This window comes from Chenopodium album, chromosome 4 (genome assembly GCF_948465745.1).
Source record: "Chenopodium album chromosome 4, dcCheAlbu1.1, whole genome shotgun sequence".
NCBI lineage: Eukaryota > Viridiplantae > Streptophyta > Magnoliopsida > Caryophyllales > Amaranthaceae > Chenopodium > Chenopodium album.
Window position 1 is genome coordinate 22,173,898 of NC_137837.1, and position 144,179 is coordinate 22,318,076.

At 39.8% G+C, this 144,179-nt stretch overlaps 3 protein-coding genes across 11 annotated transcripts; 2 read left to right on the forward strand and 1 right to left on the reverse strand.

The window, feature by feature from the left end:
• Positions 1–4,431: 4,431 nt before the first annotated feature.
• On the reverse strand, positions 4,432–7,658 carry LOC145626835 (kinesin-like protein KIN-6). Of its 9 annotated transcripts, none has more exons than XM_081679301.1 (7): positions 7,299–7,658; positions 7,023–7,200; positions 6,822–6,902; positions 6,377–6,434; positions 6,195–6,276; positions 5,939–6,051; positions 4,432–4,850 (listed from the first exon to the last, which is right to left on the reverse strand). In XM_081679301.1, the coding sequence occupies exons 1-4, from the start codon at positions 7,590–7,592 to the stop codon at positions 6,397–6,399; spliced, it is 591 nt and encodes a 196-aa protein (XP_081535427.1). In that variant the 5' UTR covers positions 7,593–7,658; the 3' UTR covers positions 4,432–4,850; positions 5,939–6,051; positions 6,195–6,276; positions 6,377–6,396. The 9 variants fall into 9 exon arrangements, with proteins under 9 accessions (XP_081535427.1, XP_081535430.1, XP_081535428.1 ...); XM_081679304.1 differs by having other exon boundaries at positions 4,433–4,850; positions 7,001–7,200; XM_081679302.1 differs by lacking the exon at positions 6,377–6,434 and having other exon boundaries at positions 4,434–4,850.
• A 16,292-nt stretch (positions 7,659–23,950) lies between these two features.
• LOC145629031 (phospholipid-transporting ATPase 1-like) lies at positions 23,951–30,254 on the forward strand. Its single transcript, XM_081681501.1, has 7 exons — positions 23,951–26,490; positions 26,603–26,909; positions 27,295–27,997; positions 28,125–28,248; positions 28,408–28,627; positions 28,725–29,183; positions 29,758–30,254. The coding sequence occupies exons 1-7, from the start codon at positions 24,768–24,770 to the stop codon at positions 29,972–29,974; spliced, it is 3,753 nt and encodes a 1,250-aa protein (XP_081537627.1). The 5' UTR covers positions 23,951–24,767; the 3' UTR covers positions 29,975–30,254.
• Positions 30,255–65,959: 35,705 nt separating this feature from the next.
• LOC145627781 (uncharacterized) lies at positions 65,960–66,742 on the forward strand. The gene has a single exon (XM_081680129.1). It carries the CDS (start codon positions 65,960–65,962, stop codon positions 66,740–66,742), a length of 783 nt encoding a protein of 260 aa, XP_081536255.1.
• Positions 66,743–144,179: the final 77,437 nt, after the last annotated feature.

Genomic DNA, 144,179 nt, shown 5'->3' on the forward strand with positions numbered 1-144,179 from the left:
AGTAATACCTAAATCGTCTAACTAAAGTAGATAGGGAAGTAGGGTCGATCTCCACAGGGAAACAAGTCTTTTTACTCTTAATTAATTATTATAATCTAAATTATCTAAGTAACCAATATTTATATTCGAATAAGAAACTAAACTACTAAGATTGAGAATAGAGAGAAAACAATATATAAGAGGATCTAGGGCATAGGTTCACCAATAAATAATACTCCAGGGTAGAATATAATAATCATTCATCAATGCATATATTAATCAGATTATAAAGGGCTTTCGCTACGTATTATAATCACACAATTAATTTACCGGTATTAAATCTCATCTTTCGAATCTCGAATTAACCATTTATAAATTAACTTGCCTATTGAAACTAGACCTAAACATTAATTCTCATCTGTCGAATCTCGAATCAATATTGTTAAACTCATGCATAAAAGATCAGGCCTAATCTAGTCACAGAGCATTAAATCAATCAATAGGAAATTAATCTAGCACTACTACAAAAATGGGAATATAGAACACCTAAAACAAGGGATATAGAACGCCTTAGAGGCGTTCTTCTGAGGGGGTGCCTTATAAATTCTACAGAACGCCTCTTTGAGGCGTTCTATATCTAACACAATAAAGATCGCTCATCTTAGATAGGCGCTTCATATTCTAGGTATAAATTAAATAAAAAACAAGGAAAATAGAGCTGTCATCCTGAGATAGGCGTTCTATAACAATATAAAAAGAGAACGCCTACCATAGATAGGCGCTCTCTTTTCTTTAATTTTTTTTTAAAAAATATTATTATTATTATTATTATTATTATTATTATTATTATTATTATTATTATTATTATTATTATTATTATTATTATTATTATTATTATTATTAACAACAACAACAACAACAACAACTACGACTCATACGTGTAAAATGAAATAAACATGATTTATTATGATACTCAACTTTTTATTTATCAAATACATTAAAAATACAATAGTTCAATCACAATAAACTTAATTCCTCCATAATTACATTACAAAGATACAAAAAACAAATAATTACTCCCTAAGACTCATAAGCAAAAGAGAGCCATTAACTTAAAGGGTTTTAAACCACCACCACGCTTTCAGTCCTTGGGCAACCACCTTAACCATCAAACTTCACAGCCGCACCAAACAACCATAAAACACCCCATAAAAAACAGAGCAGCCGCATCAAACACCCACAAAACGACAACTTGCTGTAAAAAAAAAAAACAATGACATTGTCACCTACTAAATAAAATGTTAAAAAAATTCAAGAAATTAAAAATTTATACACTTCAAGAAAATAGGGAAACAATACATAGCAAAATCAACAAAATAAATGGAACTGACCATATTGTATTGAAAATAATTAAGAAAATCTAAAAATAAGACTAAATCTTAAGATAAAAATCTGAAATTTGAGATCTAAAATTAATAATAGAAAATGAAAGCTCACTCCCCAACTCGCACACCACCCACGGCCAACACCACGACCCACCGTACCCCGCTGTGACCCACCCCCACGACCCCCACCACCAGCTACCCCCCACGACTCACACCACCACCTGCAAAACCCACTACAAACAAAAATTCGCACACCGCCCTAAAATTAACAAAAATAAACAGAATCGATTATATCAAATATAATAAAAAGTAAAATCAGATCTAAATAATAACTACACAACAAATAAATTATAATCAGAGAGGAAGAGGGGCGTGAGATGCTAAAATTCATAGATGTTAATCTACTATTATGTTCTTTGCTGCAAAGTGAATCAAATTGAGAACTTGACTTCAATATCTTTGGAAAAATTACAAAGCATATAGATCTATTTGCTGGGCAGGGAATTTGAGGAGAGAGAAAGAGAGGAAGAGGAGAAAGAAAGGGGAGGATGATCTTTGATCTAGAAAGAGAAGGAGTGAGAAAGAAAAGAAGATATAAGGGGGCAGCTACAATTTGAAACGAAGTAGTTTAGGGTTAGGTGGGTCGTGGTTGTCATACATGATACTTCCAATTTATTTTATTTTTTAAAAAAAATTATTATACTGATAGAACGGTTAATCAAAGGAGGTGCTCTATATTTGTTAGTGTAAATTTGAATTTATCATATAGAATGGTTAACTTAGATAGGCGCTCTGTAGGTTTTAACATACAAAGGGCCTATCTTACATAGGCGATCTGTATAATTCTAGAGATCGCCTATGCAACTTGACCGTTGTGTATTATGTGTTACTTATTCCCTATTTTGTGGTAGTGTAGCATTGATAATTAACAACAATAAATTACCCCTTCATATTATTTATGGATCCCCATAAACCCTAGAAATAAAACTACTCACACATAATTAAATATAAACTAAACAAAGTAATAAAGCAAGACATGATAAAAAGAAATAAAGTAAATAACTAAGATTAAGAGAAGAGAAATCGTTACCAAAATAAATATGGAATTAAGAGTAGATTAAGAACAAAGGTTTTTAGAGAAAGAAATCTAAGAGAACAATTAAGAGAGTAAAGAAAGTGTAAAAAGGAGAAGAAGAGATAAGAGATATCCTAAAATCGTATTACGGAGGAGTATTTATACTCCGTCCAAAAATCCTAAACTAAAACAAATTAAAACGACGTTAAGCGTCCACTAATAAATATACGCGCCCGATCGGGCGAGGCACCGCCCGATCGGGTACGCCTTTTTGCTTCCTAATACTAAACTCGCGCCCGGCCGGGCGCGTCACCGGGCGCCAGCCTTAGCTTCTCTTGCCCGGCCGGACGCGCCTCCGGGCGCCAGCCTCTTTGGCCGGGTGGCTCTCTTGGGCCACTATTTGGACTACGATTGGGCTCCAATTCTTCGGGCCAATCTGGGTTTCCTCGTTGGGTCTTGAATACTTGGTCCAAATGCCCTGGTATCACCTATACCGAGCCCTTAATCACCGGTTCGATGGCTCTAACCGGCCCTGGGCTATAGAATCTGGTCGTGCTTCTCCAATGCTCGTGATTGCTCCAAAATATCTCGGGAAAATACTCCAAAAGCATAAATCCCTGCAAAAGTCAACCAAATCTACGAAAACTCTAGAAAACACCAATTAGTAATAAAAGTGGTTCTAAAGAGCCAAAAACACTACTAATTATGACCAAGGGATGGGGATAAAATACTATATAAAATAGACACATCAAGGGGACTGGAACCTACCACCCATAACTAGGGGTGTTCAAATCCGGGTACTCGGGATTTCGGGTACCCGAAAATGCGGGTACCCGGAGTTTCGGGTAGTTGATAATTCGGCCCGACCCGAATAACTCGGGTACCCGGGTATCGGGTACCCGAATTATCCGGGTCGGGTCACAGGGCACCCACTTAAACTCTTTACTTTTTTTTTTGGAAAAATTAACATCAAAGTTAAAAGCATAAGCATAATGTATAATTACTGCTTAATCTGCTATATATTGTTATTTTCCTCAAAAACCAAAAATAAAATTAAAAAATAATAGATACACATGATAGATTTTGTATAAATGTAACAAAAATCCTTGAATTCAAATAGTTGTAAATTCTGCTATTTGGTTCTTTAATTACCTAGGATTATACATAACTAACCTTTTGTAAATCAAATCAAACCAAACAAACTCTTCAAATATAGCAACAATGTAATTGATTTTTTTTTATTCTATATACTTTGTGCGTATAATTGTGTGACATCATGAAGACATGAAGTATAATATGAACCATTTCCCTCCCTGCCAAGTGCCAACTGCCATAGCCATGGATTAATGAAGAAGGCTGCCCGCGCCACAAGAGCTCCGATTTAAGGTTGATTGCCGAGTGGTAAACATGCTCCTCATATTAAGAGGAGAAAGAGAGCTAGAGAGGAGATGGGGCAAGAGAGAGAATACTACTACCGATTATCTATTGATAGGGGATGAGAAAAGAAGGAAAAGGCTGCTGGCACTAGTGGAAAAATAGCTATCCGTAACGGGCAAAAAAGGCCTATCCGTAATGGGCATCGGGCGTTACGTATGCCACCGTTACGGATAGCCAGTGTTGTTCGTAACGGGCAGTGTCTGTTACGGATAATGGGTTATTCGTAACAGGCACTTCAAGTGTCCGTTACGAATAACCCATTATTCGTAACGGACATTTCAAGTGTCCGTTACAAATAACGATTTATTTGTAACGGGACTTTCAACTTCCCGTTACAAATAACGGGGTTAATTGTAACGGGCATGATATATGTCCGTTACAAATAGTGTGTAACCCAATTTTTAAAAAAAATCCAGCACATGATGTGCTGGATTAGCTAGCTTGCATAATAATTATAGCACAATTATTTTATTAATTAATTGAGATAAAAATAGTACTTCATATATATACAATCAGCAAAAAAAAAAAAACATTTATTATCATCTAATTTTTTTTAAAAAAAAAAACTGAAAAAAATAGAGCAAAAGAAAATCTCAATGGCAATAAGAGATTTAAATGATTTTTCACTAAATTAATGTTAAATCGTTTACATCTTCCACAAATTACTGCAACTCAAGTGGTTTGTCTGGAGCACCAACTTCCCCCACGAAATCAATCATCTCTTGTGTATGACCAAAATGAAATTTGATGGACTCTGGAGACTGTTCCTTGATTTACTGTATGAGCCTCCCATTGAAAAAATGCTTCCTGAAAGATGGAGAAAAATGGGATGCTTGAGCTGTGTCTGACTCTGCTACACTAGCAAATTTCTGAATGCGAGAGCTTGTACTTGATTGTTCGAAGGAACGTAACAGCAGATCACGCTTCTTCTGGTTAAATGGCTCAGGAAGACTCTCCTCAGGTATATTAGTACCCTACATTCATAAATTAAATCAGATCTTATTATGACTATTCAAATCAGAATATCATAATTTCATGTACATATTAAACATTATTCCACATGCATATCAACCCAGGGAAGTTGTAACATCTTCCTTTCCACAGGACATGAGATTATGAGAATGACAGATTGACAGTAAACTGAACAATTCATTGAGTGAACTTGACATTACCATTCTATGAGTTGATATGCACGTGGAATAATGAGATGATACTTGTTTTAATGAGATGATACTTGTTTTGAAGTTATATGAGTCCAATTTTGAAGTTATATGAGTCCAATTTAATGAGATGATACTTGTTTTAAGCTCAAGCAAAAGATCTGAAGCTTTAAAAAAAAATTACAAAGAGTACTTCAGAACATTAAAAGAGACTCTTAACACATTTGAGTACTGCATTCCATATACTGCTAAATGCTAATGTACAAGTGTAATATTCATCAGTATGAAAAAAATTCAAGTAGAAGCCAAACCTCCACCTCCCACCCTCTCACTCTACATATAGCTCCCGAAAAAAGTAGCCAGCGACAGCAACTATTAATAAACTATCTATAGTCTGAACAACTACAAGCTTTTAGCCTTTATCACTAGGCCAACACCTCATAAGCCTACGACCTCTATAATCCATAATGATTAGACATTGACACATTGTGCCTTATGGAAAAGCTCATGCTACGTATTTTTAATGCACAAACTCAAGAAGTAAGGTTGGAAATAATATATCCAACTTAAACTGAAACTGAAATACTTGATCAATTAGACAACTAATCCTCAAATTAAAAATTAGGACTTTTATATTGTATTAGACCAAAACAAATTCTCATCAAGCTGCGATCATCACTTTTTCGCTCTAAATCTCAAGCATATGTAGATAATACTAACCAAGGACCCATGACTCTATCCATGATCCACCTACCAACAACACAATTACACAAACATATCACAAAATTTACAAAGAAAATTGAATAAAAGAAGAATAAAATTACTGCAAAGCAATTAGTCCAACAACATTAGACTATATTACCAATTAATTAAGAAATTAGACAAACAAAAATAAGATATACCATGTAATAGCCCTCTTTGCAGCAAAGCTTGTCTCTGATCTTCTCAGGACTGCAGCAAACCACGGTGATGGTCACCGTGTTATTCTTTTCATCGAACACTTGGTTTCGTATTTCTCTTGTCATCAAATCAAATCAAATCAAATCACATAACTTAGTCCAGTATAACTTAATTAAATCATGCAGACAATTATCGATCAGTATAATGATATTATTAATGAGGAATGAACTGAAGCTGCGCTAGAAGGAAGAGACTGACGAGGGAATTTGCAGAGAACTTTTTTAACCTTCCTGTAGCATTGACAACAATCAAGATCAACCTTCAACACCATTGTTGTTACCTGGTCGATCAACATATATACATTCAAATAATCAATTAATTTAATTAGAATGTATTTATATACAAACTAAAAAGAAACAAGATTGAAATGGAGGTAATACCTTTTGATCCTTAGAGCAAGTCATGGTTGGAAGTGAAAGTGATGAATGAAATGTACAACTGAAATCAAAGAGAAGTGATGATTATTATGTATAAAGCAACTAAGTAATAATATATGGTTGCTGCCTAGCATTCTAGCTAATAATATGAAAGGAGGGTGAATTGATAGAAACAAGTAGAAATAATTTTAATAAAAATACATCAGGAGGTTTAGGAGGCTGCAACAAAACTCAGATCTGTAATAATAACACCATCATACAAACAAATCAATCAATAAAAGCAACAAATACAATCAAAATCACTCATGATCTCCATTAATAAACAATAATCAAGCTAAAAACAATCATCAATTCGCACAAATTGTACAGGAAACAATCAAATTCAGAATATACAAACAACATTTCAATCAAAAAAAAGAGGGAAAAATCAAAAATTGAGGAAACATACGTTTACCACCACCAAGGACCTTATGAAGAGGCTTCGATCTACCGAATCTTCGAGAGAAATTCACCAACAGGACCGCAAAGACTTTAAAAGAGCAACATAGAGAAAAAAACGAATTACCATCTCACACATATATAATACTATTAATTGAAACTCAAAAGGAAAATTGCGAGCATAATAACCTCGACATCATAGACGATTTACCAGATTCAGCATAAAAAATGTGGCGAAGAGCGCGAGGAACCAAACCGGGTACTTTGACAGATCCGAAAATGGTGTGAGTTTTCCCAGAACCACTAGGCCCTAAAGCAGCCGAAAGCCCACCTTTTCCACACATAAATCCCTCAACCATTGGTCTCATGAGCTTATCATACACTTCATCCTGCACAGTTATAACCACAATTCACTTAAAAAAGTATGCTATCAATCAATTGAAAAAATCCCAAAAACTAAAAAAAGGGGGGAATTCAAACAACAAACCTGATAAGAATTTGAAGAAAAAACATGCGAAAATCCGTTGTAAACTTCAAATTTCAACCTGTTAGAATCATAAATCGGGGGAATAATCGTAATAGAATGAATCGTCATTGATCGTAAGACAACTCTTACTGGGTTTTTTCGAATTAGGTTGTTTCGATTTAGAGGGTTTGGAAGGAGCAATTGGAAGGGGGCAAACTCTGAGGAAGACATTGAGAGAATTTGAGGAATTTGGTTGATTTGGGGATGGAATTTTAGGGTTTTGTAAGAGCTGAACATCCATTGAAAAGATGTCATCGAGTGGGAAATTGGGGATGTTAAGGTTTTTGGAGGAGAGAGGAGAAAGGAAAGAAGATGAGGAAATGACGGCTTAAGGACTGACTGATTGAGGAGAGTGAAACCCTAGTTATAAATGAGCTTTTCTCATCAGCTGGGCCCAAATTCAAACATTTGTAATGGGCACAATCTTGTCCGTTACAAATAAATAACTATTCGTAACGGGCAAGATCTTGCCCGTTACAAAAAACATAGTTTTCGTAACGGGCACCATGTTGCCCATTACGAATAATATGTATTTGTAACGGACTGTTATTTTGACCGTTACGGATATGTTTATTGTAACGGGCATAGCTTTGCCCATTACAAATAACCCGTTACAAATGACAATTTTTCTACTAGTGTGGGTAGGAAACAAAAAAGCCCAACTACAAGATATTTTTATATAAAAAAAAGAACTAGCTGACGGGTCAACGGGTACCCGAGTAAATCAAATACCGGCCCATGCCCTGACCCGTGACCCGAGTGTTTTTTACGGGTCAGGTACCCGACCCAAAATTCTGGGAACAAATCCCCGATTACCCATCGGGTATGTTTCGGGTTTTCGGGTAGTTGGGTCGGGTCAACCGGGTTGGGTTTTTTTTAACACCCCTACCCATAACTGATTCCCGAATCCGGATTAGCCTAAAGTGTGAACCGGTTGTTACATTAAAAAAAATAGTGGCCATCTTTATCATCTTAGAGAGTGGAATAATGTTCCCTGATAACCTCAAACCGCCGAAGAATATTTTAACTTATGGCACGAAAATTAGAAATGAGATTGAGTGATACTTTGGTTACTTCAGGGAGGATAAGGAATTCTTAGAATCCCTTCTTGGCTTAGTTTATGAGCACATGGCCGTATTGTGCTTGCTTGTGCATTATTACATAATTAAATTGGTTAAAAGATATATGCATGCCTTTAGATTCATTTGATGACGAAGACATGTATGAGGAGATTAATAACTATTAAAAATTAAAATTCCCTTCGTTTCTTAATGTGAGTCCTATACAAAACCTTTTGACTATTAGAAACAAACATAGTCATATGAGATCTAATTTTGTTCGTCTCGATGCATTTTTTATTAATATCTAATTTTTATAAATTTTGCTGATGTGAGATTAAAGATACATACAATCAAAGATTTGTGTCGATATACATAGATGAAACTAACATTAGGAAATGAAGGGAGTACCAAATTAGGAAAGATCTTCAATACTTTTTAGGAAAAATTACCCTAAATACTCCGACCTTTGTCTCATCCACCCAATATAATCCCACCGTTCGATTATTTTTTTTAATAATAATCCAACCTTAATACCCAATTTGCTCCTAATGGTCCCAACCGATCATCCAACTCGCTATTACAAGTTACTAGACACGTGTCAGCCTATGATTGGTTAAAAAATAAAAATAAAGTAAAAAAATGAAATATAGAACAAAAAATTATAAATTTAGAAAAAAGTAAAATAGAAAAAAAAAACTTAGATTTCGGCAGCCCCTTCCACCAAACCCCCCTAATTCCAACAAATAATCAGTCACACTTATTTCAGTTCACGTGGGGGTGGGGTGTTGCTTTTGGCGGTGTCCACCCTCTAGTTTCAACAGAAAGCCTTTACAAGTTTTTATCAATGGCGGCCTTGTGTCATCTTTCTCGTTCCTTCCCTTTTCTCTCTCCTACCCTCATCTCCTCTACCAATCATCATTTACTTACCCCAATTCTAACCCAAACCTTTACTGTAACCCTAACACTTATTATAACACCCCTAATTTCAATTTGGATTTGAATTAGATTTTTTGGATCAATTTACATTACGCTGTAAATTGTTAATCTATGCTTATTCTACTATGGCTCAAGAGTCATAATTTGCGGATTCTTGAAAAGAAGATGACATTGATAATCAATTGAAGTTGAAAACAAAGACTCGGAATTATGGCAACATATAATCCTTCCTAATTTCTATGGGTAGGCTGGGTAGAGGAGGTGGTTCGGTGGGTGGGCTGGGTAGGGGAGGTGGTTTTGGTGGTGGGTCTGCGGGTTTTTTTTTTATTTATTTTTGATTATTTTTTTTATTTTTTGACCAATCACGTGGTGACACGTGTGCAAACAATTTCAAGTCACAAATGATAACCTGTTTAGCCGATTCAAAATCACTTGGACCATTGGGAGCGGATTGAGTATAATGGTCAGATTATTAAAAATAATCGAAAGGTTAGGAGTATTTGGGCGGATAAGGCAAAGGTTGGATTATTTTGGGCAATTTTTCCAAATATTTATTCATAGTCCTAAGAGCTACATACAACATTACTCTTTTAATGAAATATAATATAATTACAAATATTAATGCTTAAAATTATTCATTGACATGAGTTTCAGTCAAAGTGTTGCGATTATTATTAGGAAATTTTGTCAGAAACTTCCTTATAAAAGCACTTTTTTTTTTTGTTAAAAACCTCATAATTTTTTTTTTTCTTTTGCGAAGTCATACCTTAGTCTTTTTATTTTATTTTATTATTTTCTAATTAATACTTTATGCCGGAAAACAGGGTTTGATCCTGTTTCCCGACGTCGAATATACCACGTGTAGGTGAAATGTAGTTGAAAAACCATCGGTAGGGGAAATGGTTGTTGTAAGACAACACGTGAAATGCACGTGGTTAAGTTAACACCGGGGAGATAAAGTTAAAACCTATTTTCCAATATAAGGTATGACTTCGCAAAAAAAAAAAAAAAAAAAAAAAAAAAAAAAAAAAAAGAAAAGAAAAAATTGTCATGATTAATCCTAACTTTGCTCCATCCGCCAATATTAATCCCAACTTTTGTTTATTCCTTATCACTCCCAACTTTGCACCCTATTAATTTTTATCACTCCCAAGTTACTTAGAACCGGTTGAAGAGGTAAACTTTGCTGGCTTGTAATTATTTATACACGTGTCGCTAAATGATATGTCAAATTTTTTTAAAAAAAAAGCACTAGCCCTCTCTCAACCTATTTCACCACCGCCACCTCCCCTTAGCTTCTCTCAGCCCTAACCACTGGCAGTGCAACCCAGCCACCTTACCAACACCACAGGCAACGCAAAGTAGCCTCTGGCCCACCTCAACATCTGACGCACCCCCTCCCTTGCCCACGACTACCAGGAAACCTATCCCCCTTTCCCTATCCCAAAACTGATTGTTTCCCCACCGAAAACAATCGTTTCTCGTTGAAAACAACCACCAAAATGGCAAAAAATGGTCGAAATTAACCGATTTTGAGGATGAATGGTTGATTTCAACCCTAAATCGATCGATTTCATCCGTTAGTGGCTGATTTCGTGGCCTCCTTGCTCGGGATTTGGGGAATTATGGCTGGCTTGTGTGGTGATCGAAGGGGAAAGGGAAAATGGTCGGGGCAGCATCGAAAACGGGATAGAGGAAAAGGGAATGGTCGGAGGCCTGCGCGCCGGGGGGGAAGGAGTTGGGCTGGCTTAGTCGTGGATGGCAGCGGTTGGGTATTGGTGGTGTTGGATTTTTTTATTTTGATTTTTGATTTTTTATTTCATTTTTTTAAATTTTTTTTTTAAAAAAGGACCTATCACACGTTGACACGTGTCTGGTAACCTCTTACATCAAGTTGGATGACCGTTTGGGGGTGATAAAAATTAATAGGGTATAAAATTGGGAGTGATAAGGAATAAACTGAAGTTGAGATTAATATCGGCGGATGTAGCAAAGTTGTGATTAATGAAGACAATTTTTCCCAAAAAAAAAAAAAAAATTCAATACAGAGATTTTCAAAAAAAAAAAGTGCTTTTTATAAGGAGGTTTCTAACTTTTTGTTTATTTGTTTATTTATTTATTTATTTATTTATTTATTTATTTATTTATTATTATTATTATTATTATTATTATTATTATTATTATTATTATTATTATTATTATTATTATTATATCTCAAAAACATACTGTAAGGAGGGTGATCCCATCGTAAGGGGTACTCTGCTTAAATGTCCTTGGCCACTTAAAAGCCTAGGACTTTACACTTGTTAGGGTGTAGTAGGATTTGAATTCCTAACTGTTTGGGGGAGCTTGAATTAGAATTGATTCTATCATTACGCTTTTTTGTAAGAAACAAGTAGGAGTCGCCAATGAGTTTTAGGAAAAACTCATAAACCTCGTTCATGCCTTTCTTCCATGTGGAATTCATGGAATAATTAGCACAAATCATAAGTTTACCCATGCCCAAATTGGTCTATAAACCAGAAATGAGTGCGGGAGCGAGGGTACTAAAATAACGTTCTTTTTAGAGGGGAATCGTTATCCTAGCCCCAGTGCGGCCTCTACTAGCTCTTCCTTTTTATACAATTTCATCACCAAACAATATATGCAACGCAATACCTAAAACTATGTTAGTTGATTTTATTTACACGCATTAATTCACGTAGGAATTACATCGTAATGTCGTTATTCTTATTTAATCAAATTCGTGAAAAGAACAAGAAAATAAACAAGATTCGCCTTGGCTTAAGTGATCAACCAACAATTATTTAATTCAATTCTAATCTTTTTTTAACGCAAGATACTATGTGAAATTGATTAATTAATTATTTTAAAGGTGATCAAACAACACTAATTAATTAATTAAATTCCTTTTAAACAAGAAAATAAATGTGATTCAACTAAGTGCTCGGGAATTTACCACTTCTCTTTGCTAGATCTCCGTTTAGAACACTTATGGACTCCTTCTTGTTGGGGGAACCTCCATCGTAGTAACAAGATATCAAAAGGGTGAGTGTTTAGGACAAGAGGGCTAGGTTGCACAAGTTCACAAGTATTTCTCCAGAGTTTTAGGTTAATTTATGTTTGTTTAAGCCTCGGGTTGAGCTCGTATTTATAGGGAATGATTAGGTTTAGGGTTTTGAGCATTTTGCCGCAATAGGTGTTGCGCGCAACATAATAAGTTGCGTGCGGCATCCCAGCGCAAGTGATTAAGTTGCGCTGCTACTAATTGTCTTGCGCGCGGCTTTATGGTAAGATTTGATTTTATATTTTCCGTATAATTATGAATCTTCTGCAGTGCAACTCTTGAGGTTGCGCTGGGTGTCGCGCGCAACTGAATTAGTTGCGCGCGGCAGCCCTGCGCGACTCTTTGAGATGCGCGCGGATTTTTCTGCGGCAGCACTAAGATTTAACCTAGGCGCTCCTAAATCCGTCATTATTAGGGTTTAAGCACGGGCTTAAGCCTAATTATGATCGGGTTTAGTTAATTGGACCTTTGTTTTGGCTTTTTCTTTAATTTGGGCTAGTCTTTTGTGTTTTGTGGCTTAACCAGTTATCCATAAGTATTCTTCACTTTGATCCAACACGAAGATGGGTTTTATCGTCATTGCACTTCCTGTCGGGACAGGAGGCCAAAAGTAGATGTCTACAGTTAGCCCCCACTTTGATCGAGTCTAGAATAGACGATGATCAAAGTAGTCAAGGAAATAAATCCTAGACTCATTCTGCAAAGTTCTCTAAGGATAGAGAATCTTTCAGTAATGTTTAAGGATGTCGAAACAATCCTTGGTTTGCTAAGTGTTTGAAACAAGTAGCTATTAAGGCTAGAAAAAGTCCTTCCTAGTCTTAACGCGCTATAGAATCTAGATTGATCCTTTGCAATTGTAGAACGCTTTTACAAGTAAAGGTGTTCTGGGTGATGTCAAGTCATGCGAAGAGATCGGTTTTAAAAGGATAAAAGGGGAAGATTTCCTCTCAATCGTGTCATCGTTGGTCTAAAGTCCCTCGATATGTCATTGAAACTTTAGCCTAACTTAAACAAAGTAAAAGATGAAAAAGGGTTTTCGGTATTAGAGCCGAAATGGTCCAGTATTCGAGCCGGGTCCGGTATTTGAGCCGGAAGTCCACAAGATAGAAATACATGTCTCAAGACTGGAGGCATATATCCAAATTCAGTGAGAGGGAAGAAAGTCAGCAACTCTCTCATCAGTTTTGTCCACAAGATGAGTACACGTGTCTCAAGACTGGGGGCACATGACTACATAGGCGCGACATCGTCTCGTCGCTTCTTTATACAGGGGATGAATTCGACACCCTAACTGACCGGTAAGTTAGTAAGCGCACTAACTACCGAATTTGCTCCCATTCAAGAAGTGCCTGTTCCTGAAGGTTTGGCGCGCCTCTCGACTAGTGAGCTAACGCCTACAGTAATTCTCTACCTTTTAGTCCCGAGAGGTAGATCTCGCAAAGCTTGGGCTGAGTGAAATTTTACGCAACACCTACGCCGTACAATTTTACGTCGTACGATACGCCATTTGCATTTTTACGCTGCATAAAACGCCTTCCTTTTTGCTTTGGACGTGAAAAAAGAAGAGAACCCGGACATTTGTAACGTTAGTACAGTAAAATGACAAACCTGTTTATGGGTGATTTTACGTAAAGCACCACCACGGGACGTCTTAAGGCACTCTTACAAAAAACATTCAAAACGTATGCTTGGGGAAGGCACAAAGCACGGTGTGCATGCAATATGATGCAAAAAACTAACAAAATAGAAAACAAACTACAATATGCAAAGCAATTAAAAAAGATTTTGATAATTTGTGCGCCATTACGTCTAATAACGAGTAAAAACCGTTAAAAAGTGATCAAACGGATCAAAATCAAAATCCCGGTCTTTTAGTGACAAGTATCCGCGGGCAACTCAGAAGATCGCGCTGGCCAGGCCCGCGCATCTTTCTGAGTTGCGCTGGTAAGTCACGCGCAACAGATTCAATTGCGCGCGACATTTATGTTAGTAAAGTGAAAATCGCAAACGCGATTTTTCACTTCACTCTTTCTCCTTCCTTTGCTATTTTCGACTCTTTCTCTCTCTAGGAAGATCTTTTTTTTGTGATTTTCGAAGCTAAAGTAAGCAAATTTCGTCCTCAATTCATATTTATCGTAATCCAATGTAAGTTTTTTGCTAAAATTTGTTCTTTTTCGGCTGAATTTGAACGATTTTCGAATCGTTAAACCTCAATTTTCGAATTTGGGGGTTTTCGATTCGGTTCATCTTTCCTAAAATTGCTTGCTCTATGTTTTTATGCTATGTTTAAGGAATGTTTTGCAAAAAATTTCATGAAAAATGGTTAAGTATTGAACCTTGAGCATTTCTTTGTTCAAGTTCGTTCTTGCCTTTTTTTTCGAATTTTTGCTTGATTTTATTGCTTTTTCTTGCTCATTTTGGTTATAATTTCTGATTATGAAGTATATTATAGTGATGGAACTAATATAACTTTCATAATTCATTTTTGTGAATTTTGAACTGTTGAAAAATGGCGCGAAACATACTCTTAACTTATTTTTGCCATATTCGAACTTCAAAATTGTTTGGTAGACGATAATTATGTTTATATTACTGTTATTCTTCTAGAATTAGTTGATTCATTGAGATTTTGGAATACAATCCCTTGAATACTTAGTTGAAACTGGTATAGGATGGCTTTTGTGGGTGTTAGAAGCCCCCATTTACTGAGTTTAACTGCAGGTATCGTAGCCCCCAAGTATGGGTGGCATTCGATTTTTGTGTTTTGCCCTATCGGCAGCCGTTATGCTGCCAAAATGGGTCTAGAATATATATTAGTTTAATTTAGGAAATAAAATAAACTAATTAAAGAAACTTTATCCATCATAGCATAGACTCGCCTCCGTTTGTCGATGATGAGGAGATTTTCGGTGGTCCGGACGAGGCGGTTCGCCCTCAGAATATGGTGACCCGTCCTCGAGAGGAGGTTTGAGAGCGACGCGTCGCGGCCGATCGACGTCGCAAGGAGGACGTGGATTGGGAGGCTCCTCCTAACTAGGACCCTAGGGTCCTTAAGTGGGACCCATACCATCACGTTTCGATCAGAGGGTGGCGCGGCATCGTGAGTTTTTCGCGCTTTTGTTTCTTTCTCTTTTCTTTTGTTTCTTCTCCTTTTTAAACCATAACCGTTTTTTTTTATTTTTATTCTTTTTATTCTTTTATTTAGAGTGAGCCTAGCATGCGTTTGTACAGCTTTGGTGACCGACGAGCCCGTTTTGAGAGTTTGCCCGAGGTAGCAAAGGAGATTGTAGCACTTTCTAAGATTAACTCCCAGCTGGCGGCTCTTCGGGATTTATCGAGTCAACCTACATTGTCAGCTTTCCTCCGTGGATTACTGGATTTTTAGTGGGATTCCACCAACACTTTCCACTTTCCATGGGGAGAGATGACGGTTACCCATTTCGACTTCTTTATGATTACGGGTTTTCCTTTCGGAGGCGAGCCTGTAGTCATAGAGTTCGTTAAGGGGTCAGACGAGAGATTGCGCGACCTTGTGGGGGACCGTCTTGCGTCAGCCCTTCACGTGTACGTGCAATCTTGTACGTACTCGGTTCTTGCCAACGAGTTGTCAGCTGACGAGCTTGACCGGCAGTGTACACCTAAGCAGCTGGCTCGGATATACATTGCCCACGTTCTTTCCATCACCATCTTGACTGATCGAGGAGAGCGTTTTTCCATTGGGTTACTTATTTGCCTCAGCGATTTGGGGCAAGTAGGTGACCTGAGTTGGGCGGAGGTGTCGTATGCCCGTATGCTTACGGCTATGGGCAAGGCGATCCGGGTCATGGATTTCGTGGCAGCTACTGAGGTGCCTCGGATCTCGCTTACGTGGCATGGTCGTATCCTTGAGGTACGTGTTTTAAGCTTCTTTCGGTTATTACTTTCTCTTTTTCCTTTAGGCTTATCTTTTCTCGATTTCAGGCTTGGGGATACTCGCACCTGCCTTTCTTAGCCCCCAGGGTGCTTGGGGCTGCTCGTTTTCCTATCGGCCAACGATTGGTTGCTATTAAGAAGAGACGAGCTACTTCTGCCGGCAACTTTCGCCAGAGGATCCTTTCGGCGACTTGTGCGTCGGTGAGTATTCCAACTACATGTACTCTTTTTTTATTTTATTCATTTTCTGACGATTTTTCAAGTGGTTGTGTTTTATAGATCGATCTCCATCTTTGGAGTTTGATCGTCGGAGTCCCTGAGGCTATCCAGTCTGGCATGGTTCGTTGTCGTTTCCGGGCCCTCTATACGGGACTCTCGGTATTCCAGAGGACAGACGCTTGGTTTTTAGACGAGCGTGTTCTCTGGCAGCTTTTGTCCGAGGAGCCTTTGGTTACTGCGAATCCCCCGATCCGGATGCTGCGTCCGGACTTGTTATCTACCGAGGATCGAGCTCAGGTGATCCTTGGTTATCCAGCGGAGCAGCTGGTGCTGCCGGAAGCTTCTTATCCGGCTTTTATAGCATCCAGGTTGACTCCTTTTCCGGCTTTTGTTCCGGTTAGTATTCCAACTCTCTCTTTTCCTTATTTCTATTTTTTTTTTGGAACTTTGACCCTTTTATCGTTTTTTGTCATATATATTTTAGCGGGTCGAGCTAGGTGGTTAGGTGCCTCCTATAGCGGAGATCACGTATACCGATGATGTCGGATCGGTAATTCGTGAGACCCTTCCAGCGGCAGAGGATGACGAGGGGATACCGTTTGTACCTGAGACGGTTGAGTCGGTATGTCTTTTGTGTATATGTACTTAAATATTTCTATTTGTTTTTTGTTTCATATACATTTGTTTACTAATTGTCCTTGTATTCTTGGAATAGGTTCCGCGGGAAACCGTGAACGACATGGTAAGGACTTTACGTGCTTTCCGAGCTGCTTATTGGAGAGCCCTCGTGACTTTATCATGCCGTGATCATCGGATGATCGTGGTATGTTTTATTTCTTTTTCTTTGCAACGAAGTTATTACATTTCATGTATTAATCTTCGCTTTGGATTTTGCAGGATGTGCAGCAGCAACTGTCTAGTAGTCGCCGAGCACCTTGATTCCTCTTGTACACATTTTATTATATTTTATATATATACATATATATATACATATATATATATACATATATATATATACATATATATATATATATATATATATATATATATATATATATATATATATATATATATATTGCATTTATTTTTGTACATATGACACATTTGTATATATGTCATTACATTATTATTAATGCAAAAAAATTTCGAGGGAGGGAAAGGGTTCCCGACTTACCTGAAAATAAGGAAGTAGGATAATAATAAAGAAAATAAAAAGAAAAAGAAAGTAGGAAAATAATAAGAAAAAAAAAAAGAAAAAAAGAAAATAATAATAAAAAAATAATAAATAATAAAGTAGGCAAGAAAAGAGACACAAAGTGTTAGAAGGCAAGTGTATGATTCGTCTTAAGATTTCGTGAAGATTCCGTCATTATATGAGTCAAAATACGGAAATAAACCCAACTCACATGCCGCGTCAGGGGAGATGCACGCAACTGCGTGAGTTGCGCGTGGCTGTCGCGCACATGTAAATCAGTTACGCGCGGATGTTGCGCGCAACTCATGAGTTGCGCGCGCCACCTGTTAGTGAACTTTCATTTAAGCCGAAATTGCCGAAAATTTGTCACTCTTGGGTCTATTTAAACGTGGTTTTGTGTAGGCTTTTGATCATCTCGCATTCATTCGCTTAGTAATATAAGAAACTAAAAAGAATTAATCTCTCTAAATTCTCATTCTCTCTTTTTTTTTTTTTGAACAATGATGAAGACCTTTGAACAATGTTTGAAGTAATGGGTCACTTCTCTTTCAACCGAGGACAAACTTGCTTTCAAAATTTACCACTTAGACCCTTTATTGAATTATATGCAACTAATGGTTAACTTTGATTTTCTTCATGTCGCAGTCAACCATTGGGACTCTAACCACCATCTTTTCTTGTTCAGAGGGGACGAAATTGTCCCTCTTCCCGGTGAGTTCGAGGCCTTGCTATGTTTCCCTACAAACACTCTCCTTGTGACTTATTCGCTTACCTTGTCGGATCCCAAACCTATATTCCAAAGATTTTTTGGCTTGTCCGACAATGATATGACCAACATAGGAACTGAAAAAGGCGTGAACTTGATTCAATTTATTGAACATTTTGTCGCCCCTCGTGACAACATGACTAACAACGCTTTAAAATTCGTGCTTTATGTTATTGTCTTGTTGTTAATTGTTTACTTAAGACAGGAAAATAATACGCAGATTATTCCATGGTGTCCATAGTAGAGAAAATAGAGGGATGACATTCACCCGCTCCTTTGGTTTTGGCGGAAACCGTTCTGTGCTTGAATCGCCTTAGAGGAGATCCTAACGAAAACGGTTTCACGGGAAGTCCACTCCTATTACTGATGAGCTTCATTTATGGCGCTCAAAAGAATAAGATTTAGGTCCTTTTTCTATATTTTCTTTCTATATTTTCATATAATTTTCTTAGTTTTTCTTGGTTTTCCGTTTTAATAACTCATTTTGGGTTTTGATTAGTTTTTATTAGTCTTTCATTATTTTAGTCCTTAATTCATAGTTTTAGTTTTATTTCTTTTATTTTCTATTTTACTTTATTTATTTCTATTTTATTTATTTTATTTTATTTGTTTTGATTTACCCTCTCGGGTTTGCTTGTATGTAGGTGTGGTTTGGATCGAGGTATGTGCTTTAATTTGAAGTAATGTTTGAAGTTTCGGGTCCTAATCAAGGAGACAATTGAACAAGTCAACCTACGCTTCTTTCCCTATTTTCCCAATTCTCGAACAACATCACCAAGCAAGCAATCACGAGCACCATTTACACCACCGCACTACAGTAGCATAGTAGCCGCGGGCGCGGGTCTACAAGCCGCGGGCGCGAGCTTTGTTGCACCAAAACACCAAAATCGACCAGGAACTCACCGCGGGCACGACCATCGTGCCATGCTCCAACGCAGCTCCCCTGTTCGCGCATCTCCCCTGCTCCGCCAGCTCTTTGTCACCCACACCAAGCCGCAACCCCGCAGCCCTACAACTCCACACAACCGCAACAACCAAACAGCAACCAACGCCGCCTTGTACCTCCTCAACCACAATCATCTTTCTCTCGCAAATAGCAAACCGTTCCTTCCCCTATTTTCCTTGCCACCGCAGCTCCTCCACTTCACCACCAATTTCAGTAATCAATTAAAGCAGCCTAGCACCACCGACTTCATTAAGCAACCACCACGCAACACCAACAACAATTTCCGGCAGGGCAGCAGCTCCAAACGCGCCTCACGCAAGCAAGCCCAATTCGAACCTCAACAGACGCGGGCGCGCATTCATTAATCGCGGTCGCGGGTATCTAGGTTTGAAGGAGGAGCATGGCAGGGATCTTAACTCTCGGCCGTTGATCGAACCCAGGCCCGTAGCAAGGGAAGGGCTGGTGGGGCACCTGCGCTGGGCCCAATATAGGGAAGCCCAATTTTGATTGAAGTTAGGGCCCCAAAATAACAAAGCTATAAAGAGATTAAAGCCTATAGTAGTTTTATCAAAATATACAAATTACTACTTCGTAATTTCGTATAATAATTTCTTTTCTCTTTGGTTTCCCTCACACTTGATTATTGCACATAATATTCAGATTCCAAAACTAGAGTTAGTCACGTAATCATGCCTATAATTAATTATTCACAAATCCCCATATTTCACCTTTTTTTCCCTCTTTTCAAATTCTACCCATATTCTTTTCTATTTCATATTAAATACAAATCCCTCTTTCCTAATTAGTAATTATATCAATTGAAGATGAATAATGTAAGTGAACATTAATATATCTTCTCAATATTTAATAAGAAAGCTTTCAGTTATATGTAATCCTCCTTTGAAGTTCATAATTCACGAGTATTATATTACTTCTTACAATTATATTTCAAAATAAAAAATGTACTACGTATTACTTCTTAAGTTATTTGATTTTCATTTTTTTTTAATTTTAAAATTTTACACATTTTTTTTTATTATTCACGACAAAATGTTAATGAAAGGAAACTTTTTTGTTTTATAGATATATTTTTTATTTTTTGAGAGCTTTGTTATCTTTGTCTTTTATTTTTCAAATTTAATATGTGTAGTTAAAATTGAGGAATCTTTTGTTTTGCATACCTTAAAGTTTTAATAGGGCCCCAAATTATATATTCGCCCTAGGCCACCAAAATCTCATAAACGGCCCTGATCGAACCATGATGATGATTTGGGGTGATGTGCGAAACAGGGGATAAAATCCCACTTTTATGAAGCAGCCAAAAATCGAAAAGGAATCAGATTTCTTTTATTTTATTTTCCTTTTTATTTTGATTTCATTTTTTCTTTTCTTCTATTTTATTTTCTATTTACTTTTTACTTTCTTTTTATTTTCTTATTCATTTTAGTTTATTTTATTTTTCTTTTCTCTTTTATTTTCTTTTAACCTTGTAATTACAAATACCCATTTTTGGGTTAGATTTAAACAAGTAGAACTAGAATTAGAATTAGACCATATTTTCTTAGCTTAGATTAGGAGTTCCTATCTCTAGATTAGGAGTAGTTTAGAGAAAGAAAGTGAAGGATTTCAATGGTGATTGAGAGATTGAAGATACAAGGGTGACAATTGTGTTGAAGAACTTCTCTATTATCAATGAGCATTCTTAACTCTATCTCACCTTATTGCTTTGTTTAATTTCATGTTTGTTTGGATTGATTTTGATGTTTGATGCTTGATTAGTGTATGTAGTTGTTCTTGATATATTGTTGATTCTTGATTTCCTTTAGTTGATTGTTGATAGATGATGATATTTGAGTAGTTGTTGGCTAGGAATTGGGTGAAACTTGTATAATTGATTAATTGTGATTAATTTGGGGATTGTGTTGATTAATTGTTGAGATTAATGTAAGTTTGCAAGGTGTAATTCGATTAGGCCTTGAGAATTATGCTAGATTGCATTGTAATTGCTAATGACACGAACAATTGACATAGGGATTGCAATTATCGATTGGTTTTTATTGTGATTCTCTTGATTTGTTATTCATAGTGAACCCTAGCTTAACAATTAGGAGATAGCTCTTTGATTCCAATTGATTGCTCTTATCATTAGTCCTTATAACCTTTGATTGGCATGCTCTTCCAAGTTGTTACAATTGACATGATTACTTGTTGATCCCCGTTCCTAGTTTTTATTTCCTTGGTTACTTGTTTTGTTAGTTGTCAGTATTCTCTCTTACCTTCGTCTTCGACCTAGCTTAGGCGCATAATTGAAAGTGCTTGAACATTACCGTTCCTTTGGGTTCGACCCTTGACTTGCCTCTATACTCATATTAGGGTTTGTTAAGTGTTTATAAATTTAGTTTGACCGAGGGAAGATTAGATAACGACCTAGTTTTCCTCTCGTCAATTACACGCACATTTTTTTTCGACGTTTATCAGCGCAAGTCATGAAGTTGGCTGGTATGACCAGCGCAATCTTCTTCGCTGCGCGCGGAGGGTGCGTGCAACTGGTTTGGTTGCGCGCGCCACCGGCTTGTGTAAAAAATCGCAAACTGATTTTTTTTTTCTTCTTTTTTTTTCAGATTTGGCTCCTGGAGCGTTTGCGAATTGTTGATCAGCCACAAAACCTTGAGGCTAATGGAGTAAAGACATTCCCTGGACGTCGAATCCTTTAGAAGCATAAGAATGAAGAAGAATAGACGTCGTTTTTCTTTCATGGGGTTCCTAACATACGTTTTGTGATTCCTTGGTGGAACATAAATAGTATGATTGGGAATAGTCTCAATTGCCCTTACATTTGTTATTTAGTCCTTTCTAGTACTACTTATATTTTTCCTTGTAGGGTAATGAGACAATACGGGATGAGACAATTTATTCCCCTGCAAGATTGTGATACCCCTAAAGATGTGATCTTTAAACCCGTAAGAATTCCTCGTTGGATGGAATATTGGTCAAGTCTTCCTAGGTGGGTAATACAAAATCCTACCGCGAGTATTACATTATCTTCCTTTTACAAGTCTTGGATGAATGCGGCGGATAAGGGTGAATTAAACAAGGCTCGATCTCAACTTCAAGTCGCCACCGCTCGCAATCCACCTAAGTCTTTGATGCATTTAACCACTACTACTCCTCCTAGTGGCCAAAACAAAGGAGTGAGAAGAAAATTAGACTTCTCATCCCCTAAGGCTCGTTTGAAGTAAACGCGCAACAAGGTGTGAAAATCAAAGAACCTTCATCAAATACTCGCAAGAAAGCTCCAATAGTCAAAGGGAAAGGAAAACAGATTGCAAAGGCCCCAATCCCTAAATTGAAAAAAATGTTTGGGTGAAGAAGAAGAGTGTGGGGGAAAGCTCCAAGGTTTCTGAAAATGATGCGATGGAAACTACTCCTCCATCATCTGTGACAATTGAGGAGATAGTAAAACGTTAGAGTGTTACACAATTTTATCATTAGTTTATTTTTTCAAATAAAGTGTAATCACTACTATGTTTTTTTTTTTCGTTAACAATCTAGTTCGACAATGTCTCTCTTTTTTGAATTTTGAATGAAATAAAATGAGCTGTATATTTTTATATTTTGATATGGCCGAATCATAAAGATTGCCTACGTATTCGCATCACGAAATCAGGTCTTTGAGTAGTTCTAATTTTTTTTTTATTAGTATGTATTTTTATTTTTCTTTAATCTCTTAGATAGAAAAATTAAATGAAAAAAGTAATCAAACCTTGTTTAAAAGAATTAAATCAAAGTTTAATTTTATTTTACGAGTATATGTTATATTTAAGAAACACCCTCTTTTTGCCGCAATGCAAAGTAGAGTTATTATTATTATTATTATTATTATTATTATTATTATTATTATTACAAAACATTGTTGACATTATCATCCCTTAAATTATCCTACGTGTCATTCTCACATTAAAAAGTTTTTTCAATTTCTATTGATGATGTCATTAATTATTATTATTCAAAATTATTTCATATGCATAATAACAAAATTATTTAAATCGTACAACACACGAGTCTAATCTAGTTACTCGTATTATTATATAACGGAGGGACTACTATTCAACTCATACTACTATCAATGTGACTATTATTCTTATTCGAATGACTATTAAAAAAAATTAAGTCATAGCATTGAATGTTCGTCCAAGTCATGATCTAAAATTCACACCAAAAAAATCACATAAACACGGCATTTTGAAATAGTTGGGTAGTTCATACTACCTTCATTAATTAGTCACTCCTATACCCATCAAATCAATCATCAATCTAAACTCATCAATAACAGGAAGAAAGTTAACCTTCATTTTTATTTTCTCCAATTTTAAATTCCATAAATATCCACCAAATTATTCAAACAACAACAATTATATATTAAACCCATTATTTATAAATAATTATTAAGATTCTTGTTTAAATTAAAATCATGATTATTGAATTCTAAAAATTCCAGTCAAATTGAAGCACCCCATTAATTCTTGTAAAATTCTTTATCTTCTAGAAACAGCTTGGAACTTCAACTTCTCTCTCTAGTTTCTCTCTCTAAAAAATTGACTAACAACTCCAAATACTTTTCAATGGAAATTTGAAACAAGGGAGGTTGGCTGTTGTCGCCACCCATTACGACTCTTTCTCTCTCTACATTATTACTTTCTCTCTCTAAAAATGCCATTGACCTCTGAATTTTCTCATTCATGGCGGATTTTGCTTCATAACAAGGGTATTATTATTCACCTCTACAATGGGTTTTCTCTAACTTTCTCTCTCCTACTTTCTCTCTCTTTCCAAGTAAGTCCTTTCTCACACAACCCATTATAAGCTAGAATCTGTAATTTGAGCTGAATTTCTGCTTTTTTCTTGTAATTTATTTGTGTAATTTATTAGGATTTTGTACTAAGTTGAAGTATAATTATTGGGTTTTTCCTGAATTTGAGTATAATTTTGTACTGTTTGTGTTGTTGTACTAAAGTTGATCAAAGTTGTAACTGTGTAAGGGTGTTGATTTGATTAACCCTAATTTCTTAATTTAGAGGGTTAATTGTTGAATTAATAGCATCATTGTGAAGAATTAGCAACTGGGTAAAGGGTAATTTGTGAATTTGAGTGTAGTTGACTATTTAAGGCGTGACAGGGGGGTTATGGTGTTTAGATCATGAACTCAAATCGGGGTATTTGATCGTATTGCCTTGAATTTGGAGTTCTGGTGATTTTGTGGCGGTTCCTGCTGCCGCGTTTGTTGATCTGTTGAAGATTGATCTAGGGAGTTCTTAGTCTGTTCCTGGAATGGATTATAATAGACCAGTTCAAAATTCGTCGAAGAGTGACTCGGTTTTGTTTTCATTGTCTAAGGGGAGTAGTTTGAGATCCCCTTCACTGAGGGAATCCAGCCAACAAGCTGAAAATATTGTAAATAATGATCCCTTTTTGATTTCTTCGTCTAGAAGGAGTGTTTCATCGTATCAGACTGTTTCTCGCGGAGCTCCTGATTCTGTTTACGAGACAGACTCGAATTCTGCAGTTGAACATTCAGCAAGGAATGATGGTCTTATGCACTCCTCATCTCGGGGAAGCGTTCAGTCGTACAACTGGAGGTCTGCTGCAAATTCTGTGAGGGAGGTGAATTATGCTGATTCGGACCCAAGGCCAGTAAGATATGGATCAAGGACAGCTGATTCCGAAGGCATGGGTCTGTCTCAGAGGGAAATAAATGAGGAGGATGCAAGATTTATCTATATTAATGATCCAGAAAGGACAAATGAGAAGTTTGAATTTGCTGGAAATACTATTCGCACTTCGAAGTATTCAGTCATCACCTTCTTGCCACGGAATCTCTTTGAGCAGTTTCATCGTGTAGCTTATATTTATTTCCTTATTATAGCTGTTCTCAATCAGTTACCCCAACTTGCAGTCTTTGGTCGGGGTGCGTCTGTATTGCCTTTAGCTTTTGTATTAATAGTTTCAGCTATTAAGGACGCATTTGAGGATTTTAGGAGGCACCGATCTGACAGAGTTGAGAACAATCGGCTTGCATCAATATTGGTCAATGGTAAGTTTGAGCATAAAAAGTGGAAGCATATTCAAGTCGGTGAAGTAATAAAGATTTCTTCAAATGAAACTCTTCCATGTGATATAGTGCTTCTGTCAACCAGTGATCCAACAGGTGTGGCTTATGTGCAGACCATAAATCTGGATGGAGAGTCAAATTTAAAAACACGATATGCAAAACAGGAAACCCATTCAAAGAACCCAGAAAAGGAGAAGGTTGGTGGGTTAATCAAGTGCGACAAGCCCAATAGGAATGTATATGGATTCCAGGGAATTATGGAGGTAGATGGGAAGAAAATGTCACTAGGGCCTTCTAATATCATTTTAAGAGGATGTGAGCTCAAGAATACTGATTGGGCTATTGGAGTTGTGGTATATGCTGGGCGTGAAACTAAAGCTATGCTTAATAATGCTGGAGCCCCATCTAAGAGAAGCCGCCTTGAGACACAAATGAATCAAGAAATCATTTTGCTTTCTCTTTTTCTTATTGCTCTATGCACCATAGTATCCACCCTTTTTGGCATATGGCTGAGGCGTCACATGGATGAAGTGAATGAGACACCATATTACCGGAAAAAGGAGTACAATAGGGGTCCTCCAAAAGATTATAACTACTATGGCATAGGCCTGGAAATATTCTTCACATTTCTCATGGCAGTTATTGTCTTCCAGATTATGATTCCCATTTCACTCTATATATCCATGGAGCTTGTGCGGGTTGGTCAGGCTTACTTCATGAATCGAGATGCCTCCATGTATGATAGTGTCTCAAATAAAACATTTCAGTGCAGGGCCTTGAATATAAATGAGGACTTGGGGCAAATAAAGTATGTGTTCTCTGACAAAACTGGGACACTGACTGAAAACAAGATGGAATTTAAATGTGCCAGTATCTGGGGGACAGATTACAGAATTTTGACAGATGATGAACCGGATGAACAGACTGCGTACTTTATTGAAGGTAAATCTTTAATATCAGTCTTACATAGTACGGAGTATTACTTATTTTGAAGTGTAAAATAAACTGACTCTTTGTATCTTAATCAATCTTCTTTGTTCCTTGGTAAATTTAGTGGATGGGCAGGTCTTGACACCAAAGGTGAAAGTAAAAGTTGATCCTAATCTCCAAAGGTTGGTAAAGGGTGGAAATGACACTCATGTAGGAAGACGTGTTTACGATTTCTTCCTTGCGCTAGCAGCCTGCAATACAATTGTACCTATTGTGACAAATTCAACTGATGCCACGGTGAAAACCGTAGATTACCAGGGAGAATCTCCTGATGAGCAGGCATTGGTTTTTGCAGCTGCTGCATATGGCTTTATGCTTGTGGAAAGAACCTCTGGCCATATAGTTATTGATGTACAAGGAGAGAGACAAAGGTAATCTTAGACCCGTACTACTCGTCTTTTTCTGCTTTTTCATGCTACTTTGTCATGCATTCATGTGAATAATAGCTGTTGCTTTACTTCAGCATCCAATGTCAGAATGCAGTAGAGTATTATATCTTTCCACCTGTCAATGTTAAATTATGATTCAGGCTTAGGCTCTTATTATTTATAAGAAGGTTATAAACATGCCTTTCTCATGATTAATGTCATGTTACAAATATCAGTGATTCTTTTGTCAGACAGGTACAAAATGACAGTGTGCCAGCAGATAATATAGACACTGTGAACCTCTCCATGAATAAGCAGTGTATTTGGCATTTACATTTTTATACCACTACAAAATTTTGCCTCTGATGGTTTTCTTGCTTCTGAGCAGGTTTGATGTATTGGGTCTTCATGAATTTGATAGTGATCGAAAAAGGATGTCTGTTATTCTGGGTTGTCCTGATGGCACAGTTAAATTCTTTGTGAAAGGTGCTGATACAACTATGTTTAGTGTGATTGATAAATCTTCAAATACGGATGTATTGGAAGCCACAGAAGCCCATCTTCATTCTTACTCCACAGTGGGTTTGAGGACACTTGTGGTTGGGATGAAGGAGCTTGACCATCTTGAATTTAAGCGGTGGCAGTCTTCTTACGAGGCTGCAAGCACTGCTATAATGGGAAGGGCAGCTCAACTTCGCAAGGTTGCTAGCAACATCGAAAAGGATCTGACGATATTAGGTGCCTCTGCAATCGAAGATAGACTGCAGCCAGGTGTTCCAGAAGCAATAGAATCTTTAAGAAATGCGGGTATTAAAGTTTGGGTATTGACTGGTGACAAGCAAGAAACGGCTATATCAATTGGCTATTCTTCAAAGCTACTCACTGGCAGAATGAGACAGATTATTATAAATAAAAACTCTAAGGAATCATGTAGGAGGAGTTTGCGTGAGGCTCTGGATATGTCAAATAATATGTCAACAGCATCAGGTGGTGCTGATGACAATGAAGGGATCTCTGGACCAACTCAACTTGCCTTAATTATTGACGGTAGCAGTCTTGTTTATGTTCTGGACTCTGAACTTGAGGAGGAGGTAAGATAATTATAATTCTAGTTCTTTTTCTCTGATATTTAACCTACGATTATTATGTATGGCTCCATTTGTCACAAAGGTGAATATATTCTGATTTGTTTTATTTTGTGGTTTTCACCTGCTGCAGCTTTTCTTGTTAGCCAGTAAATGTGATGTTGTGCTGTGTTGCCGGGTGGCTCCATTGCAAAAGGCAGGAATCGTTGCTCTCATAAAGAAGAGAACTGATGACATGACCCTTGCTATTGGAGATGGTATGGAGCAAGTTATTTTATATTCTCTTGTTTTCCTTCCCCTATTATGCTATTATTATCTACTGGAAGCATACAATCACACTTACAAGAAAAGTAATAGTACTAGATATATTTTTGGTTTCTGTTTCTTATCTTGGGTTCTTCTAAAAAACTCTTCAGGGGCCAATGATGTGTCGATGATTCAAATGGCTGATGTCGGAGTGGGAATAAGTGGGCAAGAAGGTCGACAAGCTGTCATGTCGTCAGATTTTTCAATGGGACAATTTCGTTTTTTGGTGACGCTGTTGTTGGTTCATGGACACTGGAATTATCAGAGAATGGCTTATATGATATTATACAACTTTTATAGAAATGCAATTTTTGTCATTATTATGTTCTGGTAAGATTTGTTGTGAAGTACTTCGCATTTTTTTTTGTTGAAGTCCAATAATGGTATATGAATGAATGAAATCCAACTCATGTTCATCCCTGTACAGGTACACTATCTATACTGGGTTTACTTTGACTACTGCAATTACAGAATGGAGCAGTGTACTGTATTCTGTCGTGTATAGTGCTGTGCCTACCGTTGTAGTTGCAATTCTCGACAAGGACTTGGGTAGAAAAACCCTTCTAAAGTTCCCTAAGCTCTATGAACTTGGACAGAAGGAAAAATGCTACAACCCAAGGCTTTTTTGGCTCACTATGGCTGACACTTTGTGGCAAAGTGTAGCTGTCTTCTTTCTCCCTCTCTTTGCATATTGGAAGACTGACATTGATGCTTCTACCCTTGGTGACATCTGGACAATTGCAGTTGTAATAATAGTCAATTTGCACTTGGCAATGGATGTAGTAAGGTGGAACTGGATCATGCATGCTGCAATATGGGGATCTATATTTGCAACTTTCATCTGTGTCCTTGTCATTGATGCCATTCCTGTCTTGCCTGGTTACTGGTAAATTCTCTTCCCTTATTCTTCAGAGCTATATTTGCACTGTGATACATAATATAACTTGCATGCTTGCTGCATCACCAATTATTTAGATATTACAATAATAGCTGGGTTTCATAAAATCTGTCTTGGATATCACCTACCCCATGTATCACAATAATAGTCAAGTTTCCTAGTTAATGTCATGACAAGTTGACAATGATATAGTCTAAAAAAAATAATTGCTCAAAAAACTTCCTCTGCTGCTTTATCTTGCTAAAAAGTTACAGACTATTCTTTGAACCCTCGTTGTAGGAGCTTTGCCCATGTACTTTTAAGAGTTTTGGGGCGTGGTTTGCCACCGTATTCATATTTTGGATATTAATCTGGACTTTCTTTTCAAAGTAGGGCTGCCTCTTTTATCTCATCTGGGTGAGAGCCTCATATGATTCATTGGGTTAATTATTAGGTTAACATCAATTATGACTGAACAAATTTACAAGCATTTCTTGTACTGTATAATCTTTTTTCTAATAATGTGTAATAAACTAACAACTCATCAGAACGTATCACTGAATTCAAGTACTTTTTTTTACAGGGCTATGTTCTATGCAATGGGCAAGTGGTCATCCTGGTTTTGTCTTCTTATTGTCCCGGTTGCTGGCATAATCCCACGTTTCGTTGTTAAAGTTTTTGGCCAACGCTTTTTCCCTGGTGATATCTTGATTGCTAGAGAAGCCGAAAAGTTTGGTACGTTTTCAGATTGGGAACGTGGGATTGAAATGAATCTATTGCCTAGTAACGGACTGAGTTGATATATCAAGACGAACGATCCTCACCTTTAGGCTTTTGTTTTCCTTTGTAAAAAGCTTTATATACGAGTAGGGATTTTTTCTTCTTTTATTAGAAAAATATCATCATTCTTTGCTATCCGAAGGATAGAGATTAGTATGTTGCTGGGTTGGCAACGCCGCATAGAGGTTTTGTATTGTGTTTCCTCTTTGTATTTATTCATTTTTTGTATACCAAATGTAAAATTAACATTTTTTGTAATACCAAAGATAGGAAAAGTGAATGATATGGATTTTGCTAGAAGATTTGTTGATGTCTGGAATTGAAATATGAGAATTGGACCACCAAAGCAACATTTCTATCAACTTTTCACAAACATTTCATATCCTTATTAATGAAGTAAATAGCAACAAGTACCAACGTAAGATTGTTTGCATGTGTTGGTGGTCCACTGTTTGTTTAGACCTGGATCATATGCAGTATTAAAATTTTATAAAATTAAGAATTTATGATAAAAAACACACGCAAATCAGTGTAATTAGTGTTTATATATTTATGATTTTCTAAATTTATAAGATTTTCTAGTGTATATTTAATGCTTATATGTATCTCTTGACTATGTATAACATTTTCCTTATTATTACTCCATTATTATTAATTTTTTAAATGGAGCGATTTCCTTGAATAAGAGCAATTCTTAGCCTCAAGTACCTCTAGTCCATGAGGACTTTTTTTTTTTTTTTTTTTTTAATTGTTCATTTAATTGAAGAGAAAGAGAAAAGTGGTGGACCCTCCCCCCTCCAGAATTTAAATTTGGACAATATTTTCCATTGGTATGTCTTATCTACCATGCAAGTTGGAATATGATTTGGGTATTTTTACCCGGCCAGGTGGCCCAATCAGAAACTGCCATGTGTCATAGGTAAAGGTGCCATCTGGACCTATGAGATGGTGACACGTGGTGGGCGAACATTCTTCTGCTCTAAAAATGATTGATGATCCAGCATGGACCATTAAGAGGGCGACGCGTGTCACCCTAAAGATGCCCAAAAGCCTTTTGGGCTCAGTGACACGTGTCACTCAGGCATTGCATCTGGAATGGCGGCCTTCAAGGGCCCAAACCTTGAGGCGCCGTTTTGCGGCGTGACCTAATCCCTAGGTCACCAAATCCTATGGAGGGCACACTTTTCAACAGGACCCTATAAATAGGGACATTTCCTACATTTATGACAACGGATACACGCAATACGAGACAACACGTCACTTTCACATTTATTACAGAGATATCGTTTTCTAGGAACAGACAACACTTTACCTGAGCTTGGAATCCGAGCAGATAACTTTATTTCCGCACGTTTTGCTACCGAGTACTTACTAAATTAATCTTCGGAGGCGGACCACCGACCATCCGGCGGTCCGTTTGCGTCCTTTGCTGAATCCAGTCTCAGTGTTGTAACTCTCCCAAGGGACAAAAACCCCCGAAACATTTGGCGCCGTCTGTGGGGAGAGTACCTCTGAAATGGCTTCACAAGTCCCTGTACCGAATCCTGAGGCCAATCGGCCTCCAGAAGACATAGTGGTCCAGACGGACCATGGCTCAGGGGACGACGCTGACGTCGAAACCTATGTGGATCCTAACGGGTCCCTCATCTCAAAACGCATCCGCAGTAGGGAAAAGCGGGAGCGTCACACTGATCAGGCGGGCCAAGCAAAACTGCTGGTCAGCCAAAAAAGACCTCGGTGCGGACGGGTGATCCCTCCCAGGCGGCAGGATCGACTCCCGTCACTCGAGATGAACTCATGAAAATCCTGAGCAGTCTTAGGAGTGAAATCAAACAACTCGCCTCCAAGAAGTCGCCTACTCCTAGAAAGGAGCAGTCGGCCAAGAAGCCAGCCTAGGCTGGCAAATAGAAGTCGGCCAGGGACCGTCAGCCGACTCCTCATCCTGCCCCTACGGAGAAGGCTCGGCCCCAATTTGACCTTACCAGGCTCCGTTTCCCAAAAACGGGCACAAGAAAAGCCATCCGGCATATACAGCCGGATGGTAGCAAGAAAACATTCTCTGATGCTCGATAATACATTGAGCAGAAGAAGACCCAGCTATCAGAGTCAGCTTCAACGTTGACCTACCATGATAGCTTTCGGAATACCTCTGTGAGGTATTCCCAGTCTGTACATGAGACGCCAGCAAGCAGCCTACGGGTTCAATCTGGCCCTCATATGATCCAGTCGGCCCAGAACATGGCTCAACCATTGTACCAGTCGCCGGCTTTTCCTTACATGCAGCCTGCCCTCTTTGGAGGACAGGCGGCATAGGGCTATCAGCCGATGGACTGGCAGCTCAGGCTGCAACACCTTGGAGATCATCCCTCTGCCTTCTCCAGGGAAATAACTGAAGCCGAACAGCCAGCCAAGGTTAAAAATGTTCTGGTTGGAACCTATGACGGGACCTCCAACCCAGAAGACCACCTGCTAACATTCACCCACCTCATGTATTTACAGGGGTTGGATGATGCCGCATGGTGTCGTTGCTTTCCAGCCACACTGAAGGGCATAGCCCAACAGTGGTTCAGCAATCTGCCGGCTGGTTGCATTAATAGCTTCAAGACGCTTGCGTTCTTGTTCGCTTCAAACTTCTCTATGAACATCCCTGCCAAAAAGACAAGCCTTGATTTGGGCAATGTACAGTTGGGAGATAGAGAAGGCCTGCGTTCCTATGTCAGGCGGTTCAATCTGGTACGAATCCAGATTCATGGGCTGTCTGATGAGGTCGCCTTCACAGACTTCTTTAAGGGTCCGAAGGACGGGTCTACTTTTAAGTATGAACTCGTCCGCAAACAAATTTTTATATTGCAAGGAGCCTTACGAGAGGCGGAAGCCTACATACAGGCGACCGAACTCTACTCCTCCAATAAGCAGTCGGACCATAAGAAGTCCGACCGACAGAAGGAGAGTCGGCCTGCTCAGCCGGCTCCTAAGCTAGAAGAGAGCAAAAAGAAAAAAACAAATCTGGGCTATTGATAACTCTGATCAACCGGCCCAGAAGAAGAAAAAAGAGTGGAAACCGTACGTCCCAAGGTACGAGTTCCACAAGGACTGCTGCTCCATCCTATTGGAAATTAAGGATCTGCTGACTCTTGAGAAGCCGACTCCTATGAAAGGTTCCGCTGAAAACCGGAACAAGAACAAGCATTGCCATTTCCATGAGGATGTCGGCCATGACACGAACGACTGCTTCAGTCTCAAACGGGAGCTCGACCGTCTGGCCGACAAAGGACAGCTGAAGTCCTATGTGAAGTCCAAAGTGACTTCAAAGGAAAATCCGGGGCAGTCCAAGAAAAAGACTCCCCATCCTACTGTGAGTGCCGAAACTGATGAAGATCCGGTATACACCATAGCAGGCGGATTTGGGGGAGGGCTTGTGCACCTTGTCCAAGTACAAACCGGATAGCATGATGGAGGTCTCCCACACCCTTGTTGGGTTTGGGGGAGGGCTTGTGCACCCAGTCGGACGCATTGATTTACCTTTCCGTCTGGGAAGTAGGGGAGACGGTCGGCACATGACCATCCGTTTCCTAGTGGTTGAAGATCTCATAGCTTATAACCTCATCTTTGGCCGCCCCACTCTAAATGAGTGTAAGGCCGTCATCATCCCTGCTCTTATGCTGCTCAAGTATGAGAAGGATGATGGAACAGTCGGTTCCCTCAATGGGGACCAAAAGACGGCTCGAGAGTGTTATCTCTCGGACGTCAAGCCTGCGGCCGTAGCATCCGGCCGAGGCAAGCAAATGATCGACCTCGACGATGTCGAGGAAGAACAGTCGGCCCCACTAGCCGGAAAGAAAAGAAAGACTGATCAGCTGGTGGTGGTCAAAAAAGAAAAACAATAGCAATCACTGACCGAGGAACGGTCGGATGATCTCCGTCCCCAGCCTGCTGGTGAACACATTGATATCCCTCTGGACGACAGCCGCCCAGAGCGGACGGTTAAGGTGGGGACGGTTGCATTTGCAAAGCTGGGTGAGAGCCTGCACCAGCTGTTGAGAGAGTTCAAAGACATCTTTGCCTTTGAAGTGGAAGAGATGCCAGGAATCAGCCCAGATCTCGCTGTCCACAAACTCGCCATGGATCCTAAAAAGAAGCCCATCCGACAAAAGAAAAGAAACCATGGCGAGGAAAGAAGTCAGGCGGCAGCCGCAGAGGTTAAAAAGCTGCTAGACGCCAAGTTCATTCGGCCGTGCAATTTCCATGAGTGGGTAGCTAACGTTGTGTTAGGAAAAAAGCCGAATGGTACTTGGCGCATGTGTGTTGATTACACAGACCTCAACAAGGCATGTCCAAAGGATAGCTATCCACTGCCTAAGATCGACAGTCTGGTCGATTCAACAGCCGGACATGCCGTGATGAGTTTTATGGATGCCTATTTAGGTTTCCATCAGATCCCCCTGTGGAAAAAAGATCAAGAAAAGACGGCATTCGTCACTGATCAGGGGTTGTTCTGTTATACGGTGATGCCGTTTGGTTTGAAGAATGCGCCTGCTACTTTCCAACGAATGATTAATACGATCTTCATTAATCAAATCGGAAGGAATGTAGAGGCGTACATTGTTGACATGATAGTCAAATCCAAACAACAGGCGGATCATCTTGCTGATCTCCGAGAAACATTCGCCACACTCAGGCGGCACAAGGTCATGCTAAACCCAAAAAAGTGTGTCTTTGGCGTTGAGTCTGGGAAGTTTCTCGGATTTTTGATTGACCAAAGGGGAATAGAGGCCAACCCTGAGAAAATACAGGCGGTAATCGACATGCAGTCGCCCCGTACTGTGAAGGAAGTGCAAAAGTTAACAGGTTGCCTGGAGGCCTTGGGTAGATTCCTCAGTCGGTCAAGCGACAAGTGTCTCTACTTCTTTCAGGCAATAAAAAAGAAGACCAACTTTGAATGGGGGGGATGATGCAGAGGCGGCCTTTCAAAAGCTGAAAACTCATCTGCACTCTTTGCCGAGGCTTGTTAGCCCTTTTCCCAAAGAGAAGCTCTTCATGTATTTAGCCGTCTCTGATCATGCCCTCAGTGCCGTTCTCTTAGCTGAATGAGAGACGACATCCAGCTCCCGGTGTATTTCATTAGCCATGTTCTGAGGAACGCAGAGCTTCGGTACCCCATGGTTGAAAAATTTGGCCTTGCCCTTTACATGGCCACCAAGAAGCTAAAACCCTACTTCTTGGTGCATGCGGTAGAGGTCTATACTGACCAACCGATCAAGCGGCCACTCACAAGCTTGGAGTCTTATGGACGAATGCTTAAATGGGCGATTGGAATGAAAGGATTAGAAATCATTTACGAACCAAGGAAGGCAATAAAGGGGCAAGCATTCGCCGACTTTATTGTCGAAATGACAAGGCCGGTTGCACCGGACAATACTGACCAGGTTTGGAAAGTGTATGTACAGGGATTATTTGTCAATCTCCTGAGGGAGATAAGTACGAATATGCACTACGGTTCAAGTTCCAGGTCTCTAACAATGAGGCCGAGTATAAGGACCTGTTAGCCGGCATTCGGTATTGCAAGGCGGCAGGGGCAAAGAAGATTGACGCCTGCTCTGATTCTCAATTAGTCGTACTCCAGGTCAATGGAACGTACGAGGCCACTCATCCGGCCATGATAAAATATTTGCAGGCGGTCAAAAGTGAAGTTGGGACACTTGAGGAGTTTTATCTAACTCAGGTGCCCAGATCTTCAAATAATCAGGCGGATGCTCTGTCCAAACTAGCATCATCCGCCTCCTATGAAACGCCTCGGTCGGTCTTCTGGGAGGTCATGGAAAAGAGAAGTATATCTAATGAAGACCCCATTGGAATTCTCGAGCGAAGCTCTACCTGGATGGACAACATCCGGGCTTATCTTGCAGACGGCACGCTCCCTGATTCACCCCAGGAGGCGGATGTTCTGAAGAAGAAAGCGACAAACTTCGAGCTGAGGCGAGGGGAACTCTTCAAAACTGGTTTATTGAAACCCCTTTTGAAGTGTGTTACCCCAGAAAAAGGTAAAGAGGTCCTCAAAGATTTGCATGCGGGTTTCTGCGCCTCCCATATAGGCGGCAGGTCTCTAGCTGCCAAGGCCAGGCGGCTCTATTTCTGGCCTACTCTAGAGTCGGATGCCATGGAAATGGTCAAAAAATGTGACAGGTGCCAAAATTTTGGCAAGCTCATCCATCGTCCGGCCACAGACCTAACGGCTATCCACAGCCCAATACCCTTTGCCAAATGGGGCATGGACATACTTTCGCCTTACACAACGGCTCCAGGCGGCAAGCGCTACATATTGGTAGCTGTGGATTACTTTACCAAGTGGGTAGAGGCGGAGGCGGTAAAAAACATCAAGATAAAAGATGTCATTTCCTTCATCTGGAGGAATATTATCACTCGTTTTGGGGTGCCCATGTCTATGGTTTTTGACAATGGTCCTCAATTTGAGACGCCTCAACTCAAGACTTGGCTGGGAGACCAAGGGGTCTCAAGCTTCTTTGCATCAGTCGGCCGGCCTCAAGCAAAACGGCCAGGTCGAAGCCTTCAACAAGCTAATCTCAAACGGGATTAAAAAGAAAATTGAACGGGCTGGTGGTCTTTGGGCGGATGAATTACCACACGTCCTCTGGTCCATCCGAACGATTGCTAAAGGGGCAACTGGAGAAACCCCGTTCCTCATGGTGTATGGTGCAGAAGCTGTCCTGCCCATTGAACACTATGAGCCGACTCTTCGAGTCATGTTATATAACGAAGAAGTTAACTGGGAGGCCATGCGGCTGGCATTGGACTCACTTCCAGAGCGCAGGGGCAATGCTACCTTGCGCCATGAGATTTACCGTATGAGAATGACACGGGCTTACAACAAAAGAGTACACAAGCGTCCTCTCAAAGTGGGGGACTTTGTGCTACGGAAAATGGAGGCAGTCGGTAGGGCGAATGAGCAGGGAAAGCTGACCCCAAATTGGGAAGGCCCCTACCGAATATATGAGGAAGTAAGAGAAGGCACCTACCGCCTGGAAGAACCAGACGACAGGAAGCTGCCTAGAACTTGGAATGTAGACAACTTGAAAAAGTACTATTTCTAAGTACGAATGTAAATACCTCAAATTTTGTCATTTCAAATTTTGCTAATGAGAATATGCCTTCATTTCCCAACTTGTCTTTTTTAGTGTCGCCTGTACAAAATACAGATGACCAATATATTTGGTAAGCGTCTGTCCCAACAGCAGACGCCCCAATCTCTCTGAAGGAGCCGACTGCTTTAAAGCAGTCGTTCCTACGAAATTCTTTAAGTTTATGCTAACACTTAGCGAATATTTGGTTAAATCTTTAAAAGGCCTAAGGCCAGGTAAAATCATTTTTGAGGCCAATGGCTGGATAATAAGAAACAAATAGAGGCCGAATGGTCACAGTCTGCTCCAACATGAGTATGACCGTCTGCTCCAACATGAGTCAGATAACCGGCGACGTCCATTCGGGCGAATTCGTCGAGGAGAAGCATCTCCCATTTGGGTGGCACATTGCTCTACAAATATATCAAGCGGCCCTACTGAATGCTAAGGCAGCATTCGCAGTCGCTTGATTTAATCGAAAGTGAAATCTAAAAGGCCAGAATTTTCTAACTATTCTAGCACAGTCGGAAAAGGGTCACTGTTTCATAAGTAGAGGCTATTGAGGCATTAGGTCGGATGCGCTTGTTTTTGCTCCGGGGCAAGACAGGCGGAAAATTTTTACTGATCTACAAGTCAAGTTAACTTATGAGGCCTTTGGCCAGATACGCCTGTTTCTGCCCAAACGCAGGACAGGCGGACGATTACTTGCGAAGAAAATGAGCTAAAATACTTAGTAGATTAAAAAAGAGACATGGGGGTCGGATGCGCCTGTTCTTTGCTCTAGGGGAAAGACAGGCGGGTTATTCTTCTTAAGTAAAATTAAGACTTAAGTTAAAACTTAGCATCTTATCTCGACGAGGCCGCTGGCCGGAGGCGCCTGCTATTAGCTCTTGGGGCAAAACAGGCGAAGATTTTCTTTTTTAGCAAATTTACTAAGTCAAGAATTTTGTATTTTGTTTGTGCCAATGGCCGAATGAAAACAATTATTCATTAGCTCCGGATGGCCGTCTGTCGTGTGGTTTGGGGCAATCACCATAGTGATTGATTGACTTAGAAACCATGCATACCCTTCTAAGTATCAATAATTTCTAAGTCAATCAATCCACTCAACCGAAACCACTCGACATCCGTCCAAGGGCAAGAACATTCGCATGGTATACAGGTTACAATACTTAGCCAAAAAACATGCAATGAAATTTTTTTAAAAAAACAACAATATGAATAACTTCAGCCAAATGGTCGAATGATTTCAAATTAAAAAGCCCAATCGCCACCAGACGACTGGGTAAGATTGTATGCTGGCAAAGCCAGAGAAATTGTTAATTTACCCGACCCCTCGGTCGGTAAAGATACACAAATACTCGGCACGCAGGCCGGAAGATGAAATAAATGGCCATTCGGCCGCAGAAAGAACTTATAAAAAGCTTAAGGGGCAGGGGAGTTATCAACATTGGCAGCCGCATCTTCACCTGCCGGCTGCTCCGCATTTTCATTCTCCTCGTCCCCCTCCTCGTCCCCAGAAGAGCCTGATGAGGAGTCGGCCTCTTCGCCTCAGCATCAGCCTTGTTCGCCTCCTCTTCAGCCTGGCGAAGAAGTTCAGCATTGAAATCCTCGTTTGCTTTATCAAACTTGGATTTCCAGATGCTATAATCAGCACCCGACTGTACCGCCTCCCATGCCATTCGCATGATGGCCTCATAGTCTTCCATCATTTGTTTGATAAGGGTCTCCTTCTCCTCCTCAGCTCGGGACTGGAACTTGGCCTTCAACTGCTTCTCCTGGTTCGACAGGCGCACCTCCTGGCGGCCAACCCGCTCCTTGGCCCTCTCGGCCTCTTTCTTGGCCTCTTGAAGAGGCTCAAGCTTTTCCTTAAGACCTTTAATTTCGGCCTTAAGGTCATTGATTTTGGAGCGAGCCGAATCCAAGTCCTTCTTTACCTGCAGGTTGGCATCCGCCTGGGAATACATCATATCAAGGGTCAGAAGCTCATTTTGAGCAATTTCAAATTGAGCTCGGTCTAAGGCGAACTCGGCCCGAGCTTTAGCGGCTGTTACCTCTTTAGACTTCTCCTGGATTGGCCTTCTTAGCCCCTGGATGCGCACCATAGCCTGAAAATGAGAAAAGAGCCGAATGGTCAAGACCAATCGGATATGTGCTTAAATACTAAGAAAGTTAAGTTAACTTTTTACCTCACAGAGGTTCCCCAAGATGGCATCCAAGTTAAGGGTGCCGACTCCTCTTACGGACGCCTTGTCCTCTGGGTCAAGCGCCCTCAGCATGTCCTTGGCCATCTGGACGACAGTCGGCCTTTGCACAGGAGCTGCAAAATTAAAAGTTAGTCAAAGAAGTTTTAAGAAACTATCTTGACGTAGAAATTCAGTGAAGGCGCGATTTATACCGTCCGGCTGAACCTCCTCCTCCTTCCCGTGACGCCTCTTCTCTCATGCTGAGCCGACAGCAGTGCTGGGTTGCTTAAAGCCACCATTCGATGCCTGAGTAGCATCCGGTTTGCTGACCTCCCTGTCAGCTTCGAGAGTAGAGCCGTCCCCTCTTTTGGGCTTGTGAGCAATGTGCTTCCGATTCTTGCCGGATGCACTCACGTCACCAGCCCCAGTTTTTTGAATCTTGGGTTGGGACTGCTTGGAGGGAGAAGGCCTGGTGAACCACTCTGCATGAACAAAAAGAAAGGCGTCAGAAAAACAGGCGGGCAAAATTTAACCTTTGTTGAAAAATATACCAAGTGTCATAAATAGCTACCTTGGGATTCCCGACTGTTTTCTGCTCGTCACTCGCCCGATTAAGGACGTTCGAGCGATATTTTGCTGCAGAGACGGCAGCCGATTTCCTTGTTGCCGAGACCTTTTCCATAGCTTTGTCTGCCCCAAAAGCAGGAGTTAGACTTTATAAACAAACATTGAAAAGCAATTTAAAGGTTGCATAAAATCAGACGGCCGACTACCTCTCGGCATCTCAGAGCTTAGCCCACAAGCGGCCAAGAACACCCCATCTTCCAGCCACTTGTAAAGGGGAATGTAGCTCTGGGGGACGACTATTTTTTCCCCCTGCTCATTTGTCCGAACGGACACTTTGAACAAACCCTGGTCAAAAATTTACTCCTGGGCCCGCCTAGGGAGAGGGGGCAAGGCACTCTTGCCAGCCAGGAGGGGCGGATCCTTGTTCCACCTATTGTACTTTTGGTTCAGTCGGCTATCAGAGGAATGAACTATGTAGAACTTTGTTCTTCAGTCCTTCCACTTGTTCTCCTTGTCGACTGCCATCATGTACCCCTTGCAGGTGGACAAGGTGTACCAGCCTTTGCCGCCCTTAGCAGGCGCTCGACTGAGATAATGCATGTGGGCGAATGCCTCAAAGCTGGGATCCACCTCCAGCATTTCACATGCGGCAACGTACCCGATGATATCAATCCATGAATTCGGGACAAGTTGCCAGATACCCAGTTGGTATCCGTCCAGTATTCTCTCCACGGCCGGATGGAGAGTGAAGCGTAGACCAGCCTGAAGGACCGCCTCGTAGCAGCCGAATGCTTGGTCCTTATAACTGGCCAAGGTCGGCCAGGTTAGAGTGTCATCCTTGTTGGGAACGGACAAGGAAAAGCCATGACCCATTACGGTCTTGCGTCTGAAATTGGCAAGACCGGATGTCATAGAAGTCCGCTTGCTTTGCGGGACATGGTGATAGTAGGGGGCTCGTTCCAAGCGCCTAGAAGCACTCGGCTCCGCCCATACTTCCCCCTTTTCCACTAACAAGGATTCCCTTGCAGTGCTTATTTTTGCTCGGGCCTCCTCTGAAGTAACGGAGGCATTTTCAGAAGATGACGAGGCCGAATCGTCATCAGAGCTCTCCCCAGAGCTAGGGGACTGCCGGCTAGGGCCAGCAGGGTCCTCCCCTAGACTCTCCTTCGACGCCTGTTCCGAAGGCTCGGCCTGGTATTGACTGTCGGCTTCCCGCAGTATAGTGTCACTGGGGTTGCCGCTTGAAGAAGGGGAAGAGTAATAAGATGGAGTTTAGGGAAGGTCAGAAGAAGGGTTTGGGGGGTGCTCAGAAATTTCACTAACAGGCACCCTAATGGAGCCATCAGAGTTGGCAGTCTCACTGTCCGAATGGTAAAAGGAACCATCCGGCCTATATCTCCTCGTTGTCTGCTTTGTTCGGGCCATCGTGTCCTGCAGATGCACAGACACTGTCGGATTTGGAGATGTACTTAAAGGAAAGTTCTCGAACGAGCATTCGACACTCCTAGTTCTAGATTCAGCCGTCCCCGGTGACCGGCTGATCGCTAACCTAGGCCGTGCCGTGTACGTTTGGGAAACCATTTGAAAAAGAAAAAATGCAAGAAAGAATAAGTAAAAGAAGAGAGCTGGCGGTTACCTTAAAAGAAGGTATTACGAGACGCCTGGTTTGCTGAAACAGTCGGACAGAAGGCCGAGCGTCGGATGCTTAACAAGTTTAGGTCTTTGAGAGTCTTTGAAAGTCAAAAGTCCAGAGATTCTCCAAGATTCGCAAAGGTGTGAAAACAAAAGGGGAGTCAAACCCTCCTATTTATAGAAAGGGGAAACCCTAATTTTTCCCCCCAAAATGTAATTTGAAAATCCGTCCAGTCGGATGATGACACCTGTCACAGGTGCCACGTGCAATGCACGTGACCCCTGTGAGGGGCAAATTATTTGGGTATTTTTACCCGGCCAAATGGCCCAATCAGAAACTGCCATGTGTCATAGGTAAAGATGCCATCTAGACCTATGAGATGGTGACACGTGGTGGGCGAACATTCTTCTGCTCTAAAAATGATTGATGATCCAGCATGGACCATTAAGAGGGCGACGCGTGTCACCCTAAAAGATGCCCAAAAGCCTTTTGGGCTCAGTGACACGTGTCACTCAGGCATTGCATCTGGAATGGCGGCCTTCAAGGGCCCAAACCTTGAGGCGCCGTTTTACGGCGTGACCTAATCCCTAGGTCACCAGATCCTAGGGAGGGCACACTTTTCAACAGGACCCTATAAATAGGGACAATTCCTACATTTATGACAACGGATACACGCAATACGAGACAACACGTCACTTTTACATTGATTACAGAGCTGTCGTTTTCTAGGAACAGACAACACTTTACCTGAGCTTGGAATCCGAGCAGATAACTTTATTTCCGCACGTTTTGCTACCGAATACTTACTAACTTAATCTTCGGAGGCGGACCACCGACCATCCAGCGGTTCGTTTGCTTTGCAGGTACAGGCGTCCTTTGCTGAATCCAGTCTCAGTGTTGTAACTCTCACAAGGGACAAAAACCCCCGAAACAGAATATATATCAACAGGGACATGATACCATACCAATCGGATAGATTTTGATACTATACCACCAGGGATAGGGTAGTACAATTTTTGAACAAAATTAGTTTAAACCACTACAATAATTCTTATACAAATCAAGACAACATAACAAATGTTACACAATAACATAATAAGTCTTACATATTAATTCTTAGAATAAGTCTCTTGTACACCAATGTACATTAATTTTATTGTAAAACGGTCAGTTTGAGGGTAACTTTAACCATTATTATGGTAACTTTAACCCCTTAAAGGGTAATTTTTAATTTGTTGTAGTTTTAATTTTATTTTAATGTGTAATTTATTATAGATACATGATTGAATAATATAAAGACTAATATGATTAATCTAATAGATAAAATTTATTAATAGAAAAATAATAACTTTTGTAGTATAAAGGGTAACTTTAACCCGTTTTACAATAAATTAATTTACACATGTTGTAGACAAGACATTATCTAATTCTTAAACATTAACATAATCAAGAGAGCATAAAAAGTCTTACAAAATAATTCCGGAACCATAAAATTTAATTAACTATTACAGTCCATTACAAGTAGTCGAATGCCAAAGGGTAAATAATCAAAGGTTTCCATTCTCCAATTCTTTCAAGAGATGCGCAACATGGCTGCATAGAATAGACAGAGGTTAACATTAGATGATACCAATTGAATGAACCGTTTAAGTAAACTCATACCAACGTACATGTTAAAATTGGTATTATTAATAGAGATAGATATACAATCATTAAGTAATCCCATACCAACGTAAATATTAATAAGGGAAAATTTGTAAATAATAATCCCAACTTTGCTCCATTTTCTTTTATTAATCTCAACATTAGATTATTCAAGAATAATCCCAACTTTAGGGGTTGTTTTCTTTTATCAATCCCAATTATCGGTTACTTGTTGAACTGGTTAATTTTTATTTTATTTTATTTTTGTTTAATTAATGCCATGTGTCATGAGTTAATTAGCCAAAAAATTAAAAAATTAAAAATAAACAATAAACAATAAAAAAACTAGAAAATCCCCCTCCCTTCCCTGGCCACCCCACCAGCCACACCGTCCACCGAAACCCCAGCCCACCGCCCACCGGAAAACGTACACCCTTCCTGCCGCCCGAAAGCCGCCCTATTCAACCCACGCTACAACCTCAAATAACAACAACAAACACCATCAACTCAGCCCAAAAAACCGCACAACCCCTAAATTAAACACCGCACAACTACCATCACCACTGACCTAAACCGTCAGCCGCAACACCCATCTCCACCTCATCACCAATTCGCCACCTACAATCAGCAATTCGTTTCCTAATTTCATCAATTTCAGCCTCCAATAGCATCAACAACTTCGAATTATGCTTATGGAGTGCGCTAACAAGGGTGGTGGTTCAAGGGGGAAGGGGGAGTGCGCTCACGAGGGTGGTTGGTTCAAGGAGAAAGGGGGAGGGGCGACGGGATGGGAGCACATATGGCTAGCCGACGACGGAGGCAATTGGGCTGATAACTCAAAGCGAGTTTCGATCGAGCGGCGGAGGTTTGATGTTGGATCGGCAGAGTCGGTGTTGTGGTGAAGGTTGCCGACGCGGGGGGAGGTTTTAGGGGAGTCTAGTGTTTTTGGGGTGTGGGCGTGAGTATGCTGGTGGCAGAGGACAGGGTGGTGGATGAGCTTGGGGGTTCTGGTGTGAGGCTGGGTGACTCTTTTTTTTTTTCTTTTTAATTTTTTTTATTATTTGCACCAATGACAAGTTGACACGTGTAATGTAACCTGCTATTAGAGGTTGTTGACTTTTGTTGACCGGTTTGGGATTGAAGAAAGAAAATAAGCCTCAAAATTGGGATTATTCTAGAATAATCTAAAGTTGGGATTATTAAAAGAAAATGGAGCAAAGTTGGGATTATTATTTACAATTTTTCCATTAATAAGTATAGTCGTATTATTAACAGAGATAGTTACACTAACAAATATAGTTGCATTATACTAACAGATATAGTTGCAAAACATTAAGTAATACAAACAGCCAAACATGACAACTAAGAACAAATTTAGTAAAAACAATTTTATGAATGAAAGTTGATATAATACCTAGGTAACAGAAAGAATGAGCTACATATTAGGTCCTTAATATCTCATTAAATTTAGGAAAAATTAGAAAATAACAACACAAAATTCTCAAAAATTAGATTATAACACCACAAAATCTCAAACTTTTATTATACATCATAAAAAAAAACCCCAAAAATTGGATTTCACCACCACCTAACGGATTTTTGGATAAAATTTGTTAGTGGGGCTCATCCTACACACATGTCACTCAACTATTTCTTTAAAAAACATAAACAAAAACAAATTTTAAAGAAAAAAAAAAAAAAACTAAACCCTAACCCAGCCCCACCACCACCACTGCCACTGCCGGCAACATAACCCCAGTCGCTGGTACCCCCTGCCCCACCTTCACTATCGAAACCAGCCCAATCATGTAGACACCCAAATGTGTATCCCAAGAAACCAAACCCAGTGATATACTTTTCACGTCGTTTGATTATCGAATAAAGTGAAATTGTGAAAAGTCTTGTGATGCGGTTGTTTTAGTAAAAAAATTTCTTTATGTTTTCGAAAATCTACTCTATTTATGAAAATAGCCATTCAAATTTATCTTGGTCCATGATAAGGGTCCAATAATAGTGTAGTTGGGTCGAGCTCGTAAAGAGCTTTCCAATTACATATTATAAGCCCAATTTCGATGAATAATGAGGAAGTTGTGGTACAAATACTAAATTGGTTTTGAAATGGTTTTATGGACCAATGATCTAGTGGAGGGCCCATTAATTATTATTCCTAAAATTATTAGGATTGATTCTAATTTTCTAGAATAGTCTAGAAGGTTATTTTGAGTTCTAATAAGTTAGGATTGATAATTATCTTTTTAGAAAAATGATGATTTTGGTTTGAAATAAAACAAGTGTTTTATTGTGATATAATCTGATTTTAAATTAATAAAAACGGAGTTTAATTACTTAATTATATCAAGAGGAGGATTCCGTACAAAAGCGCGTTTATCTTTTAATCATCGCCAAACTACAAAGTTGTCGCCAAACGACATAGCCTGTCGCCATGCGTGATGCTTGTCGTTTTAAAATGGGTCAATTTTATTCCGATTCAAATTCTGAATCTTTTCTATCATTTTCGAATTATTTTTTCTGCAAATAAGGTCGTATTTCCCCGTTTTTATTCACCAACAATCAAAAAGCTTGATCACCAATCATCTCTCTTCTCTCTCGAAGCTAAAGCTTATTCTCTCTCTATTCTTTTTCTAAGCCTAGCCCAAAATACACAATACCTCATTCACAAGACTTAGACACACCTAGCCAAGCTCGAAGTTGCTTTCGTCCTAGACGTGAAATGTTGATAATTTCTGAGGGTTTGGTCCCAAATCCTATTTCAATTCTTTGATTAGATTTTTTATTTAATATTTTCCTAGAAGTTACTAACGCATGTATTTTGTTATTAGAAAGAGATACGAGGCATCAAAGTAAGTAATTTAATTATTCATTTTCTATAGAAAGCATGCTTAGATTTTTTTATTAATTCCTAGTATCATGTTTGGATGTCTTTATGATTCTTAATATCATGTATGTTTATAGTATCATGTTTATGTTGCTTCCTATTTCTTTCTATCATGTTAGTATCATGTTAGGGATAAAACTTTGATCTTTAATGTTTAGTGACATGCTAGGATTTGTTATTAATCTTGTTAGTATCATGCCTAGGATCTTGCTAATATTATTATGTTTTGATAAGAATATTATTATGATGATGATTGTTATTATGTTGCTTGATATATATTATTGTTATTTCTTGATCACGCCCTCTCTTGCAGGATTAAAGGAAATTTATACTCGTAATCACGCTTAATAGGATAATTAATAATCTTGTTTAGGCTAATATGATTATATTTCAAGTGATCGCTAAAAATAGTTTTGTTTGTGCATTGATATTCAACCAACATAGATTAAACAGGTTTAGAATTAATATATTGATTGCATGTTAGTCAGAAAGCGCACATGAATATGAAAAGAATAAAGTAGAGGCTAATTTTTAGGGCAAGTTTAATCTCTTTTAGGTTGGATTTGTACCTTCATCCTTGAATATCCTGTCATGGTTCCAGACCACTATGGAGTTAACGATCTCATAGATCGTGAAGGGGTGTAACCTTAATCCTGCGAACGGTTTACAAGTTCCTAAAACATGTTGGCAACTCTTTTACTCTAGCTTCCTTCCCTTTGGACGCCACCATGCTTAACTGTATGATCATATTGGAGCTCAAGTGTGGGATGCTTGAAATATTGACAGGCTAAAGTCGTATCACCTATCAAAAGTAATTCCTAAATCCTCTAACTAATGCAGATAGGGAAGTAGGGTCGAATCCACAGGGAAACAAGTCTTTTTATTCCTAATTAATTAAAGTGATCTAAATTATCAAGTAACCAATATATTATAATCAGAGGAAACTAAACTACAGAGATTAAGAGTAAAGAGAAAACAATGAATAAAAGATCTAGGGCATAGGTTCACCAATAAATAATATTCTAGGGTAAAACATAATAATCAATCATCAATGCATAAATTAATCAGATCATAAAGGGATTTCGCTACGTATTACAATCACACAATTAATTTACCGGTATTAAATCTCATCTCTCGAATCTCGACTTAACCATTTATAAATTAACCTGCCTATTGAAACTATACCTAAACATCAATTCTCATCTCTCGAATCTCGAATCAATATTGTCAAACTCATGCATAAAAGATCAAGCCTAATCTAGTAACAGAGCATTAAATCAATTAATGGGAAATTAATCTAGCATTGATAATCAACAACAATAAATTACCCCTTCATATTATTTATGGATCCCCACAAACCCTAGAAATAAAACTACTCACACATAATTGAATCTAAAACAAATCAAAACAATAAAATAAGACATGATGAAAGAATTAAAATAAATAACTGAGATTAAAGTAGAAGAAACCGTTACCAAAGTAATCTGGAATTAAGAGTAGAGTTAAGAACAAAGTATTAGAGAGAGAAACTAATCTAAAAGCTAAGTAGAGAGAGAAAATCTAAGAGAAGAATTAAGAAAGAGTAAAAAAGATGCTAAACTCGCTTAACGGAAAAGTATTTATATTAAGCGAGAATCCTAAACTAAAACAAACTTAAACGACGCTAATTAGCTCCTAAAAATAACACGCGCCCGATCGGGCGAGGCACTGCCCGATCGGGCGCGCCTTTTTCTCATCAGGTATGTTTCTCGCGCCAGGCCGGGGGCGAGTTTGGGCGCGAGTTCGGGCGCCGACTTTACTTCCCCCGCCTGGCCGGGCGCGCCTTCGGGCGGTAGCTCCTTTGGCCGGGCGACACTCTTGGGCCACTCTTTGGACTTCGATTGGGCTCCAATTCTTAGGGCTAATCCGGATTTCCTCTTCGGGTCTTGAATACTCGCTCCAAATGCCCCGGTATCACTTATACTGAGCCCTTAATCACCGGTTCGATGGCTCTAACCGGCCCTGGGCTGTGGAAACTGGTCGTGCTTCTCTAGTGCTCATAGTTGCTCCATAATATCTCGCGAAAATGCTCCAAAAGCGCAAATTCCTACAAAAGTCAACCAAATCTACGAAAACACTAGAAAACACTAATTAGTAATAAAAGTGGCTCTAAAGAGCCAAAAACACTACTAATTATGACCAATGGACGGGGGTAAAACACTATATAAAATAGACATATCAAAATCCCCCAAGCCTAACCTTTGCTTGTCCCTAAGCAAATATCTCATCTATGAATAAATAAATATGCTTCACCCCAAAAAGTAAAAATCAAGCACAAACAATTCAAGGTAAATCTAATAAACATGCTTCAAAGTCAACCAATCAAATCCGTTCAATTACCCTTCCTCCTCCTAACAATTGGTAACGACGCCAAATTTTGACAGGCTAAAGTCGTATCACCTAATCAAAAGTAATTCCTAAATCCTCTAACTAATGCAGATAGGGAAGTATGGTTGAATCCACAGGGAAACAAGTCTTTTTATTCCTAATTAATTAAAGTAATCTAAATTATAAAGTAACCAATATATTATAATCAAAGGAAACTAAACTACGGAGATTAATAGTAAAGAGAAAACAATGAATAAAAGATCTAGGGCATAGGTTCACCAATAAATAATATTCCAAGGTAAAACATAATAATCAATCATCAATGCATAAATTAATCAGATCATAAAGGGCTTTCTCTACGTATTACAATCACACAATTAATTTTCCGATATTAAATCTCATCTCTCGCGCCCGGTCGGGCGGGCTGTCGCCTGATCGGGCGATCTGGGTATTTCATTATGCTTTCCTCTCGCGCCCGGTCGGGCGCGCTTCTCCTGATCGGGCGATCTGGTGCCCGATATTTCTTCCACTCTCGCGCCCGTTCAGGGGACCTTCGCCTGATCGGGCGATTTAATGCCCAAAAATTACCCTTCTCTCGCGCTCAGTCGGGCGCCCTTCGCCCGATCGGGTGAAAATTAAGCCTTTTCAACCCTTGCTCTCGCGCCCGGTCGGGCTAGCTTTGCCCGATCGGGCCCGAGGCTAATTGGACGCTTTTTTTTCTTCTTTTATTTATTTTTTTTGCTAACTCTTTTCCTTCAAACCTGTACAAAAACTCATAAAACTCCTTCCTCTCTCATCTCACAAGAAAAAAGAAGAAAAAAAACTAGTCTAAAAAAACATTAAAATACGGGTTACCTCCCGTAAAGCGCTGGTTTATCTAGGTCCCGCACGACCTTCTTACCAAGTACAAAAACTAGGACCCTTGACCTAACGCTTGGTCGGGTGGTTTCTTACCCGCTCGAGCGGTGTTTAGGCCACGACGCGGCTTCCTGACATACCCTGTAGGACGCTAATTTATCTTATCTGGTGGATCCTCTTTGACTTGGACCGGGGGCTCTTCAATGATATGCACTAAAGATCCCTCTTCGATCGATGGTTGCTTCAAATTGTCACTACATTTGGCACTTGCAACTCGATCTAGCGGAACACTTATTGTAGTCTCAATTTCAATAGCTTGCTTGATTAATTCCACCTTCTCATCCTCAAAGCCAAGACCGACAATGTAAAGGTCTCTTTCTATTGCATCAACTTACTTATGCCATTTGTATATCTCATCTATAAAGGATGCAACAGAAGATACCACTTCCAAGGGATCTTTTACAAGAGCTTGGGGTTTTTTAGAATAACTTTGAACCACATCAACACTAAAACACTGCTCCTCTGTTATGGGGATTTTAGGGGTATTATTAAGATTAAAAATAATTTTATCATCACCTACTGATAGTGTCAATTTACCACATCTTACATCTATAATTGCTCCTGCAGTGTTAAGGAATGGTCTACCCAAAATAATTGGGGTTTGCGTATTCTCAGCCATATCAAGAACAACAAAATCAACAGGTATATAAAATTTACCTACTCTAACAGGAACATCCTCTAAAACACCTAAGGGGTATTTAAAAGAACGGTCGACCATTTGTAGAGTAATATTAGTAGCTTTTAAGTTACCCATATTTAGCTTGGAACACACAAATAATGGCATATCACTAACGCTAGCACCCAAATCACACAATGCATTATCAATCATTAGATTGCCAATATGACAAGGGATAGAAAAACTACCCGGATCTTTTAATTTAGGCGGAGATTTATTTTGAAGTACGGCGCTACACTCTGCAGTGAAAGCTACTGTCTCTACCTCACTAATAGATCTTTTTCTTATCAATATTCCCTTCATAAATTTTGCATGTGCAGGAATTTGTGTAATTAATTCAGTGAAGGGAACTGTTACATGCAAATCTTTAACCATCTCTAGAAATTTACCAAACTGTTTATCCAAATTTGTTTTCAAGTGACGATTGGGGAATGGAAGTTTGATAATTGGCTTTGGGGCAATACTGCTCTTATCTGGAGCTGCTACCTTCCCCGGAGTCGTACCCTGCAATGTAAAATCAGATATATTAGTTCTATTCTTTAGCCCTGCAGGGCTATTAGCTACATTGTCAAGTTTAACGGAATCAAGATTAGCATTATTTATTAAAACAGGTTCATCATCTCTGGGCATATGGGGCCCTTCATAGTTTGAACCACTCCTTAGAGTAATTGCATAGGCTTGATCCGTAGGCCTGGTCGGCTGTGCTGGCAGGGCTCCTTGATGACGGGCTTGTAGAGTAGCAGAAATTTGCGCAATTAGATTATCTATAATTTTATTGTATGCTAGGATCGAATCAATTTGGGCATCTCTACTCTCCATTTGCTTCTACATATTAGCCAGCATCACTCTAATTTCTACCAAAGCAGGGTCGGAAGATGAGGAGGGTTGTTGTGGTTGGTTCTTCTGGCAAGCATTGGGGTGGTAATATTTCTGCTATTGTTGTTGTGGCGCCTGTGGTTCTTGTGGTGGTGGTGGATTTTGAACATTGGTACTCCGTTAGGAAATGTACGAATGATTCCGGTACCCAGGATTGTAGGTGTTGGAGTATGGGTTATTCTGCTTATAAGCTTGAAAGGCATTGACTTTCTCCACGAAATTCCTGCAATCTTGCTCCCAATGACCTAAAATTCCACAATTTTCACATAAAGCCTCGTTAGCATTATTATTAATTGCAGAAACATTAGCTACATTAGCAATGCTAAGAATTTCTAATTTCTGGCAGATAGAGGTTAATTGAGCTTGTAAAAAGGATACAGAGTCGACACTATGTTTGCCTTTATTAGCAAAGCCTTTGGGATTCCCATATTGGGAATTATGTATTGCCATATCTTCAATAACTTGACCTGCATCATCAACATTAAGGTTCATAAACCTCCCACTAGCTGCAGAATCCAATATTATTCTAGATGAATTTCCAATCCCATTGTAAAAGGCTTGGATCAACTGCCATTGTGCAAGATTATGGTGGGGACATTCTCTCTGTAGGTCCTTGAACCTCTCCCAATCCTCATATAAAGTTTCATCGGCTTCTTTGGCAAAAATCTGAATTGCACTCCGTGGTACAGCTGTTCTCTCTGCAAGATAATATTTGTTATAAAAATTCAAAACAAGAGTTTCCCAGTCAGTTATACCAAGTGCAGTTCTATTTAAACCATTAAACCATAATTTGGCTTTTCTAGTTAAAGAAAAAGGAAAGAGAATCTCCCTGATTTGGTCTTGTGTGACCCCAGCTTGCCTGATGGTATTACAATAGTGACAGTAGTCTGCAATATGAAGATTTGGGTCTTCACCCTTAGCTCCACTAAATTGCTTCCTTTCTATCATCGTTATAAATTGGGGTTTAATATCAAACTGTACCCCATCAAGAGCTGGAGTGGGAGTAAGGTGTGGAAATTCTGTAAGCTTTGGTTGTGAATAATCACTAAGCTTCGTTGGAACCGCCATCTCTGATTCTGGATCTGAAGATACCGCTGAATCGCTAGAATCAGTTGGAGGGTCTCGATGATTATTATTATCACCAGAACCCGCCAGGATTTTCTTGTAAAAATTCTTCTGTCTATGGAAGGATCATTCGATCTTAGGATCGAATGGGATGTAACCTTATCTGGAATACCTGGGCATAAACAAAAAACTAAAAGCAAATATGAGACTTGCCTCAAAGAACTAGCGTTCTCTAAGACAAAAAGAAATAACCTAGACTACAAAAATAATTAGAAATAAAAATAAAACCGTTTCCCCGGCAACGGCGCCAAATTTTGACATGCTAAAGTCGTATCACCTAATCAAAAGTAATTCCTAAATCCTCTAACTAATGCAGATAGGGAAGTAGGGTCGAATTCAAAGGGAAACAAGTCTTTTTATTCCTAATTAATTAAAGTAATCTAAATTATCAAGTAACCAATATATTATAATAAAAGGAAACTAAACTACGGAGATTAACAGTAAAGAGAAAACAATGAATAAAAGATCTAGGGCATAGGTTCAACAATAAATAATATTCCAGGGTAAAACATAATAATCAATCATCAATCCATAAATTAATCAGATCATAAAGGGCTTTCGCTACGTATTACAATCACACAATTAATTTAATGGTATTAAATCTCATCTATCGAATCTCGACTTAACCATTTATAAATTAATCTGCCTATTGAAACTAGACCTAAACATCTATTCTCATCTCTCGAATCTCAAATCAATATTGTCAAACTCATGCATAAAAGATCAGGCCTAATCTAGTCACAAAGCATTAAATCAATCAATGGGAAATTAATCTATCATTGATAATCAACAACAATAAATTACCCCTTCATGTTATTTATGGATCCCCACAAACCCTAGAAATAAGACTACTCACACATAATTGAATCTAAAACAAATCAAAACAATAAAATAAGACATGATGAAAGAATTAAAATAAATAACTGAGATTAAAGTAGAAGAAACCGTTACCAAAGTAATCTGGAATTAAGAGTAGAGTTAAGAACAAAGTATTAGAGAGAGAAACTAATCTAAAAGCTAAGTAGAGAGAGAAAATCTAAGAGAAGAATTAAGAAAGAGTAAAAAAGATGCTAAACTCGCTTAACGGAAAAGTATTTATATTAAGCGAGAATCCTAAACTAAAACAAAATTAAACGACGCTAATTAGCTCCTAAAAATAACATGTGCCCGATCGGGCGCGCCTTTTTCTCATCAGGTATGTTTCTCGCGCTTGACCGGGCGCGAGTTCGGGCGCCAACTTTACTTCCCCTGCCCGGCCGGGCGCGCCTTCGGGCGGTAGCTCCTTTGGTCGGGCGGCATTCTTGGGCAACTCTTTGGACTTCGATTGAGATCCAATTCTTCGGGCCAATCCGGATTTCCTCTTCGGGTCTTGAATACTCGGTCCAAATGCCCTGGTATCACATATATCGAGCCCTTAATCACCGGTTCGATGGCTCTAACCGGTCCTGGGCTATGGAAACTAGTCGTGCTTCTCCAGTGCTCGTAGTTGCTCCATAATATCTCGCGAAAATGCTCCAAAAGCGCAAATTCCTACAAAAGTCAACCAAATCTACGAAAACACTAGAAAACACCAATTAGTAATAAAAGTGGCTCTAAAGAGCCAAAAACACTACTAATTATGACCAAAGAAAGGGGTAAAACACTATATAAAATAGACATATCAAATATTCCATACAGTTTTTTAGCGACTCCGCTGGGGAGGATTTCTATTTAATTCCTAAAATTTATTTTGGCAATGATATAGAATGAGTGGATGAGACTCGAAACGTTCTAAGTATTCATGTGCGTAATTTTGATTGACATTATTAACATATGCATAAACAAGGTCAGCATTGGATAGACCATCCGTAATGCGTCAAAAACATAAGATTTTTACATGTAGAAAATTTGGGAAATATCTTTCACAACTAGGATCGAAAAAACGCTTGCTGAGGCATGTAGGAACCGGCGCCGAGAAAACAATGCCAGCGTCATGCGATGGCTCTGTCTCCGTGCGACATCAATGTCGTTTGGTGACAGAGTTATCTCTTGCCATGTTGTCTCTTGCCATGTTCTTCCAATACCGAGCCAGAATTCTACCTTCTTTGTTTCAACCGATCCTAGTACTGTTCACTCGATTCTACTTCCCGATTGAGTTTTTCTCACTTTTTAAACCCATATGTGTTCTACATATGGCCATAACCCTTTGGGAATTCACGCTCCATCTTTCCAATCGAACGCTCATGGCAACGAAGGGTACATCCGAGTTTGTTGAATTTACCAAATCGTGGAAGCGAGTTTAACTCGCGGGGTCCCATCCACACGCGCCAACCCTTCCAAAGGTAAGGCTTCCGTGCGGTGCATGCGGACTCATAACCATGGACCTTTTTTGACTAACCCTTATCCTTGAACTTTAGAGAACTAGAGCCATGGTTAGGTTGCAAACTCATTGCATCATATTTTGACTACTTGACTACTTGTGCATAGGGATGGCACCGGGTCGGATGTGGATCGGATACAACTGGATCCAGATCCAGATTCGTTTTTGCACCCTAGATTCAAATCCGATCCGGATCCGTCGGGTATGGAGAAGGAGGATCCATATCCATATCCATTGGATCTCACGGATCCGGGTCCAAAACGGGTCTTGTACCTTGCACTTTTTTTTATCAGAAAAATCAAGTTTCCAATCAAAACAACAGTTTAACTCATTTTCATTAACATTTAGAATCAATTTTAGTAAATTATAAATATTAAGTAAACTAATGGAGTGCTGGATTCACCGTCACCGAAGAGGGTGGAGTTACTTGCGGTGGAGCTGCTGGAATTACTTGTGGCGGAGCTATTGGAGTGCTGGATTTTTGAGCTGCCGTTTGGGAGACACAAGGAGTGAGGAAAGAGATTTAGAGAGGTGTGTAAGATTTTAGGGTTTAAGGGTTTGGTAGAGTTAGATTTTATTATCATGTCATCATGTGGGCTGGTTGGGCTGGGCTTGTAGAGAGTAGTATTTTTAAAAAAAAATTAGAAAAAAAAACAGGTGAACGGATCTGGATAAGGGTGACAGACTAAAGTCGTATCACCTAATCAAAAGTAATTCCTAAAACCCCTAACAAAAACAGATAGGGAAGTAGGGTCGAATCCACAGGGAAACAAGTCTTTTTATTCCTAATTAATTAATATTATCTAGATTATAGAGTAACAAACTAGGAGAAACAATGGAGTATCTAAATTATAAATATTAAGTAAACTAATGGAGTGCTGGATTCACCGTCACCGAAGAGGGTGGAGTTACTTGCGGTGGAGCTGCTGGAATTACTTGTGGCGGAGCTATTGGAGTGCTGGATTTTTGAGCTGCCGTTTGGGAGACACAAGGAGTGAAAAAAGAGATTTAGAGAGGTGTGTAAGATTTTAGGGTTTAAGGGTTTGGTAGAGTTAGATTTTATTATCATGTCATCATGTGGGCTGGTTGGGCTGGGCTTGTAGAGAGTAGTATTTTTTAAAAAAAATTAGGAAAAAAAAACAGGTGAACGGATCTGGATAAGGGTGACAAACTAAAGTCGTATCACCTAATCAAAAGTAATTCCTAAAACCCCTAACAAAAACAGATAGGGAAGTAGGGTCGAATCCACAGGGAAACAAGTCTTTTTATTCCTAATTAATTAATATTATCTAGATTATAGAGTAACAAACTAGGAGAAACAATGGAGTATCTAAATTATAAATATTAAGTAAACTAATGGAGTGCTGGATTCACCGTCACCGAAGAGGGTGGAGTTACTTGCGGTGGAGCTGCTGGAATTACTTGTGGCGGAGCTATTGGAGTGCTGGATTTTTGAGCTGCCGTTTGGGAGACACAAGGAGTGAGGAAAGAGATTTAGAGAGGTGTGTAAGATTTTAGGGTTTAAGGGTTTGGTAGAGTTAGATTTTATTATCATGTCATCATGTGGGCTGGTTGGGCTGGGCTTGTAGAGAGTAGTATTTTTTAAAAAAAATTAGGAAAAAAAAACAGGTGAACGGATCTGGATAAGGGTGACAGACTAAAGTCGTATCACCTAATCAAAAGTAATTCCTAAAACCCCTAACAAAAACAGATAGGGAAGTAGGGTCGAATCCACAGGGAAACAAGTCTTTTTATTCCTAATTAATTAATATTATCTAGATTATAGAGTAACAAACTAGGAGAAACAATGAATAAAAGACCTAGGGCATAGGTTCACCAATAAATAATATTCCAGGGTGTAGGGAATAGTTTCAAGCCTTTAAAATCCCACTAGCTTGAACCCCACTGTGATCATACACTAAAGTACGGTGGCGTCCAAAAGGGAAGAAGATAGAGCAAAAGAGTCGCCAACAAGTTTTTAAGGAACTTGTAAACCGTTCACGAGGTGAAGGTTACACCCACTAACGATCCAAGAGATCGTCAACTCCATAAGGTCATGAACCAAATAAGGGTTCGGGGATGATGGTACAAATCCAACCTAAAAGAGATTGAACCTGCCCTAATAATAGGCCTCTACTTTAATTATTCTGATCGTATTCATGTGCGCTTTCTGACTAACATACAATCAATAGGATTACCCTAAACCTGTTTAATCTATGTTGGTTGAATTTAATGCACAAATAAATCTATTATTGGCGATCATTTGAATTTATAATCACAATTAACCTAACAAGATTATTAATTATCTTATGAAGCGTGATTGCAAATATCAATTCCCTTTAACCTGCAATAAAAGGTGATCAAGCAATAACAATATAAAACAATATGCATATCAAGCAACATAATAAATAATCAACATCATTAATAATAAACATCATAAAATTATAATCATAATCAAAACAATAATAATAATAATAATATTCACAATCATCATAAATTATAACAATTATAATTTTAATCATGTTCATGTTAATATTAAAGCATAATAATAATAGCAAGATCCTAGGCATGATACTAACAAGATTAATAACAAACCCTAGCATGTCACTAAGCAATAAAAATCAAATCTTTAACCCTAACATGATACTAACATGAACAAATATTAGGAAGAACATAGGAAGCATCATAACAATCATATTTGATATTAAATATAACCTAGACATGATACTAGGAATATCATAATAACAATATAAACATGATTTCTACATCATAAATCAATTAATCAATTAAAGTACTTACTTTGATGCTTCGTACCCCTTTCTAATAACAAAATACACACGTTAGTAACTTCAAGGAAAAATAATAATCAAAGCAATTAAATTAAAATAATTGAAATAGAGATTTGGGACCAAACCCTCAGAAATTAAAACCATTCACGTCTAGGGCGAAGGCAACTTCGAATATGGCTAGGTGTATCAAGATCTTGTGAATGCGGAATTTTGTATTAAAGAGCAAAGTTTAGAAAGAATGCTAAAAGATCAATGATTCATAAAGTAATTGTTGACGATTGATGATTGTAGATGATGAATGAAAACGGAGTTTATTAAAACTTAAGAATAAAAAAGAATTGGTGAATGATAGATGTAGATGATTGAATGGTGAATGAATATTGATAATCCGTGAATCAAAACGGAGTTTTTGATACGATATTTATAGAGAAAAACATCCAAAAAAGATAATTTATCAAAACAGAGTCTGAAGATCGCAAAACCACCTTGGCGCCAGACCTGGCTCATTGGCTCCAGACCTGGCTCATTGGCGCCAGGACTAGTAGCTAGCGCCAGGCGCCGATCCTGGTTCCAGGCGCTAAGGCCTGGGGTTGGACGCCAAACCGGATTTTAACGCGTTTTCGAAAATCTGATAATTTTACCGTACTGGAAGATAAAATAATATAATTTCAGTCGAAAATGCTATTTGATCTAATTAAAACTCTGAAGAATCCTAATTGAATTAGGAATGATAAGACCTTCTAGAATGTTCTAGAAGACCAAAACCATTCCTAATTATATTAGGAATGATAAATCATATTAGGCCCTCCCCTAGATCATTGGGCTGTACTTAAGGCTCAAACCGGGCCCAGTTTAGTAAATTGGCCATAACTTCCTCAATATTCATCGGAATTGGTCTTATAATATATCGTTGGAAAGGTCTTTGCAAGCCCCATCCAACTACACCACTATTGGACCCATATCATGGACCAACCAAACTGGATTGGCTGTTTTCTTAAAATAAAGTTTTCAAAAACAGAGAGAAGAGAAAAGAAAAGAAAAGAAAATAAAACTTTCCGCAACACTAGACCTTTCCACACTTTCGTTTCATTCGATTATGATTCGACGTGAAAGGTACTCATCACTGGGTTTGGTTTTGGGGAGACACAAATGGGTGTCTACACAGGGTAAAACATAATAATCAATCATCAATGCATCAATTAATCAGATCATAAAGGGCTTTCACTACGTATTACAATCACAGAGTTAATTTACTGGCATTAAATCTCATCTCTCGAATCTCGACTTAATCATTTATAAATTAGTCCGCCTATTGAAACTAAGCCTAAACATCAATTCTCATCTCTCGAATCTTGAATCAATATTGCTAAACTCATACATAATAGACCTGCGCAAGTCTAGTTGCATAGCATTAAATCAATCAATAGGAAATTAATCTAGCACTGACAATTAACAATAATAAATTACCCCTTCATATTATTCATGGATCCCCATAACTCTAGAATTAAACTACTCGTGCATAATTAAAATTAAACTAATCAAAACAATTAAATTAAACATGATTAGAAGCAATAATATTAAAACAAATAAGTATGAAAGAAACAAAAGCAATAATAATAATAAATAAATAAATAAAAGCATTCGACAAAAACTCAAAAGAACGTGGTATCTTAATTACAAGAACAAAACTTCAAAGCTAATAATCAAAACTTCAATAAGAAAGGAAGAAAAGAAAGCTGCTAAAGTGCAATAACTAAATTTAAGAAATAAAGCTGATGAAAACTAAAATTATCTCCAAGGCTAATAATAAAACAAAAGCTAATTAAATTAGACTACTGCTACCCAGCTCTCTGAAATCCCTGGCAGCAATTGACTTTGTAATATTTATACAAGTCCCAAAACTCCCAGCGGACTTACACTTTGTTTGGATAGGAAGAAATGGAAGGAAAAGAAGAGAAGAGAAATGGAGGGGGACAAAATCTCTTGTTTGGGTAAAAGATTGGGGGAAGGAAGGGGAAGGAGAGGGAGGGATCAATTTTCCCTCTCTCTATAATTACCATAATCTCTCCAAAATTGGAGAGATTTGGAGGGAAAATGGAGCTCACCTCCCCCTCCCTTTCTTTTCCCTTCCCTTCCTCCATTTTACCTCCCCTTCTTTTCCTCCCTTCTTTGCTATCCAAACAAAGCGTTAATCTCCTCGCAAGACACTCACCCGATCGGGCCATTAGTCCGCCCGATCGGGCCCGCCAAAAATCACGCACAGCTTGGGCTCTCTCATGAGATTGGGTCAGCAAGTTTGGCCCAATCCTTAGCTTGTTTAGTTTGTATATTGTTTGTTAAACTTGGACTCCTTCATAATCAAACTCTTTTCACCGAACCAAATTTCTTTAACTCGGTCTTAAGCTTTAAATATTCGGTCATAAAAAATGGTCCGACTCTAATATCTTTGTAGTGACTATTTGCAAATTCCTACAAAATAATACCAACTCTACAAAACACTAAAAAACGTATATTAGTAATAAAAATAGCTCCGCAGAGCTCAAATAAGCATAAATATGACCGTGGGACGAGGAATAAAATATACTTCCTCCGCTCTTTTTTTATTGCACCATATGAGGTTGGCACAAGATTTTTGGTAGTGGAAAAAAGGATGAGAGAGAAAGATAAAAATAAAAGATTGTCCATGTGATGGTATACATAAAAAAAATTAAGTGTTGAAAAGTAAGGGTATATTTGGTATTTGTAGTGTGAACACAAGTATTTATTTTCCTAAAATAGAAATGGTGCAATATTTGTGATACTTCCTTAAAAGGCAAGTGGTGCAATATTTAAACAACGGAGGAAGTATATAAAATAGACTCATCAACGGGTATTTGGGTTAGACCCGTATCCAGATCCGTTTTTTATTATGAGATCCGTATCCGACCCGGATCCATCGGGTCCAATTTTATAAGATCCATATCCGTGAAAACGGATATGGATCCATAGATCCGGGTTGGATACGGATCCATTGCCATCCCTACTTGTGCATCACTTACCTGTGCATACTTATTATGTGACTAAACTAATCGTTTGGTTTGACTTGTGATCATAAATATGCTTAAATAAACTAACCAATGAATAAAAGAAACTTTGCTTAATTAATTTATTAATTAATTTGAGCTAATAAATATGTCTAAAACCGAGTCATAGTCTTTTTGAGTCAACCCGGATTTTAATTCCCGCATACTGCACAAGCGCCAACTTGTTTGGGTCATATCCAGAGTTCTAGGAATAGTTACGAGTCGTAAAACCTATGGATATGTAACCCCGAGTTTTAGCTTTCATTTAGCGGTTGGTTTCGTCCAATTTGGAGTCACAGATAAGAAGTTATGACTAAAATACTGCAGCATATCCAGTCTAGTGCACATACGTGAAATCTAAACTTAGTCTTCGTTTGAGTCTAGTCACATAGTCTAGTCCCATGGTCATGAAACGAGTCTTGAACATATCACTTACACTCACAAGTATTCACACACTTTGTACATACTCTTTTCACACCATGACCGTGTTTTAGGTTCATGCATGAGTCGTCCTTTCCGTCATTTAAGTTGGGGGTCCAATCTATTCCTAACTAGCCTTATGGCTCGTGCAATGCACGGTTTATTTATAGGTATACAATATAAATAATTATTTTTTAATATATTTATATTGACAAATGAATATTTTATAGAGGAGAAGAAGAGGTAAAAATTGAATGCAATTATAGTAGAAATTTAACTAAAGAAAAGTGAATCAGACAACATTTAATAATTTATACATGTATTGAATTAAAGTTTTTTTTTTCATATGAGAAAAGGGATTAAAAAAAGAAAGATTAAATGAAGTGACATGTGGTAGTATTGGAGAAAAAAATGAAATGTACATGTGGTACTATAGGGATGTTAGTTTTTGTTTTTAAAATACTAAGTATAGAAGTATAGATATAGATTCTTCCACATCTCTTCCTCTACATCGTCTTTCCACTCTCCACATAATTTCTCTATACATATCATTCCCCTCATTATTCCATGATCTTTCTCCATCTATGCATGTTGAATCGAGTTTGAGTCAAATAATTAACAAAAAGTATCTCTAACTTCCCTTTCCACAACACTTGGTTAAGAAGAAAAGGCCGACTAATCAAGGACAACACTTTTGTTCAAATCTTACTTTTTGATAAACCGATTCGTGAAAAGAGAAAGAGGATAATTGCAACTCAAGAAGAGGTCAATGAACTTAGGCAAACCTTGGCCAATGTAACTAAAATGATGAAGGCTATGGCTCTCAAGTCAATGACCCTACGAAATAGCAACGAATGGAGCAAATGGAGGAAAGCTTGAACAAGCTCTCCAATGACCATAAGTTCCAGGGCGTTAGCTCACAAGGGGTCTCAGTGGACAAAGAGCTTCTTCCGCAGAAGTTCAATGCCAATGACATCCCTAAGTTTAAGCCAACAAACAATCCTTACTTCCACTTAAGGGCCTTTGAAACTATAATGAACATTAAGAGGATCGGATTGATAGGAAGGTTTTTCATTCTTTGTTCTCACTATCTTTAGAAATCGTTTGTCAACAATGGTTCTATTCCCTTGGAAAAGAGAAGACCTCTTCTTGGGATGCTATAAAAAACGCTTTCATAGATAGATATAAGTGTAATATTCAAGTTGAAACAGACCATAGACAACTTGAGATGCTAAAGCAAAAAGAAAACGAAGGGTTCACCTCTTTCTTCAACAAGTGGAGGGAAACTTCCGCTAATATGGTCGAGGTTCCTACTGAAAAGAAGTCTGTAAGGATATTCATCAAGAACCTCCAAGAAAAGTATTCAAAGCACTTGAAATATCAACACAACTTGAACACTTTCAAGGCTGTCTATGATATAGTAGGCATTGACATAGAAGACGATCTTTTGAAAGTTGATGGTGCGAAAGGAAAGAAGAACGACCATCATTTTTCTTCCTCTCACATTAATGAAGTGCACGCTACAAACACCTCTAAACAACAAATCCAAAGGTCAAAAAGAGTGTTCACTCCACTTGGTATGAGTTATGAGACAACTTTCGAAAAGCTACACCACAAAGGACTAGTCATGCCCATAGGACCTATCAAAGACCCAGTTCCAGAAGCTAGGCCACCTAAGTGGGATCCTAATAAAAACTGCAAATATCATCAAGGAAAGGGTCACGACACTGAGGAGTGTTGGAAACTCAAAGAAGTTATTCAAGACCTGATTGATGACAATAAAACGTCAGAGATCCTAGCCATCTCGGAAGATCAAGCATCCTTCGATCCTTCACTCCTTATCACATCTGTAGGAGAGCCCTTGATCGAGGCAGGCTATATATAACTTCTATCGATGAAGTGACCATGATTGACGAGGATGAAAAAAATTTCTTAGATGATATAACAGAAAACTCGACAAGTCTAAGATAAGACGTTCATAAATTGCAAGATATCATCGTCATGCTCTTGAATATGGTGGAAAGCCTAGCAAATCGGATATCAGTCATCAAATAACGCTCCCATCACCAAAACCAAAAGAATGGAAAGGACATGTCTCTTCCTTCTTCTTCTTCCAGTCAAGAACTTACAGGAAAACTCAATGCTCCTAAACCACGGGTAAAACGGACCATTGAAGAATATACACCAATAGGAATGACTTATAATGAAGCTTTTGACTATTGTCATGGTCGAAACCTTATTCATGCCATTGGTCCAAGCCAAGACCCTCCACCTGAAAAACAGTCTCCCAATTGGGATCCAAACTCCTATAGCAAATATCATAGAGGCTATGGTCACACCACTGAAGAGTGCTTCACTCTTAAAGACTGAATTCAAGACCTTCTTGATTCAAATTGCCTTCGTGTTCCTCCGACCAACAAGAAGGTCAAAATCAATAATAATGATGGCAAGAACAGGAATAACGTCAATCCTTCTCCTGTTTCTTCATATCAGAATAAAAGTTGCATCGAGAAAAAAGCTTTAAAAACCAAAGAACTAGATAGAAAGTTCACCTTAATTGGGATGAGCTACAATATCGCCTTTGATAAACTCCTTTCTAAGGGTCTCATCACACCAATTGGGCCTATGCAAGATCCTCCTCCTGAAAGGAGAACACCCGAATGGAATCCAGACTCCTATTGCAAGTACCATCAAAGCAACGGTCATACTACAAATCAATATTATAAGTTCCAAAATCTCATTCAAGACCTCATCGATGCAAACAAACTTTCATTCCCACTAGCTGGCAAGAAGACCGAATGATGATAAAGTACAAGACACGAGGCGAGCTTCAACGACAAGATTTTGTGACCTCTTTTTTCCTTTCTTTTCTAATTCCTTCTTTTCCCAATAAGTCTAGCATAAGCACCTTTTACTTTCCTTAGATTTTATTTTGTAGGATTTTTTTTTCTTTAATAAAATGAGCATTCCTTTTTCTTGCATATGATCATTATATTGCATTCATTAAAAAAAAATGCCGAGCTAAGCACAAGGTATACCAAAGATTTGAGGCACCTCTTGTAGCCTATCATATCACCATCACCTTTCAAGTACATAATCCTTTCTTGATAAAATACTTTGAGCCTCGTCTAACGCTAGACCTTTCTTTCTTCAACTCACATCTACCTAACCTTGAGATGGGATGGTGTGCAACTTATGCAAATTGCTAAATACAAAATATTGAGTGATTTCAAAATATTAAAAATAGAAAAAAGGCAATAATGATATAAAAGTGTACAAAAGGGCAAGTGTTCCAATGTCATTGATATGAACATGTCTTTGATATGAACACGTCTCAGATTGCGTCTCTTATCGAGTGCTTGGTACCGTGCCTGAGAAACATGAATGCCAAGTGAGTGATAGACCGCATGATCGAGATTACCCAAACTTATCAAGATAAAAAAAAATGCAAAAGCAAAAAAGGAAAAAAAAAGAGAGAGGGAGCAAAATATAAAAGAAAAAGAGTTCAAAAGTGAGAAACCTCGAGCATATGCATACAAATACAAAGATTCAAAAGCAAGGTTGCACACCTTGGGGGTCTTATCTAGGGTCTTGAGCTTTTTATCCCCTTCTTCTCTAACCTTTATCCTAACCACGTTACAACCCAGCCTTAAAAGACCTCTTTGAGGTACACACACACTTGTGCGAGGTTCGGCTAGAGCTACGTTTTGCCTGATTCCTAATAGATACGTAGGCAACCTCAAATTGGGGTGCGACCGTAATAAAAATGCGTTCATAAATTCACATCCATATTTACATTCATACATGATCATATCAAGGGATCTCCAATGCTCATCCCTATCCATTTAGAGTTAGACTTGGGGGCTTGATCCCTATATCATTAGCTTACCTAGCCTAAGAGTCACCACTATTTGACTTTTTTTAAAAATATTTTTCTATACACTTAACCTTTGCAGCTTAGACTTAGTGTCACTTTCACACACATCACAGATACATGGACAAATAATCCTCTCCTTAGGCAGGGGCGGAATTAGGGGGGCTGGGTGGGCCATGGCCACCCCCTTGGCCCAACAAAAAAAGGGTTTTTCTAAGCTATGCCCCTAAGGTAGTCAAGTTTCTAAGGTGTACCCACGCTTTTTTAAATTTCTAAGTTGTGCCCCTCAACTCACTACCATTAATGAATGGTACCCTCCTTGGGACTTCCATGTCACCTAAAGTTAACTATAAGTTTAACAAAAAAGATGATAAAAAGAAAGGAAATAATAGGAGAAAGAAATCTTACACACCACAGCCCTAATAACGAAAAATGAAGCCATGAAATCACACTCTCAATTAACTTTTAAACAACTAATAAAGATACATTTTAGTATTGATAAACAGTTGAAGGGCACGGCTTAGAAACTTGAAAAAGCATGGGTATCCCTTAGAAACTCGACTACCTTAGGGGTATAACTTAGAAAAACCCAAAAAAAAATACTAGACCAAAATTTTTTTTAAAAAAAAAAAGAAAAAAGAAAAATAAAAGCCCCACATTAGTCGGCTAAATCACACAACCAAAAAAGGAAAGAATCTTGACTACACTTTTTTTTTTGAAATATCTTGACTACACTTTTTTATACTCCTTAAATATTATTTTATTACTTTTCTATCAAACATCATAAAGTGAAAAGTACTTTTCTCTATTACTCTCTATATATGGGCGCATATAGGATTAGGTATTTTTTACAATTATTAAAACAACTTTTTACCCATTGGATACTTCACAATACACATACATCCCTATTCCCTAATCCTTCAATTCTTCAGCTTCTGTCGTCCACCAGGTACGTTTTCAGTTTTTTTTTTTTTTTTTTTTTTTTTTTTTTTTTTTTTTTTTGTGTGTGTGTGTTTTATTGTTGAAATTTTATTTTTAAATACATGTATTAGTTTACATAATCACTTGAGTAATTAAAATAAGATTATATAAATAACTATTATAACTCAATTATACTCCCTTTGTTTTTAAATACTTGCTCCACTTTCCTTTTTCGGCAGTTAAATACTTGCTCCATTTCCTTATTTGGAAAGCTTTTACAATATTTAATTCATTTCTCTCACATAGTGGACCCAACATAAATTATATTTTATTAATTTCATATTCTCTATCCTCTAATTCTCTCCACTACTTTTGTTTTTTACAATTTTTTATTTTTTCACCTACCCCACTACCTCCATATTCTATTACTTTCTCTAATTTCTCCTAAAACTTTGCGCATGGAGAAATGGAGCAAGTATTTAAAAACGGAGGGAGTACTATGTATTATTTTAGTATGCAATTGATCAAAATAATATTAATTTTTTTAGGTTGAGATATGAAAAAGAAAACAATTGACTCTTATTTTTCGAAAGCAAAACCTCCTTCTGAATTAAACATTAAAGACCCATCCACTAACGTGACTTTCGAAACGAATTTTAATGTAAATCCGGAGACCCATAATGAACAATCAGCAAATCCATATACCGTTCAACCTACATTTAATATTGGAAATATAGTTTTGATGCGTGATCCGGCTCTACGTAAATCAATTAATAGTTACCCTTCAAAGGAGCAGGAAGATATTGTCAATGCATACGTAAATTATGGGCCTTATCAATTTCACTTATCTCAATACCCTTCTGCGGGTCCGATAGATCAACCACGTCGATTCCAATCTAATTGGTTTAAGAAATTTCCTTGGCTAGAGTATTCTCCTACAACAGATGCAACTTATTGTTTTCTATGTTTCCTTTTTTCAAAAGACCCATTAGGAAAATCCAGATCACATGTTTTTACAGTTCAAGGATTCAGACATTGGAAGAAGGTTGGGGGTAAAGATTGTTCTTTGTTATCTCATATGGGGAAATATACCAATTCAGCTCATGGATATTCATCTTTATGTTGGGAGAATTTGAAGAAAACTGAAGGTCACATTAATCAGGCATTCGAAAAACCTAATCCACAAATGATTGAAGATAATCGTTTAAGAATAAAAACTTCAATTGAAGTGGTGCGGTGGCTTACATTTCAAAATTGTGCATTAAGAGGACATGATGAAAGCAAAGTTAAAAAATCAAGGAAACTTTCTAGAGATGTTAAAACTCTTAGCATCGTATAATAAAGATGTATGTAATGTTGTGATGGACAATGCACCACAAAATGCTAAATATACATCTCCTGCAATTCAAAAAGAGATTCTACAGGTATTTGCTAACAAAGTGCAAAAAGAAATTCGTGAGGAAATTGGTGATTCAAAGTATTGTAGTATTGTTGATGAATCTTGAGACATATCTAAAAGAGAACATATGGCTATTGTTTTTTTGTCGTCAAAAAATGGTTATTTAAGAGAGCGGATTTTTTAGCTAGTACATGTCAAAGATACTACCTCTAAAACTCTTAAAGAATAAATTTCTATGGTTTTATCTAACCATGAGTTGAGCATTCAAAACCATAGAGGACAAGGTTATGATGGTGATAGTAATATGCGAGGAGAATGGAATGGCTTAAAGGCTTTGTTCATGGAAGAATGTCGCTATGCTTACTATGTACATTGTCTAGCACATCAATTACAATTAGCTCTTATTGCTGCAGCAAGGGAAGTAGCCGAGGTACATGATTTGTTTTAAAGATTTAATTTTTATTGTTAACACTGTTAGCTCTTCTTCTAAATTTCATGATGAGTTACAAGCTAGCCAAATAGCTGAATTGGAGAATTTGATTAAGATTGAGGAGGTTGAAACAGGGAAAGGATTGAACCAAATTGGCACGTTGCAATGTCCTGGGGATACTAGATGGAGATCTCATTATAAGTCAATTTATAGTCTATTAAAAATGTACAATGCAACTCGCTCAGTCCTTGAAAAAATAGCCATTGATCGTCGGGTATCATATTCTCAACGCGGGGATGCTAAATCTGCTCTAAAAAAGTTAGTAGCATTTGATTTTGTATTTATTTTACACCTTATGGAAGATCTTATGGGATATTGTAGACACCCATTTGTGTCTCCCCAAAAACCAAACCCAGTGATGGGTACCTTCCACGTCGAATCATAATCGAATGAAGTGAAGTGTGAAAAGTCTAATGTTGCGGTCTGTTTACGAAAACCTGCTCTATTTTATGAAAATAGCCAGTCCAGTTTAGATTTTTCCATGACGAGGGTCCAATAATGGTGTAGTTGGAGGGGGTTTGAAAAGAGCTATCCAACGATATATTATAAGCCCAATTCCGATGAATAATGAGGAAGTTATGGCTAAAATGCTAAATTAGGCCCGGTATGGTTTTTATATGCGGCCCAATGATCTAGAGGAGGGCCTATTATGAATTATCATTCCTAAAGCTATTAGGATTGATTATAGTCTTCTAGAATCTTTTAGAAGGTTCTCTTAAATCCTAATAGGATTAGGATTGATAATTATGTTTTATGAGTTTTATTTGGAATGAAAGAAGTGTTTTATATGAAAATACGATTTTACCCTTAACATGGATTTTACGACTCAATTTTATCGAGAAATAGATTCCACGTTGAAAGTGCGTTTAAAACCTTCTGCATCGCCAAACGACAAGTTCGTCGCCAGAGCCTTGTCGCTGGCGACAGGGAGGTGTTTTATTCCTTTTCGAACTCTGATTCGATTCAGGACTATTTTCTTATAGATAGGGTCCTTGGACCTCCGTTTTTCAATAACCAGAATTCTATAATTCTTCTCTCTCTCTAAGCTATAAGCTTTCCTTTTCTCTCTATTCTTTTTGTAAACCTTCCCTCTCTCAAAATTCCTCATACATTAGTTTTAGACACACCTAACCAAGTTCAAAGTTGCCTTCGCCCTAAATGTGAAAGGTTTGATATTTCTGAGGGTTTGGTCCCAAATCTCTATTTCAATTATTTAATTTAATTGTTTGATTTATTATATTTTCCTTGAAGTTACTAACGTGTGTATTTTGTTATTAGAAAGAGGTACGAGGCATCGAAGTAAGTACTTTAACTGTTTTATTGATCTTTTGATATAGAAATCATGCTTATTAGATTGTTATTTTGATTCCTAGTATCATGTTAGGATGTTTTATTGCTTCCTAGTATCATGTTTAGGGTAATAATTAAGTTTCTTATATCAATTATGATTTCTATGATGCTTCCTACTTTCTTTCCTAATATCATGTTAGTATCATGTTAGGGTTAAAGCTTTGATCTTTTTTATTAGTGACATGCTAGGGTTTGTTATTAATCTTGTTAGTATCATACCTAGGATCTTGCTACTAATATTATGCTTTAAAATGATTAATTTAATTATGATTATTATAATTATTATGATTATTATTATTATGATGATTATTTTTATTATTATGATTTATGTTGCTTGATGTTTATTATTATTGTTATTGCTTGATCACGCCTTTTATGCATGTTTAAAGGGAATTTGTACTTGTAATCACGCTTAATAAGATAATTATTAATCTTGTTTAGGGATAATTTGATTATAATTCAAGTGATCGCCAATAATAGTTTTGTTTGTGCATTAATATTCAACCAACATAGATAAACAGGTTTAGGGTAAACCTATTGATTGCATGTTAGTCAGAAAGCGCACATGTATATGAGAAGAATAAAGTAGAGGCCTATTATTAGGGCAAGTTCTTTCTCTTTTAGATTGGATTTGTACGTTGATCCCCGAACTTCCAGTCTTGGTTCCAGACCTATTGGAGTTGATGATATCATGGATCGTTAAGGGGTGTAACCTTCACCCTGTGAACGGTTTACAAGTTCCTAAAACTTGTTGGCGACTCTTTTGCTCTAGCTTCCTTCCCTTTGGACGCCACCATGCTTAAGTGTATGATCACAGTGGGGTTCAAGTTTGGGGTAATGCTTGAAATATTCCCTACAGATATACAGATGGTCTTTGTCGAGCTTTGCAACATAAATCACAAGACATTTTAAATGCTCTGCATTTAGTTGTTGGTACAAAATCCTTGATTCAAAATTATAGAGATAACAGTTGGGAATCTCTTTTACAAAAGTACAATCATTCTGCCTTAAACATGATACTCAAGTACTAGATATGCAAGTTGCTTATTCTGAAATAATTTGATCTCGGCGCAGCAAAGACACCATAACAGTGGAGCATCATTATCGGGTGGATGTGTTTAATGCAGCCGTAGATCAACAAATAGTCGCTTTAGTGAACGAACAACATAGCTACTCACTTTAAGTACGTATTTGATTCCTGTTGATGGATATAAACACTTTAATGTGGAAAATATTTGTCTCCTTGCAGAGAAATACTATCCTGAGGACTTTTATGAGTATGAAAAATCGCATTTGAAGTATCAACTTCAACAATTTTATTGTGATGTTACTAATCACCCGAATATGAAGGACTTGAGTACCATTACCGATTTGTGTAGAAGTTTGGTGGAGACTAGGAAATCAGTTGCTTATCCATTAGTTGATAGATTGATTCGACTTATTTTGACTCTTCCGGTTAGCATAGCAACTATAGAAAGAGCTTTCTCGGCAATGAAAATTGTGAAAACTAGTCTTCAAAACAAAATGGAAGATGACTTTCTTTCCAATTACTTACTAGTGTATATCGAGAAGGAGATTGCTGGAAAATTTGAAATAAAGTCAATAATAGATTGTTTCGGGTGTTTTTTGGATTTCCTTGGATACCGGTCACGTTCTCTTGACAATGAGATAGTCCGACCTGCAAAACAACGAATATTCCGGTTGTCGGAATATTCGCCTCCGACGATCAAGTTAGTGATCGGAAACGGAAAAGGCTAGAGAGAGAAAGTAGAGAGAAGTTGGAGCTATTTAATGCTCTTTTTGTTGTAATGTCTTCATCCACCCCTCCCATCATAAATGATTGGGGTATTTATAGGGGTGGGACTCGTGCCCCATTCTAGGGTTTGTACCCTAGAATTGCGTGACGTGATTGGCTGCGCAATCAGTGAATGCCACGTGTTACTTTAGGGGCGCCGCTTTGCGGCTTTCAGTGATATCTCTCGGGATTTGGGCCCTGACGTTATTAGGCCTCTTTTGCGTGCTGATTTCAGGGGAACACATGCCCTAAACACGTGGCATCTTCCTGTAACGACACGTGTCACCCTCTAACTGGGCCACGTGTCGCTACAAGATTGGCCTGAGCCTTTGAGTGCTCTTAAGCTGGACGCGTGGCATCTTCTCATAATGACACGTGTCACCCTATAATTGGGCCATGTGTCGATACGGGACTGGTCCACGTATATGGGGTATTTTTACCCTTAACATTTGCCCCTCACTCCCTTAGAGGGGGTGGCTCGTACGCTTACAGGCCGACTCCTCTGACCTCAAATAGCCTTGGGGCGTACGGGTGCATTAGAATTTTGACAGGCGGCTTTTGTCCGCCTGAAAATTTAGAGCGAACGCCCATCTTTACGGATGGCGCGGACAACGGTAGACCGTCTCGTTTTTGGAATTGCGGCCGTCTTGCCATTGCGGAGGGAGCTTTAGCTCCGTTTTCTTATCCGTTTATTTTCGGACGTGCCGTTATTAGGCCGTCTTCTTTTCCGCCTATTCTAACGGCGTTTGTCCTTTGCCCCTTCAAATTCTAGGTTAAACTTCCAAATTATAACCGTTCAACTTTTTAGGCGGGAAAGATGAATTTACCGTCTTACCCCCATAAATTTTGCCTATATATACGAAGGGTTTGACCTCATTTCCACACTTTGGAAATTTGCATTTTCTAGAGAGAAGTTAGAGCTTATAGAGAGAGAAAGTGCCATTTTCTTTGAATCTTCAAGAGCTCCGCCGTGCCATTGAGTTTTCCGAGCACATCCTTTGAGTTTTCCGGTCAACCTTCAAGACTTTCAAGTTTTCTACACGTACAGAGGTAGGCCGCCTGTTTTCTTTTCCTTGCATTTTTATTTCTTTATTCTTCATTTTAAAATCTGGCTCGACACTCGGCTTCGTCCGTTTCTCCTCATGAGGCCGGCCGTTCGCCTGGGACTGAGGAGTCTAGAGTGGACGGAGACGAGTTGTCTCCTTCATGGAGTGGGTCCATTTCTAGTGCGTACCAACTCACTTCCACCCATTCTTCTCTGTCCCTGCAGTAAAAAATGGCAAGAACGATGCAGATGTACGATCATCATGCGACCAGAAATCCAGACGGTAGTCTGGTGAACCCTAGGCCTCCTTATGACCCTAACAACCCTAACTTTGAAACGCCTTCTACTACTCCTACGACCGCTTCCACAGGCACTCACTGCTCAGCCGTGGAAGTAACTTCTTCTTTTGAGGAGCGCTTAAGAACTCAGGGCGCTTCTACTGCAGGGGGAACGTCCGGGCGAACTCCGGGATTAATTTTCCCCCAATATGCCAACTCGGTCATGGATGGGGCCGAGTTGCTATTCTGTGAAGGACCTCCTTCCTCTTCTCGGGCGGACGCTGATCCGTCCATCCCCACTCCCTCATAACTCTATCTCCGATATGGCAGGTCGGATAGGCCAAGGACTGGGGTCTCAATTAATGAACCGTCCGACCTGCCTCCTCGCAGAGCTCCTCCTACTGGAAGTCAGGCGGCCGGTGCCAAGGATAAGGGCAAAAGGCCCCTAATTCATGAAGACACCACCTCTTCCTGGGGCGGCCGTAGCTCTAGGAGCCACAGCTCAGCAGAGGCAGCCGATCTGGATAGAGTGTTGTCCTCTGAGTTTGGGAGTGCTCCTCAACAAGAGGAGGAAGAGGTCGAGAAAACGGCCGAGGGCGAGGAGGCGGCCGAGGAAGATGTTGCCAACATTGACAACTTCAAAGATTCGTTCGCCTGTACAGTGGGTAGCACAACCTTGGGCTACCTGAACTACAAATTTGAGACGTACAAGGAATTCCTCCACCTTGGGGAGGGATTTGAGATTCAGCCTCCAAGGAAGTCACGCGCTGTGGCTTCTTGGGAGGAAGAGAGGCCGCGCCAAAGGTCCTTTAGCGTTTATAGGGCGGCCTTAGATGTCGGACTGCGCTTTCCTCTCCACCCTTTCGTCCGCACAATCCTGGACGAATACGACATTGCCCTCTTCCAGCTGATGTCGAACAGCTAGTTGAACGTCTTTGGGTACTTGGTGACGTGCATCTGCAAAGGCTTCAAGCCGGACTTTGCAGTCTTCTGTGAGATGCACTCACTAACAAAGCTGGACGCGGACACGGACGGCTGGTTCATTCTGAGCTCCACCAGGGACTACATGATGGTGGTTGACCGCGTCTCCAAATGGCGCGACTGGAAGCACCGATTCTACTGCATCAAGACCAAAGATGTTGAATTTATCTTGCGGATGAATCGGTTTAATGCTGAACCAATTCAGCTTGGACGTGGGGACCTCAAGCCTGATAAACCACCCGTCCACCCCAGCCAAGAGCACCATCTTGAATATTTCAAAGTCAAGAGGGTGAGGAGGAATGGCAAAACTGAGCGCGTTCCAAGCAACTGGGTCCCCTTATCCAGTTGGCTACGGGATCCCACATTCATGTCCGCCTATGGCCTGTACAAGAACTTGCCCCAAGGTGGATGCATGAACATATATTTTTGCACATACATAGGTTATTTGAAATTGAAGGATTTTCTAACACTTCTTCCTTTTCTTTTACAGCTGAGGCGTACAAGATGCTGGACTCAGAGCAGAAAGGGGAAGTGAATATGTTGGAGATTGACTTGGCTCGCTACAAGGCTCGTCAGAAGCTGTACGAACAATCTAAAGATGCTGGGATGCTCGGAAGGTCCTCCCTTCTGGGTTCCCACGGACGTATTCCTGCATCCGTGTTGGCATTACGGAAGAGATCTTCTTTCTAACTAGGCACGACCAATCAATTGCATTATCTTGCTCACTTTTTGCAAACTTTTACCTCTTTAGCTGTCAACTCCGACCCCTAGGTCCAAACGGAAGCAATCGTCCCCTGCCTCCAAGACGGACAAGGACGGTAGGGCGTCCAAGAAAAAGAAGGCGGTCGCATCCAAGACCACTTCCACCACTGCGGGCAAGACCACGTCGCGGACTGTCTCTAAGCAGTCCAAAGGAGAACAACCCAGCTGAGTGATAGCGGGGCCTCCAAGTCCATGGATCCAGCCGCCATGCCGGTTCATGATAAGTTCGAGAAATCGGACAATAGGGGTAAGTCGACCCTGGGAAAACCGACCGGGCCAAAAGTGACTCCGCCCGTATAAAGATTCAACGAATCTGATTGGCTTGAAGTCATTCAGTCGGCCGGCGACCAGCCTGGATGGACGGGTGAAGAAGAGGACGAGCCTGTGCCGCCTCCGTCATTCACCTTCCACCCCCCAAGCTTCTTCGACGGTCAGTTCAAGTCCTCTTGCAATTTTTTTTATTTTTTATTTTACTGAGATTAAATTAAACTCTTTGCGTCCGCGTGTAGATATTACAGAGGAGCTACAGATGAAGCTGCCTGGCCAGTCCCTTACTGGGGTGGACAGGAAGGCCATGCGGGAAGCCATGGCCCGGGCCGTCCCTGTTGAGCAGCGAGATAAGCTGCGGGGAATACATGAGGGCTTCCTCGGCCCAATGATCAACTGCAGCGCTGAGGTAACTTTTTTAACCCTCACAATGAGGACCTTTCCTTGTTCTCTGAATTTCTTTGTTCCCTGATTTACTAAACCGTTTTTCTTGTGCGCAACTTTTCTTGCGACTGACCGCCTTCCTTGAATGGAAGGAGAAAGAAAACGAAAAGCTGAAGCGCGCTTGGGAGAAGGTCCAGAAGGCCCAGGATGCTGTTACTGGGGAAACGGCCGTCCAACGCCGATATTTTGATACCCAGATCAATGCGCTGTCCGACAAGGCAACGCGGCAGGCAGAAGATCTGGTGAAACTGGGTAAGGCCCTCGAACAAGAGACCTTAGCCAGGGACACTATGAGGCAGAAGAGGTATCAGGCCCTCTTGGACGGCCAGCGCTGGAAAGAAGGGTTCGAGGCCTCAAAAAAGCTAAAAAATGAGGTGGCCTTAGCCCAAAAACATTTGAAAGAGGCCCTGGACGAGGCGGACGCACTTAGGGCCGAGGTGGAGACTTTGAAGAAGTCCGTTGAGGACTTATCTCTACAGCTGAAGACACCTCGCGCCCCTAGCGCAGACGAGGTCGCCCGCATTGAATAGAACGCTGAGAACAGGCTGAAGAGCCACTTCTTTGAGGCGTTCGAGCTCATGGTGGACGAAGGGGAGGCGACCTTTTTTCAAGAGCGCTTCACTAAACGCCTCAACTTCGTCTGCCTCAGGGAAGAAGCTAAGAAGGCTGGACAACCTTCTCCTAAGCTAGACGTCACACCAACAACCTCCGAAGATGAGGAAAATGAAGAAGTGGCGGACGACAATGACGGTGAAGTGGAGAGCAAGGAGGCTCCAGCTGAGGACGCGTCCCTTGCCGCTACTCAAGATCCCGCCCAAGTCCAAGATCCAGCTCCCACCCCAGCCGCTCCCTGATTTTCTGCTTTTTCTGCCGTGTTAGTTAATTTCTATTTTCTTTATTTGCCGCCTTTTCGAGCGGTTTTATGTATGATATTTTTCCGCCCTTTGAGCGGTCTTTTTATTAATCCAAGTTTTCTATTTTTCTTCATACTTTGCAAATTTTACACTTAACATGTTTTTGCTTTTTCTTACGCGTACTTTTTACACTTTTTTGTATCCTCGTACTATTTTGGGGGTATGCCCCTTTATTCGGCGTTCGCCTAGTCCATATTTAAGTGATTTGATAGACTTGGTAGAATTTATACCTTGGGGGGTATGACTACTAGTAAGTTAATCAAATCATAGTAATGATTGCCCTTGGACTAGGTGATACGCCGAATCAACACATTATTTGGCCGTTTAGTTAGCTTTATGCGAGTTTTTCCGTTGAAACTATCGCTCGGACGCGCTAAAAAAATTTCAAGTATGATCTCAACTTAAAATTTCTAAGTTTGGCTGGGCTGGAATGCCTAGGTATGCTCTTGCCCCATTTGAGGGGTTTCAAAGGGTACCTTACCTTTTCCGTCCGTCTCGGTGAGGAACGGACGTATACATGTGACTTAAGGTCAAGTCACTCGTTCTTATTATTATATTTTTTTTTATTCTACGACCAGGTTGCTATGTTACAAGCAAACTAATCACAAATTTCACGCGGCATCTCTGTGTAGACTATACCCGTACAACTAAGCATAAATATAATGGAAAATAATACAACAATGTTTGACTTTTCATTAATTTGTCAAAATTACATTGTTGTGGCCGTACGGCTTACATTGCTCGGTCAACAGACCTAGCTGTATATACAGCTTTTGGCTAAGTACTAAACATAATATTTCTTCAAATTATCTGTATTCCATGCACGCGGAATTGGTCGTCCGTTCATGGCTTCGAGACGGTAAGTCCCATCTCGGACTTCCTCCCTGATTCGATACGGCCCTTCCCAGTTTGGGGTCAGCTTTCCATCTTCATTTGCTCGTCCCACAACCTCCATTTTCCTTAGGACCAGATCTCCCAATTTTAGCGGCCGCTTTGACACTCGGCAATTGTATGCCCTTGTCATCCTTAGACGATAGATTTCGTGTCTAAGAGCCGCGTTGCCCCTAGCTTCAGGAAGGAAGTCTAGGGCGGTCTTCATGGCTTCCCAATTAGCCGCTTCATCATATAGCATCACCCTAAGGGTGAGCTCATACATCACAATTGGGAGGACAGCCTCGGCGCCATAGACCAAGAAGAATGGAGTTTCTCCTGTGGAGCTCTTGGTCGTGGTTCGTATGGACCATAACACATTGACCAAATCATCAGCCCATAAGCCGCCTGCCCTTTCAATCTTGCGCTTAATTCCATTGGAGATCAACTTGTTGTATGCCTCTACTTGGCCATTGGCTTGTGGTCGGCCGACTGAAGCAAAGCAATGAGCTATGCTCTGGTCCTCCAACCATTCTTTGAGTTGAGGCGTTTCAAACTGGGGTCCATTGTCGAACACCATAGACTGAGGAACGCCAAAGCGTGTAATGATACTCTTCCATATGAAGGCTGAAACATCCGTCCACTTGATGCCCCGTACAGCCTCGGCCTCCACCCACTTTGTGAAGTAGTCTACTGCTACAAACACATAACGCCTTTGACTAGATGCTGGTGTGTACAGTCCTTAAATATCCATTCCCCATTTGGCAAAGGGGAGCGGACTACTGATGGCCGACAGACTGTTGGCGGGGCGGTGGATCAAGGTTGCAAATCTCTGGCACTTGTCATATTTCTTTACCATTTTCATGGAGTCCGACTTTAAGCTCGACCAGTAGTAGCTAAGATGGGTAGCCTTTTCAGCCAAGGCTCGTCCTCCAATATGAGAGTCGTACTGTAAGGAATAATTTCAAGCCTTTAAAATCCCACTAGCTTGAACCCCACTGTGATCATACACTAAAGTACGGTGGCGTCCAAAAGGGAAGAAGATAGAGCAAAAGAGTCGCCAACAAGTTTTTTAAGGAACTTGTAAACCGTTCACGAGGTGAAGGTTACACCCCTTAACGATCCAAGAGATCGTCAACTCCATAAGGTCAAGAACCAAATAAGGGTTCGGGGATGAAGGTACAAATCCAACCTAAAAGAGATTGAACCTGCCCTAATAATAGGCCTGTACTTTATTCTGATCGTATTCATGTGCGCTTTCCGATTAACATGCAATCAATAGGATTAACCCTAAACCTGTTTATCTATGTTGGTTGAATATGAATGCAAAAATAAACTATTATTGGCGATCACTTGAATTATAATCACAATTAACCCTAACAAGATTATTAATTATGTTATTAAGCGTGATTACAAGTACCAAATTCCCTTTAAACATGCATAAAAGGTGTGATCAAACAATAACAATAAATATCAAGCAACATAATAAATAACAATAAATATCATGACAATAAAATTATAATCATAATAATAATCATCATAAATAAAATAATCATCATCAAAATAATAATAATAATAATATTCATAATCATCATAAATTATAACAATTATAATCATAATCATGTTCATGTTAATACTAAAGCATAATAATAGCAAGATCCTAGACATGATACTAACAAGATTAATAACAAACCCTAGCATGTCACTACGCAATAAAAATCAAATCTTTAACCCTAACATGATACTAACAATCACAAATATTAGGAAGAACATAGGAAACATCGCAGGAATCATAATTAATATTAAAAATACCCTAGACATGATACTAGGAATATCATAATAACAATATAAACATGATTTCTACATCATAATATCAATTAAAAACATTAAATCACTTACTTTGATGCTTCGTACCTCTTTCTAATAACAAAATACACACGTTAGTAACTTCAAGGAAAATAATAAACAAAACAATCAAATTAAATAATTAAAAGAGAGATTTGGGACCAAACCCTCAGAAATTAAAACCTTTCAGGTCTAGGGCGAAGGCAACTTCGAATATGGCTAGGTGTTTCTAGATCTTGTGAATGCGGAATTTTGTATGAGAAAACAAAGTCTGAAGAATGATGAATGAAGAATGCTAATTAAAACTGATTGTAGAACTTGTGAATGATGAGAATTGGTGAATGATTAGAGAGAATAGGTGATGAATGAAATCAATTGGTGAATGAATGTAGATGATTGGTGAATGAAAACAGAGTTTTTAATACGATATTGATAGAGAAAATCAGCCAAAAAGATAAATTAAACAAAACAGAGTCTGACGATCAGAAAACAGAGCTGGCGCCACCCATGGCTAGTTGGCGCCAGGCACCAACACCAGCGCCAGGCGCCAAAGGCTAGCGCCAGGCGTGGTTCCAGGCGCCAAGGCCTAGGGTTAGGCGCTAAGCCTGATTTTAACGCGTTTTCGAAAATCCGATAAGTTTACCGTACTAGAGGATAAAATCATATAATTTCTTCAAAAATGCTATTTGATTTTGATTAAAACTCTGAAAAGTCAACAAAAGTCAATTTATCAATGCTAATTGAATTAGGAATGAAAAGAACCTTCTAGAAGATTCTAGAAGACTAAAACCATTCCTAATTGCATTAGGAATGATAAATCATATTAGGCCCTCCCCTAGATCACTGAGCCGTACATAAAGCTCAAACCGGGCCCAGTTTAGTAAATTGGCTATAACTTCCTCAATATTCATCGGAATTGGGCTTATAATATATCGTTGGAAAGGTGTTTGTAAGCCCCATCAAACTACACTACCATTGGACCCATATCATGGACCAACCAAACTGGATTGGCTATTTTCTTAAAATAAGTTTTCAAAAACAGACAGAAGAGAAAAGAAATAAAAACTTTCCGCAACACTAGACTTTCCACACTTTCGTTTCATTCGATTATGATTCGACGTGAAAGATACTCATCGATGGGTTTGGTTTTGGGGAGACACAAATGGGTGTCTACAGAAGCCCCCACTTTGACTGAGTTTTGAGAAACGCAAGTTTCGAAAACAAAAGTCAAAGTATCGATAGGGACGGAGAATGATTCAGAACGTTCTGCGATCCTAAATCAATCTTGCAACGCCGATACCTGCAAAACTAGCATTAGTTAAACAGATAAAAGAGTTAAGAAACGCGTATCTTGCACCGTCGAGCACACGTCTCTGAAAGTAACCGATTGTTTTGATGACCTCCTACAAGCTAGAGAATGCCATCCCGCTTGAAAACCGCTACGCCTGTAACTGCTTCCAAATTTGGAAGATTTCTTCGCCTGAAACGATCCTCTTCCGCATTGATAATATTCCGCGTCCAAGGGAATACTATCGAAGATCATTTCTCTTGAAATAATCTCCATCCGCATTGATAATATTCCACATCCTAGGGAATACCATCGAAGATAACTTCGCCCTAAATTACCTCCAGTTGTTCTTGACAACTTTGCGCAAGCTAGGGAATGCCGTCGAAGATATCTTCTCTTGAAGTCACCTTCATTTGATGCGATAATTTTCCAAAGGAAATTACCGAAGATCCACACCTGTCGATCTTTAAAAGTTCGCCTGAACTTTGCTCCCGCTATGAATGTACGTCGGCGCTTCTGTTGGTTTGAACATGTATGTCGGCTCCCTTTTGCTCTTGAACCTATATGTCGGTGCCTTTTGCTAATGAGCCAATGCTTAGGCGCTTTAAGCTAAGTGAGACGATCTCTTATCAGGTCGATCACTTTATGTAATCAAGCCGATTACTAAATCATGTCAAATTGCTTAGAGGGGCTAACTGGCGTACCAAGGAACCCAAAAATATGTTGCAGAAGGCTAGCACAACCTCATCAGATTGGCTGGGTGCTTTGGCGCCACTGAAAAACCATCAGCGCCACCTTATTAGCATTAGCGCCAGGCGCTGATATTGGCGCCAGGCGCCAAGCCAAATTTGTGGCGCCAATACATAGGGCTTGGCGCCAGCACGGGGATTTCCTTAAATACCCCCTTCCTCTTCATTTCGCTGCTTTGTTCGTCGTGAAACTGCTCTAAGAAACCCGAAAGCTTCAATTGCTCATTGCTTGCTCGTTTCTCAACCGAATTCGCTCAAATTTGTTGCAAATCAAAGCTCTTTTCATCTATTTTCCTGATCTATGTAAGTTGTCTTCAAACTCACATCAGTTTTTATGAATTCTTGGCATGTTTATTCACAAATTTCATGAAAATTTGAAACTTATAATGCTTAATTTGCTTTGTTTGTCAAGTTTTATGCCATGAAATTGCTTGATTATGTTTGTATATTGCCTTGGGAGTAATTTGAGACTTGTTTGACTCAATTTGGTGAAGAAATGAGCAATTTGCCATTGTTGGACCTCTTAAGGTCGTGAAGAATAATGTGGCTCGTTTTTTTTATGTTTTTGCTATCAATTCTTGTCCAATTTGTCACAATGATCACTATAGTGTTGCAAGAAATTGTTTGATTTCTTGAAAAAAAATGCCGTTATGCTCAATTTGAATTTGTGCTCTGTTTTAGTACTACGTACTCTGTTTTTGCGAACATAGTATCATGCGGCTAGGCGAACTTTAGATACTATAGAACCTTAATTCATGATAATTTTGCACAATGTAGCATGGCTAGACAGCGAGACTCGGGTTCACGGTCCCGAAACACTAGACGGGATCATGAGCCCGTAGAGGATGACATCACGCCTTCCACTTCGCTTGGTCGACTTCCGGAGTGGGATGAGCGTACCCTGTTCTTCGCCCCTGTCCACCACATTTCTGACAGGGTGAGACAGGGCATCGCGCCCGGGAGGACACGGCATCACGACTCTGGCTGCGATGGTTTAGGCGATTTGTACAGGATGTACATCGCCAGGGATCTTGAGACGAGGCTCCTATGGGAGTCTTGCGGGCTAGCTACTCTGTTCGAGACCTCTGAGGCTATGGTCGCCTCCAGCGGGGAACATCATGTAGTGCGCGCTTTGGTGGAGTTCTTCTGGGACACCACCAACACCTTCCATTTCCCCTGGGGCGAGATGATGGTCACCCCTACGGACTTCAGTCTCATCACAGGACTGGAGTTCACTTCCGTGCCACTGTCGTTTGACAGTGGAATCGACGTCTTTTCTTCGGAGGTCGAGGAGTTGTTGGGGCCGATCGCTATTCGGGCCCGAGCCGAGGTCGAGACTACTCAGTTTAGTGCTAGGGGAATTCGCCGCTCGACGCTGCTGGCAGTGGCTCTTGATGACGATGCGACCACCCAAGAGCAGTGGGTGCGTATCTTTGTGCTGATGTTGTTGTCAGGGACATTCTCCCCTGACAAAGGTAGTAGAGCGTTGCTTTACTATCTTCCTGCTGTCCGTGATCTTCACCAGATCGGGACTTATGACTGGGCCAGCTTGGCCTATGCTGACTTTGTTCGTGCGCTGAGGGACTCGTGTCGACACCGGTCCTTTGGGACGAACGTTGCTTTGTCTGCCTTTTGGAAGGTCGTAGAGGTAAACATTTATTCCCTATAAAGTTTAGCTCTGAATATTAGTTAGCATTTACCCACACTTTTAACTCCTTGTAGATCTGGTTCTACGAGTATTTTCCTTCTGCTGCGCCGGCGAGACCATCGCCGCGGGGATTTCTAGTGAGCGCCTCTAAGGGCGGTCATCATGTGGACATGTCCACCACACATGTCCGGAACCGGATCATCGCGGTACGACTTTTATTATTTATTTTGCATTTTTCGCGATGCTAAGATATATTCTTGCCTGATTGATGCTCTTTATAGGGACCTGAGGTGGTATACCGGCCGTGGGGCGGTTGGACAGTCCCTGGGTTAGCCGCACAGTATTCTACTGAGCGTCGCTATTTTCAGGGGACTTATGGAGCGGTCGCGTACTTAGGAGAGAGGGTCGCTAGACAGCATTCTTCTGATGTCTTCGTCGTTTCTGCTGCTCCACCACGTCATATATTCAACGAGGCGCGGTTGTCGAGCATGTCTGAGGGAGATGGCACCCCTTGACAGTCCCATGTGATCCTCGGGCGGTGTTATGCTGAGGAGCTACTACCCTTGTTAGCTCCAGCCCCCGTACCGGTTGAGGATGTGAGGGTAAGATTTTCAGCTCTTTACTTTCCACTAAGTAGCCCCCAAGTAATGTTTTACTGACCTTTTTGTCTTATCAGGACGGTGCTGATGAGTTCGTGCCACCCCGTATGTCCATCCACTACCAGGGGATGTACGAGCCGATCGAGGAGATGATTTCTCTGGCTCCTGAGGGCGAGCGCTTCGTAGAGCGGTCGATTCCTCGCCACCAGACTAGGGTAAGCCTAGTTTTTTTCAGAATTTTTGTGTTCATATATCATGCATTTTTACTGACTTATTTTTCTGAAAGTTTTCACGCGAGGTGGTTTCGGCGATGGCACGATGCAAAGATGCCTTCCGGAGCCAGCTCGTCCGGATGAGGAATGCGGCCACTTGCTGTCGGGATGACGTCATCCAAGAGGTAGCCTTTCTTTACTCATTATTTTTGCATTGCTGCTTCAATTTTATCTTGTTTCTGATTTAATTCTTTTTGCAGGGCCAGCCTATTGCTTCTCACACCCGCACGAGACCTGAGGGGCGGAGGGATCCGGCGAGGTCTAGCTCGAGACGTCGTCGTACTTCGTCAGGAGGCAGAGGCAGTCGCTCTGAGGCTGCTTGAGCTGACGTTGCAGAGGGCTCGGGATCTTCTTCTGAGGGTGCTCATGCTGCACCGGTAGGAGAGGCTACCTCGGCTTTCAGAGGTGGTGGGATGTACGAGGTAGGCTCGTCATCGCAGCAGCCTCCGCGACCTCAGCCTCAGGTTGATCCTGGCCGGAGTGGTTCTATATTGTGTCTTCCTCCTCAGACGGAGACTGGAGCTGGAGCTGGAGCTGGAGCTGGTGGAGAGGTGACTCCTCGTACGGCGCAATTTTATGACATGATGGGCCTACTTCTTCGGCGCCGTAGTTTGTTCCTGTGTATATTTTATTTTTACTTTTTTATAGAACTTTGCCTTAGACTCATTATTTAGAGACACATTTTGTATATTTATGCTATTATGAATTTATTTACTATTGTGTGTATGTTTGTGTGTACAAGAAAAGTGTGACAACAATTTTGTGCAAAAAATTCCGTCATTTTTATTATTGATGGAGGGTATCCGACTCTCTCCCCCAAAAAGAAAAAATAAAAAAGGAAAAAATTGAATAGAATGTCGGGTGTTTGGAATTTAATATAAAGTCCAAAAAGAATAATATAAATTAAAAAAATAATAGCTATATTTAATTAATTTGGAAAAAGGATAGAAAAGGATTAAACAGAGCCATAAAGTCATTAACCGACTCGAGTTTAATATTAAAAACGCAAGTTGAGTATGCGCAGCTGATCTGGCAACTTGGCTTCAGCTGGCGCCACACTATGGCGCGTGGCGCCAGGCGCTACACTTAGCGTGTGGCGCCAAGCGTTGGCGGTTGGGGCCAATCACGGGATTGTGTCGCCAATTGACGCTGATACCGTATTTCAGTCTGATTGAAATTCCTCGCAATCTGTGTATAAAAATCCCCCTGCCCAGTCGATTCTTCTCATAATTCCAGCGAATAAATAATTCTCTTCTTTAGAAAAACAATTATCATGTCTTTAGTCACCAAGACCTTCACCCAATACACTCATGAATGGTGTCGATCTCTTAATGCGAGGGAGAGAAAAGAATTAGATTTATTTCACCTGGAGGGAATTTATGGCATCAAAGGGGTAGATCTTGACCTAAACTTCATACATACCGCTGTAGAGTTTTGGAATGTTGATACTCATTGTTTCAGAATAGGGTATGATGAGATTAACCCTTTGCCGGAGGAATTTGGTGCTATCTTAGGCTTCCCTGCAATAGACCTTATAACAATCCCTAGAGTAGATGAATACTATTATAAGGATTTTGAGCGCTTCTTTAATTTAAAGGAAAGGGATTTATCAAAAATATTAGATGGCAACATAGTTAATTTGAAAGAATTTGCACGCCATTATTTTGATAAACCTCTTTCTGAATCTTTTCATATATATAGAAGAAGGGCGTTCTTATTTTGCATGCTTAACCAAGTTTTTCTTAGTAGTGGTAAAAATAATGAGGGTCAATCGATTATAACCACTGTACTAGAACAAATTGAATCAGGGAGAAATCAAATGCCATTAATAGTTGGAGAGACTACGATTAGTCTAGATGAATTGAAAAAGGACCCAAAAGCGCCTCTTCGCGGCTCTCCAATTTTATTACAGGTAGAAAAATAATATTTTTAATTACAGAAATCAAAAACTATATTTTTGTATTGTAATAATAATTTATTTGCATTGCAATTTTTTTTACAGATGTGGCTAATGGAGAGGCTAGGATTAATTAGCCCTCCGGACGATATTGAAAAATATACTCCCAATTGCTTCGTGAGAAGGAAGAAGCGCATCCCTAAAATTGGGCGCCATGGGTGGAGAAAAGTCTTTGAATCACGTGATTTTGCTATCAAGTAGGTCATCCCATGGTGGAAAATAGAAAGGATGGTTGGTGTTAACAAGCAACCTTTCTGCCGTCTTCCAAGCTTGTCTCGTGTAACTTATTATTATCCATGCAGGGTAAAAAGACAATACGGCTTGCTTCAGAATATTCCTTTCGGAGATCTTCGTCCTCCCTTTGAGTACCCTGTATCTCAAGAAGTAGATAGATTCGATGCTTACTGGAGCGCTAGACCTTTATGGGAAGTGATTACCCAAAAGGTCCCTCCTTCTTTGCCCAATGATGTAAAGAAGTGGTTGCTGAAGAAAAATCTTCGATTGATCAGGGTAGAACCGATGTGAAGAATCGTCTAGGTGACAGGGTGACTCATGCCAAGGAACGCTTAGGTGCAAGAATTGAATTCAAAACACCTGCAATGCCTAGGAAGAAAGGTGCTACCAAAGACAAAGGGAAAAGGAAAGCTAACACCACAGATAAAAAGGCCTTGGTGAAAAAGAAGCATGGAGTGTTAGATGAAGGGGAGACCATCTACTCTAAAATTGAATGTAGGTCCTCTAAAGGATGCCTACTAGCTAAAGTCATGGATGAAGAGGAGGAAGCAGACAAGAATTAAAAAAGATCTAGAAAGGAAAAGAAAGATTAAGAGTATTGCTTAGCTTTAGATTTATTAGACTTAGATTGTTATTTTTATTTAAAACTAATTTATTTCAGCTTTTATTTAAATTCCATCAATAATGTAATTTTATTTTATTAATGAAATTTCAGCTTTCAATTAAATTATTCACTTCAAATTTATTTTATTAAAGCAATGAAAATCGAAAAAAATTAATTTTCCAGAAATTCTTCGAGTACGGAAGTCGAAAATTTTCCGAAAAACACCGAAATTCGCCCAGATTTTATTCCCGAATTTGCGCCAGTCATTGGCATTTGGCGCCTGCCATTGAAGTCTGGCGCCAGGCGCCAATTCCATCGGCTGACGCTGATGACTTCTGGCTGGCGCCAGGTTCTGTTCTGCGACGCCAATAATTCGCCGATTTTCTGTTGAATTTTTAATTAATTCTGGAACGCGGAGATGTCGAAAAATAAAGTGGCCGCACCCGTAAAGGGTTGCCTACGTATCCTTTCTTAAGGAATCAGGCCGAACGTAGCTCTCTTGAGTATCCTACTCAAGTAATTTATGGGTAGTATTTCTTAAGTTAGTCAAGATTTGTCATGTTTGAGAATTCATTGCCGTCCATATCAGTTAGTTTTGCTGCACCTCCTGGCAGGATTGTTTTGACAATGTAGGGTCAAGACCAATTAGGCTTAATTTTTCCCCTTGGGTCTAAAACATTTTTCTTTAGTGCTTTTAATACCAAATCTCCTACTTTGATATTTCTTGTCTTGACCTTCTTATCAAAATGCCTAGCCATACGAGTTTGGTAACACTGAGTGTGATGTAGAGCTTCTAGTCGTTTCTCATCGAGTAGAATCAATTCTTCGTATCTTGCCCTAGTCCATTCAACTTCATCGAGTTTACTCTCTAGCGCAATGCGTAAAGATGGTATTTCTAATTCGACAGGTTGTACGGCATCCATTCCATATACCAAGGAAAATGGCGTATTTCCTGTTGATGTACGGATTGACGTGCGATAACCCCACAATGCGAAGTGAAGTTTGTCAGGCCAATCCTTATAATTTTCCGTCATTTTTTCGATGATAGTCTTTAGATTTTTTATTAGCTGCCTCAACTTCTCCGTTTGCTTGAGGTCTATAAGGGGAAGAATGATGGTGTTGAATGCCATATTTTTGTAGCAATTCTTCACATTCGGCTTGAAAGTGAGTTCCATTGTCACTTATCATTTCATGTGGGACTCCATATCGACAAATAATATTTCTTTCGATAAAGAGTGCTACATGTTTTTTAGTGAGTTTAGCGTACGATTGCGCTTCGACCCACTTTGTAAAGTAATCAATTGCTACTAGAATAAATTCGTGGCCTCCTGTTCCTTGGGGAGTGATTTTGCCAATGATGTCAATTCCCCATGTAGAGAATGGCCATGGCGACATGTAGGTGTAGAGCAAAGATGGAGGGACATGTTGTAAATTGGCATAAATTTGGCACTTAGGGCATCTTTACGTATTGATGGCAATCCCTATTCATTGTAGTCCAATAATATCCTTCTCGCATTATTTTCTGGACTAACATTTTGCCGTTTACATGAGTGCCACAGATTCCTTCGTGAACTATTCTCATTACTCTTTGTGCATCCATCTTTCCTACACATAAGAGAGCTCGACCTTTAGGTACCCTTTTATGTAGCTCGTTGTCTATGAGTACATATTGAGAAGCCAAGAGTCTCAACGCTCGCTTTGCTCTTTTGTCAGCATGAGGAGGGTATTCTCCATTGGTGACATAATTGAGTATGTCCGTGTACCACGGTTCTTCTTCTTCTTCTTCCTCTTCTTGGACTAAGTCGTCGTCTTCTATAGCCTGGATATATGCTGGTTTGTGTCTTTTTTCGATAGTTAGAGGCATTTGCTCGATTTCCGTGGGAATCCTAACCATTGAGGCTAATCTCGCCAAGGCATCGGCAAATTGGTTTTCTTCTCTAGGTAGATATGTGTATTCTACCTTCTCTAACTGATCGGTAAGAGTTTCCAGATAGGTTTGGTAAGGGGCTAGGCTTTCGCTCCTTACTTTCCACCTCTTAGATATCTGATTGATGATCAAAGAAGAGTCTCCGAATATTCTTAACTTCTTTACTCCCAATGCCAAAGTTGTTTCAAGGCCTACCACGCACGCTTCATATTCAACAGCATTGTTGGTAACGTTGAAATCAAGCTTTATGGAGATTGGAACGTGTTCTTCTTTAGGTGATACTAGTAGTACTCCAACGCCACATCCCTTTTGGTTTGAGGCTCCGTCGAAATACAAGGTCCAAGTATCATCTTCAGTGACCATTAAGTCTTCATCTAGAAATTCATTGTCTTGTATTGGCGTCGAGTCTTCTATTGGAAAGTCTGCTAGAAAGTCTGACACCACGAATCCTTTAATAGCCTTTTGTGGCATAAACCTTACATAAAACTGAGCTAGATTGACTATCCATCTTGAAATGCGTCCATTGAGCGTATATTTCTCGAACAGATACTTGAGTGGATCTAATCGGGAGACTACGAAAACGGTATGCACAAACATGTAATGTGTTAACTTAGTTCTGGCCCACACCAAGGCGAGGCACAATTTCTCGAGCGGTGTATAGCGTGTTTCGTATTCGAGCATCTTTTTACTTAGGTAATAGATTGCGTTCTCTTTGCCTTCTACTTCTTGTGCTAGCATGGCTCCCATTGTCTCTTTGCTAACCGTCAAATATAACCTAAGAGGTATTCCGGGAAGTGCGGGTGCTAATACGGGAGGATTTGCGAGATAGGCTTTGATCTATTCAAAGGCTTTTTGACACTCGTCATCCCATATTACTGGTACATTCTTCTTGAGTTTCTTGAAGATCGGTTCGCATATTGTCGTCAGTTTTGATATGAAACTACTTATGTATTGCAACCGGCCAATAAATCCTCGAATCTGTTTCTCAGTCTTGGGCGGTGGCATTGACATGATTTCTTTAATCTTGGTTGGATCCACCTCTATTCCTCTAGAGCTTATGACGTATCCCAAGAGCTTGCCTGAGGTGACTCCAAAAGAACATTTTAATGGATTCAACCTCATGTTATATATTCTTAGCCTTTCGAAAAATTTCCTTAAGGCTACTTGATGGCCTGGACGGTCTTTCGATTTTACAATCATGTCGTCGACATATACTTCGACTTCTTTGTGCATCATGTCATGGAGTAAGGCAGTTGTTGCACGTTGGTAAGTAGCACCTGCGTTTTTCAACACGAATGGCATTACCGTGTAGCAGTAAGTGCCCCATGGTGTTATAAAGGTTGTTTTCTCCATGTCTTCTTCTGCCATGAGAATTTGGTTGTACCCTGCGTATCCATCCAAAAACGAAAGAAGCGCGTGGTTTGCCGTGTTATCTACCAGAATATCGATGTGTGGCAAAGGGAAGTCGTCCTTTGGACTTGCCTTATTTAGATCTCGATAATCGACACACATTCTTACCCTTCCGTCTTTCTTTGGAACTGGGACGACGTTGGCGACCCATTCGGGGTATTTGGATACCTTGATGAAACCTGCAGTTATTTGTTTTTGAACTTCTTCTTTTATTTTAAGTGCTACGTCGGGTTTCATTCGTCGCAACTTTTGTTTTACAGGTTTCATTCCTGTAATTAGTGGTATAGTGTGTTGAGCTATTTCTCTATTAATGCCTGACATATTTTCATATGACCAAGCAAATACATCGATAAATTCTTTAAGTAAGTTAATTAAATCGGTTCTTTCTTGTTTATTCAATGTTAATCCGATTTTAACTTCCCTTTTATGAGTTGAATTATTCGAGATGTCAACTGTTTCAGTTTCTTCAATTACCGGTGTTTTCTTTTCGTGTATTTCCATTGCTTTAATAATTTCTTTGTCTTTTTCATCGTTAGCTAAGCAATGCTCGTCATCTTGGGTTAGGGAGGAACACAAGAAGTAAGGAGAATGAGAAATATTATTATACTCTAAGATCATTAATTACATCAAAGAGTGATATGTCCCCAGGGACTGGATCACTAACTATCCTAGGAGAAGAAATAAGAGGGGGAGGTGTTACTACTAAAGACTTAGAAGACTCTAAAGGGAAAGACTCTGACTGAGACGACTCCTCAAACATCGGTCCTTTCCCTGTCGTGATTGATATCTTCCTTCCGCTTGGAGTAGTCACTTTGATAGTCTTGCGCCACCCTTGTAGTGAGCCTTCGGCTGGAGTAATTATCTTCGAGGGGTCGAAGCTTTCACTTTGTAGGACCGTTTGAATGAGCGAGGAGTTACCTTCTTCATAAGTTGGCTCATTCTTTTCTCGCCCAAACAGTAATCCCATGACGTTAAAGTCAAAGCATGGGGGTGCTTTCTCCTTATGGACGGGAGTTGGGATTTCATCAGTGAAGTAGAAATCCAATAAAATCTCGAATCCCGGTTGCCTTATGCCGTTTACAACAAATGGCTCGGGAAATTCATGGCATGGATAGTCCTCTCCTTCTTTTATGAACTGACCATTAAGCATAATAGGGTACTGATCCATTGGAATTGCTTTCTTTTGAATGCGAGCGTCCCTACGTGCTTTCAACTTGTCTTGGGCTCGCTGGAGATCTTTCCGAGTCGGTACAAAACCAAGTCCGAAAGTATCTAACTTAGGGAGGCCAAGTGACTCCAGAGGTTTTGCTATTCCTTTCTTCTTTCCTAAAGTCATCCCAGGAAAGTGTCCTTGTTTCTTCAGCATGGCGTTGACGGTCATGTTGGAATGGGGGTCATGGCAAAGAGATGTCCTTTCATCCTCCTGGATTAAGGAGACTTCTTCGTTAAAGCCCCATAAGTCTTCATCATCCTCGTCGTGCTCCACATTAATAATTGGATTTTCTATGGATTTGATTCTTATTGGCGAAGCATCGATGGTGATTGGAATTCCTCCAACTATAGCCTTCACTTGATGGTGGAGAGATAAAGGGACGACCTTTAGATCATGAAGCCAAGGGCGTCCCAACAATAAGTTGAATGAAGCTTTGATGTCCAATACTTGGAATGTAGTAGCATGTTCTATTGCTCCTGCCGTTACATTTAGGGTAATCTTGCCAAGAGCTTGGCGACGAGTATTATCATAGGCTCTTATTCCTTATGTGGACGGAGTTAAGTCTTCATCCCTTATGCCGAGCATCCTCGCGGTTCTAAGTGGACAGACATTGATAGCCTAGCCATAGTGTGACCCCCTGATTGATGATATTGACAGTAATATCTATCTGTCCTTTTTAATGAATGAAATGGTCTCGGTTCGAGAGGTTTGACCTCGCCACTCTATTTCGAACATTTGCGCATATGGGATCCCAATTGAAGTGTAGATTCTATTGCTCTTCTTGGGTTTTTCAGTGACTTGTAAGGGAAAGTGCTTTGCCTCATAAGTCGTTCTCACTGGTGTGAATTCTCTTTTAGGTTCTTCTTTTGGAAGTGGAAGCTCATCATATTTCTCATGGAGTTCGTTCATAACTTTGAGAGCTTCACGTAGTAATGGCGATGCCTCCTTCATAGACAGTGTGAGCAATTGTATATCTTCCTTATTCACTGGTTTTGGAAGGTTATCCTTGACGTCGAAAAAGATCTCCTCTTCTTTTTCTATTGCACTGATTTCTTCAACAGGTTCAATGAGAGAGGAGGGGTCAACCTCGTTTTCCTCATCGGAGATAGCCAGGGTATGAGCTAGAGGTGCATTGTCAATGCTTGGCTTCTTACTGGCAGGGGGCAACGGCAGTTTGTTATTGTCGATTAGGTCTTGGATAGCTTCCAACAGCTTTCAATGGAATGGCCCCTAACTTGGTGATACTTGCAGTGTGCATTGGGGTTCCAGTTAACCGACCTCTTCTCAACTGGTGGGTCCCCAAATGGTCCAATAGGAGTTATAAGACCTTTTGCATTTAATCGATCAAATGCGGTGTCATAACTCATGCCAATAGGACTGAAGTTCCTCCTAAATGGTTTCTTCTCTCCTTGGTTGTTCATGGCAAGAACTTCTAATAAATTAAAGGTGCTAACATTATTTGAGTGGGCGGTTTTGGAAGAAAAAGGATTGTCGTTCTTCTTTCCTTTCCAGTCACTATTGGAGTTATTGTTGGCAGCTTTTGACTTAGCCAAGTCATCTTCAATATTGATCCCAATGTCATAAACGGCCTTGAAGGTATGGAGATTATTTTGATACTTGAGATGCTTGGAATATTTTTCTTGGAGATTTTTGATAACAGTCTCACAGACTCTTTTTCACTTGGTACCTCAATCATCTTAGCTGAGGTTTCTCTCCACTTGTTAAAGAAAGAGGTGAAGCCTTCATTCTCTTTCTGTTTAAGGATTTCAAGTTCTCTATGGTCAGTCTCGACTTGAATGTTGCACTTGTACCTATCTACAAAAGCGTTTGCTATAGACTCCCAGGTAGAGGTCTTTTCTTTCTCGAGAGAAAAGAACCATTGTTGGCAAACGGTCTCGAGAGATAGTGAGAACAGAGAAGGGAAGACCTTTTTATCGATACCCTTGATACTCATTATTGTTTCAAATGCTCTTAAATGAAAGTAAGGGTTGTCAATTGCTCTGAATTTTGGGATGTCGTTGGCGTTGAACTTCTGCGGAAGAAGATCCTTGTCCACCGAGACCCCTTATGATGTAAGCTCTTGAAACTTGTAGTCGCTAGAGAACTTCCTTAAACTCTCTTGCATGAGGTCCATTTGTTGTTGCTTCACGGGATCATCGATCCTAAGTGCGAGAAGTTTCAGTGTCTCAGTCACAGTAGCCTGTTGGTTCTTAAGATCATTGACTTCTTCTTGAGTTGCCATTATAACCATAGCTTTCCTCTTGCGAGCTATAGGTTTGTCGAAAAGTTGGACTTGTACGAAGAGGCTATCTTTGATTAATCGTCCTTCCTTTCTTGACCACGCTCTGTAAATTAAACCATTTTGCGTTTAAATTACTTGACTCGAATCAACTTGACTTTATGGTTTATTTTAAAGGAAAAAGAAAAAGAAAAGGGGTGCATATTTTTGGCAAAAATAATGTACATATTTTATTTTAGGGAACTAAGTATTATTATTTTTTATTGGAGGATCAATATCCGACTTACCCCCCTAAAAAAAAGACGGAAAAACGCGCACACAAGACTCACTTAATCATGGTCAAAGTATGTGTATTGTTGTGTGCGTTGAGTGTAAGTGACATGCTTGGACTCTAGTGTAAGACCATGGGACTTAGTGCCTAAACTCGATCATCGATTCAATTAAATATTATTAACAGCAAAATTAATCGAATGAAACATAAAACTGATTAATTAGACCCTAGGTGGTGACTCGACCAATAATCCGAACTGTCGGCCAAGCGACAGGACTGGCGTCACACTATGGACATTGGCGCCAGACAACATAGCTGTCGTCAGGCGCTACACTCCATAGTGTGGCGCTACAGCTCATACTTTGGCGCCAATATTGGAGCTTCTGTCTGGGACTGTTTTCGGTGTTATTAGTCAACAGGGGTATGCCTAAAGTCGTACTAGGTCAATTCCAATTAAAATATTAAACTTTATTGACTCAAATTAATTAATTAATTAATTAGGCAAAGTTCTTTAAGTCATTAATTGATTTAGTCTCAACACAAGTCAACAAACGGTTAGGAGAAACATAGAATATATTTGCACAACAAATAATGCACAATTAGTCAAGTAGGCACAATATGATGAAATGCGTTTGCAACCTAACCATGGCTCTAGTTCTCTAAAGTTCGGGATATGGTTTAGTCAAAGAGGGTCCATGGTTAATTTTCTGGATGCACCGCGCGGAAGCCTAACCGTGAAGGGTTGGCGGAGTGGATGGGACACCGAGTTTTAGAAAAACTCGCTTCCATGGTTTGGTGAATTCAACATCTCGGATGTACCCTTTGTTGCACGGAGGCTTCAATCGGGTAGATGGAGCATGAATTCCCAGAGGGTGATTTTCATATGTAGAACACATGGGTTTCAGAAAAGTGAGAAAAAATTCAATCAGGAAGTAGGATCGAGCAAACAATACGAAAAATCTGTCGAAATTAGAACGCATATTTCTGGCTCAGTATTGGGGGAAATTGGCGCCAGCAAACAGAGAAAGGCGCCAGATTTTAACTGTAGCGCCTGGCGCCAATACTGGCGTCTGGCGCTACGGCTTAAAGTCTGGCGCCAAGCTCTGGCCCCTGACGTTACTTCCCACATGCCTCAGCAGCTTTCTGTGCTCGATAAAATTTTCCAGTTTCGCACGGTGTTATTTCAGTCCTAGTTGTGAAGGATATTTCTCAAATTTCCTAAGTGTAAAATCCTATGTTTTTAACTCATTACGGATGGTCTTTCCAATAAGATCTTTTTTATGCATATGACAATAATGTTAATCAAAATTACGTACATGAAATACTTAGAACTTCTCGAGTCTCATCGACTCATTCTAAATCATTGCCGAAACAAATTAAGGAATTAAAATAGAAATCCTCCCCAGTGGAGTCGCCAAAAAACTGTAGGGAATAATTTCAAGCCTTTAAAATCCCACTAGCTTGAACCCCGCTGTGATCATACACTAAAGTACGGTGGCGTCCAAACGGGAAGAAGATAGAGCAAAAGAGTCGCCAACAAGTTTTTTAAGGAACTTGTAAACCGTTCAGGCGGTGAAGGTTACACCCCTTAACGATCTAAGAGATCGTCAACTCCATAAGGTCAAGAACCAAATAAGGGTTCGGGGATGAAGGTACAAATCCAACCTAAAAGAGATTGAACCTGCCCTAATAATAGGCCTCTACTCTATTCTGATCGTCTTCATGTGCGCTTTCCGATTAACATGCAATCAAAAGGATTAACCCTAAACCTGTTTATCTATGTTGGTTGAATATTAATGCACAAATAAACTATTATTAGCGATCACTTGAATTATAATCACAATTAACCCTAACAAGATTATTAATTATCTTATTAAGCGTGATTACAAGTACCAAATTCCCTTTAAACATGCATAAAAGGTGTGATCAAGCAATAACAATAAATATCAAGCAACATAATAAATAACAATAAATATCATGACAATAAAATTATAATCATAATAATAATCATCATAAATAAAATAATCATCATCAAAATAATAATAATAATAATAATAATATTCATAATCATCATAAATTATAACATTTATAATCATAATCATGTTCATGTTAATACTAAAGCATAATAATAGCAAGATCCTAGGCATGATACTAACAAGATTAATAACAAACCCTAGCATGTCACTAAGCAATAAAAATCAAATCTTTAACCCTAACATGATACTAACAATCACAAATATTAGGAAGAACATAGGAAGCATCGCATGAATCATAATTAATATTAAAAATACCCTAGACATGATACTAGGAATATCATAATAACAATATAAACATGATTTCTACATCATAATATCAATTAAAAACATTAAAGCACTTACTTTGATGCTTCGTACCTCTTTCTAATAACAAAATACACACGTTAGTAACTTCAAGGAAAATAATAAACAAAACAATCAAATTAAATAATTGAAAGAGAGATTTGGGACCAAACCCTCAGAAATTAAAACCTTTCACGTCTAGGGCGAAGGCAACTTCGAATATGGCTAGGTGTTTCTAGATCTTGTGAATGCGGAATTTTGTATGAGAAAACAAAGTCTGAAGAATGATGAATAAAGAATGCTAATTAAAACTGATTGTAGAACTTGTGAATGATGAGAATTGGTGAATGATTAGAGAGAATAGGTGATGAATGAAATCAATTGGTGAATGAATGTAGATGATTGGTGAATGAAAACGGAGTTTTGAATACGTTATTTATAGAGAAAATCATCCAAAAAGATAAATTAAACAAAACAGAGTCTGACGCTCAGAAAAAAGAGCTGGCGCCAACCTTGGCTAGTTGGCGCCAGGCACCAACACCAGCGCCAGGCGCCAGGCGCCAGGCCTGGTTCCAGGCGCCAAGGCCTGGGGTTAGGTGCCAAGCCTGATTTTAACGCGTTTTTGAAAATCCGATAAGTTTACCGTACTGGAGGATAAAATCATATAATTTCTTCGAAAATGCTATTTGATTTTGATTAAAACTCTGAAAAGTCAACAAAAGTCAATTTATCAATGCTAATTGAATTAGGAATGAAAAGAACCTTCTAGAAGATTCTAGAAGACTAAAACCATTCCTAATTGCATTAGGAATGATAAATCATATTAGGCCCTCCCCTAGATCACTAGGTTGTACATAAAGCTCAAACCGGGCCCAGTTTAGTAAATTGGCCATAACTTCCTCAATATTCATCGGAATTGGGCTTATAATATATCAATGGAAAGGTCTTTGTAAGCCCCATCCAACTACACTACCATTGGACCCATATCATGGACCAACCAAACTGGATTGACTGTTTTCTTAAAATAATTTTTCAAAAACAGAGAGGAGAGAAAAGAAATAAAAACTTTCCGCAACACTGGACTTTCCACACTTTCGTTTCATTCGATTATGATTCGACGTGAAAGGTACTCATCACTGGGTTTGGTTTTGGGGAGACACAAATGGGTGTCTACAGAAGCCCCCACTTTAACTGAGTTTTGAGAAACGCAAGTTTCAAAAACAAAAGTCAAAGTATCGATAGGGACGGAGAATGATTCAGAACGTTCCGCGATCCTAAATCAATCTTGCAACGCCGATACCTGCAAAACTAGCATTAGTTAAACAGATAAAAGAGTTAAGAAACGCATATCTTGCACCGTCGAGCACACGTCTCTGAAAGTAACCGATTGTTTTGATGACCTCCTGCAAGCTAGAGAATGCCATCCCGCTTGAAAACCGCTACGCCTGTAACTGCTTCCAAATTTGGAAGATTGCTTCGCCTGAAACGATCCTCCTCCGCATTGATAATATTCCGCGTCCAAGGGAATACTATCGAAGATTATTTCTCTTGAAACAATCTCCATCCGCATTGATAATAATCCACATCCTAGGGAATACCATCGAAGATAACTTCGCCCGAAATTACCTCCAGTTGTTCTTGATAACTTTCCGCAAGCTAGGGAATGCCGTCGAAGATATCTTCTCTTGAAGTCACCTTCATTTGATGCGATAATTTTCCAAAGGAAATTACCGAAGATCCACACCTGTCGATCTTTAAAAGTTCGCCTGAACTTTGCTCCCGCTATGCCTGTACGTCGGCGTTTCCGTTGCTTTGAACCTGTATGTCGGTGCCCTTTTGCTCTTGAACCTATATGTCGGTGCCTTTTGCTAATGATCCAATGCTTAGGCGCTTTAAGCTAAGTGAGACGATCTCTTATCAGGTCGATCACTTTATGTAATCAAGCCGATTACTAAATCATGTCAAATTGCTTAGAGGGGCTAACTGGCGTACCAAGGAACCCAAAAATATGTTGCAAAAGGCTAGCACAACCTCATCAGATTGGCTGGGTGCTTTGGCGCCACTGAAAAACCATCAGCGCCACCTTATTAGCATTAGCGCCAGGCGCTGACATTGGCGCCAGGCGCTGACATTGGCGCCAGGCGCCAAGCCAAATTTGTGACGCCAATGTATAGGGCTTGGCGCCAGCACGGAGATTTCCTTAAATACCCCCTTTCTCTTCATTTTGCTGCTTTGTTCGTCGCGAAACTGCTCGAAGAAACCCGAAAGCTTCAATTGCTCATTGCTTGCTCGTTTCTCAACCGAATTCGCTCAAATTTGTTGCAAATCAAAGCTCTTTTCATCTATTTTCCTGATCTATGTAAGTTTTCTTCAAACTCACATCAGTTTTTATGAATTCTTGGCATGTTTATTCACGAATTTCATGAAAATTTGAAACTTATAATGCTCAATTTGCTTTGTTTGTCAAGTTTTATGCCATGAAATTGCTTGATTATGTTTGTATATTTCCTTGGAAGTAATTTGAGACTTGTTTGACTCAATTTGGTGAAGAAATGAGCAGTTTGCCATTGTTGGACCTCTTAAGGACGTGAAGAATAACGTGGCTCGTTCTTGATGTTTTTGATAGAAATTCTTGTCCAATTTGTCACAATAATCACTATAGTGTTGCAAGAAATTGTTTTATTGCTTGAAAAAAAATGTCGTTATGCTCAATTTGAATTTGTGCTATGTTTTAGTACTACGTACTCTGTTTTTGCGAACATAGTATCATGCGGCTAGGCGAACTTTAGATACTATAGAACCTTAATTCATGATAAATTTGCATAATGTAGCATGGCTAGACAGCAAGCTTGGGTTCACGGTCTTGAAACACTAGACGGGAGCATGAGCCCGTAGAGGATGACATCACGCCTTCCACTTCGCTTGGTCGACTTCCGGAGTGGGATGAGCGTACCCTGTTCTTCGCCCCTGTCCACCACATTTCTGACAGGGTGAGACAAGGCATCGCGCCCGGGAAGACACGGCATCACGGCTCTGGCTGTGATGTTTTAGGCGATTTGTACAGGATGTACATCGCCAGGGATCTTGAGACGAGGCTCCTATGGGAGTCTTGCGGGCTAGCTACTCTGTTCGAGACCTCTAAGGCTATGGTCGCCTCCAGCGGGGGTCATCATGTAGTGCGCGCTTTGGTGGAGTTCTTCTGGGACACCACCAACACCTTCCATTTCCCTTGGGGCGAGATGATGGTCACCCCTACGGACTTCAGTCTCATCACAAGACTGGAGTTCACTTCCGTGCCACTGCCGTTTGGAGGTCGAGGAGCTGTTGGGGCCGATCGCTATTCGGGCCCGAGCTGAGGTCGAGACTACTCAGTTTAGTGCTAGGGGAATTCGCCGCTCGACGCTGGCAGCGGCTCTTGATGACGATGCGACTACCCAAGAGCAGCGGGTGCGTATCTTTGTACTGATGTTGTTGTCAGGGACATTCTCCCCTGACAAAGGTAGTAGAGCGTTGCTTTACTATCTTCCTGCTGTTCGTGATCTTCACCGAATCGGGACTTATGACTGGGCCAGCTTGGCCTATGCTGACTTTGTTCGTGCGCTGAGGGACTCGTGTCGACACCGGTCCTTTGGGATGAACGTTGCTTTGTCTGCCTTTTGGAAGGTCGTAGAGGTAAACATTTATTCCCTATAAAGTTTAGCTCTACATATTAGTTAGCATTTACCCACACTTTTAACTCCTTGTAGATCTGGTTCTACGAGTATTTTCGTTCTGCTGCGCCGGCGAGACCATCGCCGCGGGGATTTCTAGTGAGCGCATCTTGGGGCGGTCATCATGTGGAGATGTCCGGAACCGGATCATCGCAGTACGACTTTTATTATTTATTTTGCATTTTTCGCGGTGCTTAGATATATTCTTTCCTGATTGATGATCTTTATAGGGACCTGAGGTGGTATATCGGCCGTGAAGCGGTTGGACAGTCCCTGGGTTAGCCGCACAGTATTCTACTGAGCGTCGCTATTTTCTAGGGACTTATGGAGCGGTCGCGTACTTAGGAGAGAGGGTCGCTAGACAGCATTCTTCTGATGTCTTCGTCGTTCCTGCTGCTCCACCACGTCATATGTTCGACGAGGCGCGGTTGTCGAGCATGTCTGAGGGAGCTGGCACTCATTGGCGGTCCCATGTGATCCTCGGGCGGTGTTATGCTTAGGAGCTACTACCCTTGTTAGCTCCAGCCTCCGTACCGGCTGAGGATGTGAGGGTAAGATTTTCAGCTCTTTACTTTCCACTAAGTAGCCCCCAAGTAATGTTTTACTGACCTTTTTGTCTTATCAGAACGGTGTTGCTGAGTTCGTGCCACCCCGTATGTCCATCCACTACCAGGGGATGTACGGGTCGATCGAGGAGATGATTTCTCCGGCTCCTGAGGGGGAGCGCTTCGTAGAGCGGTCGATTCCTTGCCACCAGACTAGGGTAAGCCTAATTTTTTTCAGAATTTTTGTGTTCATATATCATGCATTTTTACTCACTTATTTTTCTGATAGTTTTCACGTGAGGTGGTTTCGGCGATGGCACGATGCATAGATGCCTTCTGGAGCCAGCTCGTCCGGATGAGGAATGCGGCCACTTGCCGTCGGGATGACGTCATCCGAGAGGTAGCCTTTCTTTACTCATTATTTTTGCATTGGTGCTTCAATTTTATCTTGTTTCTGATTTAATTCTTTTTGCAGGGCCAGCCTATTGCTTCTCACACCCGCACGAGACTTGAGGGGCGGAGGGATCCGGCGAGGTCTAGCTCGAGACGTCGTCAGGAGGAAGAGGCGTTCGCTCCGAGGCTGCTCGAGCTGACGTTGCAGAGGGCTCGGGATCTTCTTCTGAGGGTGCTCATGCTGCACCGGTAGGAGAGGCTACCTCGGCTTTCAGAGGTGGTGGGATGTACGAGGTAGGCTCGTCATCGCAGCAGCCTCCGCGGCCTAAGCCTCAGGTTGATCCTGGCTGGAGTGGTCCTATATTGAGTCTTCCTCCTCCTACGGAGACTGGAGCTGGAGCTGGAGCTAGAGTTGGTGGAGAGGTGACTCCTCGTACGGCGCAATTTCATGACATGATGGGCCTACGTCCTCCGGCGCCGTAGTTTGTTCCTGTGTATATTTTATTTTGACTTTTTTTATAGAACTTTGCCTTAGACTCATTATTTAGAGACACATTTTGTATATTTATGCTATTATGAATTTATTTACTGTTGTGTGTATGTTTGTGTGTGCAAGAAAAGTGTGACAACAATTTTTCGCAAAAAATTCCGTCATTTTTATTATTGATGGAGGGTATCCGACTCTCTCCCCCAAAAAGAAAAAATAAAAATGGAAAAAATTGAATAGAATGTCGGGTGTTTGGAATTTAAAATAAAGTCCAAAAAGAATAATATAAATTAAAAAAATAATAGCTATAATTAATTAATTAATTAGGAAAAAGGATAGAAAAGGATTAAACAGAGCCATAAAGTCATTAACCGACTCGAGTTTAATATTAAAAACGCAAGTTGAGTATGCGCGGCTGATCTGGCAACTTGGCGCCAGCTGGCGCCACACACGCGCCAGGCGCTACACTTAGCATGTGGCGCCAAGCGTTGGCGGTTGGCGCCAATCACGGGATTGTGACGCCAATTGACGCTGATACCGTATTTCAGTCTGATTGAAATTCCTCGCAATTTATGTATAAAAATCCCCCTGCTCAGTCGATTCTTCTCATAACTCCAGCGAATAAATAATTCTCTTATTTAGAAAAACAATAATAATGTCTTTAGTCACCAAGACCTTCACCCAATACACTCATGAATGGTTTTGATCTCTTAATGCGAGGGAGAGAAAAGAATTAGATTTATTTCACCTGGGGGGAATTTATGGCATCAAAGGGGTAGATCTTGACCTAGACTTCATACTTACCGCTTTAGAGTTTTGGAATGTTGATACTCATTGTTTCAGAATAGGGTATGATGAGATTAGCCCTTTGCCGGAGGAATTTGGTGCTATCTTAGGCTTCCTTGCAATAGACCTGATAGCAGTCCCTAGAGTAGATGCATACTATTATAAAGATTTTGAGCGCTTCTTTAATTTAAAGGAAAGGGATTTATCAAAAATAGTAGATGGCAACACAGTTAATTTGAAAGAATTTGCACGCCATTATTTTGATAAACCTCTTTCTGAATCTTTTCATATATATAGAAGAAGGGCGTTCTTATTTTGCATGCTTAACCAAGTTTTTCTTAGTAGTGGTAAAAATAATGAGGGTCAATCGATTATAACCACTGTACTAGAACAAATTGAATCAGGGAGAAATCCAATGCCATTAATAGTTGGAGAGACTACGATTAGTCTAGATGAATTGAAAAAGGACCCAAAAGCACCTCTTCGCGGCTCTCCAATTTTATTACAAGTAGAAAAATAATATTTTTAATTACAGAAATCAAAAACTATGTTTTTGTATTGTAATAATAATTTATTTGCATTGCAAATTTTTTTACAGATGTGGCTAATGGAGAGGCTAGGATTAATTAGCCCTCCGGACGAGATTGAAAAATATACTCCCAATTGCTTTGTGAGAAGGAAGAAGCGCATCCCTAAAATTGGGCGCCATGGGTGGAGAAAAGTCTTTGAATCACGTGATTTTTCTATCAAGTGGGTCATCCCATGGTGGAAAATAGAAAGGATGGTTGGTGTTAACAAGCAACCTTTCTGCCTTCTTCCAAGCTTGTCTCGTGTAACTTATTATTATCCCTGCAGGGTAAAAAGACAATACGACTTGCTTCAGAATATTCCTTCCGGAGATCTTTGTCCTCCATTTGAGTACCCTATATTTCAAGAAGTAGATAGATTCGATGCTTACTGGAGCGCTAGACCTTTATGGGAGGTGATTACCCAAAAGGTCCCTCCTTCTTTGCCCAATGATGTAAAGAAGTGGTTGCTAAAGAAATCTTCGATTGATCAGGGTAGAACCGATGTGAAGAATCGTCTAGGTGACAGGGTGACTCCTGCCAAGGAACGCTTAGGTGCAAGAATTGAATTCAAAACACTTGCAATGCCTAGGAAGAAAGGTGCTACCAAAGATAAAGGGAAAAGGAAAGCTAACACCACAGATAAAAAGGCCTGGGTGGAAAAGAAGCATGGAGTGTTAGCTGAAGGGGAGACCATCTACTCTAAAATTGAATGTAGGTCCTCTAAAGGATGCCTACTAGCTAAAGTCATGGATGAAGAGGAGGAAGCAGACAAGAATTGGAAAAGAGCTAGAAAGGACAAGAAAGATTAAGAGCATTGCTTAGCTTTAGATTTATTAGACTTAGATTGTTATTTTTATTTAAAATTAATTTATTTTAGCTTTTATTTAAATTCCGTCAATAATGTAATTTTATTTTATTAATGAAATTTCAGCTTTCAATTAAATTATTCACTTCAAATTTATTTTATTAAAGCAATTAAAATCGAAAAAAATTAATTTTCCAGAAATTCTTCGAGTACGGAAGTCGAAAATTTTCCGAAAAACACCGAAATTTGCCCAGATTTTATTCCCGAATTTGCGCCAGTCATTGGCATTTGGCGCCTGCCATTGAAGTCTGGCGCCAGGCGCCAATTCCATCGGCTGACGCTGATGACTTCTGGCTGGCGCCAGGTTCTGTTCTGCGACGCCAATAATTCGCCGATTTTCTGTTGAATTTTTAATTAATTCTGGAACGCTGAGATGTCGAAAAATAAAGTGGCTGCACCCGTAAAGGGTTGCCTACGTATCCTTTCTTAAGGAATCAGGCCGAACGTAGCTCTCTTGAGTATCCTACTCAAATAATTTATGGGTAGTATTTCTTAAGTTGGTCAAGATTTGTCATGTTTGAGAATTCATTGCCGTCCATATCAGTTAGTTTTGCTGCACCTCCTGACAGGATTGTTTTGACAATGTAGGGTCAAGACCAATTAGGTCTAAATTTTCCCCTTGGGTCTAAAACATTTTTCCTTAGTGCTTTTAATACCAAATCTCCTACTTTGATATTTCTTGTCTTGACCTTCTTATCAAAATGCCTAGCCATACGAGTTTGGTAACACTGAGTGTGATGTAGAGCTTCTAGTCGTTTCTCATCGAGTAGAATCAATTCTTCGTATCTTGCCCTAGTCCATTCAACTTCATCGAGTTTACTCTCTAGCGCAATGCGTAAAGATGGTATTTCTAATTCGACAGGTTGTACGACATCCATTCCATATACCAAGGAAAATGGCGTATTTCCTGTTGATGTACGGATTGACGTGCGATAACCCCACAATGCGAAGTGAAGTTTGTCAGGCCAATCCTTATAATTTTCCGTCATTTTTTCGATGATAGTCTTTAGATTTTTTATTAGCTGCCTCAACTTCTCCGTTTGCTTGAGGTCTATAAGGGGAAGAATGATGGTGTTGAATGCCATATTTTTGTAGCAATTCTTCACATTCGGCTTGAAAGTGAGTTCCATTGTCACTTATCATTTCATGTGGGACTCCATATCGACAAATAATATTTCTTTCGATAAAGAGTGCTACATGTTTTTTAGTGAGTTTAGCGTACGATTGCGCTTCGACCCACTTTGTAAAGTAATCAATTGCTACTAGAATAAATTCGTGGCCTCCTGTTCCTTGGGGAGTGATTTTGCCAATGATGTCAATTCCCCATGTAGAGAATGGCCATGGCGACATGTAGGTGTAGAGCAAAGATGGAGGGACATGTTGTAAATTGGCATAAATTTGGCACTTAGGGCATCTTTACGTATTGATGGCAATCCCTATTCATTGTAGTCCAATAATATCCTTCTCGCATTATTTTCTGGACTAACATTTTGCCGTTTACATGAGTGCCACAGATTCCTTCGTGAACTATTCTCATTACTCTTTGTGCATCCATCTTTCCTACACATAAGAGAGCTCGACCTTTAGGTACCCTTTTATGTAGCTCGTTGTCTATGAGTACATATTGAGAAGCCAAGAGTCTCAACGCTCGCTTTGCTCTTTTGTCAGCATGAGGAGGGTATTCTCCATTGGTGACATAATTGAGTATGTCCGTGTACCACGGTTCTTCTTCTTCTTCTTCCTCTTCTTGGACTAAGTCGTCGTCTTCTATAGCCTGGATATATGCTGGTTTGTGTCTTTTTTCGATAGTTAGAGGCATTTGCTCGATTTCCGTGGGAATCCTAACCATTGAGGCTAATCTCGCCAAGGCATCGGCAAATTGGTTTTCTTCTCTAGGTAGATATGTGTATTCTACCTTCTCTAACTGATCGGTAAGAGTTTCCAGATAGGTTTGGTAAGGGGCTAGGCTTTCGCTCCTTACTTTCCACCTCTTAGATATCTGATTGATGATCAAAGAAGAGTCTCCGAATATTCTTAACTTCTTTACTCCCAATGCCAAAGTTGTTTCAAGGCCTACCACGCACGCTTCATATTCAACAGCATTGTTGGTAACGTTGAAATCAAGCTTTATGGAGATTGGAACGTGTTCTTCTTTAGGTGATACTAGTAGTACTCCAACGCCACATCCCTTTTGGTTTGAGGCTCCTTCGAAATACAAGGTCCAAGTATCATCTTCAGTGACCATTAAGTCTTCATCTAGAAATTCATTGTCTTGTATTGGCGTCGAGTCTTCTATTGGAAAGTCTGCTAGAAAGTCTGACACCACGGATCCTTTAATAGCCTTTTGTGGCATAAACCTTACATCAAACTGAGCTAGATTGACTATCCATCTTGAAATGCGTCCATTGAGCGTATATTTCTCGAACAGATACTTGAGTGGATCTAATCGGGAGACTACGAAAACGGTATGCACAAACATGTAATGTGTTAACTTAGTTCTGGCCCACACCAAGGCGAGGCACAATTTCTCGAGCGGTGTATAGCGTGTTTCGTATTCGAGCATCTTTTTACTTAGGTAATAGATTGCGTTCTCTTTGCCTTCTACTTCTTGTGCTAGCATGGCTCCCATTGTCTCTTTGCTAACCGTCAAATATAACCTAAGAGGTATTCCGGGAAGTGCGGGTGCTAATACGGGAGGATTTGCGAGATAGGCTTTGATCTATTCAAAGGCTTTTTGACACTCGTCATCCCATATTACTGGTACATTCTTCTTGAGCTTCTTGAAGATCGGTTCGCATATTGTCGTCAGTTTTGATATGAAACTACTTATGTATTGCAACCGGCCAATAAATCCTCGAATCTGTTTCTCAGTCTTGGGCGGTGGCATTGACATGATTTCTTTAATCTTGGTTGGATCCACCTCTATTCCTCTAGAGCTTATGACGTATCCCAAGAGCTTGCCTGAGGTGACTCCAAAAGAACATTTTAATGGATTCAACCTCATGTTATATATTCTTAGCCTTTCGAAAAATTTCCTTAAGGCTACTTGATGGCCTGGACGGTCTTTCGATTTTATAATCATGTCGTCGACATATACTTCGACTTCTTTGTGCATCATGTCATGGAGTAAGGCAGTTGTTGCACGTTGGTAAGTAGCACCTGCGTTTTTCAACACGAATGGCATTACCGTGTAGCAGTAAGTGCCCCATGGTGTTATAAAGGTTGTTTTCTCCATGTCTTCTTCTGCCATGAGAATCTGGTTGTACCCTGCGTATCCATCCATAAACGAAAGAAGCGCGTGGTTTGCCGTGTTATCTACCAGAATATCGATGTGTGGCAAAGGGAAGTCGTCCTTTGGACTTGCCTTATTTAGATCTCGATAATCGACACACATTCTTACCCTTCCGTCTTTCTTTGGAACTGGGACGACGTTGGCGACCCATTCGGGGTATTTAGATACCTTGATGAAACCTGCAGTTATTTGTTTTTGAACTTCTTCTTTTATTTTAAGTGCTACGTCGGGTTTCATTCGTCGCAACTTTTGTTTTACAGGTTTCATTCCTGTAATTAGTGGTATAGTGTGTTGAGCTATTTCTCTATTAATGCCTGACATATCTTCATATGACCAAGCAAATACATCGATAAATTCTTTAAGTAAGTTAATTAAATCGGTTCTTTCTTGTTTATTCAATGTTAATCCGATTTTAACTTCCCTTTTATGAGTTGAATCATTCGAGATGTCAACTGTTTCAGTTTCTTCAATTACCGGTGTTTTCTTTTCGTGTATTTCCATTGCTTTAATAATTTCTTTGTCTTTTTCATCGTTAGCTAAGCAATGCTCGTCATCTTGGGTTACGGAGGAACACAAGAAGTAAGGAGAATGAGAAATATTATTATACTCTAAGATCATTAATTACATCAAAGAGTGATATCTCCCCAGGGACTGGATCACTAACTATCCTAGGAGAAGAAATAAGAGGGGGAGGTGTTACTACTAAAGACTTTAAAGACTCTAAAGGGAAAGACTCTGACTCAGACGACTCCTCAAACATCGGTCATTTCCCTGTCGTGATTGATATCTTCCTTCCGCTTGGAGTAGTCACTTTGATAGTCTTGCGCCACCCTTGTAGTGAGCCTTCGGCTGGAGTAATTATCTTCGAGGGGTCGAAGCTTTCACTTTGTAGGACCGTTTGAATGAGCGAGGAGTTACCTTCTTCATAAGTTGGCTCATTCTTTTCTCGCCCAAACAGTAATCCCATGACGTTAAAGTCAAAGCATGGGGGTGCTTTCTCCTTATGGACGGGAGTTGGGATTTCATCAGTGAAGTAGCAATCCAAGAAAATCTCGAATCCCGGTTGCCTTATGCCGTTTACAACAAATGGCTCGGGAAATTCATGGCATGGATAGTCCTCTCCTTCTTTTATGAACTGACCATTAAGCGTAATAGGGTACAGATCCATTGGAATTGCTTTCTTTTGAATGCAAGCGTCCCTACGTGCTTTCAACTTGTCTTGGGCTCGCTTGAGATCTTTCCGAGTCGGTACAAAACCAAGTCCGAAAGTATCTAACTTAGGGTGGCCAAGTGACTCTAGAGGTTTTTTTATTCCTTTCTTCTTTCCTAAAGTCATCCCAGGAAAGTGTCCTTGTTTCTTCAGCATGGCGTTGACGGTCATGTTGGAATGGGGGTCATGGCAAAGAGATGTCCTTTCATCCTCCTGGATTAAGGAGACTTCTTCGTTAAAGCCCCATAAGTCTTCATCATCCTCGTCGTGCTCCACATTAATAATTGGATTTTCTATGGATTTGATTCTCATTGGCGAAGCGTCGATGGTGATTGGAATTCCTCCAACTATAGCCTTCACTTGTTGGTGGAGAGATAAAGGGACGACCTTTAGATCATGAAGCCAAGGGCGTCCCAACAATAAGTTGAATGAAGCTTTGATGTCCAATACTTGGAATGTAGTAGCATGTTCTATTGCTCCTGCCGTTACATTTAGGGTAATCTTGCCAAGAGCTTGACGACGAGTATTATCATAGGCTCTTATTCCTTATGTGGACGGAGTTAAGTCTTCATCCCTTATACCGAGCATCCTCGCGGTTCTAAGTGGACAGACATTGATAGCCTATCCATAGTGTGACCCCCTGATTGATGATACTGACAGTAATATCTATCTGTCCTTTTTAATGACTCAAATAGTCTCGGTTCGAGAGGTTTGACCTCGCCACTCTCGGAGAGCATTTCGAACATTTGCGCATATGGGATCCCAATTGAAGTGTAGATTCTATTTCTCTTCTTGGGTTTTTCAGTGACTTGTAAGGGAAAGTGCTTTGCCTCATAAGTCGTTCTCACTGGTGTGAATTCTCTTTTAGGTTCTTCTTTTGGAAGTGGAAGCTCATCATATTTCTCATGGAGTTCGTTCATAACTTTGAGAGCTTCACGTAGTAATTGCGATGCCTCCTTCATAGACAGTGTGAGCAATTGTATATCTTCCTTATTCGCTGGTTTTGGAAGGTTATCCTTGACGTCGAAAAAGATCTCCTCTTCTTTTTCTATTGCACTGATTTCTTCAACAGGTTCAATAAGAGAGGAGGGGTCAGCCTCGTTTTCCTCATCGGAGATAGCCAGGGTATGAGCTAGAGGTGCATTGTCAATGCTTGGCTTCTTACTGGCAGGGGGCAACGGTAGTTTGTTATTGTCGATTAGGTCTTGGATAGCTTCCAACAGCTTTCAATGGAATGGCCCCTACCTTGGTGATACTTGCAGTGTGCATTGGGGTTCCAGTTAACCGACCTCTTCTCAACTGGTGGGTCCCCAAATTGTCCAATAGGAGTTATAAGACCTTTTGCATTTAATCGATCAAATGCGGTGTCATAACTCATGCCAATAGGACTGAAGTTCCTCCTAAATGGTTTCTTCTGTCCTTGGTTGTTCATGGCAAGAACTTCTCATAAATTAAAGGTGCTAACATTATTTGAGTGGGCGGTTTTGGAAGAAAAAGGATTGTCGTTCTTCTTTCCTTTCCAGCCACTGTTGGAGTTATTGTTGGCAACTTTTGACTTAGCCAAGTCATCTTCAATATTGATCCCAATGTCATAAACGGCCTTGAAGGTATGGAGATTATTTTGATACTTGAGATGCTTGGAATATTTTTCTTGGAGATTTTTGATAAACAGTCTCACAGACTCTTTTTCACTTGGTACCTCAATCATCTTAGCTGAGGTTTCTCTCCACTTGTTAAAGAAAGAGGTGAAGCCTTCATTCTCTTTCTGTTTAAGGATTTCAAGTTCTCTATGGTCAGTCTCGACTTGAATGTTGCACTTGTACCTATCTACAAAAGCGTTTGCTATAGACTCCCAGGTAGAGGTCTTTTCTTTCTCGAGAGAAAAGAACCATTGTTGGCAAACGGTCTCGAGAGATAGTGAGAACAGAGAAGGGAAGACCTTTTTATCGATACCCTTGATACTCATTATTGTTTCAAATGCTCTTAAATGAAAGTAAGGGTTGTCAATTGCTCTGAATTTTGGGATGTCTTTGGCGTTGAACTTCTGCGGAAGAAGATCCTTGTCCACCGAGACCCCTTATGATGTAAGCTCTTGAAACTTGTAGTCGCTAGAGAACTTCCTTAAACTCTCTTGCATGAGGTCCATTTGTTGTTGCTTCACGGGATCATCGATCCTAAGTGCGAGAAGTTTCAGTGTCTCAGTCACAGTAGCCTGTTGGTTCTTAAGATCATTGACTTCTTCTTGAGTTGCCATTATAACCATAGTTTTCCTCTTGCAAGCTATAGGTTTGTCGAAAAGTTGGACTTGTACGAAGAGGTTATCTTTGATTAATCGTCCTTCCTTTCTTGACCACGCGCTGTAAATTAAACCATTTTGCGTTTAAATTACTTGACTCGAATCAACTTGACTTTATGGTTTATTTTAAAGGAAAAAGAAAAAGAAAAGGGGTGCATATTTTTGGCAAAAATAATGTACATATTTTATTTTAGGGAACTAAGTATTATTATTTTTTATTGGAGGATCAATATCCGACTTACCCCCCTAAAAAAAGACGGAAAAACGCGCACACAAGACTCACTTAATCATGGTCAAAGTATGTGTATTGTTGTGTGCGTTGAGTGTAAGTGACATGCTTGGACTCTAGTGTAAGACCATGGGACTTAGTGCCTAAACTCGATCATCGATTCAATTAAATATTATTAACCGCAAAATTAACCGAATGAAACATAAAACTGATTAATTAGACCCTAGGTGGTGACTCGACCAATAATCCGAACTGTCGGCCAAGCGACAGGACTGGCGTCACACTATGGACATTGGCGCCAGACAACATAGCTGTCGTCAGGCGCTACACTCCATAGTGTGGCGCTACAGCTCAGACTTTGGCGCCAATATTGGAGCTTCGGTCTGGGACTGTTTTCGGTGTTATTAGTCAACAGGGGTATGCCTAAAGTCGTACTAGGTCAATTCCAATTAAAATATTAGACTTTATTGACTCAAATTAATTAATTAATTAATTAGGCAAAGTTCTTTAAGTCATTAATTGATTTAGTCTCAACACAAGTCAACCAACGGTTAGGAGAAACATAGAATATATTTGCACAACAAATAATGCACAATAAGTCCAGTAGGCACAATATGATGAAATGCGTTTGCAACCTAACCATGGCTCTAGTTCTCTAAAGTTCGGGATATGGTTTAGTCAAAGAGGGTCCATGGTTAATTTTCTGGATGCACCGCGCGGAAGCCTAACCGTGAAGGGTTGGCGCGGAGTGGATGGGACACCGAGTTTTAGAAAAACTCGCTTCCATGGTTTGGTGAATTCAACATCTCGGATGTACGCTTTGTTGCACGGAGGCTTCAATCGGGTAGATGGAGCATGAATTCCCAGAGGGTGATTTTCATATGTTGAACACATACGGGTTTTAGAAAAGTTAGAAAAAATTCAATCAGGAAGTAGGATCGAGCAAAAAATACGAAAAATCTGTCGAAATTAGAACGCATATATTTCTGGCTCAGTATTGGGGGAAATTGGCGCCAGCAAACAGAGAAAGGCGCCAGATTTTAACTGTAGCGCCTGGCGCCAATACTGGCGTCTGGCGCTACGGCTTAAAGTCTGGCGCCAAGCTCTGGCCCCTGACGCTACTTCCCACATGCCTCAGCAGCTTTCTGTGCTCGATAAAATTTTCCAGTTTCGCACGGTGTTATTTCAGTCCTAGTTGTGAAGGATATTTCTCAAATTTTCTACGTGTAAAATCCTATGTTTTTAACTCATTACGGATGGTCTTTCCAATAAGATCTTTTTTATGCATATGACAATAATGTTAATCAAAATTACGTACATGAAATACTTAGAACTTCTCGAGTCTCATCGACTCATTCTAAATCATTGCCGAAACAAATTAAGGAATTAAAATAGAAATCCTCCCCAGTGGAGTCGCTAAAAAACTGTAGGGAATAATTTCAAGCCTTTAAAATCCCACTAGCTTGAACCCCGCTGTGATCATACACTAAACTACGGTGGCGTCCAAAAGGGAAGAAGATAGAGCAAAAGAGTCGCCAACAAGTTTTTTAAGGAACTTGTAAACCGTTCAGGCGGTGAAGGTTACACCCCTTAACGATCTAAGAGATCGTCAACTCCATAAGGTCAAGAACCAAATAAGGGTTCGGGGATGAAGGTACAAATCCAACCTAAAAGAGATTGAACCTGCCCTAATAATAGGCCTCTACTCTATTCTGATCGTATTCATGTGCGCTTTCCGATTAACATGCAATCAATAGGATTAACCCTAAACCTGTTTATCTATGTTGGTTGAATATTAATGCACAAATAAACTATTATTAGCGATCACTTGAATTATAATCACAATTAACCCTAACAAGATTATTAATTATCTTATTAAGCGTGATTACAAGTACCAAATTCCCTTTAAACATGCATAAAAGGTGTGATCAAGCAATAACAATAAATATCAAGCAACATAATAAATAACAATAAAAATCATGACAATAAAATTATAATCATAATAATAATCATCATAAATAAAATAATCATCATCAAAATAATAATAATAATAATAATAATAATAATAATAATAATAATAATAATAATAATAATAATAATAATAATAATAATAATAATAATAATAATAATAATAATAATAATAATAATAATAATAATAATAATATTCATAATCATCATTAATTATAACAATTATAATCATAATCATGTTCATGTTAATACTAAAGCATAATAATAGCAAGATCCTAGGCATGATACTAACAAGATTAATAACAAACCCTAGCATGTCACTAAGCAATAAAAATCAAATCTTTAACCCTAACATGATACTAACAATCACAAATATTAGGAAGAACATAGGAAGCATCGCATGAATCATAATTAATATTAAAAATACCCTAGACATGATACTAGGAATATCATAATAACAATATAAACATGATTTCTACATCATAATATCAATTAAAAACATTAAAGCACTTACTTTGATGCTTCGTACCTCTTTCTAATAACAAAATACACACGTTAGTAACTTCAAGGAAAATAATAAACAAAACAATCAAATTAAATAATTGAAAGAGAGATTTGGGACCAAACCCTCAGAAATTAAAACCTTTCAGGTCTAGGGCGAAGGCAACTTCGAATATGGCTAGGTGTTTCTAGATCTTGTGAATGCGGAATTTTGTATGAGAAAACAAAGTCTGAAGAATGATGAATAAAGAATAAAGAATGCTAATTAAAACTGATTGTAGAACTTGTGAATGATGAGAATTGGTGAATGATTAGAGAGAATAGGTGATGAATGAAATCAATTGGTGAATGAATGTAGATGATTGGTGAATGAAAACGGAGTTTTGCATACGTTATTTATAGAGAAAATCATCCAAAAAGATAAATTAAACAAAACCGAGTCTGACGCTCAGAAAACAGAGCTGGCGCCACCCTTGGCTAGTTGGCGCCAGGCGCCAGGCCTGGTTCCAGGCGCCAAGGCCTAGGGTTAGGCGCCAAGCCTGATTTTAACGCGTTTTTGAAAATCCGATAAGTTTACCGTACTGGAGGATAAAATCATATACTTTCTTCGAAAATGCTATTTGATTTTGATTAAAACTCTAAAAAGTCAACAAAAGTCAATTTATCAATGCTAATTGAATTAGGAATGAAAAGAACCTTCTAGAAGATTCTAGAAGACTAAAACGATTCCTAATTGCATTAGGAATGATAAATCATATTAGGCCCTCCCCTAGATCACTGGGCCGTACATAAAGCTCAAACCGGGCCCAGTTTAGTAAATTGGCCATAACTTCCTCAATATTCATCGGAATTGGGCTTATAATATATCAATGGAAAGGTCTTTGTAAGCCCCATCCAACTACACTACCATTGGACCCATATCATGGACCAACCAAACTGGATTGACTTTTTTCTTAAAATAAGTTTTCAAAAACAGAGAGAAGAGAAAAGAAATAAAAACTTTCCGCAACACTAGACTTTCCACACTTTCGTTTCATTCGATTATGATTCGACGTGAAAGGTACTCATCACTGGGTTTGGTTTTGGGGAGACACAAATGGGTGTCTACAGAAGCCCCCACTTTGACTGAGTTTTGAGAAACGCAAGTTTCAAAAACAAAAGTCAAAGTATCGATAGGGACGGAGAATGATTCAGAACGTTCCGCGATCCTAAATCAATCTTGCAACGCCAATACCTGCAAAACTAGCATTAGTTAAACAGATAAAAGAGTTAAGAAACGCGTATCTTGCACCGTCGAGCACAAGTCTCTGAAAGTAACCGATTGTTTTGATGACCTCCTGCAAGCTAGAGAATGCCATCCCGCTTGAAAACCGCTACGCCTGTAACTGATTCCAAATTTGGAAGATTGCTTCGCCTGAAACGATCCTCCTCCGTATTGATAATATTCCGCGTCCAAGGGAATACTATCGAAGATTATTTCTCTTGAAACAATCTCCATCCGCATTGATAATAATCCACATCCTAGGGAATACCATCGAAGATAACTTCGCCCGAAATTACCTCCAGTTGTTCTTGATAACTTTCCGCAAGCTAGGGAATGCCGTCGAAGATATCTTCTCTTGAAGTCACCTTCATTTGATGCGATAATTTTCCAAAGGAAATTACCGAAGATCCACACCTGTCGATCTTTAAAAGTTCGCCTGAACTTTGCTCCCGCTATGCCTGTACGTCGGCTTTTCCGTTGCTTTGAACCTGTATGTCGGTGCCCTTTTGCTCTTGAACCTATATGTCGGTGCCTTTTGCTAATGAGCCAATTCTTAGGCGCTTTAAGCTAAGTGAGACGATCTCTTATCAGGTCGATCACTTTATGTAATCAAGCCGATTACTAAATCATGTCAAATTGCTTAGAGGGGCTAACTGGCGTACCAAGGAACCTAAAAATATGTTGCAAAAGGCTAGCACAACCTCATCAGATTGGCTGGGTGCTTTGGCGCCACTGAAAAACCATCAGCGCCACCTTATTAGCATTAGCGCCAGGCGCTGATATTGGCGACAGGCGCCAAGCCAAATTTGTGACGCCAATTTATAGGGCTTGGCGCCAGCACGGGGATTTCCTTAAATACCCCCTTCCTCTTCATTTCGCTGCTTTGTTCGTCGCGAAACTGCACGAAGAAACCCGAAAGCTTCAATTGCTCATTGCTTGCTCGTTTCTCAACCGAATTCGCTCAAATTTGTTGCAAATCAAAGCTCTTTTCATCTATTTTCTTGATCTATGTAAGTTTTCTTCAAACTCACATCAGTTTTTATGAATTCTTGGCATGTTTATTCACGAATTTCATGAAAATTTGAAACTTATAATGCTCAATTTGCTTTGTTTGTCAAGTTTTATGCCATGAAATTGCTTTATTATGTTTGTATATTGCCTTGGAAGTAATTTGAGACTTGTTTGACTCAATTTGGTGAAGAAATGAGCAGTTTGCCATTGTTGGACCTCTTAAGGACGTGAAGAATAACGTGGCTCGTTCTTGATGTTTTTGATAGAAATTCTTGTCCAATTTGTCACAATAATCACTATAGTGTTGCAAGAAATTGTTTTATTGCTTGAAAAAAAATGTCGTTATGCTAAATTTGAATTTGTGCTATGTTTTAGTACTACGTACTCTGTTTTTGCGAACATAGTATCATGCGGCTAGGCGAACTTTAGATACTATAGAACCTTAATTCATGATAAATTTGCATAATGTAGCATGGCTAGACAGCGAGGCTTGGGTTCACGGTCTTGAAACACTAGACGGGAGCATGAGCCCGTAGAGGATGACATCACGCCTTCCACTTCGCTTGGTCGACTTCCGGAGTGGGATGAGCGTACCCTGTTCTTCGCCCCTGTCCACCACATTTCTGACTGGGTGAGACAGGGCATCGCGCCCGGGAGGACACGGCATCACGGCTCTGGCTGTGATGGTTTAGGCGATTTGTACAGGATGTACATCGCCAGGGATCTTGAGACGAGGCTCCTATGGGAGTCTTGCGGGCTAGCTACTCTGTTTGAGACCTCTGAGGCTATGGTCGCCTCCAGCGGGGGTCATCATGTAGTGCGCGCTTTGGTGGAGTTCTTCTGGGACACCACCAACACCTTCCATTTCCCTTGGGGCGAGATGATGGTCACCCCTACGGACTTCAGTCTCATCACAGGACTGGAGTTCACTTCCGTGCCACTGCCGTTTGACAGTGGAATCGACGTCTTTTCTTCGGAGGTCGAGGAGCTGTTGGGGCCGATCGCTATTCGAGCCCGAGCTAAGGTCGAGACTACTCAGTTTAGTGCTAGGGGAATTCGCCGCTCGACGCTGGCAGCGGCTCTTGATGACGATGCGACTACCCAAGAGCAGCGGGTGCGTATCTTTGTGTTGATGTTGTTGTCAGGGACATTCTCCCCTGACAAAGGTAGTAGAGCGTTGCTTTACTATCTTCCTGCTGTCCGTGATCTTCACCGAATCGGGACTTATGACTGGGCCAGCTTGGCCTATGCTGACTTTGTTCGTGCGCTGAGGGACTCGTGTCGACACCGGTCCTTTGGGACGAACGTTGCTTTGTCTGCATTTTGGAAGGTCGTAGAGGTAAACATTTATTCCCTATAAAGTTTAGCTCTGCATATTAGTTAGCATTTACCCACACTTTTAACTCCTTGTAGATCTGGTTCTACGAGTATTTTCGTTCTGCTGCGCCGGCGAGACCATCGCCGCGGGGATTTCTAGTGAGCGCATCTTGGGGCGGTCATCATGTGGACATGTCCACCATACATGTCCGGAACCGGATCATCGCAGTACGACTTTTATTATTTATTTTGCATTTTTCGCGGTGCTTAGATATATTCTTTCCTGATTGATGATCTTTATAGGGACCTAAGGTGGTATACCGGCCATGAAGCGGTTGGACAGTCCCTGGGTTAGCCGCACAGTATTCAACTGAGCGTCGCTATTTTCCAGGGACTTATGGAGCGGTCACGTACTTAGGAGAGAGGGTCGCTAGACAGCATTCTTCTGATGTCTTCGTCGTTCCTGCTGCTCCACCACGTCATATGTTCGACGAGGCGCGGTTGTCGAGCATGTCTGAGGGAGTTGGCACTCCTTGGCGGTCCCATGTGATCCTCGGGCGGTGTTATGCTTAGGAGCTACTACCCTTGTTAGCTCCAGCCCCCGTACCGGCTGAGGATGTGAGGGTAAGATTTTCAGCTCTTTACTTTCCACTAAGTAGCCCCCAAGTAATGTTTTACTGACCTTTTTGTCTTATCAGAACGGTGTTGCTGAGTTCGTGCCACCCCGTATGTCCATCCACTACCAGGGGATGTACGGGCCGATCGAGGAGATGATTTCTCCGGCTCCTGAGGGGGAGCGCTTCGTAGAGCGGTCGATTCCTTGCCACCAGACTAGGGTAAGCCTAATTTTTTTCAGAATTTTTGTGTTCATATATCATGCATTTTTACTGACTTATTTTTCTGATAGTTTTCACGTGAGGTGGTTTCGGCGATGGCACGATGCATAGATGCCTTCTGGAGCCAGCTCGTCCGGATGAGGAATGCGGCCACTTGCCGTCGGGATGACGTCATCCGAGAGGTAGCCTTTCTTTACTCATTATTTTTGCATTGGTGCTTCAATTTTATCTTGTTTCTGATTTAATTCTTTTTGCAGGGCCAGCCTATTGCTTCTCACACCCGCACGAGACCTGAGGGGCGGAGGGATCCGGCGAGGTCTAGCTCGAGACGTCGTCAGGAGGAAGAGGCGTTCGCTCCGAGGCTGCTCGAGCTGACGTTGCAGAGGGCTCAGGATCTTCTTCTGAGGGTGCTCATGCTGCACCGGTAGGAGAGGCTACCTCGGCTTTCAGAGGTGGTGGGATGTACGAGGTAGGCTCGTCATCGCAGCAGCCTCCGCGGCCTAAGCCTCAGGTTGATCCTGGCTGGAGTGGTCCTATATTGAGTCTTCCTCCTCCTACGGAGATTGGAGCTGGAGCTGGAGCTAGAGTTGGTGTAGAGGTGACTCCTCGTACGGCGCAATTTCATGACATGATGGGCCTACGTCCTCTGGCGCCGTAGTTTGTTCCTGTGTATATTTTATTTTGACTTTTTTTATAGAACTTTGCCTTAGACTCATTATTTAGAGACACATTTTGTATATTTATGCTATTATGAATTTATTTACTGTTGTGTGTATGTTTGTGATTGCAAGAAAAGTGTGACAAAAATTTTTCGCAAAAAATTCCGTCATTTTTATTATTGATGGAGGGTATCCGACTCTCTCCCCCAAAAAGAAAAAATAAAAATGGAAAAAATTGAATAGAATGTCGGGTGTTTGGAATTTAAAATAAAGTCCAAAAAGAATAATATAAATTAAAAAAATAATAGCTATATTTAATTAATTAGGAAAAAGGATAGAAAAGGATTAAACAGAGCCATAAAGTCATTAACCGACTCGAGTTTAATATTAAAAACGCAAGTTGAGTATGCGCGGCTGATCTGGCAAATTGGCGCCAGCTTGCGCCACACACGCGCCAGGCGCTACACTAAGCGTGTGGCGCCAAGCGTTGGCGGTTGGCGCCAATCACGGGATTGTGACGTCAATTGACGCTGATACCGTATTTCAGTCTGATTGAAATTCCTCGCAATTTATGTATAAAAATCCCCCTGCTCAGTCGATTCTTCTCATAATTCCAGCGAATAAATAATTCTCTTCTTTAGAAAAACAATAATAATGTCTTTAGTCACCAAGACCTTCACCCAATACACTCATGAATGGTTTCGATCTCTTAATGCGAGGGAGAGAAAAGAATTAGATTTATTTCACCTGGGGGGAATTTATGGCATCAAAGGGGTAGATCTTGACCTAGACTTCATACTTACCGCTTTAGAGTTTTGGAATGTTGATACTCATTGTTTCAGAATAGGGTATGATGAGATTAGCCCTTTGCCGGAGGAATTTGGTGCTATCTTAGGCTTCCTTGCAATAGACCTTATAGCAATCCCTAGAGTAGATGCATACTATTATAAAGATTTTGAGCGCTTCTTTAATTAAAAGGAAAGGGATTTATCAAAAATAGTAGATGGCAACACAGTTAATTTGAAAGAATTTGCACGCCATTATTTTGATAAACCTCTTTCTGAATCTTTTCATATATATAGAAGAAGGGCGTTCTTATTTTGCATGCTTAACCAAGTTTTTCTTAGTAGTGGTAAAAATAATGAGGGTCAATCGATTATAACCACTGTACTAGAACAAATTGAATCAGGGAGAAATCCAATGCCATTAATAGTTGGAGAGACTACGATTTGTCTAGATGAATTGAAAAAGGACCCAAAAGCACCTCTTCGCGGCTCTCCAATTTTATTACAGGTAGAAAAATAATATTTTTGATTAAAAACTATATTTTTGTATTGTAATAATAATTTATTTGCATTGCAAATTTTTTTACAGATGTGGCTAATGGAGAGCCTAGGATTAATTAGCCCTCCGGACGAGATTGAAAAATATACTCCCAATTGCTTCGTGAGAAGGAAGAAGCGCATCCCTAAAATTGGGCGCCATGGGTGGAGAAAAGTCTTTGAATCACGTGATTTTTCTATCAAGTGGGTCATCCCATGGTGGAAAATAGAAAGGATGGTTGGTGTTAACAAGCAACCTTTCTGCCTTCTTCCAAGCTTGTCTCGTGTAACTTATTATTATCCCTGCAGGGTAAAAAGACAATACGACTTGCTTCAGAATATTCCTTCCGGAGATCTTTGTCCTCCCTTTGAGTACCCTATATCTCAAGAAGTAGATAGATTCGATGCTTACTGGAGCGCTAGACCTTTATGGGAAGTGATTACCCAAAAGGTCCCTCCTTCTTTGCCCAATGATGTAAAGAAGTGGTTGCTGAAGAAATCTTCGATTGATCAGGGTAGAACCGATGTGAAGAATCGTCTAGGTGACAGGGTGACTCCTGCCAAGGAACGCTTAGGTGCAAGAATTGAATTCAAAACACCTGCAATGCCTAGGAAGAAAGGTGCTACCAAAGATAAAGGGAAAAGGAAAGCTAACACCACAGATAAAAAGGCCTGGGTGGAAAAGAAGCATGGAGTGTTAGCTGAAGGGGAGACCATCTACTCTAAAATTGAATGTAGGTCCTCTAAAGGATGCCTACTAGCTAAAGTCATGGATGAAGAGGAGGAAGCAGACAAGAATTGGAAAAGAGCTAGAAAGGAAAAGAAAGATTAAGAGCATTGCTTAGCTTTAGATTTATTAGACTTAGATTGTTATTTTTATTTAAAATTAATTTATTTTAGCTTTTATTTAAATTCCGTCAACAATGTAATTTTATTTTATTAATGAAATTTCAGCTTTCAATTAAATTATTCACTTCAAATTTATTTTATTAAAGCAATGAAAATCGAAAAAAATTAATTTTCCAGAAATTCTTCGAGTACGGAAGTCGAAAATTTTCCGAAAAACACCGAAATTCGCCCAGATTTTATTCCCGAATTTGCGCCAGTCATTGGCATTTGGCGCCTGCCATTGAAGTCTGGCGCCAGGCGCCAATTCCATCGGCTGACGGTGATGACTTCTGGCTGGCGCCAGGTTCTGTTCTGCGACGCCAATAATTCGCCGATTTTCTGTTGAATTTTTAATTAATTCTGGAACGCGGAGATGTCGAAAAATGAAGTGGCCGCACCCGTAAATGGTTGCCTACGTATCCTTTCTTAAGGAATCAGGCCGAATGTAGCTCTCTTGAGTATCCTACTCAAGTAATTTATGGGTAGTATTTCTTAAGTTGGTCAAGATTTGTCATATTTGAGAATTCATTGCCGTCCATATCAGTTAGTTTTGCTGCACCTCCTGACAGGATTGTTTTGACAATGTAGGGTCAAGACCAATTAGGTCTAAATTTTCCCCTTGGGTCTAAAACATTTTTCCTTAGTGCTTTTAATACCAAATCTCCTACTTTTATATTTCTTGTCTTGACCTTCTTATCAAAATGCCTTGCCATACGAGTTTGGTAACACTGAGTGTGATGTAGAGCTTCTAGTCATTTCTCATCGAGTAGAATCAATTCTTCGTATCTTGCTCTAGTCCATTCAACTTCATCGAGTTTACTCTCTAGCGCAATGCGTAAAGATGGTATTTCTAATTCGACAGGTTGTACGGCATCCATTCCATATACCAAGGAAAATGGCGTATTTCCTGTTGATGTACGGATTGACGTGCGATAACCCCACAATGCGAAGTGAAGTTTGTCAGGCCAATCCTTATAATTTTCCGTCATTTTTTCGATGATAGTCTTTAGATTTTTTATTAGCTGCCTCAACTTCTCCGTTTGCTTGAGGTCTATAAGGGGAAGAATGATGGTGTTGAATGCCATATTTTTGTAGCAATTCTTCACATTCGGCTTGAAATTGAGTTCCATTGTCACTTATCATTTCATGTGGGACTCCATATCGACAAATAATATTTCTTTCGATAAAGAGTGCTACATGTTTTTTAGTGAGTTTAGCGTACGATTGCGCTTCGACCCACTTTGTAAAGTAATCAATTGCTACTAGAATAAATTCGTGGCCTCCTGTTCCTTGGGGAGTGATTTTGCCAATGATGTCAATTCCCCATGTAGAGAATGGCCATGGCGACATGTAGGTGTAGAGCAAAGATGGAGGGACATGTTGTAAATTGGCATAAATTTGGCACTTAGGGCATCTTTACGTATTGATGGCAATCCCTATTCATTGTAGTCCAATAATATCCTTCTCGCATTATTTTCTGGACTAACATTTTGCCGTTTACATGAGTGCCACAGATTCCTTCGTGAACTATTCTCATTACTCTTTGTGCATCCATCTTTCCTACACATAAGAGAGCTCGACCTTTAGGTACCCTTTTATGTAGCTCGTTGTCTATGAGTACATATTGAGAAGCCAAGAGTCTCAACGCTCGCTTTGCTCTTTTGTCAGCATGAGGAGGGTATTCTCCATTGGTGACATAATTGAGTATGTCCGTGTACCACGGTTCTTCTTCTTCTTCTTCCTCTTCTTGGACTAAGTCGTCGTCTTCTATAGCCTGGATATATGCTGGTTTGTGTCTTTTTTCGATAGTTAGAGGCATTTGCTCGATTTCCGTGGGAATCCTAACCATTGAGGCTAATCTCGCCAAGGCATCGGCAAATTGGTTTTCTTCTCTAGGTAGATATGTGTATTCTACCTTCTCTAACTGATCGGTAAGAGTTTCCAGATAGGTTTGGTAAGGGGCTAGGCTTTCGCTCCTTACTTTCCACCTCTTAGATATCTGATTGATGATCAAAGAAGAGTCTCCGAATATTCTTAACTTCTTTACTCCTAATGCCAAAGTTGTTTCAAGGCCTACCACGCACGCTTCATATTCAGCAGCATTGTTGGTAACGTTGAAATCAAGCTTTATGGAGATTGGAACGTGTTCTTCTTTAGGTGATACTAGTAGTACTCTAACGCCACATCCCTTTTGGTTTGAGGCTCCGTCGAAATACAAGGTCCAAGTATCATCTTCAGTGACCATTAAGTCTTCATCTAGAAATTCATTGTCTTGTATTGGCGTCGAGTCTTTTATTGGAAAGTCTGCTAGAAAGTCTGACACCACGGATCCTTTAATAGCCTTTTGTGGCATAAACCTTACATCGAACTGAGCTAGATTGACTATCCATCTTGAAATGCGTCCATTGAGTGTATATTTCTCGAACAAATACTTGAGTGGATCTAATCGGGAGACTACGAAAACGGTATGCACAAACATGTAATGTGTTAACTTAGTTCTGGCCCACACCAAGGCGAGGCACAATTTCTCGAGCGGTGTATAGCGTGTTTCGTATTCGAGCATCTTTTTACTTAGGTAATAGATTGCGTTCTCTTTGCCTTCTACTTCTTGTGCTAGCATGGCTCCCATTGTCTCTTTGCTAACTGTCAAATATAACCTAAGAGGTATTCTGGGAAGTGCGGGTGCTAATACGGGAGGATTTGCGAGATAGGCTTTGATTTATTCAAAGGCTTTTTGACACTCGTCATCCCATATTACTGGTACATTCTTCTTGAGCTTCTTGAAGATCGGTTCGCATATTGTCGTCAGTTTTGATATGAACCTACTTATGTATTGCAACCGGCCAATAAATCCTCGAATCTGTTTCTCAGTCTTGGGCGGTGGCATTGACATGATTTCTTTAATCTTGGTTGGATCCACCTCTATTCCTCTAGAGCTTATGACGTATCCCAAGAGCTTGCCTGAGGTGACTCCAAAAGAACATTTTGATGGATTCAACCTCATGTTATATATTCTAAGCCTTTCGAAAAATTTCCTTAAGGCTACTTGATGGCATGGACGGTCTTTCGATTTTACAATCATGTCGTCGACATATACTTCAACTTCTTTGTGCATCATGTCATGGAGTAAGGCAGTTGTTGCACGTTGGTAAGTAGCACCTGCGTTTTTCAACACGAATGGCATTACCGTGTAGCAGTAAGTGCCCCATGGTGTTATAAAGATTGTTTTCTCCATGTCTTCTTCTGCCATGAGAATCTGGTTGTACCCTGCGTATCCATCCATAAACGAAAGAAGCGCGTGGTTTACCGTGTTATCTACCAGAATATCGATGTGTGGCAAAGGGAAGTCGTCCTTTGGACTTGCCTTATTTAGATCTCGATAATCGACACACATTCTTACCCTTCCGTCTTTCTTTGAAACTGGGACGACGTTGGCGACCCATTCGGGGTATTTGGATACCTTGATGAAACCTGCAGTTATTTGTTTTTGAACTTCTTCTTTTATTTTAAGTGCTACGTCGGGTTTCATTCGTCGCAACTTTTGTTTTACAGGTTTCATTCCTGTAATTAGTGGTATAGTGTGTTGAGCTATTTCTCTATTAATGCCTGACATATCTTCATATGACCAAGCAAATACATCGATAAATTCTTTAAGTAAGTTAATTAAATCGGTTCTTTCTTGTTTATTCAATGTTAATCCGATTTTAACTTCCCTTTTATGAGTTGAATCATTCGAGATGTCAACTGTTTCAGTTTCTTCAATTACCGGTGTTTTCTTTTCGTGTATTTCCATTGCTTTAATAATTTCTTTGTCTTTTTCATCGTTAGCTAAGCAATGCTCGTCATCTTGGGTTACGGAGGAACACAAGAAGTAAGGAGAATGAGAAATATTATTATACTCTAAGATCATTAATTACATCAAAGAGTGATATGTCCCCAGGGACTGGATCACTAACTATCCTAGGAGAAGAAATAAGAGGGGGAGGTGTTACTACTAAAGACTTTAAAGACTCTAAAGGGAAAGACTCTGACTCAGACGACTCCTCAAACATCGGTCATTTCCCTGTCGTGATTGATATCTTCCTTCCGCTTGGAGTAGTCACTTTGATAGTCTTGCGCCACCCTTGTAGTGAGCCTTCGGCTGGAGTAATTATCTTCGAGGGGTCGAAGCTTTCACTTTGTAGGACCGTTTGAATGAGCGAGGAGTTACCTTCTTCATAAGTTGGCTCATTCTTTTCTCGCCCAAACAGTAATCCCATGACGTTAAAGTCAAAGCATGGGGGTGCTTTCTCCTTATGGACGGGAGTTGGGATTTCATCAGTGAAGTAGCAATCCAAGAAAATCTCGAATCCCGGTTGCCTTATGCCGTTTACAACAAATGGCTCGGGAAATTCATGGCATGGATAGTCCTCTCCTTCTTTTATGAACTGACCATTAAGCGTAATAGGGTACAGATCCATTGGAATTGCTTTCTTTTGAATGCGAGCGTCCCTACGTGCTTTCAACTTGTCTTGGGCTCGCTTGAGATCTTTCCGAGTCGGTACAAAACCAAGTCCGAAAGTATCTAACTTAGGGTGGCCAAGTGACTCTAGAGGTTTTTTTATTCCTTTCTTCTTTCCTAAAGTCATCCCAGGAAAGTGTCCTTGTTTCTTCAGCATGGCGTTGACGGTCATGTTTGAATGGGGGTCATGGCAAAGAGATGTCCTTTCATCCTCCTGGATTAAGGAGACTTCTTCGTTAAAGCCCCATAAGTCTTCATCATCCTCGTCGTGCTCCACATTAATAATTGGATTTTCTATGGATTTGATTCTCATTGGCGAAGCATCGATGGTGATTGGAATTCCTCCAACTATAGCCTTCACTTGTTGGTGGAGAGATAAAGGGACGACCTTTAGATCATGAAGCCAAGGGCGTCCCAACAATAAGTTGAATGAAGCTTTGATGTCCAATACTTGGAATGTAGTAGCATGTTCTATTGCTCCTGCCGTTACATTTAGGGTAATCTTGCCAAGAGCTTGACGACGAGTATTATCATAGGCCTTGAAGGTATGGAGATTATTTTGATACTTGAGATGCTTGGAATATTTTTCTTGGAGATTTTTGATAAACAGTCTCACAGACTCTTTTTCACTTGGTACCTCAATCATCTTAGCTGAGGTTTCTCTCCACTTGTTAAAGAAAGAGGTGAAGCCTTCATTCTCTTTTTGTTTGAGGATTTCAAGTTCTCTATGGTCAGTCTCAACTTGAATGTTGCACTTGTACCTATCTACAAAAGCGTTTGCTATAGACTCCCAGGTAGAGGTCTTTTCTTTCTCGAGAGAAAAGAACCATTGTTGGCAAACGGTCTCGAGAGATAATGAGAACAGAGAAGGGAAGACCTTTTTATCGATACCCTTGATACTCATTATTGTTTCAAATGCTCTTAAATGAAAGTAAGGGTTGTCAATTGCTCTGAATTTTGGGATGTCGTTGGCGTTGAACTTCTGCGGAAGAAGATCCTTGTCCACCGAGACCCCTTGTGATGCACAGTAGCCAGTTGGTTCTTAAGTGCGAGAAGTTTCATTGTCTCAGTCACAGTAGCCAGTTGGTTCTTAAGATCATTGACTTCTTCTTGAGTTTCCATTATAACCCTAGCTTTCATCTTGCGAGCTATAGGTTTGTCGAAAAGTTGGACTTGTACGAAGAGGTTATCTTTGAATAATCGTCCTTCCTTTCTTGACCACGCGCTGTAAATTAAACCATTTTGCGTTTAAATTACTTGACTCGAATCAACTTGACTTTATGGTTTATTTTAAGGGAAAAGGAAAAAGAAAAGGGGTGCATATTTTTTTCAAAAATAATGTACATATTTTATTTTAGGGAACTAAGTATTATTATTTTTTATTGGAGGATCAATATCCGACTTACCCCCCTAAAAAAAATGACGGAAAAACGCGCACACAAGACTCACTTAATCATGGTCAAAGTATGTGTATTGGTGTGTGCGTTGAGTGTAAGTGACATGCTTGGACTCTTGTGTAAGACCATGGGACTTAGTGCCTAAACTCGATCATCGATTCAATTAAATATTATTAACAACAAAAATAACCGAATGAAACAGAAAACTGATTAATTAGACCCTAGGTGGTGACTCGACCAATAATCCGAACTGTCGGCCAAGCGACAGGACTGGCGTCACACTATGGAGATTGGCGCCAGACAACATAGCTGTCGTCAGGCGCTACACTCCATAGTGTGGCGCTACAGCTCAGACTTTGGCGCCAATATTGGAGCTTTGGTCTGGGACTGTTTTCGGTGTTATTAGTCAACAGGGGTATGCCTAAAGTCGTACTAGGTCAATTCCAATTAAAATATTAGACTTTATTGACTCAAATTAATTAATTAATTAATTAATTAGGCAAAGTTCTTTAAGTCATTAATTGATTTAGTCTCAACACAAGTCAACAAACGGTTAAGAGAAACATAGAATATATATGCACAACAAATAATGCACAATTAGTCAAGTAGGCACAATATGATGTAATGCGTTTGCAACCCAACCATGGCTCTAGTTATCTAAAGTTCGGGATATGGTTTAGTCAAAGAGGGTCCATGGTTAATTGTCCGGATGCACCGCGCGGAAGCCTAACCGTGAAGGGTTGGCGCGAGTGGATGGGACACCGAGTTTTAGAAAAACTCGCTTCCATGGTTTGGTGAATTCAACATCTCGGATGTACCCTTTGTTGCACGGAGCGTCCAATCGGGTAGATGGAGCATGAATTCCCAGAGGATTATTTTCATCTGTAGAACACATATGGGTTTCAGAAAAGTGAGAAAAAATTCAATCAGGAAGTAGGATCGAGCAAACAATACGAAAAATCGGTCAAAATTAGAACGCATATTGGGGGAAATTGGCGCCAGCAAACAGAGACAGGCGCCAGATTTTAACTGTAGCGCCTGGCGCCAATACTGGCGTCTGGCGCTACGGCTTAAAGTCTGGCGCCAAGCTCTGGCCCCTGACGCTACTTCCCACATGCCTCAGCAGCTTTCTGTGCTCGATAAAATTTTCCAGTTTCGCGCGGTGTTATTTCAGTCCTAGTTGTGAAGGATATTTCTCAAATTTCCTACGTGTAAAATCCTATGTTTTTAACTCATTACGGATGGTCTTTCCAATGAGATCTTTTTTATGCATATGACAATAATGATAATCAAAATTACGTACATGAAATACTTAGAACTTCTCGAGTCTCATCCACTCATTCTAAATCATTGCCGAAACAAATTCAGGAATTAAAATAGAAATCCTCCCCAGTGGAGTCGCCAAAAAACTGTAGGGAATAATTTCTAGCCTTTAAAATCCCACTAGCTTGAACCCCACCGTGATCATACACTAAAGTACGGTGGCGTCCAAAAGGGAAAAAGATAGAGCAAAAGAGTCGCCAACAAGTTTTTTAAGGAACTTGTAAACCGTTCAGGCGGTGAAGGTTACACCCCTTAACGATCCAAGAGATCGTCAACTCCATAAGGTCAAGAACCAAATAAGGGTTCGAGGATGAAGGTACAAATCCAACCTAAAAGAGATTGAACCTGCCCTAATAATAGGCCTCTACTTTATTCTGATCGTATTCATGTGCGCTTTCCGATTAACATGCAATCAATAGGATTAACCCTAAACCTGTTTATCTATGTTGGTTGAATATTAATGCACAAATAAACTATTATTAGCGATCACTTGTAATATAATCACAATTAACCCTAACAAGATTATTAATTATCTTATTAAGCGTGATTACAAGTACCAAATTCCCTTTAAACATGCATATAAAAGGTGTGATCAAGCAATAACAATAAATATCAAGCAACATAATAAATAACAATAAAAATCATGACAATAAAATTATAATCATAATAATAATCATCATAAATAAAATAATCATCATCAAAATAATAATAATAATAATAATAATAATAATAATAATAATAATAATAATAATAATAATAATAATAATAATAATAATAATAATAATAATAATAATAATAATAATAATAATAATAATAATAATAATAATAATAATAATAATAATAATAATAATAATATTCATAATCATCATTAATTATAACAATTATAATCATAATCATGTTCATGTTAATACTAAAGCATAATAATAGCAAGATCCTAGGCATGATACTAACAAGATTAATAACAAACCCTAGCATGTCACTAAGCAATAAAAATCAAATCTTTAACCCTAACATGATACTAACAATCACAAATATTAGGAAGAACATAGGAAGCATCGCAGGAATCATAATTAATATTAAAAATACCCTAGACATGATACTAGGAATATCATAATAACAATATAAACATGATTTCTACATCATAATATCAATTAAAAACATTAAAGCACTTACTTTGATGCTTCGTACCTCTTTCTAATAACAAAATACACACGTTAGTAACTTCAAGGAAAATAATAAACAAAACAATCAAAAACAATACACACGTTAGGCGCCAGGCCTGATTTTAACGCGTTTTCGAAAATCCGATAAGTTTACCGTACTGGAGGATAAAATCATATAATTTCTTCGAAAATGCTATTTGATTTTGATTAAAACTCTGAAAAGTCAACAAAAGTCCATTTATCAATGCTAATTGAATTAGGAATGAAAAGAATCTTCTAGAAGATTCTAGAAGACTAAAACCATTCCTAATTGCATTAGGAATGATAAATCATATTAGGCCCTCCCTTAGATCACTGGGCCGTACATAAAGCTCAAACCGGGCCCAGTTTAGTAAATTGGCCATAACTTGCTCAATATTCATCGGAATTGAGCTTATAATATATCGTTAGAAAGGTCTTTGTAAGCCCCATCCAACTACACTACAATTGGACCCATATCATGAAACAACCAAACTGGATTGGCTGTTTTCTTAAAATAAGTTTTCAAAAACAGAGAGAAGAGAAAAGAAATACAAACTTTCCGCAACACTAGACTTTCCACACTTTCGTTTCATTCGATTATGATTCGACGTGAAAGGTACTCATCACTGGGTTTGGTTTTGGGGAGACACAAATGGGTGTCTACACGTACTGCCCCTGGTGAAGATCGTCCAGGACATCATGTCCTTTCTCAGGAGTAATACACTTCAGGTACGGCTTCACAAATGCCTTTTTAAACAACTCCCCCTGCTTCATTTTGAACCAGGCCGTTTTCTTTTTCATCAGCCAACTCTCTTTGGGATCGGCCGGGAGTAATCCATCCTTTAGATAAGATATGATCCCGTCCATCCAAGTGGAGCTTCTATCAATGATATGTACCGGCTCGGCATCAATACTCCTTCTTTCCTTTACCTCCCAAAATACCGACCTGGGGTATCACATGATGCTGAGGATGCTAATTTAGAGAGGGCGTCCGCCTGATGATTGGACGAACGAGAAACTTGTTGTAGAGTAAAATGATCTAGGCCCTTAGCCTCCTCCTTCACAATTTTCAGGTATTTCATCATAGCCGGCTCCCTTGCCTCGAAGTCTCCATTCACCTGGCCGACTACAAGTAGGGAGTCCGATCTTACATCAATTTTTGTTGCTCCTGCCGCCTTACACATTCTAAGGCCGACCAGGAGGGCTTCATACTCGACCTCATTATTGGAGGCTTGAAACTGAAATCTCATAGCGTACTCAAACTTATCTCCCTCAGGATACTGACATATGACACCTGCACCACACCCGATGGCTATTGCACTACCATCCACGAACACCTTCCATATCTGGTCTCCGGCCGGCTGAAGATCCGGCCGAGTCATCTCAGCTAAAAAATCAGCAAAGGCTTGTCCCTTTATTGCTTTTCTTGGCTCAAACGCAATGTCAAAGCCTCTCATTTCCAAGGCCCACTTGAGCATACGACCACTTGCCTCTAGAGTTGTAAATGGCTTCTTCAGAGGTTGGTCTGTGTAGACCACAATTGAATGTACCAAGAAGTATGGCCGCAGCTTTTTCGATGCCATGTATAATGCCAAGCCAAATTTTTCAATAGGGGGATACCTCAGCTAAGCGTTGTGAAGTACATGGCTGATAAAGTATACTGGGATCTGGTGGCCGTCCCGTTCAGCAAGTAAGACGACACTTAGAGAGTGTTCAGGGATGGCGAGGTAGATAAATAGCTTCTCACTCTTGAGTGCACTGACGAACCGAGGCAATGTATGAAGGTGGCTTTTTAGCTGTACGAATGCTTCTTCGGCCTCCTCTGTCCATTCAAAGATGGATTTCTTCTTGATGGTTTGAAAGAAATAACGGCACTTATCCCCTGATCTAGACAGAAATCTACCAAGTGCTGCTAAACAGCCGGTCAATCTTTGTACTTCCTTAATCGTCCTTGGTGACTTCATGTCCAGGACGGCTTGAATCTTTTCAGGGTTAGCCTCAATTCCACGCTGATCAATTAAAAATCCAAGAAATTTACCGGACTCAACACCAAAGACACATTTCTTTGGATTTAACATCATCTTATGCCGCCTGAGTTCGGTAAAAGTTTCTCGCAGATCCTTCAGATGGTCGGCCGGCTCTTTTGACTTGACAATCATGTCATCAATGTACGCCTCCATATTCCGGCCGAGCTGATCTCTAAAGACTGTATTAACAAGTCGTTGAAATGTAGCTGGGGCATTCTTAAGGCCGAATGGCATAACTTTGTAACAGTACAACCCCTGCTCAGTTACGAACGTTGTTTTCTCTTGATCTTCTTCCCATAATGGAATTTGATGGAATCCGGAGTATGCGTCCATAAAACTCATCAGGGCATGCCCAGCCGTTAAATCAACCAAGCGGTCGATTTTGGGCAAGGGAAAGCTATCCTTAGGGCATGCCTTGTTCAGGTCGGTGTACTCCACACACATTCTCCAAGTTCCATTCGGCTTCTTCACAAGAACCACATTGGCTACCCAGTCTGGGTAATAACATTGCCGAATGAAACCGGCGTCCAGCAACTTTTTTACTTCAGCTACGGCCGCCTGATTCCTCTCTTCTCCATGATTCCTTTTCTTCTGGCGGACAGGCTTAATGGCTGGATTTACAACCAGCTTGTGCACGGCCAGGTCAGGGCTTATTCCTGGCATCTCACTAATATCAAATGCAAATACATCCTTGAACTCTCTTAGCAGTTGAATTAACTCATCCCCAAGCACACCCAAAGCTACAGTGCCCACACTAACCGTCCGACCTGGTTGATCGGGGTCAAGCACTATATCTTGTTGACTGCCGGCCGGCTGGGGTCGTAACTCTTCTAGCCGACCGACAGTCATTAGCTGCTATGCTTGTTCTATCTTGGCCGCCTTACGCTTCTGGCCGACCTGGTGTGCTGGGAGTGAGGTTCCTTCTCCTTTTGGCTCGGACGCCTTTGGTCCGCGTGCTGTATTCTTAACGACCAACTGATTACATTCCTTTTCCATCTTCTGACTCCCTTAGATTGTCCCTTTTTTTCCGTCCGTCCTCTCGAACTTTAACAGCATTAGGTGAGGTACGATGACTGCTTTGGCTGCATTCAGTGTAGGACGGCCGAGTATGACATTATATCCAACCAGCTCCTTCACAACCAGGAAGCGGACAACCATATCTCTTCCTTCGCCTTTTTGCCCAAAGCGGACGGGTAAATCTATCCGCCCTACCGGGTGGATAACATTCCCCCCAAATCCGACCAACGGGTGTCTGATGTCCTGGACAGCATCCTCTGGGAAGCTTATATTCTTCAAGGCGGCCAGGATGATGATGTCAGTCGCGCTACCCGTGTCAATCAATATTCGTCCGACCTTCAAATTGGCTATCTTTATAATGAATACCATGGGATCATTGTGCAGAGCTTTGACCTCCCCCCGATCGGCCTCACTGATGATTACTTCGGGGAAGGGTTCGGCCTTTACTGAGCCCATTTTCATCACCTTTCCCAAGTTCCGGGCGTCCTGCTTGATCCCCTTCATAGTTGGGCCGCCTAAGGCAAATCCCCCTGATATTACGGCCACAAAGCCTGAGTCAGTGCTATTCCCATCATCTTCCTTGTCTTTATTCTTATCATTCTTCTGTCTTTGCTCGGACGTGTTGTTTGTCCGTGTGTAAGTGAATTTGGATTTCATCACATAAGAATTCAGCATGCCTTTCTCGGCTAGCTTGTCCAGCAATCTCTTCAAGTAGATGCAATCGTTTGTGTCATGCCCCACGTCCTTGTGGTAATGACAGTACTTGTTCTTGTTTTTGTACTGAGCCGGGCCTCTCAGCGGCTGTGGCTTTTCAAAATCAAACTTATCCTTGATTTCCATTAAGATAGAATAACAGTCCTTGTTGAATTCAAACTGAGGCTCGTACGTCTTGACCTTCTTGGACTTCTGTGGCTGGGCATCATCCACCCAGACCTCCTTTCTCTTTTTTCCTTCTTTCTTTTGGCCGGCCGAGTCTTGATGAGAAAGTTTTTTCTCAGCCCCTTGGCCGGCGCTTCTGATTTTGTGAGCGAACAAAAGTCCGCCGCTTCAACATAGGCTTCGGCTTCCCGCAAAACACCTACGTATGTCCGAATCTTTTTCCTTACCAGGTCAAATTTAAAACCATTGTACCTTAATCCTCGGAGAAATTCAGAGTAAGCCATTTCATCCGGTAGATTATGAATTTGGGCTTTTTCTTGGTTAAATCGCTGGACGTACGAGCGTAGGCCCTCATTCTTCCCTTGGACGACTGTCGCCAAATTAAGGCTAGTCTTTTGAGGCGGTATGTTGTATGAAAAATTTCCCACAAACAGCAGACTAAGGGTAGTAAAACAATTAATACATCCGGCCAGCAGACTGTTGAACCAATCCTGCGCCACTCCTTTCAAAGTGGCCGGAAAGCATTTGCACTAAGTAGCATCATCTACACTTTGCAGGTACATCAGGTTCCTATACGAGGTGATGTGTTCTTCTGGGTTGCCCGTACCATCATAGGCTCCCACAAGTATACTCTTCACCTTTGGTGGCTGAGGGGCAGTTAAAATTTCTTGTGAAAACGGAGGCGGCTTATCTCCCAGAGTCAGTAGGCGCATCTGCCAATCGATGGGTTGTGGCTGCACGGACGGTCCAGCCAGGTAGGGAGCCTGTCCGTAAGGCCCATATTGTCCGAAGACTTGGGGATTCGGCTGCATCAAGCCATTGAACCCCTGAGGAGGTTGATATTGAAGTGATTGGGCTGGAATAGGAGTTGGAGTATGGACAACTGGAATAGGAGTTGGGGTGCGGACCGCCTAACTTCTACTGGATATGGCCGTGTTGGTATGTTGGGAGAGAGAATGATGTGAAAAATCATCCGGCATAGTTGGGGTTGAGGCCGTGTCCGAGTAGGCGGCACATTCCCGCTGCTTATGCCGAAGGTAATCCCTTGCGTCCTTCCACCGTCAAGACGGCTCAGGCTCCTCTCTTCGAGGCTGCCTACCCTTCCCCCCAGCCGACTGTGTTTTCGCCAACAAATCAGAGAAATTTGTCCGTGGTACCCTTAGGGACCTTCCAGTCGGCCTTCGAAAGGGAGTGTTTCCAGCGTCCGTTGCATGGACTGCTTTGCTGTGTGTCTTCTTTGGAGCCCTCTGTTCCTCTCTCCTGGGCGGCTGCCTAGAGGTAAAGGCTCCATTGCTCTCAATATCCTTCCTGAGTTTGTTAAGCGCGACCTTAAGAGAGGCTGCGGTAACAGGAGGGTCATCAGCTTCTTGAAATGTGGCTATCAGCGGATCGCTGGTATGGATTGTAGGGATTATATCCTCTACATGTCCGTCCTCGCCTGGATTAGATGTCTGACCGTTTATCGCCATAACGTACGAGTATCCCCACAGACGGCGCCAAATGTTTCGGGTGTTTTTTGGATTTCCTTGGATACTGGTCACGCTCTCTTGACAATGAGACGGTCCGACCTGCAAAACAACGAATATTCCGGTTGTCGGAATATTCGCCTCCGACGATCAAGTTAGTGATCGAAAACGGAAAAGGCTAGAGAGAGAAAGTAGAGAGAAGTTGGAGCTATTTAATGCTCTTTTTGCTTTAATGTCTTAATCCACCCCTCCCATCATAAATGATTGGGGTATTTATAGAGGTGGGACTCGTGCCCCATTCTAGGGTTTGTACCCTAGAATTGCGTGACGTGATTGGCTGCGCAATCAGTGAATGCCACGTGTTACTTTGGGGGCGCCGCTTTGCGGCTTTCAATGATATCACTCGGGATTTGGGCCCTGACGTTATTAGGCCTCTTTTGCGTGCTGATTTCAGAGGAACACATGCCTTAAACACGTGGCATCTTCCTGTAACGACACGTGTCACCCTCTAGCTGGGCAACGTGTCGCTACAAGATTGGTCTAAGCCTTTGAGTGCTCTTAAGCTGGACGTGTGGCATCTTCCCATAATGACATGTGTCACCCTATAACTGGGCCACGTGTCGATACGAGACTGGTCCACGTATATGGGGTATTTTTACCCTCAACATAGATGACTTTTATTCTATGAAACCTAGGAGAGCTCGTGTTAAGTGATTTTTTTTTTTTTTTTTTTTTTTTTTTTGTAATTCAAATTTTTACATACCTTTTTATTTTAATGGTTTATGTTGAATTTTTTACCCAATTACATACGCATTTATGACTTGTTGAGGTATTTCTTTACATTATCAATTAGGCCGGTCACCCCTTCAAATTTTTTTTGGTTACGCCCCTACCTTTAGGAACCTATTGTCATGAAAGTTTAACACAACGTCGAAGCACGCCTTGTCATATCAAAATCATTCATCACTGTAATCATCATCACAAAGTATGAAGTACTTAGCCTCCGTGCCTTAGTTACCTAAATACTTTCATCATCGAAAAGACGTTCTCAACAAAGCTCCTGTTCGCAGCCAACCGAACGATTCAGCAAAGCTCCTGTTCGCAGGATACAACCATTCAGCAAAGCTCCTGTTCGCAGCCAACCGAACGATCTCAACAAACATTCAGGCGTTCAAAGCTCTTTTGTTCAAAGACGCGCTGACATTCCTTTTAAGCTCTTTTGCTCAAAGACGCGTGGGCATAGCATTCAAAGATCTTTTGTCTAGAGACGCGTGGACATCTCCTTTAAGCTCCTTTGTTTGAGACGAGTGAACATCCTTCATCAAGCTCTTTTGTTCATAGACGCGTGGACATATCATTCGACCCTCCCTTATTTAGAGATGAGTGAACATCAATAGCAAACGTAAAACAAAATTACAAGCAACGACACAACAAGCAAATCACCGGCAAACTGAAGACAACTACAAGCAGTGGTCTTTGACGATATTCTCTAGGACGAGAAAATTGTCACAACAAAGCTGAAAATGGCTACAAGAAGTCACCTTCAACGATGTTCCCTAGGATGTGGAGGATTGTCACAAACAATCGAGGATGGGTACTGTAGGGAATATTTCAAGCGTTAACCCCTAGCTTGAACCCCACTGTGATCATACACTAAAGTACGGTGGCGTCTTAAGGGAAAGAAGATAGAGCAAAAGAGTCGCCAACAAGTTTTAGGAACTTGTAAACCGTTCACGAAGTGAAGGTTACACCCCTTAACGATCCAAGAGATCGTCAACTCCATAAGGTCTTGAACCAAATAGGGTTCGGGGATGAAGGTACAAATCCAACCTAAAAGAGATTGAACCTGACCTAATAATAGGCCTCTACTTTATTCTGATCATATTCATGTGCGCTTTCTGAGTAACATGCAATCAATAGGATTACCCTAAACCTGTTTATCTATGTTGGTTGAATATTAATGCACAAATAAATCTATTATTGGCGATCACTTGAATTATAATCATATTAACCCTAAACAAGATTATCAATTATCTTATTAAGCGTGATTACAAGTACCAAATCCCTTTAAACATGTATAAAACGTGTGATCAAGCAATAACAATAAATATCATCAAGCAACATAATAACAATCATAAAAATAATTATAACAATTATAAAAATAATCATGATCACGTTAAAGCGTAATAATAGCAAGATCCTAGGCATGATACTAACAAGATTAATAACAAACCCTAGCATTTCACTAAGAAATAAAAATCAAAGCTTTAACCCTAACATGATACTAACATGAATATTGGGAAAAGAAAATAGGAAGCATCATAGAAATCATAATTGATATAAGCAAATCACCCTAAATATCATGCTAAAGAAAACACCCTAAGCATGATTTCTATATGAAAAATATCAATTAAACAATTAAAGCACTTACTTGGATGCCTCGTACTTCTTTCTAATAACAAAAGACACATGTTAGTAACTTCAAGGAAAATATTAAATCAAACAATTAAATTAAATAATTGAAATAGAGATTTGGGACCAAACCCTCAGAAATTAAACCTTTCACGTCTAGGGCGAAGGCAACTTCGAACAATGCTAGGTGTGTCTAGTGCTAATGTATGAGGAATTGTATTTGAAAAAAGGGTTGGCTAGAAAGAGAGAGAGAATCAAGAAATTCTTGATGAGAGTTGGTGATTGAAAACGTAGTTTTTAGGAAGCTATTTAAAGAAAAAAAATCAGCCAAAAAGATAAAGCATCAAAAATAGAGTTCTGACGCGCAAAACCAGGTTAGCACCAAACGCTGACGTTAGCGCCAGAAGCTAAGGCTAGCGCCAGGCGCCAAGCATAGCATCAGGCGCTACAGCTGGCGTTTGGCGCTGACTAAGAAATCGACGCGTTTTCTTAAAATCAGATAGAAATTGCCGTACAGGAGGATAAAATCGTATTTTCCTAAAAAAACGTTCTTTTATTCTGATTAAAACTCTAAAAAGTCAAAAAAAAGTCAATTTATCAATGCTAATTGAATTAGGAATGATAAATCCGTATTAGGCCCTCCTCTAGATCATTGGGCCGCATATAAGTCTCAAACCAGGCCCAGTTTAGTAATTTGGCCATAACCTCCTCAATATTCATCAGAATTGGGCTTATAATATATCGTTGGAAAGCTCTTTTCAAGCCCTATACAACTACACTACTATTGGACCCATATCATGGACCAACCAAGTTCAAGTAGGGTTCAATTGAAGTCAATAAATTGCTGGTTATTACAATCAGGTTGGGTCATTTCCATCCAAAGTCGGGTCATGTTCGGGTTCAAATCTCAAATGTTGGGTTAACCAGGTTGATTTTGACTTTAGGTCGAGTCATATTGGGTCCAGATACATTTTTTGTATCGGTTTGTTAGCAGTTCGTGTAATGACGTTTAAGTTCAATCATTATCAATTACTTCAGTTATTGTAAGAGAAATAATTTCTATTAAGTTTAAACTCGATTTAATAAGTACAAATAAGTTTATATATGATATACATAATAAGTGACAACTTAACTATATAACTATACTTTGATCAATATTAATAAGGTGGTCTAAATTGAATTTAAAGTGATATGAAATCGAGTCAGATCAATATATAACAGGTTAGATTGAGTTTGAAATGGGTCAAGATCAATTCGGGTTGAATTTGGCCTAGGTTAGGTCAGTAATAAGTCGTGTTGATTTCGGGTCGGGTTAGTCACAAATCGAGTTGAATTTCGGGTTGGGTTAGTAACAGGTCAGATTTGGGTCGGGTTATTAATAGGTTGGGTTGAATTCGGGTCGGTTTAATAACAGGTCGGGTTAAATTCGGGTTTTGATGGGTTAAAAAAGGATTGGGTCAATCTCGGTTTAGGTTGGGTTCGGTTCAGATCAATAATTAACGGGTTATTTCAAGTCGGGTCATCTTCGATTAGGTCGGCTCATGTTTGGGTTCGGGTTCGGGTCTCAAACACTACTAGAAATAGGATAAATAGCGACCGAATTGTTGCGACGGACCTCTTTTTCCGTCGCAAAGTTCACAATTTTCGACGGAGTAAGTTTCGTCGCAATGTAGCGACGGAAAATATGATTTACGATGTTTTTTCCGTCGTAAATTTTCTGACGGAAAAATATTCCGTCGGAATAATAAACTTCCGACGGAATATTCCGTCGTAAAGTAATTTGCGACGGAATATTTTTCCATCGGAATTAATGTGTTCTTTTTGAAAATAACCCAAAATTAGATCATTTGGCTTGACCTAAAAAAAGGGGGAAAGACGGAAGTAGAAGGAGAGAGAGAAAGAGAAGGAGAGAGAAGTAGAAGGCGGCGCATTATCTCCTGCCGGCGACGCACAGTGACGCCTGCCGACAACGCACACCCGCCGCCGAGAACGAAAGAGAGAAAGAAGGGTGAAAAAAAAGAGAGGAGAAAGAGAACGAGAAAGAGAAAGAGAAAGAGAAGGAGGAAGAGAGAGCTGTCGAGTGTTCCCCCGACGCCGGTGGTTGTTTCCGGCGACGCAACTGCCGCGTCTAGGCAAGTGTTGCCCTCTAAGTTTTGGTTTTTTTTAATTTTCAAAAAAACCACCACCAGCTAACCTTTAACCACCACAACGCATCCTCTGCGCACCTCCGTCCCCTCGCCGTGACTGAAGCACCTACATTGCTTCCGGCTGAAAATTCCAGTAAGTTGTCCTTTGCTCCCCCCCCCTTTTTCAATTTAATTTTGTTTAATTATAAACCCATAATTATTTGTACAATTTTGTTGGTTTAATTGTTAAAAAGAAGTGCATATCTAAAGGTTAGTTACATTACAAACCCTAATATAATGTATGTATGTATGTTAGTTTGGTTATTAGACAGTGTGTTGGGTTTTAATTACAATGTATGTAAGTAGGTTAGTTTGGTTGATTTAGTCACATTGGTCATCTCTTATAATTAATTAATTGCTCCCTTCTCTTTAAAAAAAAAACAATGTTAGTTTGGTTTAGTTTTGTTTAACATAATGTAGTTTAGTTAAGTTTATGTTAATATAATGTGTTTTAGTTTAATTTATTTTAATATAAAGTATCTTAATTTAGTTTATTTTTTTTATAAATATGTTAGTTTAATTTAATATATAAAACGGTAGTTTGGTTTGGTTTGGTTTAATATGATATATTAGTTTACTTTGGTTTGGTTTGATTTCGTTTATATTAATAGTATGGTGTTATGATATGTTTCTCTTGTTTAGTTTAATCTTGATATATTTGTTTAATATTATGTATGTTAGTTAAGTATATATATTTTTAAATAAATCATTTGCATAATCATATGCCTAGATACCCGTTCAAGGCATACACATTAGGAGTATGTCTTGAATAGTCCCTGGTTGGGACTGTCCTTGTACGTTTATTCTCACTTAGGTGGTGAAAGTATTTTTTTTTTAATTCTAAGGAAGATCCTTGCTTGTCATTTCTCTACAATGTTCTCTAGGTACATATATAGGTGTTTCTAATCACCTATATCGTGTACTTGGAGAACTGTAGGGAAATGCTGCCGGATTTTCCATAGAATTGAAATCCTGGCATACATTCACTAGTGAGATTGAACGTCCAAGGATGGGTTAGGTTGGAGTGATAAGGACCCTTGGAAATCATTTCTCTTCTCATTTGAAATAACACTTTGATCTATAATGAATATATATTGTGGTTTCTGACTAATGTGATTAATGGCATATGTGTTAGTTGTGTAGAACTTGTAATCATGAAACGAAAAGAACGTAGCTGGATGTACGAAAGGAAGGTTGAGAATTCTATTAATCCTGAGTTCTTGAAGGAGGTAGATGAATTCCTTAAATATGTGGAAGATCATCCTGAGAGTAGCAGCCCGAATGAAGTTAGGTGTCCATGTTTTAAATGCAAAAACAAACGTCTTTGGGATGCGGATACGGTTAAACTTCATTTGTATCGCAATGGTTTTTTACCTAATTACTATAAGTGGATATGTCATGGGGAAGGGTCGTAAAGTGACTTATGTACTCATTTCTCTTCATTACTATCCATAGGCACCGAAAATTATTTGATATTGGAATGCTAGAAGAAAGAACGAGTTCATTTGATTAAAAACATAGAAAATAGGCATGGTTTAAGCCATATAGGCCAAATTTACTTGAATTCGATGAATAAGGGTCATAAAGTGACTTATGTGCTTATTTTTCTTAATTTCTATCCATAGGCACCTAAAAGTAATTGATATTGGAATGATAGAAGAAAGAACGAGTTCATTTGATTGAAAACATAGAAAATAGGCATGGTTTAAGCCATATAGGCCAAATTTGCTTGAATTTGGATGAATAAGGGTCGTAAATTGACTTATGTGCTTATTTTTCTTAATTTCTATCCATATGAACCTAAAAGTAATTGATATTGGAATGCTAGAAGAAAGAACGAGTTCATTTGATTGAAAACATAGAAAATAGGCATGGTTTAAGCCATATAGGCCAAATTTGCTTGAATTCGGATGAATAAGGGTCGTAAAGTGACTTATGTGCTTATTTTTCTTAATTTCTATCTATAGGCACCTAAAATTAATTGATATTGGAATTCTAGAAGAAAGAACGAGTTCATTTGATCGAAAACATGGAAAATAGGCATGGTTTAAGCCATATAGGCTAAATTTGCTTGAATTTGGATGAATAAGGGTTGTAAAGTGACTTATGTGCTCATTTCTCTTCATTACTATCCATAGGCACCTAAAATTATTTGATATTGTAATGCTAGAAGAAAGAACGAGTTCATTTGATTGAAAACATAGAAAATAGGCATGGTTTAAGCCATATAGGCCAAATTTGCTTGAATTTGGATGAATAAGTGTCATAAAGTGACTTATGTGCTTATTTTTCTTGATTTCTATCCATAGGCACCTAAAATTATTTGATATTAGAATGTTAGAAGAAAGAACTAGTCCATTTGATTGAAAACACCTAAAATTTCAGCCATATAGGCCAAATTAGCTTGAATAATCAAGAATAAGAAACCTTACCTTATATTGTTGGTTGTTTTTTTAACAATTTTTTTTATTATATTCAATATTTTGTAGGAGACCTACCAGAAGAAGCTCAAAGAAACAAGGAGTCAGGGGATTCAGAAGAGTCCCAATGAGTTGAACTGGGAGACAGTGGGTGGGCGCAATAAGAAGGGTCGTGTGAAGGGAATTGGCCAAAGTGCAGAGCTCTATGGGTCGAGTTTCCCGTTCTTCACAGCAATACACGTCGTATATCATTTCTCAGATGCAAGATCAGATGGAACATAGGGTGCAAGCTCTCCAAACTCAAATGGAAGTCGAGATGCAAAGCCGAATTGACTCCCGAATGGCTAAAACAGAGAGAAGATACAAGGAGAGAATGGATGAGATGATGAGTCGTTTCACCAACAACGACTCATGTTCCACCATTCGTCCTTAGCATCGAGACCCAAGGGACGACCCGGGTAGTGGTGGAGCAGTCCAGGGTACCCAGGCGATTGCGTAGCTTAGCTTTAGTCTAGCAAATATTCACTCTAACATAGCTTTTGTTTGGTATGGATACCAAATTATGGACTATCTTTTGTACTAGGACATAATTATATATATATATATATATATATATATATATATATATATGTATATATATATATATATACATATATATATATATGTATATATATATATATATATGTATATATATATATATATATGTATATATATATATATATACATATATATATATATATATACATATATATATATATATATATATACATATATATATATATATACATATATATATATATATATAATTTTGTAGGTCGGTAATTAATTTTTTTTAAACAACTTCAGGTTTTGAAATGCATTTTTTTTGTCGATTTATTATAAACAAAATTCAGGTTTGGAAATGCATTTTTTAACAAAAATTTCTGGCGGGTTGGAAGGTCTTTCCGACGGAATTTTTCCTCGCAAATATAAAATTCCGACGGAATTTTTCCTCCCAAACATAAAATTCCGACGGAATTTTTCCTCGCAAACTAAAAATTCCGACGGAATATTTCCTCGCTAACAAAAAATTCCGACGGAATTTTTCCTCGCAAATATAGTTTTCCGACGGAATTGTTCCTCGCAAACTAAATATTCCAGCGGAATTTTCCGTCGGAAAATATATTTTGCGACGAAAAAAACCGTCGGAATATTAAGGTTGCGACGGACGTTTTTCCATCAGAAAATTGCGACGGAGCTTCAGTTAAAGTCAATTTAAATTCCGACAAAGATATTTCCGTCGTAATTTCCGTCGGAAATAAGGTTTACGACGGAAATTCTGTCGGAAAATGACCAATTTCCTACAAAGTGTTTTCCGACAGACATTTCCAACGGAATTCCTTCGGAAACCTCATTTCCGACGGATATTGAATAAGTTCTGACGAATTTTTTCCGTCGCAATTTTGTTGTTTTCTTGTAGTGAAATACTCGGGTTAACTCGGGTCAAGGGTTGGTTTCAGGTCAGGTCATATCGGGTTTGGGACACCATTTTTTGGGTTCGGGGCTGGTATTTCGGGTCAGGTCAGGTATTGACAGCTCTAACGGAGAGAGTAAATATTTGAAAATAATAATGTTGTGAATTAGGGGGGGAGAATAAGAAATTTCCCACTATCATTGAATTTTGACATAATTAACACAAATGTTAGACAAATTATGACAACGGACCCCACAATGCTGTCCTCCTTGTTATAAATAGGATTGTCAAAAAAAAGTCAACCTTTATGCGATTAACTAAAAATAAGCTAACCGTTAAATTAACTAAAAATAAGTGAACTTTTAAGGGGTATTTTCTTAGAATAGGTCAAATGACTTACAAAAAGTTATTTTCTTTTATTTTTTTTTTCTTAAAAACTTATTTATTTTAATTAATCAATAATTAACTAAAAAATAAAAATAAAATCCCACTACTGACCAGCCCACACCCCCAAGCCTCGCCGGCCACCGCACAGACCATCGTCGCCACCCCATTAATTTCTTTCTTTGTCCACTAACCGCTAACCCTTCCCACCCCTAACCCCTTTCTTTTCCCCCCCTTCCTGAGCACCACCCGATCTCATTTCTCCCCCACTTGGCCCCTTTCTTTCCCCTCTCCCTAAACGCCAACCTTCGTCAATGAAAACCAACCCAAAGCCGTAGACCCACATCGAAATCCACCTCACTTCCACCAATACCCACCTCAAATCCACACCCTAACTACCAAAACATCAGTGTAACAAACCCTAACCATTGAAACCCATCCCTATCCTACAAGAAAACCCTAACACAAAGCGTGAAAAAACCTCATGAACAAAGTAACAAAAAAATAGAGAGTGGGGAGGAGTAAAGGCTACGACAGTCAGCAGGAGGGGAAAGAGAGAATAGGATTGGCGATGGTGGGGGATGATCGGTGGTGCCGGCTAGTAAGTTGTGGACTTGTGGCTGTGGTTGACGAGTGGGTGGGGAGTTGTTCTAAGTTGTGGGGAGGGGTTTTTTTAAAAAAAAAAAATTGATCAAAAATTATTTTAATTAAAACTTTAAAAGGAACCAATCTTATTATGACATGTAGCATACTTAACTTAAACAACTGGCTACCCTCATAATCAACAGGTGATGACTTATTTTTGGAAGATATTGTATAAAGTTTGACTTATTCTTAGTAAATTAAAAGATTAACTTATTTTAAACTAACCGCAAAAAGATTAACTTATTTTGACAAATTTTTCTTTTAAATATTTAGGCTACTGATTTCCGTACACCCCAAATTGATAACCGCACACCCCATAATCAAATCTCACAACTTTGCACGTGAGAAAGTAAATTGATATTTGACTTTTTCTTTGCTTTATGTATTTAATTTTAGTAATTGTAGACACCCATTTGTGTCTCCCCAAAACCAAACCCAGTGATGAGTACCTTTCACGTCGAATCATGATCGAATGAAACGAAAGTGTGGAAAGGTCTAGTGTTGCGGAAAGTTTTATTTCTTTTCCTTTCTCTTCTCTCTGTTTTTGAAAACTTTGTTTTAAGAAAACAGCCAATCCAGTTTGGTTGGTCCATGATAAGGGTCCAATAGTGGTGTAGTTGGATAGGGCTTGCAAAGACCTTTCCAACGATATATTATAAGCCCAATTCCGATGAATATTGAGGAAGTTATGGCCAATTTACTAAACTGGGCCCGGTTTGAGTTTTAAGTACGGCCCAATGATCTAAGGGAGGGCCTAATATGATTTATCATTCCTAATGTAATTAGGAATGGTTTTGGTCTTTTAGAACATTCTAGAAGGTCTTATAATTCTTAATTCAATTAGGATTCTTTAGAGTTTTAATTAGATCAAATAGCATTTTCGACTGAAATTACATTATTTTATCTTCCAGTACGGTAAAATTATCATAGTTTCGAAAACGTGTGAAAAGCCGGTTTGGCGTCCAACCCTAGGCCTTGGCGCCTGGAATCAGGACTGGCGCCAAATGCCAGCCATTGGCACCTGGCGCTAGCCACTGGTCCTGGCGCCAATGAGCCAGGGCTGGCGCCAAGTTGTTTCTGTGATCTTCAGACTCTGTTTTGATAAATTATCTTTTTTGGCCGATTTTCTTTATAAATATCGTATCAAAACTCCGTTTTCAACCATCAACAATCTACAATCAACAATCACCAATTATCTCCAATCACCGATTATCAATTTTCTACAATCTACAATCAATAATCATCAACATTCTCCAATTCTCTTTATTCATCATCTTTCTTTCATCAATTCTCAATTCTTAATCTTTTGGCATTCTTTCTTTCTTGCTTTTTCATACAAAATTCCGCATTCACAAGATCTTGAAGCACCTAGCCATATTCGAAGTTGCCTTCGCCCTAGACGTGAAAGGTTCTTATTTCTGAGGGTTTGGTCCCAAATCTGTCTTTCAATTATTTAATTTAATTGTTTTGATTATTATTTTCCTTGAAGTTACTAACGTGTGTATTTTGTTATTAGAAAGAGGTACGAGGCATCCAAGTAAGTACTTTAATGGTTTAATTGATATTATGATGTAGAAATCATGCTTAGATTGTTATTTTGATTCCTAGTATCATGTCTAGGGTAACTTTAATATCAAGTATGATTGAAAGTACGATGCTTCCTATATTCTTCCTAATATTTATTCATGTTAGTATCATGTTAGGGTTAAAGATTTGATTTTTATTGCTTAGTGACATGCTAGGGTTTGTTATTAATCTTGTTAGTATCATGCCTAGGATCTTGCTTTGTTTATTATGCTTTAACATGAATATGATTATTATTGTTTTGATTATGATTATAATTTTATGATATGATTATTATTATTCTTCATGATTATTTATTATTATGTTGCTTGATTATTTAATTGTTATTGCTTGATCACCTTTGATGCATGTTTAAAGGGAATTGGTACTTGCAATCACGCTTAATAAGATAATTAATAATCTTGTTTAGGGTTAATTGTGATTATAATTTCAAGTGATCTCCAATAATAGATTTATTTGTGCATTAAATTCAACCAACATAGATTAAACAGGTTTAGGGTTAATCCTATTGATTGCATGTTAGTCAGAAAGCGCACATGAATACGAGCAGAATAAAGTAGAGGCCTATTATTAGGGCAGGT

Coding starts and splice junctions, on each gene's coding strand:
- LOC145627781 (XM_081680129.1), top strand. CDS start 65,960: ATGAAAAAGAAAACAATTGACTCTTATTTTTCGAAAGCAAAACCTCCT.
- LOC145629031 (XM_081681501.1), top strand. CDS start 24,768: ATGGATTATAATAGACCAGTTCAAAATTCGTCGAAGAGTGACTCGGTT. Junction 28,249..28,407: donor GACCCTTGCTATTGGAGATG/GTATGGAGCAAG, acceptor AAAACTCTTCAG/GGGCCAATGATGTGTCGATG. Junction 29,184..29,757: donor CCTGTCTTGCCTGGTTACTG/GTAAATTCTCTT, acceptor TTTTTTTTACAG/GGCTATGTTCTATGCAATGG.
- LOC145626835 (XM_081679301.1), bottom strand. CDS start 7,592: ATGACATCTTTTCAATGGATGTTCAGCTCTTACAAAACCCTAAAATTC. Junction 6,903..7,022: donor CATTTTTTATGCTGAATCTG/GTAAATCGTCTA, acceptor GCTCTTTTAAAG/TCTTTGCGGTCCTGTTGGTG. Junction 6,435..6,821: donor GGTCCTTGGTGGTGGTAAAC/GTATGTTTCCTC, acceptor CTTTGATTTCAG/TTGTACATTTCATTCATCAC.